The following is a 144179-nucleotide window of genomic DNA, read 5'->3' as shown; positions in this document are numbered from 1 at the left end:
CCTTCACCTCCACCAAATCTGATGCTGTGAGTTCTGAAACGACAATAGGGATTAGGGATCTGCTCAGAATTCTGCTGAATGGCAAATCCTGAAGGAGTATAGGAGACAGCAGCAGAGTTCAGGGCCACTACCCCCAAATTCAGGCCCCCTGGGCTCTTAAGAAAAGATAGAAGCAAGATCTCCCTGCCCTTCTGCCATTCTCCCCTGAAGCCAGTCACAAAAGAATTCTCTGATCTGCTTTTCAATCAGGTCTTGGGATCCTTATTCCAGACAGTTCCTGAACGCGAAGGAAAGGAATGAAGTCAGAGATGCCTGAACCCACAGGCTCCCTACGCTGCCCAGCTGCCCCCAGGTTATCATATCTGCTTAGATCACACCCCTTTGTCCAATCTTGCTTCTGCATGACCATCCACTCTTCATCTAGCCTCAGTACAAATACCCACTTTCCCCTGTTCTATGAGTCTTCATTTCACTTATGAAGCCTCCCATGTCATGGAAAACACAGTAAATACATTTATGTGCTTTTTTCTCACGAACCTGTCTTTTGTTATAAGGATCTCAAACCATGAACCTTGTAATGAACGAGGAAAGAATTATTTTTTCTCCCCTCCAATGCTATCCTTTCCATTCATCTAGCCAGCCAGCCATTGACTCACTCATTCACTCAGTGCCTTTTTTGTGCCAGGGCCTATACCGGGGGTGTGGGCAGAGGGAATACAAAACGAACATGACCTGCCCTCGAGGAGCTCACAGTGTGGTGGGGACACAGATCTGTAAATAAATTACTATGACACAGAGAAGCCAACAGAATCACGTGGGTGAGCAGAGAGGAGTCAGAAGGCACAGAAGGGACTCTGGGCTGGTTCAGAAGGCAGATAAGGAGATGTGAGTTCAGAGAGAAGCAGGGAAGAAAAGGACTCAGGTGCTCTAACCACGAGGGGTCTGGTGAGGCTGCAGCAGAGAATCCAAAGGCTAGGGTGGCTTAGGAAGGCCACCTGATGTGTAAAATAACAGAGTATTTGTGAGAATACTCACAAATACTCAACTCCAAATACAACAAGGATAAGAAGGGATTTAGGCCAGGCACATGGCACATGCCTGGAATCCCAGCAGCTTGGGAGGCTAAGGCAAGAGGATCACAATTTCAAAGCCAGCTTCAGCAATTTATCGAGGCACTAAGCAATTTAATGAGACCCTGAGTACCTGGGTCACCCCCTGCCCCCAGAAAAAAAAATAGATTTATAGCCAAGACCAGGGTGGAGTCAGTAGATGAAAAATTACTACACATCAAGGTGAGAAGATTCTTGCTGAAGACAGATCAAATTGATAAGGTATAACTATAGAGGATGAGGAATTTAATCAGATATCAAATGGGGGAAACGGGTTTGCTAAACTGTCCTAGCAGGATTCTTGCTGCAACCAGGCTAAATGCTCCCAGGACAAAGGCCAAAGTCAGGGATTCATCAAAAAGAGGACTCAGAGGGGCCTAACTCAAATTTGGTCAAGGAAAGTCTTTGTCGCTTTGGGGCATGAGAACTTTGTGCCAAGGGCACTGGAGAGTTTAACCAGGGAAGAGTTTAACCCTGAGGCAAGATGTGCACTTTATCCAGGTGCCCTGAAGGGATGCAAAGAGAAAGGCTAGTGGCAAGGAGACCAATCAGAAGGTGGGGGAAGCTACAGCAGGGGATGGGAGAAGGACAGGTTCACATGACAGTTAGAATCCAGCCTATTACCTCTGGTGGCTGACTCATAGCCACCAGTATGAGAGGGGAGACCTAATTTCCTAAAGAAACCAAACTAAAACCTCATGCTACAATCTCTGAAGATTGAGCTGCTTCATCTAGGTCAGCCAGGGATCCAGGGAAAGTAAGCCCCAGGGAACCCCATCCTGGGCTGCATCTGCCCAACTCAGGTTCCCAGGACACTGAGGGAAGGTTCTGAAAGGCCAGTGAAGTGCTTCTCTCAGTCACATAACTTAAGAGAAGAAAACTTAAGAAAACTCAGAAACCAAGATAGATAGTATCTTAGTGCAATTGTTTTTAAGAATTCAAAATTAATGCAAAAGACCATGATGGTAAAATATCAATCTCAAAATCAAGATCTCACCCTGCCCTCAATACCCTGCCTCATCCATCTCACCTTAATCCCAGCACGTGGTCCAATAAAACTATTTTTTAAAATAGGCAGCTGGCCCATGAGTACTTTACCATTTTTTTTTTAAATATCATGTTAAGTTTTACTGAGTTTTTCAGTGTCCCTTACAGTTTGGACCTTTGGAGAGTGACTCACTTCCCTTACCCTAAATCAGGGTCTGTCACAGAGGCCTCTTCTTGGAATACAAACTCCAGTGAGGAGATCAATGGCCTACCCAGAACAACACGCTCCTAGGAGGCTGCTCAACTGGTGATATAAAATTTCCATGTATGCTGAGGGTTCTATGCTGGTCAGCAACCCCTAACCAAGAGACTCGGCAGAAACTTCGCCCTGTCCCTTGGAATATCTGATGTTACCATGCACGAAGGAAGAGGTATCTAAACTTTCCAAGTTCAGTTGCTTCATCTGTTTTTTTTTTTTTTTTTTTTAAGAGAGAGAGAGAGAGAGAGAATTTTTTAATATTTATTTTTTAGTTTTTGGTGGACACAACGTCTTTATTTTATTTTTATGTGGTGCTGAGGATCAAACCCAGCGCCCTGCACATGCCAGCTGAGCGCGCTATCGCTTGAGCCACATCCCCAGCCCTTCGTCTATTAAATAAAGACAGGAATGTTTATTTGATGCTTTTTATTCCAAAGAAATCTACATCCAGGGAACTTTGCATAACCAATTCACCAACACTGAGTTCCTACTATGTGCCAGGCACTATCCTGGGAAAACATTGGTAAACAGGATGTGAGAAGTACATATCCACCTCTGCAGCTTATACTCACAGATTAGAAGGAGGTAAATCCAAGGACCAAAAAAATTCATTCATTTGCATATTCATTTATTCCTCCAATAATAGGTGTCCATTAGCTGCCTGTACATGCCAGGCATAGCCAGGCATTAGTCAAGTCAGACATGTTCCTGCGCAAGATATTTACAGATGTAGAAAAATAATTGCAGCTGGGTGCAGTGGCCTACGCCAGTAATCCCAGAGGCTTGGGAGGCTGAGGCAGGAGAATTGTGAGTTCAAAGCCAGTCTCAGAGGCTAGGGATGTGGCTCAAGTGGTAGTGTGCTCGCCTGGCATTCTCCTGAGTTCGATCCTCAGCACCACATACAAACAAAGATGTTGTGTCCACCAAGAACTGAAAAGTAAATGTTAAAAAATTCTCTCTCTCTAAAAAAAAAAAAAAAAAAAAAAAAGCCAGTCTCAGCAATTTAGTGAGGCACTTAGCTACTCAGAGAGACCCTGTCTCTAAATAAAATATAAAAAAGGGCTGGGGATACAGCTCAGTGTTTAAGCACTTCTGGGTTCAATCTTCAGTATCAAAAAAAAAAAAAAAAAAAGAAGAAGAAGAAGAAGAAGAAGAAAAGAAAGAGAATTGCAGGGATTATGGCTCAGCGGTAGAACTGCTTGCCTGGGTTCAATCCTCAGCACCACATAAAAATAAGTGAATGAAATAAAGGTTATTGGGGCTGGGGATGTGGCTCAAGCGGTAGTGCGCTCGCCTGGCATGCGTGCGACCCGGGTTCGATCCTCAGCACCACATACCAACAAAGATGTTGTGTCCGCCGAGAACTAAAAAATAAATATTAAAAATTCTCTCTCTCTCTCTCTCTCTCTCTCTCTCTCTCTCTCTCTCTCTCTTACAAAAAAAAAGGAAAGAAAAAGAAAAAGAAATAAAGGTATTGGGTCCAACTACAACTAAAAAAAAATTCAAAAAATTAATAAAATAAAAAGAAAATTGCAATATAGAGTGATGGCATGTATTCTTTAGAGATAGAATTTGGAGAAGACAACTTCCTTTTTTTATTATTTTGCTACCAGGGATTGAACTCAGGGGCACTTAAACACTGAGCCACATCCCCAGCCCTATATTGTATTTTATTTAGAGACAGAGTCTCACTGAGTTGCTTAGGACCTCACTAAATTGCTGAAGCTGGCTTTGAACTCAGGATCCTCCTGCCCCAGCCTCCCAAACTGCTGGGATTACAGGCCTGTGCCACCACACCCAGCAAGGACCACTATTTCACTGAAAGTGGACGGAGGTATCGCAGAGTAGGGCCTTGAATGCCATGCAAATAGAATTGTGCCCCGACAGAGGGACTAACAATTTTCAGATAAGGACCTGGGTGACTAAGGTAGAGTGTGAAAAAGGTGGGTACAGGAGGCAGCAGGCTGAACAAACAGTACAGCCCAAGGTGGGGGCGGGGAAGATAAGCTCAGCAGTCTATGAAAGCCCTCCCTGTGTGAGATTAAAAAAAAAAATTGGATTTTATTCCCTTGGCAGTGGAGAGACTCTGGAAGCTGTCAGGCAAAAAAACACCATGTTTTGATCTGTTTTTAGAAAGAGAACACTAGCAGCCATGGAGAGGAGGGGCTGGAGCCCAAAGGGTCTGGGGGTAAAAAGCCCGTTAGTATATTTTGCAATCATCCCAGAAGAAAAGACAAAGACCCGAACCAAGGTATTGGTGGGTAGGGACAGGAGGCAGGGATGGAGTTCAGAGAGATTTTTGACAAGAAACTATACTGATGAAGTACAGACAGGGGTAAGAAAAATGGAGGAGTCAGGTTGATGCCGGTGTTCAGGTTTGGGCCTTTGTGCATCGTGGTAACAGCAAATCTGTAGGGAAATAGAGGAGGAGGGAAAAGTTGGGAGCAGGGGACGTGCTCAGCTGTGAACTTGTTGACCCTGGGGTGCCTGGAAGACTGTTCAGATATTGGAGATATTGAAGCATGAGCAGAGGGTACCTGGGCCCCACGAGCTGCCTGGGTAGAGAGCGTCACATGAGAAGAGAGCCGAGGGAGACAGGCTCACAGAGGAAGGGGACAGAGATGAGGGACACCCATGAGAAGCCAGGGGACCAGGAGAAGGAAGAACAGAACAAGTGCCATCTAGGAAGCCCAGAGGGGCAGATATACTATAGGAGAAGGGTCCAGAACAGTGGGAAGGGCTTGAAAACAAAAACCAATTGTAAACCAGGCATGGTGGGGAGGGCCGATAATCCCAGAGGATAATCCTGAGTTGCTGGGTCTACAGGGGTTCCCCACTGTTAATCTCCTGTCCATTTACTTCATAGACTAAAATTATCAAAGCTTGAGAGGAAAAAGTGAAAAATTTTAAAACTTCCCTAGAAGGTCAGGTGCCCATCATTGGGAACAGTGAGAAGGGACCCAGGAATTCAGGAGAAGACCACTCCTTAGCCCAGCACTTCCTACAGAGGTTGGAATGTGAGGGCTCAGGCAGGTACCCCAAAACTTGTCTAGCATGATAAACCCATGCTCCTTTCTAAACCAACTGCCTGATGGGTACAGTGTGATTTGGGGAAACAACTGGGATCATGGAATGATGAGGTTTCAAATCACCAAGGGTTCTTGAGGCAATGACTACCCACTATGGACCTTTGAGATCATCAGAACGACCAGGAAGTGAATTTGTACCAGAGAATTATGAAAGAAATGGTAGTAAATGTCCTTTGCTCCAAAAGCACATTGTGGCTCTTGGCACCTGGAGACAACACCCCAAGACATTGCCCCCTTACTGCAATGACTCCTGTGACCCTTACTGTGCCCTCTGCCCCCTGCTGAGCTGACCTCTGCAGGCCTTTCCCCTGGGGAGACCTGGGCTTGGAAGCCCAGGGAATGTCCTGGACCTCTGGCCTCAGAACTACTCAGCAGGGCCTCCTGTTCCCAGCAGGGTGGGGAAAACACGTGGGGTCCTCTATCTTCAGCTGCCTCTCCCTCTCTTCCCAGGCCATCAGCCCAGCCCCTCACCCAAATACAGAGCCAGTGAAAGACTCTCGCCCAGAAGTCCCTGGCTATCCTTCCAAAAGTAATTCCAAATTCCAAATTACCTTCCACATCCCCCACTGTCCCCTCTTGACCCTCCTCCCCACCTCACTGTCTGCTGACCTCTCAGAGCAAAGAGAGTTGGAAAGCAACAGGGATAGAGGATGACAACAGCAGTCATTGTTCCAAGAAAGGAGCCAAGTCTGCGTCTGCAGAGGTCAAAGAGCAAGGAGCCTAAGGGAGCCCTCCCCCACCTGCAGTCAGGCTTCTTTCTCCTCCAGCCCTTTTAGACAGCTTCACCGGAGGAGCCTGCCTTCCTTAAAGCAGGGGGGGTGGGTGGGATGTTTGCCTGTATTACTAAACAGAACATCAGGTAACATCTGAATTGAAAATTCAACTCCAATTATTTCGGTTTACCAGGAATGCAAGCAAAAGACCAACTGCAATGCTGCAAATAGATACACGTGGCAAGATGGATAAACAAGTAGAGAGAGACAAAAGCTGGGACCCAGGAACTGGGGAACCCAGGACATTTATCCTACTCACAGCTCAAACACCATGTCTCTGCTTTCCAGGGGATCCCAGGCCACAACCTGGACCCCCACCCAGATCTTCCCCAAACATACATCCTTTCCCACCCTCCCCCTGTTTTCCCCAGCCCTCCACTGACCCAGGGATCCCTGTTTCTTGCTTTCATCAGACCTGCACTTGGCAGATTATAATGCTGGGAATACAGAAGATGACCTGAGACTTTCAAAACTTCAGTCCCCAAAAGGACTGTATGGAGCAGTATGCAAGAGAGCCTGAGAAGCCACAGGAAATAAACATGTAACTATATGAACAGAAAGACAATATTTTTTTTAGCGGGGGAAGGGTACCAGGGGTTGAACTCAGGGGCACTCAACCACTGAGCCACATCCCCAGCCCTATTTTGTATTTTATTTAGAGACAGGGGCTCACTGAGTTGCTTAGCTCCTCGCTTTGGCTGAGGCTGGCTTTGAACTTGCGATTCTCCTGAGCCTCTGGGATTACAGGTGTGAGCCACCTTGCCCAGCCCCAACCCAGGATCTTTCACATGCAGGTGCGCTATCACTGAGCTGCACCTGCAGCTCCATGCATGAATTTTTAAATTAAACACCATCTTGTGCTGGGTGCAACTGGGGAGACTGAGGCAGGAGGATCTTGATTTCAAAACCAGCCTCAGCAATTTAACAAGGCCCAAAGCAACTTAGCTGAGATCCTGTCTCTAAAAAATAAAAAGGGACTGGGGACTAGAGTTTAATTGCTAGTAATGTAGAGTTCTCAGTGATAAAAGTACCATGGTTGTGGAAGATGGTAACATGGGGAAACTGGGTAAAGGGTATAATTTGTTATCATTGCAACATTTCTATGGATGTAAAATTATTTGAAAATTAAAAGTCATGTGACTGCCTCTGGCTTCTTGAGCCTCACCACCCCCCTCCACTCTCCAGTGGCACAAGACTCTGACAATCTCTATCAGAATCACTGGGAGTCCCCCCAAACAAGCTGGGACCAGAGGCCAGGGTGTGTGGTCCCGGGCAGGTCCGAGCTTGCTTAAACACGAGGCCCAGAACCATAGACAGCACAGAATAAAGCCCTGGAATTCTGAACCATTCCAGATGTATAGGCCATTTGTTCATTTAATAAGTATTTATCATAGCACATGCCAAGCAGCATGCTAGGCTGCCTTGAGAATAGCTATGTGGGAAAGAGCACTGCAGGTTCAAAGACACATAAGAGGGGCTGAGGTATGGCTCAGTGGTCTAGCACTTGCCTTTCAGGCACAAGGCCCTGGGTTAAGTTCCCAGCACCACAAAACAGAACAGCGTAAGACCCAGCTGGGCGTGGTAATACACACCTGTAACCCCAACTCTGGAGGTTGAGACAGGAGGATCAAGGCCAGCCTCAGCAATTTAGGGAGACCCTGAACAACTGGGTGAGACCCTGAGCAACTTAACGAGACCCTGACTCAGAATAAAAAAGAAAAAGAGCTGGGGATGTGGCTCAGAGGTTAAGCACCTCTGGGTTCAATCCCCAGGACCTCCCCACCCACCAAAAGAAGCATAAGACTCAGAGAAACACAGTTCCCTTCCTTAAGGAAGCAGTAAGGTGGACACAGAAAGTGGTCTCCTTCACCTTTTGAATACAGCCCTTGCTGCTGTTGTTATTTTTAAAAGGACATGTTTTTCTTTCCCTCTTCTCCCTCTCTCCCTCCCTAACCTGGGGTGGGGGGGACAAGATTACCTGGTGTTATCTGACCTCCACAGGAAGTGGATATCACCAAAAGAACTAGGAAGTGACTACCAAATTAACAAGTGAATTTCAACACACCATCAGGGTGCACCTGGGACACCCTGCCAGGACACACCTGGAATGTAGCCTTTGAATGGCTTCTTTAAAGCCCTCTGTTTCCCCAATAGGCAGAACCACAGCCCCTGGGACTGGAGTCCCCTGTGCTTTTCCTTTGCTAGCAAAGCAATAAACCTTCTTTTTCCTTTTTCTCAACCCGTGTCCTCGTTATTGGATTGGCATCAGGGTCGAGGACCAAGCTTTCAGTAACAGACAGATGAACTCTTCTCTCATGACAATACCTGGCAGGGACTGGAGGAAGACCACAAGCCTAAGCCTGCCAGGGGTGATCAGGGAAGGCTTCACAGAGGAGGGGGCATCAGCACCAGGAACTATAGCCCAGTTGCTCCTGGTGACCCAAAGATAGCTGCACCTGTCCCATCCTCTGGCTCCGTTCCTGATGGAAGGAACTGAGAAAAGAGGAGGGGCATGTGCTCAGCAAATATCAAACACCATAAAATCATCATCATCCTCATCATCATCACCACGAGGCTCTGGAGCCTAGTGGGAGGCAGGGGCCTGGAGGAGCCCAGGGGGAGGGAGAACAGCCTGGGAAGGCCAGCCTGGGGCTGCTTCCTCCAACCTGCAGCCCACAGGCCACGGGGGCAGGGGCGTGTTGACACAGCTGGGGAAGAAAGGCTTTGTCCCCGCCTCATTAATCACTGCTGCACAGGCCCTCTCCAAGGGAGGGGAGCCCCAGGGGCACTGGGCCAGCTCTCAGGGGAGCACCTGGGTGGAATCCTGGCCTCAGGACCAGGAGCCTGCAGAAGGTCTGAAGGGGGCAGGGTGCCGTGCAGGGAGGCGGCCCAGGCCCTGGGGATCCACAGGCCGGGAACTTCCCAGCCAGGGTGTTTGTCCACAGAGCCCAGCCTTCCTGCCCCGAGGTTAGAACACTTCCAGTTGCGGATGGTAACCACTAACAGGCAGGGCCAGGAGAGACTTTTTTTGTTCTTCTCATTTGACCAAACCAGGGTCAGCTGCTTGCCATGTGGCTCTTGACCCTCCCTAAACCCTGCCCACTGCGCGCACGGAGCGTGCATGCGTGTGTGTGTGTGTGTGTGTGTGTGTGTGTGTGTTTATCCCAGGAGGATGATCTGACGGCATCAGGGGTCAACAGTCTTCCCTGAGAAGAACCATTCAAACCAGATGATTTCGTTCTGAATGCAGGAAGGGAGAAGATGGGGAAGCAGTGGTACTGTTTCTTCATCACAGTTCATTATTCCCGCCACAGACACCTACTGAGCACCTACTGTGTGCCTGATCCTACTCTAGTTGCCTGGCGCAGAGTGAAGAGCAAAGAGAAAGTAGGCTTCCTTGGAACTCACTTGGGATGGGGTGGGAGTGGGGTGCAGAGGAGGGAAAAATAATACATTCCAGAGTGGCCAGGAAGGTCAATGCCCTGAGCCCAGCCCCAGTTTCCAGAACTGCCCTCCCTGAGCATCGTCTTCCTCTCTGCTGGCCCTCCCAGAGGCCCCTTCTCAAATCTGGAGACCTAAGAGTGGTGAGCTGCTGGAGACATGAAGAACTGCCCCCAGACCCCCTGTCTGTGCAGAGGCTGAGAACAGGCAGGCAGTTAGGTCTCTTCTGCCCTCTGGCTATCACCTGGGGAGGGGGATACCCTCTGCCTCTCCCTAATTTTCTCATTTCTCTTTCACTTTCTTTTTTTTCTCCTCCTTTCTTCCTTCTCCTCCCTCTTCAGGCGCTCCCCCATCCCCTGTTCTCTCTCCTACTCCCCCCTCCCCTTCTTCCTGTCTCGCATTTTCCTGCCCAGGAATCAGACCCCAGACAGTACCTAGGAAGTCTGCGGCCTTGCCTAATAGAACCATAATAGTCCTTAGGGAGGCGCGATAATGACATCCTCCTTAAATAAAAGGACTTAATGGAGATTTCCCAAATTTGAAAACCACATTTCCACTAGCAACCTATTCAGTGAGTGACTGCTCTGGAAAGGAACTCATGGGAAGCTGCAGAGGGGAGGGGGCAAAGCGGGAGGAGGCACAGAGCCTGTGCAAAGAATGTTCTGTTCAGCAGGGACTCTCCCTGGAAGGACAAAGAACCTGGTGAGAGGGCACAAACCATAAAGGTGGGCCATTTCGGCCTTCTCCCACCCAATTGGGCCAGCTCCCCAAAATCAGAAGCTCAGTGGGGTGCAGTGGCACCCGCCTATAATCCCAGTGACTCCAGGAGGCTGAGACAGGAGGATCACAAGTTCGAGGCCAGCCTGGGCAATTTAGTAAGACCCTGTATTGACAAATTACAAAAAGAACTGGAGATGTAGCCCAATGATAGAGCACCTCTGGGTTTTATCCCAGTTGGGGGTGGGAGTAGAAGCTCAGAGTCAGGAAATGTTGGGTGACCTTGGGTAATTCACTTTGTGTCTTGGAGTCTCTGCCTTCTCAGCTGTGAACCGAGTGTAATCATCTCTTAATCCGTGAGGGGCAGAGCGTTAGCATTTACCTACTTCCTAACACGTAGCAAAAGCCAAATCAATCTCAGGCCTGGCCTCCTTAACCAATACAGCAAAACAGGAGAATTTCTAATCCTGTGAAAGAACAACACTAGCCCAGACCAGGCTAGTCCACCCATTCACTCTGGATTTAAGAAAATACCAGAGTATTGGGGCATAGGTTGTAGCTCAGTGGCACAGTGCTTCCCTAGCATGTGTGAGGTACACACATTAAAATAAATAAAAGAATTCTGTCCATCTAAGAAAAAACAAAACTGATTATTGCTGGGGGAAGAGGGAGTTCGTCATGCCTTTCTTATTGCCTCTGCCACTAGAATACTAATAAACTCTAAGTGAGATGCAGGATATATAGTTCAGATCATGGGGACTCTGGGATCACACTATTTATCTCGGGAGATCATGTAAAACTTTGGGGGTCCCATCCTCTGAAAATAAGAATGCTAAGACTGAATCAAGGGCTTTCAAGTCCCCTTGTCATTCCCAGCCTCAACCCCAAACCAAAGCATGAGATGTTGGAAAGCACAGGATGAAATACCTTGTTGCAAGAAGAAATCCTCAGCAGATCCTAGACACAGCTTGGCTGCCAACTAGCACTGTGATCTGAGGCAAAGCTCTTCCCATCTCTGGAAGGTGCCGGCCCAGGATTAGATTGATTGGGTGGTATCGTTCAAAATAAGAATAAGCGTTTACATTCAAAATAAAAATTTAAACTGCAGTTTAATTCTTCGGACGTGGGCGTCTCAGCGGGCGAGGCGCAGTGTGTTTGCCAACACCGCCACCTTGTGGCGGAAACTCACAACGCTGGATTGAGGCCTCTGGATTTGGGGTCCAACGCCCACTGGGGTCCTCAAGGTCCACTCACTCCAACCACCCACACCTGTTCTGGAGCAGAGAAGCATTTCTATTGGCAGTGCGACTCTTTTTAAAAATTTACTAGCCGGGCTGAGCGTGGTGGCGCATGTCTGTAATCCCACCGACCTGGGAGGCTGAAACAGAAGAATGGGGAGTTCAGAGCCAGCCTCAGCAACTGTGAGGGCTAAGCAACTCAGTGAGCCCCTGCCTCCAAATAAAATACAAAATAAGGCTGGGGATGTGGCTCAGTGGTTGAGTGCCCCTGAGTTCAATCCCTGGTATCCCCCCACCCCCCGCCAAAAAAAAAAAAAAAAAAAAAAACAATCACTAACCAGTCAAGATGGTGCACACCTATAATCTCAGCAGTTTAGGAAGCTGAGGCAGGAGGATCACAAGTTTAAAGCCAGCCTCAGCAACTTAGCGAAGCCCTAAGAAACTTAGTAAGACTCTCTCTCGAAATGAAAAAATAAAAAGAGCTAGGGATGTTGCCCAGTGGTTAAGCACTCCTGGGTTAAACCCCCAGTATAATAAAAGAAAAAAGAGGTAAAGAACTACCACTTCCAGGGGCTGGGGATGTGGCTCAAGCGGTAGTGCGCTCCCCTGGCATGCATGCGGCCCCGGGTTCGATCCTCAGCACCACATACAAACAAAGAAGTTGTGTCCGCCAAAAACTAAAAAAAATAAATAAATATTAAAAAAAAAGAACTACCACTTCCAAACTCCTACTTTGTGCCAATTATTGTGGTAAATACATTATTTTGTACATTCATTGCTTTGTTTGATCCTGAAAATGACGCTGTAAGGGAGATATTTTTGGCACTTATTTTATGGATTAGGAGACTATGCTCAGAGAGGTGAAGTAACTTGCCCAAAGTCACGCAGATAGAGGGAGAAGATTACTCTGAAACACTGATAATGCTCCCCTGGCTTCAAAGCTCAGGCCACCTCCCTTGGAATGAGTAGTTCGCTTTACTCAGACATGTCAGATTCCATCTTCACAGGAGTGTTAAGTTGAGAAGTGCCACCTAATTGAAGGGGATGAGAGAGAGAGAGAGAGAGGTCTCTAAGAAACACTCCTGCCTTGCTCCTGGGATAGAAGTGGATGGAGCCCCTTCTGAGGTTTTGGGCAGATCACTGCACATCAGAAACTTCCTAAATATTCCCCTAAAATGCCAAAGAGAAACCAGCAGACCCTAAAACAAACAAACAAAAAAAATCATGAACCCATGATTCAGAGAAACCAGAAACTCAACTCACATATCTGTGGCATTTTGTCAAGTGATTCCATCATCACTAGCTTGGGGTTCCTCCCCACAACTTCCCAGAAGCCATGACCAACCCAAGGTGGCAAATGAAGATAGAGGCCCGTCTGGTTCTGATGCTCTCAGTAGAAGTGATTCTCATCCTGATGAATTTCTGTGCCATGGAAACAGGACATGCCCAGATCCAAAAAGTAAATTTTTTATAAGATTGCCGATGGATTACCTCCACAAATGCTGTAGAACATCTCTGACAATCCCCGCCAAATTGTACCACTCTCCTGACAGCCCATAAGCAGTGGGGTGTCAGGAAGGAAGAGTGCATTGAGGAGGCCCTCCCCCCAAGTCTGGGGATATTTGTCCTGATCATCTCATCCAACAATCTCATCTCATTCTTTTGGGCTTTTTGGCCTCTTGAGACATAAACACCCACCCAGGGAGACCCTGGAAATGTTCCACAAGAACCAGGAAATTGCCAGTATCTCCCCTATGCCCCTCACCCTCACGTGGGGATGGCAAAAATAATACTATGACCCTGAGACTCTATTCATTCCAAAAGGCGACTCTAGCTGGGCATGGTGGTGCACTCCTGTAATACTAGCAGCTTGGGAGGCTGGGGCAGAAGGATTGCAAGTTCCAAACCAGCCTCAGCAATTTAGCAAGGCCCTAAGCAACTTAGCAAGACCCTGTCACAAAATAAAATAAAAATAGAGATTGAGGACATGGCTCAATGGTTAAGTACTCCTGGGTTCAATCCTTTGTACCAAAAAAATAAAAAGGTGTAAAACAAAGATCAAGCCGGCCCAGTGGCACAAGCCTGTAATCCCAGTGGCTAAGGAGAATCGTGAGTTCAAAGCCAGCCTCAGCCAAGACGAGGAACTAAGCGACTCAGTGAGCCCCTGTCTCTAAATAAAATACAAAAATAGGGCTGGGGATGTGGCTCAGTGGTTGAGTGCCCCTGAGTTCAATCCCCAGTACCCCAAAACAAACAAACAAAAAACTCAAAGATCAAACAATAGCAATAATAATAACATTTAAAAGGATGCATGAAGAGTTAACAAGAAAAAGATTCTGTTCAAAGGTAAACAGAAAGGGCTGGGTGCAGCTCAGTGGTAGAGCACTTACCTAGCACACAAAAGGCCCTGGGTTCCATCCTATGAACTGCAGGGGAAAAATGCATTAAAAAAAAAAAAAAGCAAATGAAAGGAGCAGAGGCCCAGCCCAGGTCTTGCTCCCCGCAGGCCTTTGCCCCAGGCCAGTCCCTGGCTGGCTCCTGATTCCATGGAAACTTTGCAACTTACCCGGATGCTTCCATGCCTACTCATGACAGCGTGACCAAATGTCCTTTACTGAAGACAGTGTCTGACATGATACGATGGTGACATTTTTTAACGGCAGCCTCAGCTCTGTGAGACATGCTCAGCAGCTACAGGCACTCAGATGCCATCCGTGCAACCTGGTAGTGGTGGTGACAGTGGATGTGGCGTGAGGGGCTGGGTGGGCCATGCAGCATTCCCAGGACCAGCTCTCAGAGCCGCCCTCCTCCCGTCAGGCTGCCACATTTTTCTAGGTTCAAAGCAGCTTTACAAGGAAACCTGCCACCCAACCACAACGTCCCTCATCCCCCAGTTTTACCCAATGACAGTGAGCTTAAAGTGCCAACGAAGCAGTGCGCAGGCCAAGTTAAACCCATGCTGTTACTCTTTACCTTATCCTCAGTTTCCTGGGGACAGATTTCCTTTCTTATCAACTCCAGAGGAAGGAAGCCCCGCTAGCTGGCAGGATGGAGTCAGCAGGCCTGGTCTAGAGCCAGGTTTGACCTCTGGCTCCCAATGCCCAGGTCAGAGCAGCTGGAAGAAGCAGAGACCTCAGATTCTTTCCCCTGGGCCAGAGAGGTGTCATCTCTAGGCAGCACCCCAGGCAGAGCCTCAGAACCCCCACCTGCTGACCACCTAGCAAAGAGCACATGCACTCCAAAATGCTAGGTTGAACAGGTAAACAGCACAAAGAAATCAACACAGCGCGTGCTCCTCACTCCCATCTGGGGAGACTCAGGGGCCGAGCCAAGCTGCAGAAGTTGTAGGCTCCATTGGTGTCTGAGTTGGGACAGATGCGACTCTGGTCCTCCAGAGGGTTAAAAACCAGCTCTTGGTTCCATGGCTCTGTTCCAAAGGGTCTCCGTTAACACCAGAGGTCTCCTGATATCTCACTCTCTTTAATAGATTTTTCCCATTGACGGCTCAGTTTATTGACTATCATTTCCTTTTTCTGCAGGGGAACTATTTTCTGGGTCACTGATCTAACCAACTTAAAAGGGGCTGCATTGATTAAGTTTTATTGGTGGTGACTTGCGCAGAGATGGGCTGATTTGCTCCTACCTGCTAACAGCTCTTTTATTTCCCCCTCCTCACCCCAAACCCACTCTGTTGATTTATGGGAGGGACAAAGTTGGTGCACTTAGGTGGTGGCCTTTTATGGAGTGATGGGGAACTTCTGGCTGCATTGCTTCAAGCTCTCTGCAGCATTCAGGTAAAGTCCATTTAGAAAAGAAAAAGAAAGGAAACCAGGAAAATTGATGTCAGCAGAGTTTGAGTAAAGATATAAGCAAACCCAGAAAGTTATGCATTTAGTGATCATTTACTGAGAACCTACTATGTGAAATCATCATAAATAACACTTTGGTAATATTTATAAGTAGCAAAGCTTTTGAATTTTATTGTCACCTTGGTGCTTACACTTCTAGGTGATTAATAGGATGCTTATTATCCCTACATCATGCATGAGGGATCTGAGGCTAAGAGAAGCCTGCCCTGAGTCACACAATTAGCTAGTGGCCAGCCCAAAAAAATTAAATCCAGAGCCTACATTCTTTTATGCTGAGAGCTCAAGGGGATACTGAGAGGTATGAGGCAAAATTCACTTTTAATGTGAACATTGATTATTTATGTGTGTGCCTCCATGTGCCACAATAAACAAAGAAAGGAAATCAGAAGAAGAGACCCCCAAGGCACCTAGATCAGATTCCCTTCCCCCGCCAATTTGTAGATGGGAAAAAAGTGAGCCTCAAAGATGTAAAATATTGTGCCAAGGTCAAGCAGCATTCAAACCCATGCAGTCACTCCTTCAACCTGCCAGATATTTGTACTCATTCTCACTAGAGCTTAAATGGGGAGTGTTCAAAATAGTCCACCGCCTGCAGGAACACTCATCAGTACAGAGATAGCATCTGTCCCAGCAGCTTTGATCTTTCTCTAATCTGGGTCACTGATCTGACCCTTTTCCTCCCGCCTCCCTCCCTCTCCAGCCTGTTACTACATGCCAAGCAGCCCATCTCCAGCCAGGACCCTGAAATATCAAGCCCCACCTGCTTCGACTTTGTCGTGGGCCACATCAGAATGACCTCTCCATGCCCAACAAATATACAGAAAAAAAAAAATGTTCAACATCTTTAGCAATTAAGGAAACGTGATCAAAACTATACTGAGGTTTCATCTCACTCCAGTTAGAATGGCAGTTATCAAGAATACAAGTGCTAGAGAGGATGTGGAGAAAAAGGAAGACTTTTATACTGTTAGTGGTTTATAAATTAGTACAACCACTGTGGCAGTCAGTTTGGAGGTTCCTCAAAGACTAGGAATTGGCCAGAGGTGGTGGCGCATGCCTGTTATCCCAACTTTGGAGGCTAAGACAGGAGGATTGAAAGTTCAAGGCCAGCCTCAGCAACTTAGGGGGACCCTGTCTCAAAATAAAAAATAAAAAGAGCTAAGCATGGTGGCTCACACCTGTAATCCCAGTAACTCAGGAGGCTGAGTAAGGAGGATGGCAAGTTCAAAGCCAATCTCAGCAACTAAGTGAGGCCCCACGCAACTTAGGGAGACCTTGTCTCAAAAAAAAAAAAAATTAAAAAAGGTCTGGGGATTTAACTCAGTGGTAAAGCATCCCTGGGTTTAATCACTGGGTACCCTCCCCCACCAAAAAAAAAAAAAAAAAAAAAAAGAATGAAACTACATTATTTGCAGGAAAATAGAAATTGAAAACATTATGTAAAGCAAAATAAGCCAAACCTAGAAAGATAACGTTCAGATGTTTTTTCTCATATGTGGAAGATAGAGAGGAAAAATGAAAAGAAAGGTGTCAGGGATATCTAATGGAAATCTAAGGGAGGGGGGCTGGGGCTGGGGCTCAGCAGTAGAGCGCTCCCCTAGCACGTGTGAGATCCTGGGTTCGATTCTCAGCACCCCTTAAAAAATAAATGAATAGAATAATGATATTGTATCCAACTACAACTAAAAAATAAATATAAAAAAAATCTAAGGAAGGAGCTGGGGCTGTAGCTCAGCGGTACAGTGCTCGCCTAGCATGTGTGAGGCACTGGGTTCAATCCTCAGCACCACATAAACAAATAAAGTTTTTAGAAAAAAAAAATAATCTAAGGGAGACTAGTAGAGAGAAAGAGAGGGGAGATGATATTGGCTAAATTTATTGTTATGTGTAATGCATATGTAACAATGAATCCCACCAATAAGTATAATTATAATATACCAATAAAAAATATGGGAAAACCAGGTGTGGTGGCACACACCTAAAATCACAGCAGCTCAGGAGGCTGAGGCAGGAGGATCGAAAGTTCAAAACCAGTCTCAGCAATTTAGCAAGGCGCTAAACAACTCAGTGGGACCCTGTCTCTCAATAAAATACAAAATAGGGCTGGAGATGTGGCTCAGTGGTCAAGTGCCCCTGAGTTCCAACCCCAGAACCAAAATAAATAAATAAGGGTTTAACGGGGGGGGGGGGGGGGAATTCCCATCTTTCTCCTTCATCAGTGCTGAGACTCAGACCTTGTCTGAAAGGAAAGCCTCAGCTACCCAGGGCCCTCCTGAGCAAAGTGCCAGGTTGCGCAGAACAAGCATCACTTGTTAACATCCAGTTCAGCAGCCATGAGTTAGTGGAAGGGAGCGTGCGGGTGAATATTTGTGCAATGACTTTACACAAATATAAAGGGGCTGTGGGTGTCTGTGCATCTGCGTTTCAGGCCTATGGAGTTCATCCATCCATTTTCCTGTCTGTGTGCTCACTCATTCATTCATTCAGCAAGCTTCCGTTGGCCCAGCATCTCCTCTGTGGCAAGCAATACCCTGGGATCCGGTGATTCAGAGATGAACAAGACAGTCTCTACCCCGGAAAACTTGAGGCTGCATGTGGGAGAGGAAACACATGTGCAAAGAATTCCAGCTCAGTGCAGAGAGCACCACAGTCAAGTGCAAGAGACAGAGATTGGGAAAGCGCTTCATAAAACCCATTGCCTGAGCAGAGGACATAACAAGGACCAATACAGTTTCACCGAGTGGGCCGAGGCCGAAGAAGACATCCATGCCCTAGAGAAACATGGCCTGTTCTGGGAATTCCAATAGTCAAGTTCAAGTGAGGGAGGGAGGAGCCCCCAGAGATGGGCAGGAGGGGAATCACAGTGGGCAGGGACTTAGGAAGCACGGACACCAGGTGTCCAAGCAGGGCTATCTAGCGTGGAAGCAGAGGAATGTTCTTTCTCAAATCTGGCCAAAAAGACCAGCTTTTTTGTTTGTGTGTTTGTTCTAGTATCTGGGATTGAACCCAGGGGTTCTTGGCCACTGAGCTACATTCCCAGCCCTTTTTATTTTTTATTTTGAGACAGGATCTTGCTAAGTTGCCTAGAGCCTCACTAAATTGCTGAGACAGGCTTTGAACTTATGATCTTCCTGCCTCAGCCTCCTGAATTGCTAGGGTTACAGGCATGCACCACCTGCCTCAAGACCAGCCATTTTTCACAGACCCCACAGACAGGCCCTTATCCTTTGAGCCTCCAAAATCCTAGACCCAAGTGTAAGATACACATGAGAAGTTCTCCCCCAGCAATAGAGAAATTACCACATTTCAATCTTCTCCATCCCTCTCTCTCCTCCTTCAGTCTTTCTGTCAGGCCCCTGTAATGCAAAATCTGTGTTTTGCTGTCTCTAAATGAGAGAATTAAATCACCCAGATTAAATAAATTAAATGAACGTCTTCTCTTGGGCAGGAAGCTTGGCACATTTCAGAGAGAATTCCAGCAAACCCTCCAGAAACAAATAGAGGGCCTGAGATCCACCCAAATGAACAATGGCTAAAAGGGTCGGCCAGTTACCAGAACCCATTTTCTCTGCATAAATCTGCAACAATCAAGAGAGTTGCACGGCAAAAACACATAAAGGCAAAAAGCAGTAGTGAACGTTAGCCAGGTCCTCATGCCAGAGAGATGAGTCCCAGCACCACCATGCCACACCTTCACCTGGGTGCCCACATGGACCCCTGCAAAGTCCAAATGCAAATTCCAAAGGAAAAGGAAGGTCTCTGGGCCCCATAGGAAGGTGGTTCTCACTCTCATACAATCACAGGCACGTGTACATACACATCTCACACCTCATATACAAACACCACCACCCATGCACAGGTATACACCCTCACGCAGATTCACATATACACACTCGTCCTCCTCACACTCTCAAACACAATCACAACTGCACATACATTCATGCATCTCACACTATACACACACTCACACAAAAATACAGCCACACACATGAATACACCCACTCATGCATACACAGACATCTCACACACACACATATCTCATGCACACTACACATACACACTCTCGCACACTCACACATATATACTTACACATATAAACTCATACATTTTCTGTGCTCCAGACAAGCATTTAGCACCTTCTATGTTAATGTGAAAGGTGAGAGAACTTTCTGTCTCATCTGGAGGGCTTTTCAATAGTGTCCATTGATGCCCAGTAAAGGAATAGTGCTGCCTTCCTGTCCCAGAAACTGGACTCACAAAAAGTTTATTTTTTCCTAAGATGTTTTAGAGATTTTCTTTTTTTTTTGGGGGGGGGGAGTATAGGGATTAAACTCAGGGCCCTCAACCACTGAGCCTCATCCCCAGCCCTATTTTGTATTTTATTTAGAGACAGGGTCTCACTGAGTTGCTTAGCGCCTCACTTTTGCTGAGGCTGGCTTTGAACGAGCTGTTTTCCTGCCTCAGCCTCCCAAGCTTCTGGGATTACAGGCATGCACCACTGTGCCCAGCCCTGCAGCTATTTTTAATGTGCAGTTTATTGGAATAGAACCTATGTCCAGACTTGTGCACCTTTAGTTCTGATGCCTTTTCACAGAGACCATTTTCAAATAAAAGAAGAATGTTTCCCCAACTCTGGAATCCACCATGTGCCTCCTTCCTGGAATAACCACTTTCCTGGCTTCTAACAGTGTAGAGTAGGTTTGCCTGGTTTTGAAATTTTTTAATTTTTTTTAGTTGTAATTGGACACAATATATTTTATTTACTTTTTTTAATGTGGTGCTGAGAAAACAAAACCAGTGCCTCACATATACTAAGCAAGTTCTCTACCACTGAGCCACAACCCCAGCCCCGGTTTTGAATTTCGTATAAATAGGACCAGAAGTACACTCTGATGCCCCATAATAAAATCCATATACAGAAATTCATCACACTGAGCCTGGCATGGTGGTGCACACCTGCAATTGCAGTGACTTAGGAGGCTGAGGCAGGAGGATTGCAAGTTTGAAGCTAGCCTTAGCAACTCAGCAAGACTCTGTCTCAAAATAAAATAAAAAAAAAAAAAAAAAAAAAAGAAGAGCTGGGGATGTCATTCAGTGGTAAAGTGCCCCTGGGTTAAAATCCCCCAGTTCAAAGAAAGAGAGGGGGGGGGAGGAAGGGAAGGAAAGGGAAGGGAAGGGAAGGGAAGGGAAGGGAAGGGAGAGGGAGGGAGGGAGGGAGGGAGGGAAATGCATCAATGGATGTTGTGGGACAAAGGGAGATTGGAAAACAGCAGTGTAGAGACACCTTTGTCACTCTGTATAGATCAAGGATGAGAAAGGGCTTTGAAGAGGGCTGGGGCTGGGGCTCAGCGGTAGAGTGCTCACCTCACACGTGTGAGACCCTGGGTTTGATCCTCAGAACCACATAAAAATAAAAGAAAGGGCTTTGAAGAGTAACAATTTACTCCACGAGTGAGAGCAGTTCTTTGTTCCACTCAGGAAAATCAGCCACTCAGAGCGAAGCCAGACTTCTTACTGCAAGGTATGGACCCTGGAAAAGGGGACACCATGAACAACCGGACTCTTCCCTTCCCTCCCTGTGCATTTATTCAAAGACCTAAATCCAGCATTGGGAGACCTGGGTTAGAGTCCCAGCTCCACTGATGCTGGGTAAACCACCTCACCCCTCTGGTGATAACAGCACATCTGACACATTTGCATTTAATTCTCCAGATCAGAGGGTAGCAAATCCGGCCTCCACTGGTTTGTGCACAGCCTAGGAACTAAGTAAGTATCATTCTTTCTGGTGGTGCGGGGCATTGAACCCAGGGCCTTGTACATGCTAGGCAACCACTCTACCAACTGAGCTATATCACCAACCCCCAAAGTATCATTCTTAACATTTTTTAACAGCCTGAAAATATTAACAGAGTAATACTTTGTAACACATGAAAATTAAATGAAATTCAAATGTCAGTACCCACAAATAAAGTTTCGTTGGAATACAGCCATGCTTCTGATTCACTTATGTCCATGGCAGCTTCCGGAATAGCTGTGACAGAGGCCTGATGGCCCAAAGCCTAAAATATTTACTTCCTAACCCTTTCATTTGCCAATCCCTGATCTAAATTGTGCTCTAATACACAACACACATACACACACACACACACACACACACAGCCCTCAGGCACTCTTTATCATCTTCATGGCTGAGATGCAGAGAAAATAACAAAACTTCCAGGAAAGCCAGGCGTGGTTCCATAAACCTATAATCCCAGCAGCTGGGGAGGCTGAGGCAGGAGGATCAAGAGTTTAAAGCCAGCCTCAGCAATGGTGAGGCACTAAGCAACTCAGTGAGACCCTGTCTCTAAGTAAAATACAAAATAGGGCTGGGAATGTGGCTCAGTGGTCCAGTGGCCCTGAGTTTAATCCCACCCTCCCAGTGGGGGCCAGATTTGCTACCCTCTGGTCTGGAGAATTAAATGCAAATGTGTCAGAGTGTGCTGTTATCACCCTCCATCCCACTGTACAGATGAGGAGGCACAGGTACAACTGTATACATCTGTGTAATCACCACCCAGGTAAAGGAAGAGAGCATTTCTAGCACAATAATAGGTCCCTTGAGTCCCCTCCCAGTCAGGACCTGTACCAAAACAACAACAACAAAACAAACAAACAAAAAACTTCCAGGAAAAACAGATAGAGGCAGGATAACTCAGGTCCACACACTCTGGGGCGGGGGTGGGGGGTGGGGTGGGGGGGGTGATTCCCCTACTGGAAGCTCTAGGCCACTGGGCGTGCATTCGTTTTGCAATTGCAAATGGTGAGCCAGGTTCATCCTTTACCTCCTGCAGACATCAGTGACTGAATCTACATTTATCTCTCAGATCAAATTTCCCAACTGCCAGCACTGGCGCAGGCCTGTAGTCCAAGCAGCTAGAGAGGCTGAGACAGGAGATTCTGTGAGATTCTGCCTCTAAATAAAATACCAAATAGGGCTGTGGATGTGGCTCAGTGGTTGAGTGCCCCTGAGTTCAATCCCCAGTACCAAAAATCAAAAACAAAAAAAGTCCCAACTATCCACATGCTCCACAGCCAGCCCAAAGACTCCTGATGGGATTAGCTAGTGATTTTTCTGTAAACTTCTACCTGGGACACAGAGGATTGAGTTGACCATCCTCTCCATTCATGGCCTGTTAGCACGATTGATAGGTCAGTGCAGAGCCCTGCTCTTGATTTTATTCAGACCCTTTTATCCCACAGCCTATTTCTGTTGGATAGTGTCTATTTTTCTGTTTGCTGAATTCTCTCTCTCTCTTTTTTTTTTTTTTTTTTTGGTACTGGGGAGTGAATCCAGGGGCATCCAACCACTGAGCCACATCCCCTTTTTATGTTTTCTTTAGGGACAGAATCTCACTGAATTGCTTAGCACCTCGCTTTAGTTGAGGCTGGCTCTGAACTCGTGATCCTCTGCCTCTGGAGCTGCTAGGATTACAGGTGTGCACCATCCCACCTGCCCGGCTTTGTTTGCTGAATTCTTACAGAATGGGCAAGTATGTCACACACACTGAGGGTTTTATTTAAACAATGGCATTGGGTCATACATCTCCTTGTTTCCTATTTGTTTTTCCCTTCACATTTTTTTGGCTCTTTAATTACTCATTGGGGTATGACATGCATACAGCAAAGTAACATGCCCTAACCTTCCATATAAAACTCAATTTTTACCTACATGCCTTTGGCCCTTTGTATCTGTGGGTTCTATATCTGCAGATTTAACCAAGGGCAGGGTGAAAACGATTGAGTTTTTTAAAAAATTGTGTCTGTATTAAGCATGTTCCGACCTTTTTGGTCATTATTCCCTAAACAATAACTATTTATATTGGGCCAGATATCCAAATTAATCTAGAGAGGCTTTAAAGTATACAAGATGTGTCTAAGTTCTATGCCAATGTTTTTCCATTTTACATAAGAAACTTGAGCATCCGTGGATTTCTATATCTTCAGGGAGTCCCGGAGCCAATCCTAAGGGACAACTGTATACATCTGTGTAATCACCACCCAGGTAAAGGAAGAGAGCATTTCTAGCACAACATAGGTCCCTTGAGCCCCCTCCCAGTCAGTAAACTCCCCTCCCGCTGCTGGGGGTAACCACTACTCCAGCTTCTGTCACCACCCATTGGCTGAGTTTGATCTTGAACTTCATCTACACAGCAAGGTTCTTGTTCATGTCTTGCTTCTTTAGCTCAACTTGTCTGGGAGATTCCTCCACGTGGTTGGGAGTAGCAGCAGTTGATTCTTTTGTAGTGCTTCTTCGACAGGACATTTTTTTAAGTTTTTAAGATCTCTCCGCACAACTCCGCATACATCCAGGCTGTCGCTTCTTAGGGCTCCCGGGTGCTCCTTGGGGCTTCACCCATTTTACCTTTCCACTTTCCTAGGGGGTGGGGGGATACCCAGAGGCCTCCTGTCATGCTGCAGAGGTCACCCTCATCCATGTCACCCTCGAGAGCTGTGTGTATGTCTCACTGGGATGAATGGTGTGGGGCACAGAAGGGTGCAAGCTGAAACCAGAAACTCTCCCAGGTTTACCAAAGCACAGGGAGTGAGAAGAAGGGAATAGCTGCTCCCTGAGCCTCCCCTGACCCTGCTCGCTCTTTGCTTTCCCCTCCTGGAAAGCCTTTCAGCTCCTCCTCCTGTCCCCTTGCAAGACCCAGCAGAGCGCTTCGCTTCCTGAATGTCGCTGCCTCTGTGGCAGCCCCTGCTGCATTATAACAAGAGGATAATCAATGAACTGCTAACTCTATTGCAATAAAGGAGCGAGCCCAACCTTATATAATTCTTTTTAATTGTTTTCTCACATTACAAGGGTTTTTTTTTTTTTTGCTAAACTTATTCCGCCATAAGTTATGTCGTTTAATTTTTCAAAGTGCTAATAATTTAATTGCTTCCTTCCTGCAGACAAAGTGCCTGTACCACCCTCCCTCCCGACATGGAGATTATAAAACGGAGTTGGCAGGAATACCTAGGAGGGGTGGCTTTGGGGCGGCATGATTTGATGGGAAGCAGCTTTCTCAGAAGTCAGTATGTGGGACTGGGAACCTGGCTTGGGACTTCAAAGGGGCATGAGGCCCCCCTGAGCCTACCCACTAGCTTGAGGGGGTTTATGGTAATCACAGGAGAAGGTGGGGGAGGGAAAGGAGATCAGAGTCTGGGTGAGGTAAGGGAGCCAGGAACCAGGAGCTTCCCATTCTGAAAGACTGTCAGGGAAGCTGGGATTCATCTGCAGCACGAGGGATTTAGATCAGACTCCAGGGACATTCCCAACAGTCAGAACTTTGAGGTGACATCTGAAAATAATAACTAGCATTTGTTGAACCCTTGCTAACAACCCGTGCTCCCCTAAGTCATCTCATTTTACACCAATTTCACACCCAACTCTCTGAGGTAGGTACCATTATTGCTATTTTACAGATGAGAAAACTGGAGCTAAGAAAGCTTAACTTGCTCAAGTCCCAAACATGTCAATGACAGAACAAGAATTTAAGTCTGGGGAGTTAGCCTTCAGAGCCCATGTTCTCCTCTGCCACACAGTAATGTCTCTGCTATCTGTCTGAGCTGAATAATGGCATCAAATCTTATGTGGAGAATATAGGGATAGGGGGCAGAATCAGGGATGGGCTACTCTTTTGTTTATTTGTTCATTCATTTGTAATTTTTTCAGTACTAGGGATTGAACACAGGGGTGCTCTACCACTGAACTATACTCCAGCCTTTTTATTTATTTATTTATTTATTTATTGAGACAGTGTCTTGCTAAATTGCTAAGGCTGGCCTCGAATTTATAATCCTCCTGCTTCAGCCTCCAGAGTCACTGAGATTATAGACCTACATCTCTATGCCTGGCAGATGAGTTACTCTTGAACTTTCCCATGTAGTAGCTTGTTCTTTCCTGCCCAGGGTCTGATCCCATTGGAAATGCTTTAACCTCCCCCCAACACAGTGACTCCTCAATGTCTAAAGGAGACAGTTCAAGCTCTTAAGTATACTCTTCAAAAATTTTAACCTCCCCAGCCCCATCCTCCATTCCCCCAGCCTGCCTCTCATGTGGAGCCCCCCCTGGCAAATCTCCCAGGTCATTCAGAGCATGCCTCTCTCAGAGAGACTTGGGCTTCGGTATTGCTGGAGTGAATTTACTCCATGGTCTCCTTTTGGTACTTACTAGCTCTGGGACTTTGGGGAAATTACTTAGCTTCCCTGAATGACACATGTAGAACATTTAGCCTGGGGTATGGTGAGTGGGGAAAGAAAATTTTGCTGTAGTTTTTGGCTCTTCTTCCCATCTCCTAACAGCACCTGGCAGGTAGAAGTTGCTAGATAAATGAAACAAATGGATAAAATAGCTTATTAATTACTTCCCACCTCCTTCCCTAATCCCAGTCCCAGAATGCCTCTGTTTGTCCAAGTTAGGGCTTCAGATATAGGCCCTATTGGCTGTTTGCATTGATTTGATATTTTCTCTGGAAGGCAAGGCCCCAAGGCTCTGTAGACATCAACTCCCTATCCTCTTCCCTACCTCACCCAGGGAGCAGAGCACTCTGAACCTACAGCCACCAGGCATGCAGTGCATCTTTGTCCAGGATGTCCTGCCTCCTGACAGAGGAGCAGCACTGGGCCACCAACAGAACCTTTCTTTTCTACTGCCTTCTCTCAGGCTCTAGTCACCATTTTAATTGGTAACCCAGAGTCCTGAGCTAGAACTATGCTTCCTTGCCCTGTTCCTCTGGAAGGGGGTGTCTGAGACAGATGTTAGATCTGTTCTCAGGCCACCGAGTCGATACAATGAATACACCACAAGACAGAGAATCAGGGTGTTCATGCTGCAAATGCCATTCCTAGCTGTGTGATCGTGGGCAAGTCACTTAACCTTTCTGAGCCTCCAGGCTTTGGTATAATAATAGAGGAGGCTAAGTGAGCCCCAATATATAAAGTGGCACAGAGGCTGTTCCAATGAGCTCTCTTCCCTTAGACAGCTGCCTGCCCTAGGATCTCTTCTCAGGAGAGGGGCAGGGCAGAGTAGGAACCAAATGTCCTAGGCCTTTAGCATTTAAGATTCTGAGGGGACCAGGGAAGAGGAGTGAACTAAAGAGCCACCACTAGCAACTTTGCCATGCAAACATGGGACAAGGCATCTCAAGAGTGGCTTGGTGATGCTGTTTCCCCGCACATGTAGCTGCTGAAATTGGGTTTGGGCAAAGATTACAACATGCTCCCCCAGTCCTGTCTAAGCAGAAAGAGCAAGCTTCATAACTCTGGAGGGGGACCTGGAGGACCCACAGTCACCAGGACCCTCTCTCTCCACCTCAGGGAGACCCTTAGAGCCAGCAGAGCACACACACCAGTGGCCCCTTTGCATGAAACCTTTGTCTGAAGTGTCGTCCTCAGCTGAGATTAAGAGAGGGGCCCAGTGGGAAATCCGCAGCTAACACAGATCAAGCTCAGAGCCTCTGCCACCTAGACTAGAAATGCCGCCCCTGGGAGTGGCCTCTCCAGCCCGCAGGTTGACATACACCTCCCCCAGGTTGCCTCTGGTGCCTCCAACTTGAGTTATTAATAAACATTATATTGCCACTTCCCAGCCACCTCCCCGACTGAACAGGAAGCATCTGGCAGGTAGAGGCCTGTTTTACACCCTGTGCACAACCCCCTCCCTCCTCCACTCCTCCTCCCTTCATTCACAAATATTTATTAAGCACTGATGTAGGTGCTGGGACCCAGATTGAAGGCCTGAGGCTCATCCCTTTGGGGCATCAGCTACTAAAATCTCCTAATTGGGCTTCTAACTGATCTACCAGGTTCCCAAAGGTGAAATTTCCCTACTGTATCCCAGGAGGGGGTGGTGGGTCCCTATCCAGGAAAGAAGAATCTATAAGATGCATGTTTAATTTCCCCTTCTTTATCCCTTAGTACTTGGGGAGTGTGGAACCCTATGGAACCCATGGAAAATTCACAGGCAGTACCGAGAATCTCCACAGAGCAGCCAGCCCAGGCTCCTTTCAAGAAAATCCCAGCCACCCAGACTGGACCTGCAGCCTAGGAGACACATCCAAGGCCACCAATGTGGACAGGACTGGGCAAGCAGAGCCACCCACCAACCAGAGCCTCTCTCTCTCTCAGATTGGTCTGGAATTTCTCTCAGCTTTTTGGACAACTGACAAAGACATCAGGCTGGGGCCACAGAGCCAAGATTCCAGAGAAAATTCCAAGGCATGCCTCTTAAGGGCTTCCAAGGATTTGTCTCCTCCCTTCCCCAGACTCCATCCACTCCACCATGGAGTTTCCCCCTTTCTTGAATCTAACCTCATGCTTCCCTGACTCCTGCCTTTTGTCCTGATATCCCTGAGGCCTGGAATACCCTGTTCCTAGAACCTATTCAAATCCTGCCTGCCCAGCTCCAATGCCACCTCCTCCAAGAAGTCTTCTCTGATCTTTCCCCTCTCTCTCTCTCTCTCTCTCTCTCTCTCTCTCTCTCTCTCTCTCTCCATATATATCCTTTGAACACTATCATAGGGGCTTTGGTTTCAGAAAGCAGATAGCCTGGTTGGGTTTGTAGCTAGCTCTGCCTGTTTCTAGCTGGGGGACCTCAGACAGGTTCCCCTCCAGCTTCTTGCTGGACTGCCTTTGCTCCTGCACAGACCAGAGACTTGCCCTCCTCCTTTGGGCAGCTCAACCTCCATGTCTTATATCTCAATTAGGTCTCTGCCTATACTTCACAGCAAGTCTCAGAGAATTTTTTTCTGTTAAGGACCAGAGAGCAAACATCTTAGACTTATCAGAGAAATGCAAATCAAACCTACACTGAAGTGTACACTTATAACTTCAGCTCAGGAGGCTGTGACAGAAGGATCCCAAGTTCAATGTCAGCCTGACAACACAGTGAGATTCACATCTCAAGAAAACAAAACAGTAACAGTAACAACAACACATGAGATTCCACCCCACCCCAGTTAAAATGCCTTTTTTCTCTTCTCCTTCTCTTCTTTTTCTTCCTCCTCCTCCTTCTCCTCCTCCTCTCCCACTCCCATGCCAGGTGACCCGTGTGCCTAAAGTCAGACTAAGGTCATGTCACGGTTCTATTAACACTTTCTTTGAAATGACAAAGTATTGGTAGTCAGGATGAAAATCAAATATTGCCTAAACTCCCTCTCATTTATGTAGTGTGTGTTGACTTTTAATTGTATGAGGGTAAACACAATAATTTAGCAATACACAGAACAACCTCTAGAAATTCAAATGCAGGGCTGGAAATATAACTCAGTGGTACAGCACTTCCCTACCATACACAAGGGCCCAAGTGCCCTGGGGTCAATTTCCAGATCCCCAGAGAGAGAGAGAGAGAGAGAGAGAGAGAGGGAGAGGGTTAGTTCTAAGCCAACTTCATACATTGTTTCTTTTTTTCCTTCTAACTCTTTATCTTTGTATATATACTAACCACACATACACAAACATATGTACCTCTCATATATTTTGCAACAAAAATTTGAACCAAACATTTATAATTCTGTAAAGTGAAAAGAAAAAAAATCCCCCAATCCCCAGCATTGCAGATTAAAAAATAAAAAATTAATAAAATTTCACTACAGAGCATTATGACTGCGTTTGTTTGTTTGGGGTTTTGGGTACTGGGGATTGAACCGGGGGGCGGTGCTTTATCACTGAGCTGTGTCCCCAGTCCTTTTTATTTTTATTTTTTAATTTTTTAGGTCTTTCTAAGTTACTCAGGCTGGCCTTGAAGTTACTTGGCTGGTGATCCTTCTACCTCAGCTCCTGAGTAGCTGGAATTACAGGTGTGCACCACCGAGCCCAGCTGATGTTTGAATTTAGTACCATGTGGATACCTATTCAATAAACAAATGTTTTATAGTCACAACCTTGTTTTAAGCAGAGTGTTATAAAACATGAATTTAATGGCTTTTGTTTTCAACTCTCCTACCGAGCTCAGACAAGAAAAACAAAGGCCTGATTACTAGAAGGATGGTAAAAAAGAGAGAGAGAGAGAGAGAGAGAGAGAGAGAGAGAGAGAAGAGAAATACATACAATTTGGTCACCAAATGACCACAAAATAAGGATCCAGCCTGCAAAGCCACAGGGGATCAGAAAGGCCAGGGGATGGCACTGGTAGAGAATAATAGATATACTGGGGCCCCCAGAGACCTGGTCCCCTTTACAGGAGTTTACTTGACAGGATCATGACATTTCAAAAGAAAGAAGATGAGTCTGGGGATCCCTGCCCTGTGATGCACCAAGAAGTCAAAATAGAAGAGAGACAGTAGCACAGTGGAGAACAGTCTCCCACCCCCGTCTGTCTGGGCCTCAGTATTCACAATTGTTGATTATAGCAACTGGTGATTTCCCCAACCTGATCCTGTTTCTTGAAGGGTTTGGGGGGCTGTAGTTGTGGCTCAGTGGTAAAGCACTCGCCTAGCATGTGTGAGACCCTAGGTTCGATCCTCAGCACCACATATAAATAAAGGTATTGTGTGCAACTACAACTAAAAAATAAATAAATGTTTAAAAAAAAAATGAAGGGTTTGGCCCAGACAGATCTGTAAGTGCCTCACAGTTCTAATATTCTCTGATTTGATGGCTGCAGCCTTCTAGAAACATGCATAAAATAGATTAGTTTTAGTAGTAGTAAAAACCAAACTGAAAATCAGATTTATCATTTTAATTAAATATACTTTACATTCTCAATTTCTAGGGAGCAAAATGCTCCCCACCCACCCCCATCAGTTTTCCCTTTGTAGGAGACATTCATGTCTGATGAGCAATTTAAAAAAATGTCGAACCACCCCCTAAGAAGACACACAATAAGGTATTTCTTAACAGAAAAGTGAGACTGACTTGTGGAGGCAAAAAGAAACATAAGAAGGAAATATCAAGGAGGAGAGGGTCAGATGGGGTCAGATATTTGAGGACTGGAAATCATGTTGATAAGAACAACTGGTAACCAGGTGAATTGTGCCTGCCCTGCCCATAGTCCCAGCTACTTGGGAGGATGAGGTTGATCCCAGGAGCTCAAGGCCAGCCTAGGCAACATAACAAGGATCTGTCTCTAAAGATATTAAAAATACACTAATTTATTTTAATACATTTAATAATTTTAATTGATTTTAAAATTTTATTTTAAAAACAATTTAATCATTTTAATAATAAATATTTTAAAAATAAAAACAAAAGATAGAAGAAAATAAAAGAACTTGCTATTTGGGAGGCTGAGACAGGAGGATCAGGAAGTCAAAGCCAGGCTCAGCAAAAGCAAGGCGGTAAGCAATTCAGTGAGACCCTGTCTCTAAATAAAATACAAAATAGGGCTGGGTATATGGCTTAGTGGTCCATGCCCCTGAGTTCAATCCCTGGTACCCCACCCCACCCCCCAAAAAAAGAAAAAAAGAAAAGAACAACTAGCTATTGTCTCTACTTACCTCAGAAACTGCTACCCCTGGAGCTGGTAGAAACTTGGACTCAGGCCGGATGGGTGGCTCATGCCTGCAATCCCAGTGGCTCAGGAGGCTGAGGCAGGAGGATCGCAAGTTCAAAGCCAACTTCAGCATGGTGAGGCACTAAGGAACTCAGTGAGACCCTGCCTCTAAATAAAATACAAAATAGGGCTGAGATGTGGCTCAGTGATTGAGTGCCCCTGGGTTCCATCCCCAGCATACACCACACACACAAAAAGAAAAGAAGAAGAAGAAGAAGAAGAAGAAGAAGAAGAAGAAGAAGAAGAAGAAGAAGAAGAAGAAGAAGAAGAAGAAGAAGAAGAAGAAGAATAAGAAGAAAAGAAAGAAAGAAAGAAAGAAAGAAAGAAAGAAAGAAAGAAAGAAAGAAAGAAAGAAAGAAAGAAAGAAAGAAAGAAAGAAAGAAAGAAAGAAAAAGAAACTTGGACTCAGAATCTAGAAGTGGGAGCTTGATGTCCTGGACCACTTGGGCTGCCATAAAGCTCTTTGTTCTCTGAACTCTACAGTGCTCAACTATAAAGTGGGACTGCAGATACCCACTTTGGGGGATGCTGGGGACAGGTAGTGAGATAATATGTCTGAAAAGATTTAGGAAAACAATGAAGTGTCAAGCTCCTGTGCACACATTGTGTTTTGGAATCTCAAATTGGGATTCAGAATGCCTCCTCCCCATCTGGTTAGGTATTGTGTCCTCTCAGCACGTGTCCCCCTTAAACTTTTTGCACCTTCTCCTCCACCCAGGTCCCCATAGACCAGAAGCACATCATTTTCTGGGCTCTGTGGCCCCAGACTGTGAATTAACAACTGTAATTGTACATTTGGAGTTGCCAGCAGGATACATGAGAATGAACAGAAGAAATAAATCTATAAGAGCAGCTCCCTAAGTTGCAGGGATGCCCCAAGCCTCCAGAGCAGCCAGGGGCTAGAATGATAGAAAATAGAGTTTTGTTTTGTTGTTGTTGTTTTTGGAGGTTGAGGGAAGCTCAGAAATAAAACAAGGAATCCCCTATCAACAACGCCATTTCCCCCAAAAAATGTCAGGAAGAGTCAAGTCCCCAGGCTTCTGCCAGCCCTAGGGTTCCTTGTCCCTGCCTGAGCAAGCTGGGTGTCCACTAGGTTGCCCATTATTTCTGATGACAAGAGCAAATATAGACACTCTCGCAGAGCTGAGGAGAGACTAAGTGGAATAAATGACATTTAATCTTTAAAGAGAGAAATTGCCTTCCTCACAGAGCCCCGCCCAGCAGGAGCTGCAGCCCTTCATAATTCAAGTCCGCACTTAATTAAAAAGGGGAGCATCCTGGACTCTGCCCAGCTGGCTCAGATTCCATTCTAATTCTTCAAACTGTTGACATTTGTCCGTTTGTCTCTCTTGGACAGAAAGGGAAAAAAATCAAAAGGAAGAAATTCTTATATCCTGCAGCTTTCAGACAAGGCCTGTCTTTGAGCTGTGGTGCTTTTTCTAGAAGCAGTGAGGGCTGAAATCTAACAGGGAGAGACCCAACAGGACAAAAAAAAGGCTTTGCATTTTCAGGAGAGTCCTGAGCTACTGCAGGCAGAAAATGTGAAAAGCTTAAGTCACCAGCACCTTCTAAAAATAAAAACTGCTTTCTGTAGGGAACTCTTGGTCTCTGGCCTCCAGGAGTTAGGCTCAACCTTTCTTCCTGAGATAATATTACAAATGAAACAAGGACATATTTATTCAGCCTTGTTTAAAAATATATTTAAAAATGTGTACCACATTAGGTTTTTAACAAGTTTCAATTATAGCTCCCCAAAAGGTTTCAGCTCTCCCCCTCCCCCAGAGAAAAGAATCCTAAAATCAGCCCTTTCCAGGGATTGGCTTGGTCCCACAGAAGTCATTGAAGGGACTAGGGATATAGCTCAGTTGGTAGAGTGCTTACCTCGCATGCACAAATCCCTGGGTTCAATCCCCAGCACCACTGGGGGGGGGTGGAATAGAAGTCATTGTGTTCATAACTATACTCCTGGGAATGTCACTACTGTCACGCACAGATGGAGGGCTCTCTCAAGGGAACCAGAACCTCCAATCTCAGATTGCTGACTGTCAGGAAGATCCCTCAGGAGTCCAGCTCCCAAAGCTCTTGGGTACACCCAACCTCTACCCTGCCCAAGGGAAAGAGAATCCTCATCCATTTTGTTTTCTTTTGTTTTTGGTACTGGGTATTGAAGCCAGGGGCGTTTTACCACCAAACTATATCCTTAGCTTTTTTATTTATTTATTTATTTATTTTTATTATTTATTTTTTTTGGGGGGGATATTGGGGATTGCACACAGGGGCACTCAACCAGCCACATCCCCAGCTCTGTTTTGTATTTTATTTAGAGACAGGGTCTCACTGAGTTGCTTAGCACCTCACTTTTGCTGAGGTTGGCTTTGATCCTCCAGTCTCAGCCTCCTGAACTGCTGGGATTACAGGTATGCACCAACATGCCTGGCCATCCTTCGCCTTTAAAAAAAAAAAAAAATTTTTTTTTTTTTTGATACCAGGCATAAACCTAGGGGCACTTAACTACTGAACCACATCTCCAGCCCTTGTTTGTATTTTATTTAGAGAGGGTCTCCCTGAGTTGCTTATGACCTCAGTAAATTGCTGAGGCTGGCTTTGAACTTTCAATCTCCCTGCCTCAGGCTCCTGAGCTGCTAGAATTACACTACAACCAGCAATTTTTATTTATTTATTTATTTTTTGTGACAGGGTCTCCCTAAATTGCTTAGGATATCACTAAGTTGCTGAGGCTAGACTTGAATTTTTTTAATATTTTATTTACATTTTAGTTTTCAGCGGACACAACATCTTTGTTTGTATGTGGTGCTGAGGATCGAACCTGGGCCGCACCCATGCCAGGGGAGCACGCTACCGCGCTACTGCTTGAGCCACATCCCCAGCCCTGTAGCCTTGAATTTTTGATCCTCCTGCCTCAACCTTTTGAGTAGCTGGGATTATAGTACAGCACCCAGCTGAAAGTCCTCATCTTTAGGAATTTCATCCAGAGATTGCTCTCCTCTACCAGAGTGCCCCCAGCTTTACCTATATTCTGTGGCTCAATATGGTCCCTGATGGTGGACTGGAGGGAGGGCCCTCTGTTCTGTGAGGTCTCAAGAGATCTCTGGCTAAGTGGAAGGTGAAACAGAACAAGGAAAGCAATTTCTTTACCTCCCTCCCAAGAGCATTCTCCCATAGCAGTACTTTTCCCATAATGTTTAAGGCAATATATGTTGGCAAGATATGTATAAAGATATTTGTGCTAGAAGATACTAGGACAGTGATTTCTAGCCTGAAAGATGGGGTGGTGGATTATACTCTGAGATGACCTGAGAAGAACCTATGAAACTTTTGTTCAGAAAAAATGAAACACACACACACACACACACACACACACACAGAGTAATATAAAATTAGTTTCAGGGCATGCACATCCCAAGTTCAGAACCTCTGTATTTTAGAGGACTTTAGAGGGTACAATATAAAAGTGAAAGTGGGATACTAAGAAAAGGACAAAAGGAAGTTGGAGAGTTACTTTTTTTTTATGGTTCTGACCCACTGACCCATGGGAAGGACCTAAGCGTCCTCAAGCCCCACCATCAGACCCTACTGTCTAGTTCACCCCCTCATGACAGCTTCAGTATGGGAGATACAAAAGGGACATTGGACCCAACTGAACCCTGTTTACTCATCCAACTCCCCTAGTTGTCTCCCTGAGTTACCCTCTGAATTCTACCCTTTAAGACTCTGAGACTGGAGGGGAGTGAAAGGAGGGGAGGAGGCATGGGGAGAGAAAGGATAATAGAATGAATATGACATTATTAGCCTGTTTACATATATGATTGCATGACCAGTGTGATTTTACACCATATACAACCAGAAGCATGAGAAGTATACTCCATGTTATGTATGATGTGACAAAATGCATTCTACTGTAATGGATAACTAATTAGAACAACAACAAAAAAGACTGAGACTCTGCTTTTCCACACCCTGAGGAAGCAGCTCCTGAATATATATTTCCATCCCATCCCCACTTACAGGATGGACAGATCACCACAGATGTCCCCAGGTAACGCAACACAGAGAACCAAATCCAGCCCTCTGTCATTCATTCTCTATACCTGACTGAGGACAGACTGCTTCTCTGATGGCTCCTAAGGCACTTTATTGTCTGATCCAAATTCCTGAATGGGCTGGCTGGCTGGCTGCTGTTCCTCCTCCTCCTCCTCCTCTTCCTCCTCCTCCTCCTCCTCCTCCTCCTCCTTCTTTTCTCCTCCTCCTCCTCCTCTTCTTCCTCCTCCTCTTCCTCCTCCTCCTCCTCCTCCTTCTTCTTCTTGAGGGATTGAACCCAGGAGTGCCCTCTCCCTGAGATACATCCCCAGCATTTTATATTTAATTTTGAGACAGGGTTCTTGCCAAGTTTCCGAGGCTGGACTTTGCAATCCTCCTACCTCCAAAGTACCTGGGATTACAAACAGGCTTCACAGACCTGGCTACCTCTCCCTTCTCATTCCGTACTCTGATACTTCAGCTCTGGAGCAAGCCACAGGCTGTTTTTGTGTGGACATTTGTCTATGTAAAGCCCACATTTACATTTTATAACAAATTGTAGGAGAAACAAGTCAAAGCCCAACCCCCAATCTATTAGAGGGACTCCTGTGTGACTCCTGCCAGAGGTAGGCTGGAGAGAGTCAGGGGGCATTTTGGGGTCTAAGAGGGAACTGTGAACACCCTGCATCTAGGTGTATCCACGTGTGGGCTTGGGTTCAGCATGTCCTTTATCTGGTCTGCTGCATGCCTAAGCTTCTGTTTGGGGTAGGGGTGGGGTGGTCCTCAGTCTATTGTGTGGGCCTAGGGGTGTGTGTTTGTGGGGTCTCTGTCTACTCATTTGTAAAATGAGGATAGCAATCAGCCTCACAGGATCACTGGAGGGCTGTGAGTTAGTGCAGGTCTTGTACTTACGGCACCACATGGCGTTTAAGGCTTCCTGGGTAAATGTCAGTCACTGTGATGTGATTCCCAGCAGAAGCCTCAAGCCTCTGTATTCCTTCCTTTACCCAACTATCTTGGGCCAAGGAAGAGACCTGAATGCTCCCCTTGGAGAGGTCACAGCTCCAAGCCTGGGTGTTGAATCAGCAGGTATATTCTCTCACTCTGTGTGCATGCTAAGCCAAAGCCTAGCAAGGAAGGCCTTCAGTCTCTGCCAGGCCTGGGGAGAACTGGGAATGTTGGGGGGGGGGGGGGGAGGAAGACACTTACTCTCCAGGGAACCTGGGGCCTCAAGAGAGGGGCCCTCCAGAGAAATGAAAGAACTCAAAAATCAGAGGGGCACCCCTAAAGAGGTCCCAACTGGGATACCCAGTTCCCACTCAGGACTCACTGAAATCTCCATTGTCATGGAGACCACATTAGAACTGATTTTCTGGAAGAATCCTCCCCCACTTCTCTTGGCCTCAGAACTAACTACTCCCTAAACTCGTTCCAGCCCAAAACTGGGATTTGCTTGGGCTTGTCTCTCTAGCCTTGGGAAGGGTTCCTGCTAAGCTCCATTAGTTTGGTCTTAATTGTACATATTCACCAAACAAGCATTTCATGCAAACCGCATGAATACAAAGAAAGGTCAGGGAAGACTTAAGAAACAAATGAGCTCTCCTCTCCTCCAGGCCCTGGAGAACTCTCCAATACAGGGATGTCTGCACCATGAAGCAGAAAAGAAGACAGCCACACCACAGTGATAGGTGAGAATGCTCACAGAACTGACCCAGGCTGTCTTGAAAGGCTTATTGGAGAGGGCTTATTGGAGGGGAGGAACATTCATGGGCCTTAAAGAACATTTCAGCAGAGAAGGGGAATTTATTTTTATATGCCCAAGGTGATCTTATGGAATGAGCTGTAAAAGGGTGCCAGAGGTTTTATATTCTAGTTTCAGTTTTGACCCAGATGGGCTGGAAGAGCTTGCATGTATTATTTCTCGCCCGGCTGTAGGGGTGCAGGCCTGTAATCCCAGGGATTCGGGAGGATGAGGCAGGAAGATCACAGGTTTGAGGCTAGCTTCAGCAATTTAGTAAGAGACCCTCAGCAATTTAGAATGATCCTGTCTCAAAATAATAATTGTTTAAAAAAGCAAGAAAGTAATAAAAGGATTGGAGATGTAATTCAGTGGTAAAGCATCCCTGTGTTCAATCCCCAGTACAAAAAAAAAAAAAAAATAGAAATCCTTCCTGGACCTCACTGCCTCAGCTGAAAAGCCGAAGAGCAGTCCTTAGTGGTCTGGGGTTTGGATAGTCTCTTGTGTTAAATCACAAGCCAGGAGCTGGGGTTGTGGCTAAGTGGTACAGCACTCGCCTAGCATGTGCAAGGCCCTGGGTTCAATCCTCAGCACCATACAAAAATAAATAAATAAATAAAAATAAAGGTATTGTGTCCAACTACAACTAAAAAATAAATATTAAAAATTAAATAAATTGGGCTGGGGATGTGGCTCAAGCGGTAGCGCGCTCGCCTGGCATGCATGCGGCCGGGGGTTCGATCCTCAGCACCACATACCAACAAAGATGTTGTGTCCGCCGAGAACTAAACAATAAATATTAAAAAAAAAATTAAATAAATCACAAACCAGTGAGGAAGCAATATCAGACATTTCTATGCACTATCTCAAAGTAGTGCATTGACTAAAGACCTAGAGAATGTCTCAGAGAAAGCCTTGGGAGGCTTCATGTTCTGTGTGTACCAATGGCTGTACCTGGAGCAACCTAGCACAGTCTCTGACACAATAAATATTTATTGGATGGAGTGATGAACAAAGGACGTGACAGAGACTATTACCAGATCTTATTGGTCAAAATTGAGACCTATCATGCCCCTAAGTCATCAGATCATTTGGGGCCTTTGCTCCCCAGTAGCCCATGCTTGCTTTCAGGTAAGAGAGAAGAAAGATGTCTAAGAGGAAATTATGTTTTCAGACATCAACTATCCTGAGCCTTTGGTTTTTACAGTAATGAAAGTAGGTCACAAAGCAGCTCTGCAAAGTACAGACCCTTGAGGAAAACCCTGGATTCGATGCCAATTTACATTCATTGAGCACCTACTGCAATCCACTGTTGAAACATGGCTTAATTCATTAAATCATGGTCTCACAGGGCTTCAATGGAGAGCGTGAGGGTGGGAGCGTTGAGGCTGTAAACACTTGCGGTACTGACTGACCTCAGTACCTCTCTGAGCTTTCAATATATGTGAAATGGAACCAATAAATCCGCTACAACAGCTTATGTTAACGAAATGATCACGTGGAAGCAAAGTGCTTCATAAATGCTAGTTATTATTGTTCCTTCGGGCACACAAGGCGCTCGCCTCCCCCACAGGGTACATACACCGACGGGTTCACAATCTCACGTATACGCAGATGCATAGAGACGTGTGCCGACGCCAGCAGGAGAAGCTCGCGGGCGCCTCAAACCCCAGCTCAACGCAGAGCCCCATAGAGAAGCTACTGGATCCTGGGCTTCCCTCCTTTCTCTCAGTTCTTTATGAATGAACTCCGGCCGCGAGGAGTTTTTTTTTTTTTTTTTTTTTTTTTTTTTTTATGAATGGGAGCCCAGGACGTGAATGAAACCGGGAGCCAGCCCCTGTATTCTGATTGGTTACCACGGCTGGGAAACTCCGCCCCCCTGCTCCGCTGGGCGAGTCTCGGGATTGGCGGGCGTGCCCGACCCTAGGGTTTCATTCACAAAAGTCAATGAAACAAAGGGAACGGGTTGGGGGGGAGAGAACCAGGGCCGAGGCAAAGGAAATGCACCAATCAGCTGCTCCCCCGGGCTCACAACTGTCTGCGGCGCCCGGAAAACAAGCCGGTGCGCAGGGGACCTGGGGCAGGGGCCGCCTCGCTCCGGCCTAGCCCCGCGGCCCTCGGTGTGGTCCCTGGCTCCAGCACCGACGCCCCGGCCTCAGGTGAGGCTGCAGGAGAGGGAGGATGGAAGGGAGTGTGTCTGTGATTCCCCTCTTGGCCTCCAACACAACGAGCTCATCTCACCGCCCGCCTCCGCAGATTCCAGGGACTCTGGGTGGGAGGCGCTGGGATTCGGAGTTGGAGGGGGCGCCGGAGTTGTGGGTGTGCGAATGGTGAGAGCTTTGCTTGCTCCGTAGCGCGCGCCCGCGCGCGCCCGCGTACACACACACACACACACACACACACACACACACACACACAGTCTTATGTAACCGAGTTCGGGCAGAGCAGGGCTGCAGAAAGCAGAAACAGATCCCGGCTCCCGGGAGCAGGTGGGACCTCCTTTGGCGGGAGGGGAGTGGTGACTGCTCACGGCCCAGCAGCCAGAAACCTCCACTTCGTCCCAGTGAGTCGGAGAAGTTTCACCATTGGACCCTGAGCCTCGGGAATGTCCCTTCCCCGTCACCCTGACCCCTCTCACTGTAGCTCTCCCAGGACCTTGTGCGAATACAGCCTCCTCCCTCCCTCCCCAGGTCTCTTCCCCCGCGCGGGGCCCCGGCCGTGTAGCCGGAGGGAGCGGCCGGATGGAGCGGAGGATGAAAGGCGGATACTTGGACCAGCAAGTGCCCTACACCTTCTGCAGCGTGAGCGCCGCGCCGGCCTCCACGCCCGCCCCCTCCCTGCACCCCGCCCCTGCTAGCCCCACAGCCTCCTCCGGGCGGTCCCAGCGGGGTCCTGGGTGGCCCGGTCCCTGAGTCACCCTGGGACCCCAACCCCGCCACCGGGGTAGGCGCCTCAGGGTGACTTGGGAGTACTCTCCCCCTTCTCGCAGAAATCGCCCGGAAATGGGAGCTTGCGCGAAGCGCTGATGATCCCGCAGGGGAAGCTCATGGACCCGGGCTCCCTGCCGCCTCCCGACTCTGAAGGTAAAGAGCCTGAAAGATAAACCGCGACCCTTTCCCCACTCCCCACACCCACATACCAAGGACTGATCCTGGAAATACCCCACACCCCATTTTCCAAAAAGACTCTCCCTCTAAGGGACTCTGTTCATTTTTCTCGGCCCCTACCCCCAAGGTGGAGGGGGGACACTGCGGTTACTAAGGGTTCCTTTTCTCTCACCATTCCTTCCACCTCACCACCAATTTCATTATTCATCCTTCAGATCTCTTCCAGGATCTAAGTCACTTCCAGGAGACATGGCTTGCTGAAGGTGAGTAGTTTCTTGGCCTTTTCTATTATTTGGGGGGCAGACGGCGGGGTGGAGGTGCTAGCAGTCCCATCTAACCTACTTCCTCTGTCTCCTGTCCTTATTCAAGGAGTTCTCCAAGACCCCTTCCCCAAGTCCTTGGCCACTCCGCTCTCCCCAGAGCCCAGTGTGGACACTTATATTGATATTTATTTTCTCTGCCCTAAGCCAGGCTTGTGTAACTAGGACCAGGGATGAATCAGACCATTGTGTGGGGTATTTGCTTATTTGAATGGAACTTGGCTCCAGGCCCATTTTCCTGGTTGAAATTTTCATTTGCAAAGTTTGTTTGGCAGGAACCACCAGGCCTAGGTGCATGTTGGGGTGTTGGAGGGGGTCAGCGAGGGACAGTAGGATGAGAAGAAGCAATTAATTTGTTACCTATCTTTGGGAGTTGCCAAAACATTGATCCTTATCCCTTTGGTTTCTCTTCCAAACTCCTAAGGCCAATTTACTGTCTAAACAAAAAAAAAAAAAAAAGTTTCAATAATTCTTTTCTCTGCACTTTGGCAAAGAGGATCTGAGGCTGACTCCCCAAATAGCCTTGATTGTATTTTTAATGACAAGGGTCTTTGCCTCCTGGATGTCTCCACCCCCAGGCAAATTCCCCCCTTCCTGTATGCTGGGGGGTTAGTTACAAGCTGGCCAGGATGGGGTCAGTGGCCGGGCCTCCTCTGGGTGGGGTAGTGTGTTCTGGTTGGATTCTTTGATGTGTTTTGGTGGGGCCTGAGGGTGTCGCTGGTGGGGTTGCAGGTGGGAGATGTCATGGTGGTTTAGAAAGTCTGAGAAGGATTAACACTCCCATCTTGGTTAACACTCCTTTTATTTTAACACTCAGAAAACCAAGATATCAAAAACACTGGAATCCCTTTTTGAGGGTTTTTTTCCCCCTCTTCCTTAGGATCTCTACATTTCTCTTCCCTGGGTATCCTTCTTTGGAAATTGTTTGAACTTAAACCCAATTCCCCCAGAATCCTCCAAAGAAGGTTGGGGTAGAAAGAAAAGACCTCCGGCTCTATCTGTAGAGCGGAGACTAGGTCTGTCTTGGCGATTATGTTATCTCAAAAATATATGTTGCCGGAATGACTATTTAGCATAGACCATGTCCTCAAGACATTCTGTGGGATTAAGGCTCACTGGATGTGTGGGTGCTGGAGGAATCTGTGTTCTGGGGTCTTGTGTGCATCTTCTCCGACTTTGTATCTCCTGTGTGGCCAGCTCCCAGTTATAGGCAGAGCTTTGCCAGGGTTGGCTCCCCCCTCCAGGTTCCGGAGCTGGGCTGGAGCTAAAGAACGCGGAGGTGTCAGTTTCCACGGACTCTCAAACACTTCCTTTCCCAGAGCCTGATTTCAGTCTGACTTCCCATGCTCCTTCCCTTGTCTGTCAGCTGAGGGTCCTGACAGTGGGCAGCTCCAGGACTGTGAGCTAGGGGTGGACTCGGAGGTTGGCATTTTGGCAGCAGTTGGTCCATTTGTGCCTGGATTTGGGATGGAAGGGGGAGGAAAAATGTTCTCATCTCTCAACCTTGGAAGCCCCACCCCTTTGTGGTAGGTCCAGAGATGGTGCGTGTATCTATCTGCATGTGTCAATATGACAGTGTGCATGTGTGTTTGTGTGTGCGCTCGAGTGCTTGTGTGTGTGTGTGTGTGTGTGTGTTACATGCTGCTGCCTTAGCAGTCCCTGTACATTTAAATCCAGTGGGTGTGGAGGTGGGGGTGGGGAATGCAAGGCGGAGGGGGAGCTGGGATCTCCTTGGTTCCCTCTCCTTCCTTCTGAGGGAGCAGCTCAGGTTCCCAGCTGGCGATGGATGGCCAGGCCTGAGGGGGGGATGCTGAGGCCACTTGCTTCTTCTCATTCTCTCTGCGGAGACAGATGCAGCTGCCGGGGCCCTGTCCCCCTGCACCATCCCAGCACCACCCCAGCCTCCTCTCCTGCCTCTTCCCACCAGGTCAGTGTCCCCTGCAGCCCAGGGGGAACTTTGGGGTGGCAGGGAGGGACTATTTCCTTTGGAAACTTGCCAGTGGTGGGGTACATCAGGAGAAATGGGTGCCAGAGCCCAACAACCCCCCATCCCTCAGCTTGGTTTCTTCCTAGAGACTCAATTTGGAGAGAAGCAGCGGATCCTTGTAGTGTGGGTGGGGCTGTGGTGAACTGGGTGATGACCAGGTTGACCTGAGCAGGTATAGAAAGATATTGATGGGGTTGCCAGTTCTACATCTGATATCCGGACATTGGGGATGAGCATTGGTGAGACTCTTTAGAGGCAGCTTAGATATCTTTGGGGTTGGGATTTTCTTAGACAGAAGGGGATGAAGTGAGGCTAGGAAGATGTGTCTTGATTTCTGGAGAAATCTATTGAGATGCTGGAGAAAGGATCAGGCTGTCACAGGGAAATCCAGGCTCAGGCAGGCTGAGCCCAAGATGCATTCGGTTATGGTGAAAGATGTGCTGGTTCTAGTCCTGGGTTCCTTTCTGGCTTGTCAGGAATCTTTAGGAACCCTTGGGAACAATAACTTTGTGGTGTATTTGGTAGCTTGAAACATTGACTCTGAGCCTTTGTATGAGGCTGGGGTCTGTGAATTCCCAGAAGCCTTGGGATAGGTTCCAGGGGTCCTTCATTCCTCTGATAATACGTGTAAAATTTTCAGGCATGCACCATATACAACAGTATATGGATTTTTCTAGGAAGAAAACAATCTCTAGCTTTTAATCAGATTCTAAAGGAATGGATCTGCGATGGCTTTTCACAAAAATCATTACTCCTGACCCCTCTTCCAAGGGCTCCCATCCCCTTGCCCTTTGGCTTCTTCCCACCTCATCTGTAAGTCCCAAAAGAGACCCCATGTGTGAAGGGTGTACGTGGAGGACGTGTTTCACCCCTGGGTTGCCATGTTGCTGCAAGAGCAAAGTACAGCAATTGGGGTGTGCGCGTCCCCTAATGTGCAAGTCTGTGGGCCTGCATGCAGGCGCCTCAGCATGTCTGTGGGGAGAGATGAGGTTAACCCCCTCCTCAGTCTTCCCTAGCTCAATGCCTCCTTCACCATCTTTTTTCCTCCTCCCCTTCCAGAACTCTTCTGGAGACAAATGTCCCCTCCACAGATAGAGAACTGGTTCCTTCCAGTATCAAGGCTGCCAGGGTGGGGGCAGGGTGAGGGTGAGAGCTGAAGCCAGTGGCGACACAATGGAGCAGAAGCTCCAGAGAATGCATGTCTAGCCCTTTCACCCTAAGACTGACTCCTGGGAAGGTGACGGGCATCCATGTGTAGATAGATGGGTAATGTCTATGGTGGGCTTCACTGCTTAGCTATTTTAACTTCCTAATTTTTTGGAGCCCCTTTTGGGAGGCCCTCAAGTCCTTCTTTTTACTGACTCCCTGTTGGAAGGACAGCCCCTAAAAATCTCTTTCTCTGTCTTTCTCTATCTGGGCATTTTGCTGGTTTGACCCCTTTCCTTCCCCCTTCTTAATCATCTGCCATGACCCCAGGCAGATCATCCCCACCTTACTGCCAAGATGGAACTGGGGCAGACCCTGGCACACTGGCTCAATAGCCAGAATTCAGCCAAGTCAACAAGTAAATAGGGTGGTGTTTAAAAAAGAAAGAAAGAAAAATAAATAGAGTGGTATTCACTCAGGACCAAACCTGGTAATTAAAAATTCTCCTGCTCTCCAGGAACGCAAGGCTCTGCTGCTGTTCCTATTTCTATCCTTGTTGATGGTGTCTGGGTGACTGAGGGTTCTGATCTACCCTTTTGGGAGAAGGCCAGTGCCTGGGAGGAGGGGCTAATCAGGGACTGGGTTCACTCCTGGCTCTGGGGAGAGAATGGCCGCACCTCTTTTGGGGTGGGAGCTGTATGCTGGGGGAAGCCTCCTCTGGGGGGTTCTGGTTCAGCTTTCGGGCTTGAGGCAAGATGACCTCCAGGGCTCTGTGCTCTCTAGCTCAGTGACATCATCAGGAGATGCCCCTAGCCCATTACCTCAGTGGAAACTGACCGCTAATGAGGCCCCATGAGGGGCCTAGACTACGTCAGCCACCCCAAAGTTCTGTACTTCCCTTGCCCTTGGGACTAAGTAGCAAAGAGGGAATGTTGCTCCCCCTTCCTGACACCTTTGGGGTATGGCCTATGAAGGGACAAGGGGTGAACTTATACCTTGAGCAGCTGAGCAGTTCTGCAAACTTTCCTTTATTCCTGTGCTTTCCAAATGAGTTTATCCTTAAGTGTCACTAGGGTCTGTTGTTAAAAATGCAGGTTCCTGGCTGGGGATGTGGCTCAGTGGTAGAGTGCTTAGCATGCCCAAGGCCCTGGATTTAATCCCTAGCATCACCACACACATACACATACACACAATGCCTGGGCTACCTTGTCCCATAGAAAGAGACTTTCCAGGGGAAAGGACTGGGAATCAGTGTATAGTAATAAAGCCCAGGAGATTCTTGAATCAGGCCAGTTGGGGAATGGCTGGCCACCTTTGTGCTATAGTTGGGCTCCTGAAAAGATGTGTGTGAGCTGCGTGTTTACGCCAAGGTATTTCATGTCCTTCTGATTTATCTGATCACTTTAGGATTGTATTATATTGACTACCACAAATTCTTCTTTAATTGATGTGACTCCTGATTCTTAAACTTCCTCACTACCATCTCTGTCAAGAAATCATCTATAAACCTATATTTAAAAGCATTTGACCCCTCTGATACTTAAAGCAAAGTTGTGAAAGATCCTTCTGCCAAACAGCTTACCACAGTCCTTTACAAATGTAAAAGACCTTGTAAAATGTGCTTTTGGGGACTGGCTCTGCCTCTTGTGTCACTTGATGTGGGGAGAGGGGGAACCTCAGGGTGAGGGAAGGGCTGGCTTAGTTAGATCTCCTCCCTTTTTTTCCCCCCAACATTTATTTTTTAGTTTTAGATGGACACAATATCTTTATTTTATCTTTATGTGGTGCTGAGGATTGAACTCAGTACCTCATGCATGGTGGATGAACACTCCACCACCACTGAGCCACAACCCTGCCCTTTCCTTCTTGTTCCTAGGCCCCAAATGCTGGCTTGTGTGAGCCTGAGGAAAGGGGTCAGAGAATAAGGCTTTAGGTATCTGCTCTGAGCCAGACCCTTCTCTGGGTGCTGGAGAATCAGATGAACAAGACAGATGAAGCCCTTGCCCTTGTGGAGTTTAACTTTCTGATGGACAATAAATATGAACATTCATTAAGAAGATAAGTTTAGGGCCACAGATGTTGGAGAGAAATTCAAACAGATGTGAGCCAGGTGCAGTGGCACACACCTGTAATCAGGAAGCTGAGGCAGGAGGGATCACAAGTTCAAAGCCAGCCTCAGCAACTTAGCAAGGTCCTAAGCAACTTAGTGAGACCCTGTCTCTAAATAAATTTTTATAAAGGGGCTGGGTATGTGGCTCAGTGGTTAAGCATCCTTAGGTTCAGTTCCCAATTAAAAAAAAAAGTGATAGAAAGCCAGGAGGGATCACTTTGATTTGAGTGGTCAGACAGGCCTCTGAAGAGGTGTCAAAGTGAGTTGAGACCTTGATAGCCAGAAAATAAAAGCAGGCAAGGATCTGGGGAGGAGGGGCTGAGTTTAATAGGGTTGAAAGCTAAAGAGGAGACCAGAATGCTAAAGAGTGACAGGCAGGACCATGCTGGGCCTGGGAAGCCAAGAATAAGAGTTTAGATTTCATACTTTAAGCAAGACAGAAAAATAATTAGATTTATTTATTTATTTGTAAAAAGATCACTCTGGAGGCTGGTTTTGTGGCTCAGTGGTAGAGCACTTGCCTAGCATGAGTGAGACACTATGTTCAATTCTCAGCACTGCATAAAAATAAATAAATAAAGATCCATCAACAACTAATAAAAATATTAAAAAAAAAAAAGATCACTCTGACAGCTGTGTAGAGAACATCAGGCTGTAGGAGGTGAGAGTGGGAGCAGAGAATTCCCAGAAGAGGGTGTGACTTGAAATCCAAGTCAGAAACTGTGGAGCCTTGACCTGGGGGACACTTGAAAGATGGGGGTGTGTTTGTACAGGTTGGGAATGTGGAGGTAGCCATCTCTAGCCATCTCCTTGTGCTTCTCACCAGCCATTCTGTACTCTGAGTTGTTTTATCCATCAGTTTCCACATTGTCCAATTTGAGAGCAGTCTCCAGGGCATGAGAGTCCAGTCTTTTTGGGCTACAGGTTCCGTTGCTTCACCTTAGATCCAGTCACTTCCTGGACTATCAGAAAGTTCTTCTTGGTGTCTACCCTTCTTCCCCTTCCTGCTGTAATCTTTTTTTTTTTTTTTTCCCTTAAGAGAGAGCAAAAGTGGGCCAAAACACTGGGGTTCAGGGAGGTACTCCACTGTACATCCATCTGAGAAGCCCACTCCTGGAAAGGCCAGGATAAGAACTACAATTTAGAGTCCGGATGTGCCAGGATGAGCTGCTGTTCTATTTTTGTTTTCCTGACTATTTTCAAACCCAGCTCCACCCACCTGGCACTGTAGGAGTGCTTCTTAGACCTCCAGGCTTGGGAACCCTGCTCTCTCCAGTCTCCTCCTCTCCCATCCTCTGTCCTCTTTTCGCCTTTCTTGAACCTTCCTCTTTCCTCTTAGATCTCCTTTCCTGGGATTTAAAACTCTTGGGCATCTCAAAATCATCTGGAACATTGTTTAAAATGCAGATTCCTGGGGGCTGGGACTATAGCTCAGTGGCAGAGCACTTGCCTAGCATTCGTGAGGTACTGGGTTCAATCCTCAACACCACATTAAAAAAAATAAACATATAAAATAAAGGCCTTGTGTCCATCTACAAGTATTAAAAAAAATTTAAAAATGCAGATTCCTGGACCTTCCCATATTCTGAATCTCCCCATTTGATTCCAGATCCATAGGATCCCACTCCTTGTAACCCCTGCCCATCCCAGGTGGGACTCTGCTGTGGGCTCAGAGGGACCTCTGAGGGGTAATCTCTGAAGGGCGGGCCTGTCTGCCCTTAAGAAAAGTGAAGGGAATAAAGACAAAGCATCAAGGAAAAGATTGGAATCTGCTCAGACAGGTTCTGGGAACATGCAGTCTTTCCTCCAGGGTCTTAGTGGAGCCTAGGGATGGAGGTGGAGTTGCCTGCAGTCTAAGGAAGGCTGTTGTTCCCTCCAGGGCTGGTACTGATCTGCAGGGTTGCAATAATGGTTCTGCCAGGGGCTGCCACTTAGGGTTCCAATGTTGGACTCACCTCTGACTTCTGACCTCTCTCTGCAGCTCAGGTTCCAGACAGTGATGAGCAGTTTGTTCCTGATTTCCATTCAGAAAACTGTGAGTAGAGGGCTTTGGGTGGAGGGAGTTGGGAAAGGGGGGGGGGCTGGAGGGGTTGGGGGAATAGGAAATGAGTCATAGGAATATCACCTGAGACCAGTTTACTTTCTCCTAAAGAAAGGGTGAAGGTCAGGGCTCCCCATTCTTGGGTATGGACTCAAAGACCAAGGAAATAACTGGGAGATAAAGCCCTAGGTCCAAATGTGGGGTTTGTCTCCCCCTAGCCATGTGACCTTGGAGCAGGATACTTTCTCTGTCTGATCCTGCATTTCTTTGTGTCTAAAGTGAGGGGCTCAGGCCTATTCAGTAGAACCCAGTTCTGTTGTTTTCTAAGGTTTTATACAATTCAGGTGATTTTGCCCCTATATATTTTGCAATATAGACATTTTTTTTGTTTGGATGTTACTGGCATCTAGTGAATGGGTAGAGGTCAACAGTGCTTCTAGAAAAAAAAATTCTATGATGCTCAAGTCAGCCACCCACATAAATAAATAAACAAACAAACAAATAAATAAATAAAATGTCCAGCCTCAATATCAATAATGCCACCATTGAAAAATGCTGCTTTGCCTGGTACAGTGGCACATGCCTGTAATCCCAGTAACTCAGGAGGCAGGAGGATCACAAGTTCAAAGCCAGCCTCAGCAAATTATCAAGGCTCTAAGAAAGTTAGTGAGATCCTATCTCAAAATAAAAAATGAAAAGGGCTGGGGATGTGGCTCAGTGGTTAAGCACCGCTGGGTAGTTCAATCACCAGTACAAAGAAAAATAACAACAAACACACACAAAAAAACCAAAAAAACAGAAAAATGCTCCTTTAATGTCAGATACTTTGCTTCCAACTATCTTCACCAATGAAATGATACAGGGCGCAAAGAATGAAAAACAAGTAACAGAACCATTGATGACAGGGCCTTTGACTGGAGTGCAGTAAGCCAGGATGTCATGTAAACTGGCAGCCAGGCCTGGTAGCTGGACTTAGGGAACCCAGTAAGGGCCATAGGAAAGGACAATGCTCTTCACAGATAATTAGGAGCATGTGTATGCTTTTCAGCTGACATTCAAGCGGGCTAATATCCAACCTTAACTAGAAAGATTCTTTATAGCACCAAATAAGAAAACATGTCCCTCCCTTGGAACTTTCCAGGGCACTCAGGAAAACCAAAGGCCCTAGGTCCAAGGTGCTCCTTCTTACAAAGGGTTTTCTGGGATGCGAGCTTGCATTTATTATGTTGACATTTTAGATAGTTTCTTTGGTTAATACTGGTCATTAGGCTGATGTCTAAAACTAGATATAATGAAAACAGCCAAAATGTTCAAGTGTCTAACTACAGATCTTAGAAAATTGAGACCCAGAGAGGAGAGGAAGATGTACCAGTGACCCAGCTAGTCCTCAGAGAATAGAAGGTGTTAGAAGCCCTGTCTGCCTCTTGTGTGACATACTCTGCCCTTGTTTTGCCCTCATCCCTACCTGTGCAGTAGCTTTCCATAGCCCCACCACCAGGATCAAGAAGGAGCCCCAGAGTCCCTGCACAGATCCGGGCCTGTCCTGCAGCAGAAAGCCGCCACTTCCCTACCACCATGGCGAGCAGTGCCTTTATTCCAGGTGAGTCCCATCATGGGCACGGTGAAGGGTAGTCAAGGTGTCAGAAGGAGGGAGGAGCTCCGACTTGGGGTGGAGGGCTTCAGGGAAACCACCCCCCATGAACAGAGGCAGCAGTGGATGCAAGTGACAACAGAGGGGATTTCTTAGCTCCTGTAAGGAGCAGCCCAGATAAGGACTTCCTCTAAGTAGGCAGGAGGGACAATGCAAAGGATGGCTTCAGGGACATGTGTTAAGGCCAGGCAGACTGCTTTCACTCAGAGGCCTACTGTGACAAAAACACATTTGCTCTGGACAGGGGAGAGGTGTTCTTAAGTTTAGGCCTGTTTCAGAATTGAGAAGAGAAAGAATTCACTTAGGGCTGAGTCCCAGTCCCTTCTGCCCTTCCTTTCCTTGTAATCCCTGTTATTTCACTTCCCTGTGAAGGACTCAAAGATGCTCACCCAGCTTCTCTTCCTTCTCATCCCGGTCTCCCCTTAGCTCCAGTGCCTATGACCCCCCCAGACAAGTCACCATCAAGTCCCCCACTCCTGGTGCCCCTGGACAATCGCCCCTGCAGCCCTTTCCCAGGGCAGAACAACGGAGTTTCCTGAGATCCTCTGGCACCTCCCAGCCCCACCCTGGCCATGGGTACCTCGGGGAGCATAGGTAAAGAGACAGATCCACTACGCCTGGGGGCCCAGGCCTCACCAGTCTGTCCTCAATCCCTGAGCTCTCCATAGAGACCTGGCATGGGGGGAGAGAGGGAGGAAGGGATACTGAAGCAGGCCCTACTCTAGAGCTCACTGGTCAAGTCTGGGAGTGACAAGCTGGAGGAGGGATTAACATAAGATTCTCTTCTCTTTCTTCTCTATCCAACTACATCCAGCTCCATCTTCCAGCAGCCCCTGGATGTGTGCCACTCCTTCACATCTTCTCAGGGAGGGGGCCGGGAACCCCTCCCAGCCCCCTACCAACACCAGCTATCGGAGCCCTGCCCACCCTACCCCCAACAGAGCTTCAAGCAGGAATACCATGACCCTCTATATGAACAGGCGGGCCAGGCCATAGGCCAGGGTGGGGTCAGTGGGCACAGGTACCCAGGGGCGGGGGTGGTGATCAAACAGGAGCGGACAGACTTCACCTACGACTCAGGTAAGAGACTCTCCTGGGGAGGGCTCAGAGGAGTTTTTCTGGGATTGCCAGGTGGGGTGGCATGTGCTCAATGAGTAGTTCAGTTAAGCCCAGGTGTCTCCACAAGGTTTTTCTATTAACCAGCTCATAAGTTCAACCCACTGATTCACTTTCTCCCCCCCCCCACCCCGTGGATTCCAAAGAATTCTCTCTTTTTTTTTTTTTTCTTTTTTGTGGTGCTGGGGATTGAACCCAGGGCCTTGTGCATGAGAGGCAAACACTCTACCAACTGAGCTATATCCCCAGCCCAAGAATTGTCATTTTCCAGTCAGCAAACATTCAAATAAAAAGATAAGGGGTATACAGATCTTTGTCCTCAGGTAGCTTATAACAATAGGAGAGTTAAGGTATTTATTTCTATTTGTGTTTTAGTAATCTACTTAAAAAGTAAAGTACTGTATCTGGAACATGAGTGTACAGAGTTGAGGATACAAAGTTGAACAGAATGTGTCACCACTGGTCCCTGTCTCCAGCAGAAGTTTAAAAATACAAAGTGAGAGAAACATGAACTAGAAACTAGTTAGGCTCTTAGTTTCCCATAGGAATGCAGGGCTAATATATGGTTTCCACATCCCACCCCACCCCCCAAAAGCTGGGTACCTGAAATAGGGACTGCTTTAAATTCTAGTTCCACCTGGCTGTTGACAGGAGTGAGATGTACTCAGCTATGTTCATAAATAGCTATAGTTCAAAGCCTCAACCACAGAGGGAAGACCATTCTCAAGAAGGGCACAGAAAACTGGCGTCTCTTCTTTCCTCCTGATTTCTGTACTAAATTGAAGTCTATCAGCAATTTTGCATTAGAAAACGAAGTCCAGAGATTAGAGTAGGCGCAGAGCTGGCTAAGAGCTTTAGAACTTCCCTTTTCCTGGTACCCAGTCTTTCAGGGGCAGGGAGGTGAACCACAAACCCCACAGCTGCCCGACTGAGAACCGGATGGGTGCTCTCGTCCTCAAACCCAGGGCACAGCCAGGCCTGGCTGTGAGGTAGTGGGAGGAGGAGGAGGGAGATGCTCTTGCGGCTGACCTTCAAAGGCTGTAGACCGGAGGGATCTTGTTACATGCCCTTGAACTCCCGCCCCTCCCCCGTCAGCTTCCCTGAATGGAGTCAGGAATTCCATTCACAAAATGGAGGCTTGAATGAAGCCGCCCTCCCGCCTCCTCCCGGAGGTGTCGGGTTTCAGCCTCTCATTCATAGGTGGGAGTGGAGGGGGAGGGCGGGAAGGGGTTGGAACTGGAAAGGGTGGCTTTACACAGCGGGTTCCCGAGGTGGAGTGGGGAGGTTTCAACGCTAAGGAATGGAATTGAGTGCAAAGAGCTGTTAGACCTGAAATAGCAACCCAGTGCCCACCGCTGCTTCCCCAGATGCACGCACGCTCTGGCTCTCACGCACACGCACAGGCACACGCACACGCACAGGCACAGGGCTGAGAACCTGACCTGTTGACCGGACGTTTGCCAGTTCCGAGGGAATCTTAGGCGTGGACACCGAACCCTTTCTCCCCCGGAGGTTCATCTCTCACTCCCCTCCTCCCCCTGAACTCACAGGAAACAGCTGCTCCCTGGAATCTTGGGCCTTGTGGAACAGCTTGCCCAGCCCCAGCTGCTGCCATCTATGCCCTCTGCCCCAGCCCTCAAGCTGAGGGGCTCAAGCCTCGTGCTCCCTCTGGGTGAACTTCCCCTGGGATTTGGTGGTGGGCAGGCAACTGGGAAAGGAACAGTCACCGGAAAGCAGGCTGGCAGGAAGAACTTGAAAGTGTGTAGGACTTCCTCCTCCCCTCTCCCCCCAGCCGCATCCCAGACACCTGTAACATCACCCTTTCTCCACCCCTCACAGATGTCCCTGGGTGTGCATCAATGTACCTCCACACTGAGGGCTTCTCCGCGGCCTCCCCAGGTGATGGGGCCATGGGTAAGGCAGCCCCTCCTTCCCGTGTCAAGCTCTCAAGTTGGGGGAGGGGGCTTTGTTGGGGGGAAGGTCTCCTTAGCCAGGAGTCCCTGTGGATTATCAGTAAACTCTTAGATCTCAGCAACTCCAAACTTCCTCCACAAGGCTATGGCTATGAGAAACCTCTGCGACCATTCCCAGATGATGTCTGCGTTGTCCCTGAGAAATATGAAGGTCAGAGTGATTTCTTTGGAGGGTCAGGGTCTTATCTACATCCCCTACTGGCTGTGTCCCTGAAGAAATCACATTACATTTCATCGATGCAAGTTGGGGGACAAATGGGAAAGGGTCTGGAGAGGCCCCTTGAGGAGACACCCTGGGAGAAGGGAGGAAGTTGGCTGGGGCACCAGAAGACACAAAGCCCCCATATCTCCTATTTCTGCATTTTCCAGGAGACATCAAGCAGGAAGGAGTTGGGGCATTCCGAGAGGGGCCACCCTACCAGCGCCGGGGTGCCCTGCAGCTATGGCAGTTTCTGGTGGCCCTACTGGATGACCCAACGAATGCCCATTTCATTGCCTGGACAGGCCGGGGGATGGAGTTCAAACTAATTGAACCTGAGGAGGTGGGTACATGAGAGTGTCTCCACCCCTCCTTGCCAATGTCTTTGGAGCCTGGAGATAAGAGAATAGTGGCATGTGCCTTCACTATTACCCTCGTTCTTTATGACCTGAGTTCTTGCCAAGCCTGAGTTTGTGAGCTGGTACTAGTTGTATGGCTGGCTTAACATTTGGCACCAAGAATATCAAGTTTTGCCTGGCACAATAGCACACACCTGTAATCCCATCAACTCAGGAGGTTGAGGCAGGAGAAATCACAAGTCTGGGGCCAGCCTGGGAAAATTAGCAAGACCCTGTTTCAAAAAATAAAAGAAGTCAGGAGTAGGGTCGGGGCTGTGGCTCAGTGGTAGCACACTTGCCTGGCATGTGTGAGGCACTGGGTTTGATTCTCAGCACCACATATATAAATAAATAAAATAAAGGTCTATCAACAACCAAAATTATATTAAAAAAAAAAAGTCAGGAGTATATCTGGGAGGTAGATTGACTCTGATTCAACTCCTAGTACACACACAAAAAGAAAATTATCTCAAGTGCTCTGACACCCCCACTTTTTCTCTGAGATAGCATCTCCACCCTAAAACTTGTCTCTTTTGTCCTCAGGTCGCCAGGCTCTGGGGCATCCAGAAGAACCGGCCAGCCATGAATTACGACAAGCTGAGCCGCTCACTGCGATACTATTATGAGAAAGGCATCATGCAGAAGGTGGGGAAGAGGGCAGAGAGTCCAAAGACAAGGGGTAAGGGCAGTGACTGTGGGAGGTGACAGCAAAGGGGCAAGGAGAGCATTTTTCAGCAAGTCTGTAAGAGGAGAAAGTGAACTTCTGAAGGGAATCTGCATGGGAGGGAAAGGTTCCCACACTTCTACCTGAACATGAAGAAGGGCTCTGTCCCCCAGTCCTATCTTGAGGTGGGGTATACCTCGACTGACTGACCTAGCTCCTCTCTCCCCTTAGGTGGCTGGTGAGCGATATGTATACAAATTTGTGTGTGAGCCTGAGGCCCTATTCTCTCTGGCCTTCCCGGACAATCAGCGTCCAGCTCTGAAAGCTGAATTTGACCGGCCAATCAGTGAAGAGGACACAGTCCCTTTGTCCCACTTGGATGAGAGCCCTGCCTACCTCCCAGAGCTGGCTGGCCCTGCCCAGCCCTTTGGCCCCAAGGGTGGCTACTCTTACTAGCCACCAACAACTTCTCCCTCCATCAGGGGTGGGTGCTGCCCTGTGTACATATCAATGAATTTGGTGAAGGCCTCATTCTAAAACCCACAGATGTCTCTGGGGCAGACCCCTGCTATCCCATCAGTTGCCCTGTGGCCCATAGAGTTGCTCACCAAAGTCTTTGGGAAGCAAAAGTGGAAAAAGGGCAAATCTAAAGGTGGAATCTCAGAAGCTCCCCACTGGGAGGGGGTCACGTCCATCCTCAGGAGTTCAGGTCAGCCTCTTCCTAAGTCCTACTTGGAGGCCTAAACCCTGTTTCCCTTCCCTACCAGAGAACAAGTGATTGTTCTGTTTCAGGGGACAGAGAAGGAACTTCCCAACTTTATCCTTGCAGGCTAGCCAGGAAGTTCACTTGAGCTCCCCAGTTCTTACATTGTGGGGAGACAGAAGCCTAGACTCTACACTGCCCTAAGCTGTGGCCCTGGAGAACTTGGGATGCCCGTTCTTGGTGCTCTCCTCCCATAGGCAGGAACCTGGGATGGGGATACTGGACAGAGGCAGGGAGGGATGGGTTCCAAGGGGCTCTTTGCCTCTCCTCTGCCTTTTCCTAGGCCCACCCAGGCTTGGGATTCCACCTCCACCTCATCTGCCAGACCTTAATAAAGGCCCCTACTGTTAGTTCTGCTTGCTCTTTGCTGCCTTGGGCATGGACCTGGAAGAGAAAGATCTGGACTTGGGACAGATAACTGAAGTTTGGGGTCTGTCTCTGACACTTAATTTCCTATGCTGATTTGGAAAAAAAGTAGTTCACTTCTGACTTTAGCTTTCCTCTGAAAAATGGGCTTCACAATACCTGCTTTTTCCTCTCCCAGAATTATTATTCAAGGACCCAGAAACAACTGATAAGACATACTTTGTAATCTAGGTGGGACCCCCTTGGCCACTGAAGCATGGTTCCTGCAACAGTATTTATGCCACTGGGGAAGGGGCAGGTGGATCCTGAGCTGCAAGGCCTTCCCTCCGGGGACTTGGGCAAAGACAGATCTGCAGTTTCTGTGATCACAGTTGCTCCCATGACTGGACATACCCCAAATTGTATGTCCTGCCTCAGCTCCAAATTGCTATTTTTGCTAGAATTGGAGATAAGTGTTGTCTGGAAAATGAACCAAAGGAGAAAGGCACCTAGGCAAGTGAGTCCTGGGGGAGGCTAGAGCAGGCCAGTGAAGGAGACCTATCTTCCAGGGACTGGGCAGTGGGAAACAGCAGATTCTCCTTGTCCAAATTTGGGAGAGACAAGAGTCCTGAGGGTGGATAGAAAAGTAACACAGAAGCATGTGACTAAGGAGCTATGACAGGAGGAGTAGCTGAGATGGAGCAGGGAAGAATGGATGTTTCTAGAGCCAGCCCCTCTATCAAGAGCTTCCCAGGAAAGGGGCTGAGGTAAAACCAGGAGCCTCCTGTTCAATGAGAACTGCAGCTATGCTGAGGTGGGGCCAGCCCAGCACTACTAATGCCTGTGCTGCTTATGCTGGCAGCTTCCAGCCTGTACAACTCAACAATGGAGTGCTAGCAGGAAGGGATGCCTCTCAACCACTATCCACAAATAAAAAGCAGCATTTTTTCCTAGAAACACAAAACATCAATGTATTGAACAAGAAAATTAATTTTAAACCAGTTTAAAAATATACATTTAATTCCACATTAAAGCCAGGCTATCATGGTAGAAAGAAGGTATTAAAAATCAGGTAGAAACCCGGAGGGCTGGTGCACTTCAGAGGATTTAGATGAGAAGCAGTTTTTAGAGACAGGTCTCCACTGGCTGAGACATTTTGTCTTCTGGACTGTTCATTAACAAGCTGCTCTTCAGAGCTTTGTTTAAATTCTTAAATGTGGAGGGGAACTGCTCCAGTGAGATAGTGACAGCATCCACTGGGAGGAAATTCTTTGGGTTGCAGGAGGGACAGCCAAAATGTGCTCCAGACTGGATGAAGCAAACCCGGACCAGCAGCAGAGCTTACCTGCATCCCATCAGGACAGCCCCACATACACAAACACAAGCTGAGACTCAGCACATGTGCAGGGCCAGGAAACTCTGAGCTAGGCTCCTGCTAAGTTGGGGTGAACTGTATACTTTAATGGCCAAGAAGATTCCAACTCTCTGCCTGAGACCCACATCCTCTCCTGGGCTGTCACTCAATCTTGGGAAATAATGGTTCAAGAAAGAGAAACAAGGATCCCATTGTGAGAGCAGTAGGCCAGCTCTACTTCTGAATCTAGACAGGAGTCCCCTTCACCCTTTGAGCAGCCTCAGCTCTGCTGTCAACATGGTTATTCTGATGGACAGTCAAATGGTCAGACCCCTGCCTCACTGTCAAAGGAGAGAATTCTAGTTTAGAATTGATCAAAGTATACCCACACAGTTGGGCTCCTTCTTACAGAAGGTAGGATGACCAGCCCTGCCATTACTTACCCTTGGCCTGTTAACCATCCCTTTTCAATCTCAGCTTAAAACCCAGACCTCTCCTTAGGCACCAATAATGTCAGTGCCAGTAGGCACCTGGGATGGGCAGAGCCACAAGGCCCAGGAGTTGCTCCAGAATGGGAGATCTAGGCTAGAATTAAGACTGGGGAACTAACAATGGGCCCTGCTTCCCTTTAGGTTACATCTCTTGTTTCCTGCACTGTCTCTCCCATGAGGCCTTACAGGGTGACACATCATGCCCTGTTCCTTGATTACTGGCCTGGCCTCACTAAGAAGCACACTCCAACAGAACTGGGAGGTGCTCACTCAGCTTAATGAAGGGGCAGGGATCTGCAGTCAGCACCCTCCCTGGCCTATATTCTTCTCCCTTGAAATCTCTGTGAACTGTGTCTTTAGAGTGGTTTCTTTGCTGCCCAGTGACAACACACATTCCTTTATATTCCAGAACGTCATATAGTCTCGTTCAGTGTTTGACATACAATTCTGCAGTTCTCGCATTGACCTATTTCGGAATTTACTAATACAGGGCTGTGGGAGACAGTGGGAGCAATGCCATGATATAGGATGTACCCAAACTTCTCCACAAGCCCCACATCCTACCCCAGCAGGACCTGCCTGCTCCTCCTCCAGGTAAAAAGCATCCTGAGTTGCTGTGAAGAGCTCTAGGAAGTGGCCATTTCCCAAAACCACTAAGAACAAGCCCTGAGCACAGATGCTGGGCTCAGAGAGGTGGTATCTGTTTTCTGCTTGGGATGGGGGAGGAGAGGCTATAATCATAAAATCCCTTTGTTAAAGACCATCAAGGACCTCAGGGCAAAAAATAAAAACAAAATAAAATACAAGTTGTGTCAGTATTTGGCATGTTTCAAAAGGAAATGGGACACACTGTGCATTGTTTGAGCATGGCAGGGGAGGGGGGGAGGGAGGGAGGGAGGAAAGGAGAGCCTTCTATGTTCAATATGTGGCATCTGTAACCACTCAGGCGCCAGATTCAAGTGCTTTGTGGAATGGATGTGGTTAATCACCAGGCCATCCACTGGCAAAGCTGGGCCAGGACCCATTCCGAAAAACAAGGCTGGAGGTCTGGGTTGTGCATTAGGTTTGAAAGAGACCCTGGGCTTTAATTCCAGGGTATTCTTCACCACGTACATCACAGATGCTAAATCTCCCTCACCCTGAACCCAGGCCAGTTTATTAACCTTTCAGCTAAAAGAAACAATCACAGAAAACCTTATTTCCTTAAGAAAATAAATATTTCCAGAAGGTTAAGCCAGAGTACAGGAGCTGGGGAGGAGGCAGGCAGTGAGGTCGACACTGTAGATGAGCATTATGGCTCTCTCTTCTAGGGAGCATCAGCTGGGGCATCAGGGTCCTCTGTAGCTGTGGCATGTATCAGACATTCATTCACTCCCTTTTCCCATTTCAAGGCTGAACAAGTTGTCCCTTTCTTGAAGATGATGCATTGTGTGCTATGCTGGGTATAAGCCCCTGACTCTCTGGCCCCAAGACTTGGGAGTGATGGGGGCTAGAGGATCCAGCCAACACCAGACTTAAATCCTGGTTTCTATCTTACCACCAAGAAAGAAATGAAAGTCAAAAGTTTAGCAAATGCAGTCACAGGACAGCTGTACATTCAGGACCAGTTTTTCATCGGTAAGAGGAAGTCCAAGTCCTGGGCCACTGCTATAGAAGAGGCAAATAGACAAGCTTGCCTGTCAACGCCGCCGGAAGGCCCGGGATATTCTCCAAGCATTGGGCTCCTCATAACGGTTGTACAATGGTTCAAGACGCTGCTGCTTCTTCTGCTTGCTTAGTTTGGTTGGGTCAGAGACCTTGAAGAAGGCTGGGGCAAACTCCACAAGCCACCGGGGATCAATAGTGGTGACCTCACGCATATACTCTTTCGTGGTCAGCACCAACTCATGGTACACCACCCTGCAGGTGACAGAGACAAGACTCAAGCCTAAGATCAGGCCTCCTTCAACAGCCAACCTGGTCAGCAGAGCTGGCATTTTGTCATGTTACCTCTCCTGCCTAACCCCTTAGAAGACTGCAGTCTGTTTATGACAGCCACAACCCAATACTAGGAGCCTGTACTCCTCAAACACAAGTAAGATTACAGGATAATGCGTTATAGTTCTGGCTCTGGCCTGAACTAGTTAAGTACCTAGAACCTCTCATGTCTCTTCTCTAGATCTGCTCTTGCTCTGGAAAATGGAAGGGTGGTTTCTCAGACTGTTTCCACAGAATTCTAGGGTCCTGAAGAGGCACCTCATAAACTACCATAAGGATGTGAAAGGCCAAGCAGGCAAGGCTCCAACTCTTCTTTCTTCTACTGTGGTGGCACAGAATCACACCAATACCACATAGTACGTTTCTGCTTTTGTTTTTTATAATGGGAATTGAACCCAGGGGTGCTTTATTACTCAGCTACATACCTAGCACTTTTTATTTTTTGAGACAGGGTCTTGTAAGTTGCTGAGGACCTCACTAAATTGCTGAGGCTGGTCTTGAACTTGCAATCCTCAGCTCCTGAGTTGCTGGGATTACAGACATGCAATACTGTACTGGGCAGCATGGTGGTTTAAAATTAGTTTTGTAATAAGAGTCAAATTTTAATGGCCATACTACCAAAAGCTTTATATAGATTTAATGCAATTCCTATTAAAATCCCAATGACATTCTTGATAGAAATAGAAAAAGCAATCATGAAATTTATTTGGAAAAAACAGGAGACCCAGAATAGCTAAAGCAATCCTTAGCAAGAAAAGTGAAGCAGGAGGCATCACAATACCAGACCTTAAACTATACTACAGAGCTATACCAACAAAACCAGCATGGTATAGGCACCAAAACAGACTTGTAGACCAATGATACAGAATAGAGGACACAGAGATAAACCCACATAAATACGGTTATCTCATACTAGACAAGGATGCCAAAAACATTCACTGGAGAAAAGATAGCCTATTCAGGGCTGGGGATGTGGCTCAAGCAGTAGCGGGCATGCGTGCGGCCCAGGTTCGATCCTCAGCACCACATACAAACAAAAGATGTTGTGTCCACCGAAAACTAAAAACTAAATATTAAAAATTCTCTCTCTTTCTCTCTCTCTTTAAAAAAAAAAAGAAAAGATAGCCTATTCAAAAATGATACTGGCAAAACTGGAAACCCACATGTAGCAAAATGAAATTAAACCTCTCTCTCTCACCCACCCTGCACAAAAATCAACTCGAAGTGGATCAAAGATTTAGGCACTAGAACAGAGACCCTGCGCCTAATAGAAGGAAAAATAGGCCCAAATCTGTACCACATCAGCCTAGGATCTGATTTCCTTTAACAAGACTCCTAAAGTCCAAGAAGTAAAATCAAGAATCAATAAATGGGATGCTTCTTCTCAGCAAAGGAAAAAATTAATAACGTGAGGAGAGAGCCTACTGATTGGGAGAAAATCTTTCCCACATGCACTTCTGATGAAGCATTAATCTCTAGGATATATAAAGAACTCAAAAAACTTAACACCAAAAAAACAATAACCCAATCAATAAATGGGCTAAGGAACCGAACAGACACTTCATAGAAGAAGAAATACAACTGATCAACAAATATATGAAAAAGTATTCAATATCTCTAGTAATTACAGAAATGCAAATCAAAAGTACTCTTAAGATTTCATCTCACTCCTGTCAGAATGGCAATCATCAAGGATACAGGCAACAATAAATTTTGGCGGGGCTGGGGATGTGGCTCAAGCGGTAGCGTGCTCGCCTGGCATGCGTGCGGCCCAGGTTCGATCCTCAGTACCACATACCAAAAAAGATGTTGTGTCCGCCGAGAACTAAAAAATAAATATTAAAAATTCTCTCTCTCTCTCTCCTCTCTCACTCTCTCTAAAAAAAAAAAAAAAAAAAAAATTTGGCAAGGTTGTGGTAAAAAAGGTACACTCATATATTGCTCGTAGGATTGCAAATTGGTGCAACCACTATGGAAAGCAGCATGGAGATTCCTCAGAACACTGGGAATGGAACCACCATTTGACCCAGCTATCCCGCTCCTTGGTTTATTCCCAAAGGATTTAAAATCAGCATACCAGTGACGCAGCCACATCAATGTTTATACCTAGACTATGGAACCAACCTAGGTGTCCCTCAATAGATGAATGGATAAAGAAAATGTGGTATATATACTCAATGGAATATTACTCAGCTTTAAAGAAGAATGAAATTATGGCATTTGCCAGTGAATATTTGGAGTTGCAGAATACCATACTAAGCGAAATAAGCCAATCCCACAAAACCAAAGGCTAAATGTTTTCTGTAATATGCAGATGCTAAAGCACAATAAGACATAGGACACTAGGGAAGAATAGCATTATCTTAGATTAGGTAGAGGGAAGTGAAGAGAGAGGAGGGGAGGGGATGTGGGGATAGGAAAGATAATAGAATGAAACAGACATCATTACTGTATGTATATATATATATGACTACATGACCAATACAATTCTGCAACATGTACACTCAGAAAAATGAGAAATTATGATATATCAAAGTGCATAAATGCATTCTACTGTCATGTATAACTAATTAAAACAAATAAAAAACATTTAAAAAAAAGAGTCCAATTTTTTTTCTATTTTTTAGGTTTCGATGAACACAACATCTTTATTTTTTTATTTTTATGTGGTGCTGAGGATCAAACCCAGTGCCCCGCGCATGCCAGGCAAGTGTGCTACCGCTTGAGCCACAGCCTCAGCCCCAAGAGTCCAATTTTTAAAGCTGGGCACAGTGGCACATGTGGGTAATCCCAGCAACTCTGGAGGCTGAGGCATGAAGATCTGCAAGTTCAAGTACAGCCTCAGAAAAATACTGAGAATCTCAGCAACTCAGCAAAACCTTGTATTAAAATAAAAAAATAAAAAAGGACTAGAGATGTAGCTTGGTGGGAGAGCACCCTTGGGTTCAATAAAGAAAGGAAAGAAATAAGTACCTAAAGAAAAAGAAAGAAAAAGTCCAATTTTTAAAAAATACTACTTTTTAAAACCATCTCACTAAATGATTTCTAAGATGCTTCCTAGCTTTTACCCTATTTTATTTCTCTCAAAAGGGCTTGATATTGTACCTACTTGAGGCTTCTACAGCTCTAGAATATAAGGAAAATTAGAACAAGAAAGAGCTGGGTGGTGCACATCTGTAAACCCAGAGGCTCAGGAGGCTAAGGCAGGAGGATAATAAGTTCAAAGCCAGTCTCAGCAGTGAGTCCCTAAGCAACTTATCAACACCCTAACTCTAAAATAAAATATAAATAAGGGCTGGGGATGTTCAGTGGTTAAGTGCTCTTGAGTTCAATACCCAGTACAAAAAAAAGGGAAAGAGTTGGATGGTAAAGATACAAGCTCAAAGTGCCAGGAGATTTATAAGTTCTCTATGCCCGAAAGAGCCCCTAAAACCTGCCCACTTACCATTCTGGCTGTCTGTTGAAGAGAGCACTGGAAGGGTGGATGTAGACCACCTGCTGGTCAATCAGCGTCCGGTAACCCTCCTGTGGGTCTTTTTTGGCAGCATTACGGAAGAAACCACTGCAGATGGCCTTCTGCACTCGAACTGTGGATTTGCCACAGGAGACCACATCCAGTTTATGTCTATCAAGAGAATGAGTAAGGAGTGGATAAAGAAAGTACCCAATACCCCATGCTGGGATCCCAAATAGTCACCAGGACCTTCCTTCCTGCCCTAAGTATACTACAAGGGTAGCTCTAAGCAGCAGGCAAGATAGAGGCAACTAAAAGCTAAGATATTTCATTTAAGCAAGAATTCAAATTTGGACTAATAATGTTCCAGAAGATTGTAAACAAAGCATTTTTTAACAACTAATATATCGTCTTCCTCTTAGAGTTTCTGATGGGTGTCTCAGCTGCATCTTGCCTAGGTAGAAGTAGTATAAAAGGTGGAAATGCTAGAAGAAAAGGGTTCTGTGAGGACCAAGAGTACATGTTCTTATAACTTTATAGATACATTCAGAGATAAACAGACATGATACTCATGGAGATTCAACCCAAACAGAGAAGTCACCAGATTCCTGGCTTACCTATCCATTATGCCTAACATCTGTTTGCGAATGTCCTGGGCCCGGCGCAGGGAACGAGCCTGGATAAAGTTCTCGTAGCACCAAGGGTTGGAGAATTTGTTGTTCTTCCAGGAGTTGTACACAGCCAACAGGGTAAGGTGGTCCCCTTCTGTCTGATGGAATTTGGCTTTCTTTTGATCTGCGAGGGCTTGCTTATCCTGCCAATTAGTGGGACAGAAGATCATTTCCATCTAATAGTTATTAACTAAGCATCCAGCAGTCCTAGGAACCCTACAAGGTCCTGTCAGAAGTGTCCCCATCAGCCATGATAGAGGCAACAGGCTGATTTCGCTGACTTCACCATACCCCTACATGAAACATGGGCTTTAACTCCTTACCTTGGGCCTGTAGAAGACGTTCTGCACAGACAGCATGGACACGATGGTCAGCATTTCCTCACTGCACCCCAGATGCACAGACATGATGAGCATTTTGCACAGCATTGGCTCCAAGGGGAATTCTGCCATCTAGAGGAAAAATAAGGAACTACAACTGCTTCCCTGTGGAGGACATGGACTGACCAGGATCATTGGTCAACTGGTCAGAGGGGGTAAGAGATCACAGGAGACCTCCCTAAAGCAGGATGACATGGGTGTTTGTCTCCATCAGAAAACCACTTTTTCCCCCTCAAATAAACCCCAATGGAATGCAGGTGACCAAGAACATAATTACTATTGGGGTAAAAAGGAATATTACAGACATCTTTTAAATTAAGACTAGTTTAAGTAATCATCCTGAGGTAAAATTAACTGTGAATAGAAATCTCTTTTTCTATAAAGAAGAAAGTTTAAAGTAATAGTAGAAGCAGAAGTGTGGCACATGCCTGTAATCCCAGTGACCTGGGAGGCTGAGGAAGGAAGATCACAAGTTCAAGGCCAGCACAAAGAAATTCAGCAAGACCCTCGACAACTTAGTGAGACCCTGTCTTAAAATAAAAAATAAAAAGGGGATGTAGCTCTGTGATAAAGCAACCCTGGGTTTATCGCTAGGTGGGGAAGGGGGGAGTGACAGTGAAAAATTAAGGTTAAAATAAATAAATATCTAGAGGGCTGGGGATATAGCTCAGTTGGTAGAGTGCTTGCCTGGCATGCACAAGGCTATGGGTTCAATCCCCAGCACCACCACCAAAAAAATAAATAAATAAATAAAAAACCTAGAATCCTACTCAAAGCTTTTCTAGGACCTCAATGCTTACTTTTGCAAAAACCAAAGATGGAAGACTGGCCAGGGAGCCTTCTCAAGAACACAGGAAACTATCTGTCCCCTACTTACCCTGCGGCCCAGGCGAGTGAGCAGGCCCTCATCATCCAAGGCCCCCAGGGTGTATAGCTGCTCCATGGCTGTAATCAAGGTTTCCATTGGTGGGGCATCCATGAAGTCAAATGACAGCAGGTCATTGATGCCCATGGCCTAGAAAACAAGTGATGGGAGGATCAGCTTTGACAGTCTTAACAGGAGGGAGGCTACTTGTCACTTTCTTTCCTATTTCTTCAAATGCCACCAGTTGAGAGTAACAATGAATTCAAGATAAGCATACATAAAATTCAAAAACAAAAAGACAAAACAACCTAATTAAAAAGCAGACAAGGACTTAAACAGGCATTTCTCTAAAGAACATATACAAATGAAAAACAAGCACTAGTAATTAGGGAAATGCAAATCAAACCATAACAAGGGGCTGGGAAATGCAGCTCAATGACAAGAGCACTTGCCTAGCATGTGTGAGGCTCTGGGTTTGATCCCCAGCAGTGCAAAAACAAAAAAAAACAAAAAACAACAACAACAACAAAAAAAACTACAATAAGATACTACTCCATACCCACTAGTATGGCTTTAATTAAAAGAAAAACAAAACACAAATAGAAAATAAGCGTTGGCAGAGATAGGAGAAATATGAAAACTTATCTCACTGCCATAGGAACATAATATGGTGAATAAATAATAAATAAATAAAATTAAAAAAAAAAAAAAAACATAAAGCGAATGCAGAGGAGTACACCTGTAATCCCAGCAACTCAGGAGGCTGAGGTAGAAGGATCACGAGTTCAAAGCCAGCCTCAGCAGATTAGTGAGGCATTTAAAGAGACCCTGTCTCTAAATAAAATATTAAAAAAAGCGGGGGGCGGGGGGAGGGAGGGCAGGGATGTGGCACAGTAGTTAAGCACCCCTGGGTTCAATCCCCAGTACCAAAAACAAACAAAAAGTTAAACTACTATATGACCTATCAATTATATCTCTAGATATAAACCTAAAAAACTGAAAGCAGTGACTCAAATATTTGTATACTAATGTTCATAGTGACAACACTGTGAATGTATTTAATGCCAATTATACACTTCAAAAGGTTACAATGGGGCTTGGGGTTTAGCTCAGTGGTAGAGTGCTTGCCTAGTAGGCATGAGGCCCTGGGTTCAACCCCCAGATTAAAAAAAAGGGTTAAAAAAAAGGTTACAATGGCTCGCATTGTAGCTCAGGGGCAGAGTAAGTGCTTAGCATGTACAAAGCCCTGGGTTCATTACTCAACACTAAAACAAAACAAAAAAAATATTATATTAGTATATTTTATGTTATATGTATTTTATAATAACAATAAGATGTTATATCACTTTGCCTTGTCTCTGCATATATCATTTCTACTTTACATCTGTAAAGAACTTTGTACCATGTTGGGTAGTAGGAACTAAGATATGCTCCCTGCTCTCGTAGAGTTCACAATGGGTGAGAATCACATTCACAAAACTACCTCAGGGTGCATTCTACATATGTGCCTGGCACAGAAGTTGTTCAATACATTTGTTGGCTAATCTGATAAATAAAAGCAAGTGGTGGGCTGGGGATGTGGCTCAAGCGGTAGCGCGCTCGCCTCGCATGCGTGCGGCCCGGGTTCGATCCTCAGCACCACATACCAACAAAGATGTTGTGTCCGCCGAGAACTAGAAAATAAATATTAAAAATTCTCTCTCTCTCTCTCTCTCTCTCTCTCTCTCTCTCTCTCTCTCTCCTCTCTCACTCTCTCTTTAAAAAAAAAAAAAAAAAAGCAAGTGAGTGATGCACTATTCAATGTGCATAAAGGGTGATGTGGTAGGACTGAAGCTTTCTATTTCTTTCTCATAAAGTGATCATGACCATAAACACAGCAGGTGTTCAATAAATGCTTAATTGTGTGAATAATAACTATGAGAAATTATGTTAGCAATTATTAAGCACTGTGTGCCAAGTGTCTTTACCTGCAATATTCCACTAATTTTTACAACAGATAATATTAACAGCTCCCTGTTTGAGACAAGACCACAGAGCAGAGGGCACAGCAGATAAACTTGCCCAAGGTCACACAGCTTGGAGCAGAAGTCTGAGACACAGATGGCTCTCTGCTGGCACTCCAGAGACTGGAGCAGGTTTTTTCTGAAGCTGTTTTAGCCTCTCTTACAGGGAATGAATAATAAATGACAAGAGAGCACTCTGCACTAGTAAAGTGCCAGGGCTCCAGGGTAGCATTGGTGTCGGGGGAAATGCCATCAGCTGGGAAATTACTTTTGCAGCTACTCCTGCCAAAAGAGAATGAAAGTCCTCCTGGGAACCAACAGAGGAAGAGCGATGATTCAGAATGAAAACCAAGCCCCCAGAGGGCCAGTCTGAAATCTCTAATGATAGTTCCTTGCAAAGTTTTCAGATAAGGGTCCCCCCACCCCTTGTAAAAGAAAAGAATCAGATTGGAATGCTAAAGTGGTTGAGGTTAAGTGTGTTTGTCCACAGTTTGCACAGATCATATTTTTCTAATTTCATTTTAGAAAATGCACCTAACTAAAACCTATTACAATCAAATATCCTGCTGGTTATTATGATGAGAAAAAAAATGTGTGTTCACAGTAGACATACCAACTTTGCCCCTGACCTGCCACAGGGAAACTGTTATCACAGCCATTTGTATTTCACTCAAAGGAACAGGTTTCATGAGATCAGTCAAGTATTTAACAAGGTTCATAAAGCTGAGCTTCATTTATGACTGTCCCACCAACCCTTTCCAATAAGACAGTGATTTTTACCTTGAGGGACAGTACTGTGCTTGCTAAGTTGGTTCTCTGGATTTCTGGCACATTAGTGGTCAGCATTTCATCTCGGTAGGCACGTTCCGTATATAGCCTATAACACTTCCCTGGGCCAGTTCTCCCAGCTCTGCCAGCTCGTTGTTTTGCCTGAGCCTAGGGGGCACATATAAAAATAACATATTTGTTAAACACTACTTACCAACTTTACCCCGGAAATCTGATGGTGGGAGGCACTTGGCAACTGGCAAAATCAGAAATGGATTTATTTTTCACTTCCTTTGGTATCATTCCAAGACTATCAATGCTCTCTTACCCTCCCCTCTCTCTCCTTTTTAAAATATTTATTTTTTAGGTGTAGATGGACACTACACAATGCCTTTATTTTTATGTGGTGCTGAGGATCGAACCCGGGTCCTGCCCATGCTAGGCGAGCGCGCTACCCAGTGAGCCACAATCCCAGCCCCCCAGCCCCTCTCTATACTCAGCACCTTAGGGGTTTGTTCAAGAGAGGCAAAGATGAGCAGAGTAAATGGAAGAAATAGAAGAAGCTAAAACAATGATAAAATACCATCTCCTCAGTTATGACCAAACATATAAGAAAATAAATAAAGTATGTTAATCATACCAATAATGACTCTTGCAGCTATTCAAAATCAGGTCTGCAATGTTCAATGACAGAAGGAAACAATAACTCACATTAAGTGAAAGAAGCAAGTTAGAAAACTCTGCAATACAAATTAATTTTGTAGAAAGTCTTTATGTGTACATATAAATTACTGTATTGAAATGGCTGGGGAAAAAATACCCTAAGATATTAATAGTGGCTAACTATGAGGGTGGTGTGAAGATGAGTTCTATTTTCTTTAGACTTTACCAAATATAGAATATGTATTCTATTAATAATCAGTAAAATTAAATTCTAAAAAAATACACAAAGAGGCTGGAATTGTGGCTCAGAGGAAGAGCACTTGCCTCACATGCATGAGGCACTGAGTTCGATCCTCAGCACCACATAAAAATAAAATAAAGAGATTGTGTTCACCTGTAACTAAAAAATAAATGTTAAAAAAATACACAAAACCTCATACTTACTTAACTATTAGAACTGCAATCATGAGAAAAAGAAACACAAAGAAGGCCGTTTTCTTTTCTTTTTGGTATTGGGGATTTAATCCAGGGACCCTAAGTTGCTGAGGCTAGTCTCAACCTTGCAATCCTCCTGTCTCAGCCTCCCAAGTAGGATTATAGGCATGCACCATAGCACCTGGCTAAGAGGGCCATTTTCTGACAAAACCATCTGTTGTTACAAACAGTACCAGGATCTCCAGGCATGGCAGTGCATCCCCATAATCCCAGTGGCTCAGAAGACTAAGGCAGGAGGATTGCAAGTTCAAGGCCAGCCTCAGCAACTCAGCAAAGTCCCTGGCAACTTAGTGAGACCCTGTCTCAAAATAAAAAATAAAAAGGGTTGGAGATGTGGCTCAGTGGTTTAAGCACCCCTGGGTTCAATCCCCAGTACAAAAACAAAGAAAAGAAAAGAAACAAACAGTACCAGGATTTACAATCAGAAATGGATTTATTTTTCACTTCCTTTGGTATCATTCCAAGACTATTGGAAAAAAAAAATTGTTACACCAGCTCCAAATATACGAATGGCCTAAGAAAGGTCAAAAAACACACAAATCCAAGCAGCAATCACACATAGTGGTGGGACTCCACAGCATTATAAAGATGTCACTCTCCAAATCAGGAAAGCATGTGTAACAATTTTTTTGGTCATTATGATGGTCACACAATGCCCTGAGAAGCTGTAGAGAGCACATAAGCTCAAGCCAGACTGCTCAGCTTCAAATTCTGCCTCCACCAACTATGTGATGTTAGGCAAGTCCCTTAACCCCCTCTGTGCCCAATCTCCTTATCTATGAAATGAGGATTATGATATCTAAAACTGGGATAAGAATGCACCAAGTCAATGAATGTAAAAGTACCCATGGGGGTTGGGGATATAGCTCAGTGGCAGAATACATGTTTAGCTTGTACAAGGCCCTGGGTTTGATCCCCAGTACTAGCAAAGAAAAAAAGTACCTAGAATAGGGTCAGACTTGATAAATGCCCTTTAAGCATTAACTATCACTGTTATTTAAGTCTCAAAATGAAGATAAACTTATGGGTTACAAAAGTAACACATGCCTATTATAAAATATTAAGACAATATATAAAGAAAAAATGCATACCACCTTATCAGCACAGAAACCAATAGCACTACCCCCCCCAAAAAAAAAAAAAAATTAGCTGACATGTACTCAGTCTCAGCCAGGCCTCACTCATATCCACTCTGTAGAAAAGCACACCATGTATTTTTAAATAAAAATTGGATTATACCATTCATGCTATTTTATAGCTTGCTTTTTTCAAATAATTTATCTCAGATGTTTATGTTATTAAATATAGATACACAGTAATGGTTAATGTCACATAACATTCTGTGGCACGGATATACCATATATTATTAAATCCTTCCCTTTTGGAGCTCATTTAGAAAATTTTCCAGGTTTCCCCTAATAAAAAAAAAAGTTTTAATTAAACACCCTTTTCCATTACCTTTGAATACGTATTTGGTCATTTTTAACTTTCCTGTATATTTCTAGAAGTGGAACAGTTAGGTTAAAGAGATGAACTTTAAAAATTTTGGATATTCTATTACCAAACTGCCTTCAAAAAGGTGATCAGGTAATTCATTGTAGAATGTAATTTAGGCAGGAAATGATTCCATAGTTACTAAAGAACTGTGTCTCACAAGTTATTACTATTTTACATAAGTAAAGCTAAGTACAGGCCATTAAAAAATATGTTCTTTTCAACTAAATTGGCTAACAGGATACTAGAATTCAAACTTTCTTTGAAGTTCATGTTTCATAGGTTATTTTAATGTTGAAACACTAAAGATGATAAACATGAATCTTTTTTTTTTTAATTTTTAATATTTTTTTTTTTTTTTTTTTTTAGTTTTTGGCAGACACAACATCTCTGTTTGTATGTGGTGCTGAGGATCGAACCCTGGCCGCGCGCATGCCAGGCGAGCGCGCTACCGCTTGAGCCACAGCCCCAGCCCTTGTTCCACTGAGTTCATCTTGAAAACAATTTTAAAATATGGAACCATAAAACATTTCAGAAAGGCCTTAGCCAGGATTTTTAAGAAAGCCACTAGTTAAGCCACCAGACCTGAGAAATAGGTGTCACCACAAGTTGATCAATCCCTGTCTTGGAATTATAAACTTTCTGTTTCACAAATCCAGGGTCCACGACATAATAGATGCCATCAATAGTTAGTGATGTCTCTGCAATGTTGGTGGCAATCACGACCTGCAGGAGGGAGAGGCACAGCTGGAGTGAGCTAAGGTATGACAAGACTTCCAACCTCTGACATCTTCCCTAGGGAGTGTGCAGCTATCTCCTTTCAAGCAAGTTAAGATGACATTTTTTTTAAAGGCATTCACAATTAAAAAAAAAATTTTTTTTTAATATTTATTTTTTAGTTTTCGGCAGACACAACATCTTTGTTTGTATGTGGTGCTGAGGATCGAACCCGGGCCGCATGCATGTCAGGCGAGGCGCTACCGCTTGAGCCACATCCCCAGCCCTAAGATGACATTTAATCCAAGCTCAGCCTCCAATGGGCAGAGAGAAGGTTCCTTCACCTGGTAGGTTACGTTGGAGATGGGACGGTACCTGAGAGAAGTGGAATAGTGAAGAGCTAAGGCTGATGGAAGCCAATTTCATTTAGTGCAAATGGCTGCATATCTCACTGTCTAGATCCAATGTTGATTACTACAATTTTAATTTTCTAGCACCCTGGGAAAGCAGAAATTTCCTGGCATCACATGTGCCAGTGCAAAATGAGATTTTTCTTCCCCCCACCGAGACATCTGGACTACAAAATGGGCTGTATGTATATATGGAACAAGAGGGAGATTGTTTATTTTTTCCCGATCATAAAATGAACCACGAGGCAACAAAGGAATTTCACGGTTTGTCTGTGTGCAGCAGTCTATGTGATCCAGAAGATTATTATTCTCAGCTTGGCTCTGCCACTGTTCTTCCACCCAGAGGTTCAGCTCATAAAATACAATTGCTTAGAAAAATCATTGCTAGGAGGCACCCAAATATCTCTCATCATTCCAGCATCTTACTGGCCGTAAAAGCCTTCTACCTGCCACAGAGCTACAGAAGCCCTGTTTTAAAACAAGTTCAGGGGCTAAGACTATGGCTCAGTGGTAGTACACTTACCTGGCATGTGTGAGGCACTGAGTTTGATTCTCAGCACCGCATATAAATAAATAAAAGATCTATCAACAACTAAAATAATATTAAAAAAAAAACACAAGTCCAACCACCAGGAATAAAATAGAGGAAAAACTCACCATTCCCCCCCCCTCCTCAAACCTGCTTCCCCTCCTGTGTTCATCTCCTCAGCACCATCTTCCATCCAGATGTCCAAGTAGGAAACCTGGGAGTCATGCCTAACTTTTCCTTCACCTTCTCCCCTCCACCTCCCAGTACCCACCAGGTCTCATTTATTTGAGCTCTTTAGTGTTATTCAAAGTCATCTGTTTACCTCCTAGGTATATATTTAAGAGAAATGAAAACATATGTCCAGGGCTGGGGATGTGGCTCAAGCAGTAGCGCGCTGGCCTGGCATGCGTGCGGCCAGGGTTCGATCCTCAGCACCACATACCAACAAAGATGTTGTGTCTGCTGATAACTAAAAACTAAATATTAAAAAATTCTCTCTCTCTCTGTCTCTCTCTCTCTCTCTCTCATCTCATCTCTCTCTCTCTCTTTTTTTTTTTAAAAGAAAGAGTGAGAGAGGAGAGAGAGAGAGAGAGAGAGAGAGAGAGAGAGAGAGAGAGACAGAATTTTTTTTTAATATTTATTTTTTAGTTCTCGGTGGACACAACATCTTTATTGGTATGTGGTGCTGAGGATCGAACCCGGGCCGCATGCATGCCAGGCGAGCGCGCTACCGCTTGAGCCACATCCCCAGCCCCTCTCTCTCTCTTTAAAAAAGAAAAAACAACATATGTCCAAAAAAAAAAAACTTGTAAACAGATGATACATGCTTATAAGCTCAGCTACTCAGGAGGCTAAGGCTTGAGAATGGCCAGTTCAAGGCCAGCTTATGCAACTTAGCAAGACACTGTTCAAAAAATAAAAGGGCTGGAGACATAGTTCAAACATAGAGTGATTGCTTGGCAAACGCAAGGTCCTGGGTTCAATTCCCCATACATACATACATACATAAAACTTGTAAACAAGTGTGTATAGCAGCATTTTTCATGATAAGCCCCAAAGAACAAAGAGTCCAAATGTCTAACAACTGATGAATACTAAACAAAATGTAGTACATCAATACAATAGAACAGTATTCGGCAATAAAATGAAATTTAGTGTTGACATGCTACAATGTGGATGCATCTTGGAAACATGCTAAGTGAAAGAAGCCAATTACTAAGGACCACATATTATATGATTTCATTTATATGAAATGTAAAATGTAATAGAATAGGCAAATGTAAATGTATATGTATAGGCAAACATAAATATACATGAAATGTAAATGCATAGAATAGGCAAATCCACAGAGATGGAAAGCATATATTAGTGGTTCCCAGAAGCTAAGCAGAGGGGTGAATGGTGGGGAAGATGACTGCAAAACTGTACAATTTCTTTTTTGAGATGATAAAACTGTTCCTAAAATTTTGTGTTGATGGCTACACAATCCTATAAATATACCAAAAGAAACTGAACTGTTCTCTTGAGAAAAGTGAATTGTTTTATGATTTGAATGAATGTATCCTCCAAAGTTCATGTGCTAGAAATTTAATCCCCAATGTAATAGTATTGAGAGGTGGGACCTTTAGAAGGTAACTGGATCTGTCTGGAAGGCTCTGCCCTCAAGAACAGATTAATACCATTACCATGGGAGCAAGTTAGCCATCTCAGGATCGGGATTCTGATGAAAGGAGGAATTCAGCCCCTTCCCTACTCATCTGTGTTTCCTGCTTTCTTGTCCCTGTGCTCTCCACCATGGGATAACATAGCAAGAAGGCAATTGCCAGATGTGGCCCTTGATCTTGGACTTCTTAACCTCCAGTACTATAAGAAATAATCTGTTCTTTATAAATTATCTAGTCTCAGATATCTTGTTATAACAGCACAACACTGACATAGGTATACAATTATATCATATTTCACTAAAACTTCTATTTTTTAAAATATTTTCCTATTGTCTTACAAGCATAGTCATACACTTAGTTTCTGCTACTGGAACTACACAGCTTTGAACTGGCCCCTTCTGCTAGCCTCCACGCCATCACATGAGGTCTATCTCTCCAGAATGCAGGTCCCCCTGCCCTTTACCAGTTCTGCATGATTAGCTTAGATCCTTACTTCCTCTAAAAAGACAGGGTTGGGTGCTACCATTCTGGGTATCTGAGCACTAGAACACTTTCACAATAATATGCTGAAGGCCTATTTACTGGTGGATGCCCCTCAGCAGATGGAGAGGCCTTTCCTTATACTGCTACCCAAATGTCTAGTTCACAGCCTGGCAGATGTCAAAAAATATTTATCAAATTCATTTGGGATGATAAATATGTTAATTACCCTGATTTGACCATTATATCTTGCATATTTATATCAAAATATCACACTGTATACAATTAATATGAATAATTACATGTTAATTAAAAAGAAAAAAATTAGCAAATGAAGGCAGAAGAGTAGAAGTCATATATAAGACCCCTGTTCCTAGATAAACTGGCTGGACCAGTCTCTAAAACATATCATACAAGCCAGGTATGGTGGTGCACGCATATAATCCAGTGGCTTAGGAGGCTGAGGCAGGAGAATCAAAGCCAGCCTCAGCAATTTAGTGAGGCCCTAAGCAACTCAGCAAGACTCTTGTCTCTAAATAAAATACAAAAAAAGGCTGGGGATGTGGCTTAGTGATTAAGCACCCCAAAGTTCAATGTAAACAATCAAACAAATGGAACACACAAGACTCATGTACACCTTAAGCACTTAAACAATCTCCTCCACAGCTGGCTACATAGACCACATGATTTCAGGGCACAGAGGAGCATCTTATTTTAGCTCAATGTTACCTTTCTGCTGCCAGGAGGAGCTGGGTCAAATATTCTGGTCTGCATCTCACTGGGAAGAGCAGAGTACACTGGGAGGATAATTAATTCTGGAACATCAGGTCCTAGTGATTTCATTCTTTCATACAGGATTTCACAAGCAGTATCAATCTCTTCCTGACCAGTCAAGAAAACCAAGATATCACCTATGAAGAGAACAGAGCATTAATTTACTTTGTGTGCATTGTTGTTATTGTTATTTTAAAAGTAAAGATAGTCTCCCTAAATTGTCCAGGCAGGCCCTAAACTTCCAGTATCAAACAACCCTCCTGCTTCATCCTCCCGAGTATCTGGAGTCCCAGATATTACAGTGCCTGGCTTGTATGTATTTTACACAAAGGTTATAACAAGGCTAACAGACCTTCAAATGACAGAAAATACACATTCACATTCTGACCTCTAGCTAAACCAAGAAATCATCTTCTACCCATATTTAAATAGGTGCATCTAAACCCAGCACAACACTTTTTTACACTTTGACCACCATCATTTCTTTCTTTCTTATTTTTTTCCCCAATACTAGGAATTGAACCAAGGCCTATACATGCTAGACAAGCACTGAGCCATGCCCCCAGACCTTTATATTTTGAGACAGGGCCTCACCAAGTTGACCAGGCTTGTGATCAAACTTGTGATCCTTCTGCCTCAGCCTCCTGTACAGCTGAGGTGTGTTGCCACTGTGCCTACCTACCACCACCATTTTAAATATGCAATCTTGAGACTTACAGAATCTCCAGAGACCAGTATTTAAAAGGTATTTTTTATCTTAGAGGAAAAAAAAACATTCTTTCTTCTCACCTGGTGGCTCAGTTAAGTGGATCTGCATGACAGTAATCAGGCTCGCATCCAGATAATCTGTCTCAGGTTCCTTTGTGTACAATATTTCCACTGGGTATGTTCGACCTGGGATGGTGAAGATAGGAGCTTCATAGAAGTACTGAGAAAATTTCACTGCATCCAAGGTAGCTGACGTGACAATCAGTTTCATGTCCTGCCGTTTTTGAACCGTCTAAAGGGAAATGCAATGTGGCTTACCAAAAAGACTACCCAAAGGACATAGGTACTCACAGCCTGTTCTCAGAAATCAGTTTTCATTAAGTAAAAGGGTCAGTAAAGACTACCTTTTTCAACAATCCAAAGAGCACATCGGTGTGAATTGTCCTCTCATGTGCCTCGTCCAGCATGATGATTGCATACTGAGTTAGGTCAGGGTCAATCAGGCACTCTCTGAGCAACATACCGTCTGTCATGTATTTGATGACTGTTTCAGGACTGGTGCAGTCCTCAAACCGAATGGTGTAGCCCACCTAAGGCAGAACAGAAGTCGAAAATTTAAGGCATAAACCTCTCCCTTTTGCAATTATCAGACAAGATTTCAAACCAGCCATACTAGCGCTCTTAACTACTAGAAATAGAAAAGAATCTATTTCCTCTAGTAAAATCTGCTTTGGACTTGATCCTGAATAGATCGATGATAACAATGAAAATTTTCCCTCAGGAGAAATCTGAAAAAAGGTAGTATTATTCTCATTTTATAGATAAAAGGTATGGGCCTTTATATTCTTCTTCTAGCATTTCCAGAGTAGCTTCACTAACCACCTACCTCTTGACCTAAGCAACAACCAAACTCCTCCGACACTCTTTTGGCCACAGACATGGCTGCCACTCTTCTGGGCTGAGTACACCCAATCTTGCCCCTGGAAGTGTAGCCTGCCTCTGCCAGGTACTGGGTGATCTGTGTTGTCTTTCCAGACCCTGTCTCTCCAATAACAATCAGGATCTGGTTGTCATGTACAGCCTGAAAGCAGCAGAATTTGAATCAAGTCATTAGAATTTGCCACACATTACACTGGAGTAAAATAATGACAGCTTATGTTCTAACATTAAACAAGGAAAAGAGACACACATATATAAAGAAGTCAATATATAAAGAATTCAACAGCAAATTTAAAATAATAAAAAGTGTTCTTCCCACCACCATTCCCAAATCTCCAATACCTCACCCTCCAAAATTATCTATTTCATATTTTCACACTATTTGTAAAACCAAAAGACTGTGATCAACCTATATGTCTATAAATACAGTAGTAATTAAATAAGCATATCCACACAAAAAAGCACTAAAAATGTATTTTATAAAAGGAACAATCTGGGCTGGGGTTGTGGCTCAGTGGTTGAGTGCTCACCTAGCATGTGCGAGACCCTGGGTTCAATCCTCAGCAACACATAAAAATAATAGAGGTATTGTGTCCAACTACAACTAAATCCCAGTTATGTGGGATGCTGAGACAGGAGCACTGCAAATTCAAGGTCAGGCTGCGCAACTTAGTAAGATCCTGTCTCAAAGAAATAAAAAGGGTTGAGCTATAACTCAGATGAAGCATGCTTGCCTAGCATGTGTGTAGGCCCTGGGTTCAATCAATCCCCAGTACCACCTTCCAAATATACACATATATTTATATTTGCTTATACACATGAGATACCATTGAAAGGATTCACTGAAAGCTAGTACACTTGGTTACCTCCAGGAAGGTTTGATGATCTTAAAATTAGAACTCCAGAGATGGAAAGAAGTATCTAAAGAAAGATTTTGCCATGGTTTACTGAGTATACCTATTTTTAATTACTGCCCAGGGCTATTGTTCCATGCGCCATAATACTCCACCTACCAGAACTGATCCAGGGTGCCCAATTAAAAAACAAAGGAAAACAAAGAAATATAGAATAATACACATTTCTTTAAAAAGTATTTGCAAATGTTTAGATTTTTTTTCCTTATCCCTTTTGAAAGAGCCACTTCAAATATGCACATACTTGTCTAATTACTTCAAATTTTAAAACACCATCCATCCCTCTTAGCAAACACCTCTATTCCCCTATCACCAATACATCATAAAAGCACTTCCCACCTGAACCAGTTGCTCCTTCAGTTTGTAGATGGGCAGGCTCTCCCTCTGCTCAAGGATTGACATCTGGGTCTTTTTTCCATAAGAAGCTTTGTTGCCCCCAAAGGCATGCTTCTTCCACTCTGGAATGTCATTGGGCATCATCCCAATCCCCCTCATATTGGCAGCAATCTGCCTGCCTTCCGCTGTAAAGGAAAACAGGCAAGTGAGTAGCGTCCTCATGTTACCTCAAAGATAAATCAAGGGAATCAACAAAATGGTAGGTCAGCACATGTGTTCTGCCTGATTCTTGACCAACAGTACTCAGAGAAACAAATTAATGTGAAGAAAAGGACAGAGAAGGGGAAACAGGGATAGGCAAGGGGAAGAGACCCTAATAAGTGGTGCTACAATCTGTGATACCTCCTAAAAGAAAAAAGGAAGGTTAGTTGAGAGAGGTCAGACTTGATTGTTTGATCCTAGGGAAAAAAAAAAAAAAAAAAAAAAATATATATATATATATATATATATATATTTTAGTAAGTGCTTTATTGAGATATAGTTTATATATGATATCATTCTTTTTTTTTTTTTTTTTTTTGGTACTGGGGATGGAACCCAGGAGGACTTAATCACTAAGCCACATCCCCAGTCCCTTTTTTATATTTTATTTAGAGACAAGGTCTCACTTAGTTGCTTAGGGCCTCACTAAATTGCTGAGGCTGGCTTTGAACTTGAGATCCTCCTGCCTCAGCCTCCTCAGCTGCTGGGATTACAGGCATGCGCGCTGTACTGGCTGATATCATTCTTTTCAAGTGACAACTCTGTGGCTTACTGTTTATTCACAAAATTGTGCAACCATCACCACCATCTAATTTTAGAACATTTTTATCACCCCCAAAAGAAATCTCTTTCCCCCATTTTCCCTTCCCTTGGCAACCAATTAGTCTACCTTCTATCTCTTTGGGTTGACTTATTTTGGATATTTCATTGGATATGTGGTGTTTTGTCTAGTTTCTTTCACCTGGCTTAATGTTAACCCCGGAATTTGTGACTTGAATAAGAAGCAAAAGAATCAACAGAATTTTAGTGGCTCTTCAGAGTAAGCAAATATATTATAACTTTGAACGGTAAAAGTATGCTATAACAATGTACTTCAGGGCTGGGGTTGTAGCTCAATGGTAGAGCACTTGCCTTGCACACGTGAGGCCCTGTGTTCGATCTTCAACACCAAATAAAAAAAAGATATTGTGTCCATCTACAGGCACGAGCCTGTAAGCCTAGCAATTTTGGAGGCTGAGGAAGGAGCAAGATCCTATCTCAAACTATCTTAAAATAAAATAAAAATTAAAAAGGACTGAGGATGCAGCTCAGTGGTAAAGGACTTGAGTTCAATCCCCATTTATGGGGACACCACCCTCAATGCCACACAAACTTCAGTCTACTGAAGCAAATAAAAGAACAATGAAAAAGGACAAATGAGAGTCATGGCACTGAGGCTTATTCTGAGAAGAGAGAGGATTTTTTTTAAAAAAACAAAAGCAATAAATGAATACTCCCAACATTCTAATGTTAACATAATATTTTGGATATCTATTACTTACAGCCAGACTGTTATCCAAACCCAATTCCCAAAACTCTGCCTCCACCCAGATCTCTCTATTATACTTATTATACTTAACAACCTACTTGATACCTCACCTAAAATATCCTCTACTTACCTTAGTTACAAATCTAGAACTGAATTCATAATCTTTCTTCATAAACCTATTTTTCCTCTGTAGCCCCCATTCCCAGAAGTACCATCACTCAACCCAAAAGTCATCATTGCCCACTTCTATTTTCCTTTCCCTCAGTCAACAAATCACATTTTTCAAGCACATTCTACCTGTCTGCTACTTCTGTGTTCAAGCCACTATTCTCTTTCCTCTTAAAGCTTTCTTATTCACCTCACATTTTACTTTGCTCAGTAACTCAGTCTTTAGGGTACCCTGAATGACCCTCTGATCATGCCATTCCCCCATTTAGTATATTTTCATGCTGAACACTTTTCAACACTTCCCAGTGCACTTAGAATTAAACTCAGATTCCTAATGCCGTCCATAAAGCCCTGGCCTGCCAATTCTGCCTCAATTCCTGGCCCTCACTCACTATTCTCCAGCTACACAAACTTCCTATAAGGTCCTCTACTAACCCCACAGCGCCAGCTATTCCTCTACTTCAAACACATTCCCAACGCCCTCTGATAAACTAGGTTCTATTTATCCTTCATATCTCAACTTCCCCAGTGACATGACACCCCCACTAGCCAATTATGCTACCCGTACTTCTTCAGAGAGCACTGACCAGAATATAATTAATTAGTTAGTTATTTGGTAGTTATTTGGTTAATGTCCATCTCTCCTGCCTCTAAGAGCAAGGATCATGTCTATGTAATTCACAGTTGTATCCTCAATTGCCTAATGCAAATTAATAAGAATCTGTTATGACATGTCCAGTAATTAGCTAATATTTACTGCACAAAGAAGTATATGGTACTGGGGATTAAACTCAGGGGCACTCTACCATTAAGTTGCACCCCCAGTTCTTTTTTACTTTTCATTTGAGATAGGGTCTCACTAAGTTACCCAGGCTGGCCTAAACTTGTTATCCTCCTACCTCAGCCTTCCAAGTAGCTAGGATCATAGGCATGCCACTGCAAAAAGGAAAGTTGAAAGTTGGTTTTCGCTAGGCATGGTATAATCCCAGCAACTTGGGAGGCTTAGGAAGGAGGATCTCAAATTTGAGGCCAGCCTCAGCAACTTAGCAAGGCCCTAAGCAACTTAGTCATGCCCTGTCTCAAAAGAAAAAGAAAAACAAAAAGAGCTGGGGATATGGCTCATTGGTTAAAAACCCCTGGGTTCAATCCTAATACCAAAATAAATAAGTAAAAAGTTGCAATATTTTTAGAACAAAACTTTTAAAATATTTAGGATAAACAACCAGCCAATCTAATTATCTGATCAGAGTTATTAAAACATTTTAAATATTTGTTTCAAAAAAAAAAAAAAACATATACCTAGAGTCAGCAACTTGGGAGGCTGAGACAGGAGAATTGCAAGTTTAAGGCCAGCCTCAGCAACTCAGCAAGCCCCCGTCTTAATATAAAAAGGGATGGGGATGTAGATGAAGTGGTAAAGTGCTCCTCGGTTCAATCCTCAATACCAAAAAAAAAAAAAAAAAAAAAGCCAAGAAAACAAACATTCTCTAATGGAAGGGGAAAAATGAGGCTAAATTTTCAATGTGTCCTGGCAGTGCCTTCTATGTGTATATGTAAAGGCTCAGATTTTTAAAAAAGATACAGCCCCTCCAAGGGTCCTACCATCAGGCAGAGGATCAACCCAGTGTTTATTGAGTCCCATGGGAATAGAATCCATCTCGGCTTCACGCTGGGCCTGCTTGAGTTCCCGCCTTTCCTTGGCCAAGGCACTCTGCATCATGGCTGCTTGGGAGAGGGAGCCATCTGGGTTCTAAAGCAACACAAGAAAAAGCAACATGCATTAAATGCCTGGGAAATAAAATGCAGACGTTAAGACACTGTAATCTAAAACATGAGACCACAGCTAGAATAAAATTCTAGACTACATAAAATAAATGGATAAACTGCAGCACAGGGGGATAAAATTTTAAAAATCACTCAAAGAATTGGGATTTTTAGCTTGATGATGAGAACCCCAAAAGAGTTAAGAACAGTGCAACCTCTAAATGTATGAAGGATATAAAAAAGAGACAGAAAATAATTCTTGTATGACCATAAGAACAATCGGAACCATCCAAAGATGAAATATGCTTCCTTAAGGGATGGTCAATTCCCTGTCACTAATGTCAAGCAATTATGAGAAAATCACATGGGAGGAACAATACAGAAGAGTTACATAAGTGGATTGTAAGTATTACATGGGTATTTTTTCCCCACACCTAAAAGTTTTTAACAGTTCTATGGATTCTGGTTTGCATTCTCCTCATGGCTCTGCCCTCCAACACCCAGGCTATAGCTTATTAAGGGGACAAGACAAAACTGACTAAATGACCCCTTGAAAACTGCATTTGAGCCAGACTCGATAGGGTATGCCTGTAATCCCAGCAGCTGGCGAGGCTGAGGCAGGAGAATCATGAGTTCAAAGCCAGCCTCAGCAAAAGCGAGATGCTAAGCAACTTAGTGAGACCCTGTCTCTAAATATAATACAAAATAGGGCTGGGGATGAGGTTCTGTGGTCGAGTGCCCCTGAGTTCAGTCCCTGGTACCAAAAAAAAAAAAAAGAAAATTGCTTTTGAATCTGCAATATAATGACTTGATTAAGCCCTAAGGAATCTAGGCAAAGGCAATGAGAGTAGATCCATACTCTCATTTATCTCTGTTTCTTCCCAAAATGAGTTCAAACAAAAACTAAAAGAGCAAAAGCAACAGAGCCTAGCCAATCTCCATTTAAGACAAAAATATTCTAGACTTTGCCTAACAGTAAGTAATATCTTAAGTGGCCTGAGTTCTGCTTACACAGCTCTGATAATCTGACCTATTCCTTTAAGAAGTCTATGGGACATTTCCAGGTTGAAGTCCCAGCACTTCTTACCTTAACGATTTTAATGGGGCTCATATCCATGCTTTGCTTGGTGTGCCCTCTCAGGAATGGAGGCTCTTCCTCAACCAGTTCGATCTCAAGGTCCTCATCTAAAAGTACCCAGAAAAGAATTAGTCATAAACAAATAAGAGAAATGAACAATTATTTTCACCCAAACAATTAATTTCTATTAGCACCATAATAAAAAATAGTTTCCAAGGTCAAAAAGAAGGCAATGCAAGTGAAACTAGCCCAGGTGTCTATTCCTCCCCCTTGAAAACTCCCCAGCCATTTCTGGGGCATTTGTGCTCCAGCCCAAGAACTGATCAAAGTTGCTTTCAAAAGAAGCTAGGCCACATTAGGTATGGTGGCCACACCTGTAATTCTAGCAACTAGGGCAGAGGGATCATAAGTTTGAGGCTGGCCTCAGGAATTTAGCAAGACCCTGTCTCAAAAGAAAAAAATAAAAAGGGATAGGGATGTAACTCAGCAGTAAAGTACTCTGGGTTCAATCCCAATTACCACAAAAACATAACAAAAAAAAAATGAAATAAGCAAAATCAACAAAAAAACTAAGCCTGTGCAAATATATGTTTTGCTATTTTAACTGGTATTAAGAGGAACTGGGGGTGTAGCTCAGTGGTAAAGTGCCTTTGGACTCAATCCCCAGTTAAAAAAAGAATGTAAAATGGGTAAATTTATATAATGCTTTACAGCAATGAAAATATGAAATGCAACTATAAATAGGAACAAGAATAAATAGTAAAAATACGAGAGTCACAAAAAGAAAAAGGAAACCAATGGGTGTAGCTCCAGTGGTAGAGTGCATGCCTAGCACACACAAGTACACAAGGCCTTGGTTTTAATCCTCAGCATTGCAAAAAAAAAAATCAAAATCCACAAATGAACTAAGTTAAAAAACAGACTAACTATACAACATTTAGGGATAGATATTTAGATGAAAAAACAGTAAGGAAAATTAAGTGAATGACTGATGCAAAATTTAGGATGGCAGTTACCCCTAGGAGGAAAGAGTAAGATTTAATCAGAGGAGGGCATATAAGGACTTCAAAGGTGCAGGTAGTTTTCTACTTCTTCAACTGGGCAGTGAGTACACAAGAGTTCAATTATTATTATTATACTAGTTACATATGCTCCATTACAGGATTTATTTCACAATTTAAAAAATTACTAATAGGTTGAATTAATAGTTGTTACTAGGGCAACTCAGAATAATCTAAGTAGATCCAGGGATTTCAGAATAATTACTAAGATTATGAGATCAAATTTATTCCCCAAAATATAACTTTATAACTTTATTTTTAAATATTTTTAGTTGTAGATGAACACAATAGTTTTTATTTTTTATTTAAAAAAAAATTTTTTTTGGTACCGGGGATTGAACTCAGGGGCACTCAACCACTGAGCCACAACCCCAGGCATATTTTGCATACTTATTTATTTATTTAGTTGGTTAGTTGTAGATGGACACACGGTATCTTTATTTATTTTTATAAATAAAAATGGTAGGGCTGAGGATCACATCCAGTGCCTCACACATGCAAAGCAAGCACTTTACCACTGAGCTACAGCCCCAGCCCCCTATTTAGAGACAGGATATCACTAAGTTGTTTAGTGCCTCATCATTGCTGACACTGGCTTTGAACTCTCGATCCTCCTGTCTCAGTCTCCCCAGCCATGGGATTGCAGGTGTGCACCACCATGCCCAGCAATACCTTTATTTTATGTATTTATTTTTATGCGGTGCTGAGGATTGAACCCAATGCCTCACATGTGCTAGGCAAGTGCTCTGCCACTGAGCTACAACCCCAGTCCCTCTAAAATGAGAACCTATTACAAGCAACCAGCATAATATATAAACACTTTTTTTCTTTTTTGCAGTGCTGGGGATTGAATTCAGAGCCTCATGCATGCAAGACAAGTGCTCCACCACTAAGCTACATCCCCAGCCCAAAAAAATGAATACTTGACAGGCAAATGACCTTCTTGCTTATATCAAGAGATGAGTGGTGAGATCCAAGGAACAAATGATTTACAACCACTAGGTTAAACTATAGACAGCCCAGTCTAATGACTCAGTTTGCCATTATCCTCCCAATCCAATATCCTGGTCAACCCAAGTGGCTAGTTACCTTCTTCATCATCCACCTTAGGGAGAATGCCAGTCTCTTCATCAAAGTCTGGAAACTCTTCTTTGGAAAGAACATTGGCAGCAATCATCTAGCCAAAGGACAGAGGCAGCATTTGTAATATGTCAGAATCAAAACTCTTTTCCAGCAGTTAATTACAGAGGTTTCATGCAGGAAACCACGGGTATTTTTTCCTCCTCTGACCGCTATGTCAGAGCCTATAATGTCACATATCCCATCCCTGGGGAGCACTACGACAAGGTGCTGAAAAGCATCAGCTCCAAGGTATTACCCCTAGGAAGAATTACCTGTCCCTTCCCTTATTTCCATAGTACTCTTTATATTTCTTATTCTTATATATTCTTTTTTTTTTTTTAATATTTATTTATTTTTTAGTTATTGGCAGACACAACATCTTTGTTTGTATGTGGTGCTGGAGGATCGAACCCGGGCCGCACGCATGCCAGGCGAGCACTACCGCTTGAGCCACATCCCCAGCCCCTTATATATTCTTATTCTTACGTGACATGTAACCCTTCACAAGTGTTTGTTTAGCTCTGTCTCCTCCACTGGACTTTGAGCTCAAGGGTAGGAATCATGAAATTTTTGTCTTTGTAGCCCCAGCACTAAACAGAGCCTGACACATCATAGTTCTAATGTTTACTGAAGAATGATGAAAACAATAACAAAGACTTATATAGCAATTGCCATATGCCAGGCACGAACCTAAGAGTTTCAACTCTATTCATCTGTTTAATTCCCACAACACCATCATTAGACCTGTTTTACAAATGAGGGCATTGAGTCACAAAAAGGAACAAGAACTTGACTCAGGATCACAAACTAGTAAGTGGCCAAAAGTCACCCCAGGCCATCATACTCCAGGGTCCCCACTCCTAACCACCACTCTACATAATAGATGACTGTAGCCATGAAAGTTAATAGCCCCAACCTGTTTGATCTCCCACTTCTCTGGATCAGAGATGCGGGTGAGGCGCTTGCGCTCCAGTGAGTCATCCTCTACTTCAGGGGCACTGACAAGGGAAAGGTGAGTGGGTCTATCTGGATTCCGCATTGAGGTCTCTTCATTGGTCTCTCCAACCAAATTTCGACGTCGATTTGGGTTTAGATCTTCTCCAGTCTCTTGATCTACATCCTAGGGCAGAGAAACAAGGGTGTTATCTCACTTGCTGTCTCACACACCCTTAGTCATCAAATGTAGAAATAGGCTGGACATCTCACCTACCTTCATGCTCAGGCTGGTCTTGGTCCCTGTGAAGGACAGTACTTTGACCTTGACCCTCTGGCCTTTGCTCACCACATCAGCCACATTGGCCACACGGCCTTCCCGCCGGAGCTCAGAGATGTGCACCAGGCCTTCCCATCGCTTCCTAAGAGAGAATCAGACACATCTGGAGCATGCCAAAAAACACCTTTTCCCCAAGCAATTCCAACCCTTATTGGAGATAAACAAATAAATATCTCTTAAGCTCATGAGATAAGTACCAAGAAGGTGGTATTACCATCTTTCTAAAGAAGATACTGAATAATGGGGAAGAAAGAGGGACAAATTCTCATTTGTCCTAAGAAGCAAAGGGCAGATCTACTGAAGGCAGAGGAAGAAATAAATGTCTCTGAAGCATTTCATTTAAAAAGTCAAAGTTAGCTGGGCATAGAGGCTCATACTTGTAATCCCAGAATCTTAGGAGTCTGAGACAGGAGAATCACAAGGTCGAGGCCAACCACAGCAACTTAGCAAGGCCCTAAGCAATTATTTATTTATTTATTTTTAGTTTTAGTTATAGGTGGATGCAATATCTTTATTTTATTTTTATGTGGTGCTGAGGATTGAACCCAGTACCTCATGGATGGTAGGCAAACATTCTACCTCTGAGCCACAACTCTAGCCAGAGGCCTTAAGCAATTTAGTGAGACCCTGTTTCAAAATAAAAAAGTAAAAAGGGCTGGGGATATAGCTCAGTGGTAAAATACCCCTGGATTAAATCCCTAGTACAAGAAAAAAGAAAAAAAGTCAAGGGCTAGGGATATAGCTCAGTGGTAGAGTACTTGTCTAACATACACGAGGTTCTGGTTTCAAACCCCAGCACACAAAACAAACAGAAAAGTTAATTTCTAAGAACCAGGAATAGCTGATTTGATTAATATGTCATTGATCATAACTTTTTAGAATGTGAAAACTGCCAGTAATAAAAGACATTCTGCCCTCATTTTGAAAGAACACCAACATCACCTTAGTCCCTCCAGCTGCACAAAGCATCCAAATTGCATGATGCTGGTAACTTTGCCATTGTATATGTCCCCGATGGCAGGTTCTTCAGGGGGAGGGCGGTCCACATGTTTATCCCGCCATCTGTCCAGATTTCTCTCCCCATACTTGTCACGGTCCTTCCTGTCTTTGGGGGGACTCTGACTTCTACTCCTGGACGGATATCTAGACTTTCCTTTATTCCTCTCCCGGGTCCTAGAATGTGATCGAGAACGGGATCGATGTCTCCGCTTGTGGTCTCTGTCTCGCTCTCTATCTCGTTCTCTGTCACGGTCACGGTCACGGTCTCGGCTTCGACTTCGCTTCTTCTTTTTTGTCCTGTCCCTAATAAATCAACAAGTACCTGTTTGAAAAAGAAATCAGCCCAATTTCATCTTTGCATCCCTAAGCACCCAGTACAGTGCCATGCACATGGTAAACACAGCTAAGTGCTAAAATGAATTAAGCATTTCAATGATTATGACATCACTGTAGGCCAATAATGGATCATGGCACAAACCTTTAGTCTTTCAACCCCAATTTCTATCTTCTGAACATCTTAGCATTTAATGCATAAATACACTTGGCAGTGAGCAATGAAAAGAGATCCAAGACTAGGATACATGACCAGTTCAGATTCTGTAAATTTGCCTTAAATTTTGCTTGACTGGTCCACAAGATACAATTATCACAGTATTCAAAACTTCCAAAGAAAAGGACACTAAAGACAAACCGGTGCTCAGTATCTCTTTGCTTCTCCTGGCCTGCTGCACTGGGCATTAAAGCTTCCAGTTCTTTTAAGACATCCACAGCAACCTTCACGTCATCCTCATCCAGCATGGTCTGCAGGGACAAAGGCCAGCAAAGTTAGGAGGAGAGGGAAAACAAACTACTCAAGAATCAGTATGTATTTCAGCTATATCTACAAATCTGACCACCCTCCATATCACTAAAAACCTATGTGAAGGAAGCAGAGGGGACACAGATTTCTAATGTGATTAGAGACAACCAGAAGGAATGGGCAAAGGTTCTTGAGCATCATGTCTACATGTACTAAATCCCATTTGACCTTAATACAATCCTAACGAAGGCAATTATATATTAATCACCTCTCTCATGAATGCATGCAAGTAATAATTACAACTAGAATTCAGATATTAAAATTTATAAAAAGCAACTATCCCAAAGCACTCCCCAACTTCCTCCCAATTTATTATTTTCCATAGCTCTGTCTCAAAAGAAAAAAGGGCAAGGAGGGGAAGTTGGGGATATGGTAGAGAACTCCTGGGTTCAATCCCCAGCACACACACACAGAATAGTAGTAACAATTTATATAGCATTTACGTTGTATTAGGTAATACAGAAATGATTTAAAGTATATGGAAGGCCAGGCTTAGTGGCACACACCTGTAATCCCAGACTCAGGAGGCTGAGGTAGGTTTGAGAACAGCCTCGAAACTTAGAGAGGCCTGTCTCAAAATTAAAAGCATAAAAAGGGCCAGGGATGTAGCTCAGTGGTAAAAAGCACCCCTGGATTCAAATCCTTGTATCAAAACAAAACCAAAACCAAAACCAAAAAATAAACCATAAAGTATACAAAAGGATGTAATTTATGCAAATACTACACACTTATTTATCTTTTTTGTGGGACAATTATGCTTATTTGTTTATTATCTGTCTCTTCCCCCACTAGATTACTTATATGTTAATTTCTAGCTCTTCACCCAACACTAGGGTATAATCTGCAAAAAGGCAGACATGCTTATCTGTTCTCTTCACTGTTTTTTACCTTGTACTTAGAACAGTGCTTGGCATACAGTAAGTACTCAATAGATAATTAGCTAAAATGAATTTTATTTTATTTTATTTTTTTTTTTTAAAGAGAGAGTAAGAGAGGGGAGAGAGACAGAGAGAATTTTTTTAATATTTATTTTTTAGTTCTTGGCGGACACAACATCTTTGTTGGTATGTGGTGCTGAGGATCGAACCCGGGCCGCACGCATGCCAGGTGAGCGCGATACCGCTTGAGCCACATCCCCAGCCCCTAAAATGAATTTTAAAAACCAAATTACCTTTAAAAAATTGCTCCTCTAGCAAGTAATGGAACAAAAGTCTAATTTCACCCATCAGTCACCTATTTCAGAACCTTATCATTTCATGTGTACTTTATATCTGAATCACTGCTTCCCAAAATTCCCAAGCTCACTTCTTTTAAATATCATTCTCTGAACCCTTCAACACTATTCGATACATAGAACATGATCAGGGAGTGATGGCATATTTTCATTTTGAGAAACATGGAACAACAAAGGTAAACAATTATTAAAATTACTAAAAAAATTATAAAATTACTAATGATACAAAGAAGAGGAATGGAAGACATTTATAGCAGACATTTTCAAAATGGGTCCGTACCCGAACGGAAGGGTTGTCTGGCTGGCAAAGGACTGGGAAAAGTTCCTTCAGCTTTTCTTTTTCGGTTTTTGGCTTAACAACTGGATCTTAATTCATTGAAGAACAAGAAAGAATTAAAGAGAAAAAAAAGATATATTTAACGTTATTAAATATTACAGATTACAAAGTTAATTCAATATTAGATTTGAATTAACCTGAAAAAGAACGTGGAACTTTGCTACACATAACCATAGAGTTATTATATATACAATTTAATTTTCTAAACACATTAACTTCAAAACCTCAACAAACTCTGGACATATAGAGGGGGAGTACATCAGTACTCATTTGATTATGTCGTATAATTTTAATTTTGTTTTAAATCATTTGAAAAATTCTTATGAACATTTACTTGCTCAGCAGCTACACACACAAAAATAAAAACAATTTAGAAGGTGCTCACAATCTAAACCTTTCTGGAGGCTAAGTTCAGTTGGAAATTTTGCTCACCTTTGCTAGCAGAAGGCTTTGCTGGAGGTCGCATGGTTTGTATGAGACGCAGAAGGTTACTAATAAGAGAATCCTTTGAAAAAAATACGGGAGAAAAATTGTCAAACCCTCAATCAGTGATTAAACATACTTAGAAAAGTAAGGGATCAGGGGCTGAAGTTGTGGCTCAGTCGTAGAGCACTTGCCTAACACGTGTGAGGCACTGGGTTTGATCTTCAGCACCACATAAAAATAATAAATAAAATAAATAAAGGTATTGTGTCCACCTACAACTGAAAAGAAATATTAAAAAAAAAAAGAAAGAAAGAAAAGAAAAGTAAGGGGGCTGGGATTATGGCTCAGCGGTAGAGTGCTTGCCTAGCATGTGTGAGGCACTGGGTTCAATCCTCAGCACCACATAAAAATACATAAATAAAATAAAAGTATTATGTCCAACTACAACTAAAAAAAAATTAAAAAAAAAAAAAAAAAGAGCTGGGATTGTGGCTCAGCGGTAAAGTGCTCACCTAGCACGCGCAGGACCCAGGTTCAATTCTCAGCACCACATAAAAATAAAGGTATTGCATTGTGTCCATATACACCTAAAAAATAAATATAGGAGGCTGGGGCTGTAGCTCAGTGGTAGAGCGCTTGCCTTGCACACATGAAGCTCTGGGTTCAATCCCCACACCACATAAAAATGAATAAGTAAAGAAAAATGAAGATACTATGTTCCATCTATAACTAAAAAAAAAAAAAAAGTAAGGGTTCAGGTATGGCACAGACATGTAATCCCAGCTACTCAGGGGGTTGAGTAAGAAAGAGCACAAGTTCAAGACCAGCCTCCACAACTTAGTGAGATCCTGTCTCAAAATAAACAGGACTGTGGATATAGCTCAGTGGTGTAATCCTCAGGAAAGAATGAGAGGGAGGGAGGAAAGAAGGAAGAGCTGGGCGCAGTGGTGCACACCTATAATCCCAGCAGCTCAGGAGGCTGAGACAGAAGGATTGTGAGTTCAAAGCCAGTCTCAGCAAAAGCAAGGTGCTAAGCAACTCAGTGAGACCAGGTCTGGGGATGTGGCTCAGTGGTCGAGCGCCCCTGAGTTCAATCCCCAGTACCAAAAAAAAAAAAAAAAAAAGAATGTGAGGGATAATTACGCACTTGAATTTAGCTAATGGAACAAATGAACACAAAATTCAACCTGGTACAACATGAAGCTAGAAATAGCAGCTTTAGAGAATGCTAATTTTACAAATCCTTAGTGGAAAAGTTATTTAGTTCCCTTCAACCATTTTATTTCCTATTCTTTAGCATCACCTCTAAAACCTAGATTCTTGTTTCAGACTTTCTGATTCACAGAACAAGAATGTAAACATCCAAAAATATTTAATGATGGAAATCATAATGCAATTTCCTAGAAAAGAGGCACAGGAAATCCAGCTTCATCACCACTGCTTCATGGCATGAAAACATTGCACATTAAATGGCTTATTTAATAGGCATATACAAACTGCCTCCTTCCTACATCCAAATCCTACCATTAAATCCTCCCAAAATTTAAACTCAATAATGATATCAAAACAAAAAAATAGTCTTCAAATATACATACTGTGAATTCTGCACCATTTTTGACCAACGAAGTCTTAAAAGTATCAAAGGTAGTATTTTTCTCAGCAAGGCTGATCACAAATTCAGCTGCAAATGAGAAAAAGAATTAAGAATAGAAACTTGAGCAAGAAATTAGTTTTAAGTACAGTGAAAAAAAAAAAACTAATCAGGTTATCCAATAGTCATAAAAGCCAAAGACTATCATCTAGTGAAGGTAAAGAAAGAAAATTTAGATGGCTGAGATTATCCATATATGTTCTAGTCAATTTTTTATAAATGAAAACATTATTTAAAAACAGCTCAATCAAGTCCTTGAGTGCATTTAAATTAGGAAGACCTATTTGCCCAGACTGTCATACCCTCTACTCACAAAACTATCAGCTATGGCATAGTGCAGTGGTGCATGTCTATAATCCCATCAATTTAGGAGGCTAAGATGGGAGGTTCACAAGTTCAAGGGCAGCCTCTACAACTTAGTGAGATCCTGTCTCAAATTAAAAAATAAAAAGGGCTAGTGATATAGCTCAATGGTAGAGTGCTCCTGAGTTCAATCCCCAGTACCACAAAAACAAAACAAAACTATCAGCTATGCACATTGCCACATAGACTCTAAAGGTGAAAATGTACAAAAGCATGAGCCCATGCATATACACACAGACACACACAGAATGCTTTCTATGGTTTCTAGAAGGTCCGACCCAATCTATATGTAAAAGTCAGGCAGATACTGGATGATATAATTTCCAAGTTGATGAAAGACTTAATGGTTCCCAAAATTGTCTCCTCAAACATGCTTAGTTCTTAAAACTTCTAATAGTAGCCATGCATAATGACATAGTGACACATGCCTATAATCCCAGTGACTCCGGAGGCTGAGGCAGGAGGACAACAAGTCCAAGGCTAGCCTCACTCTTCAACTTAGCAAGCCTTCAGCAACTTAGTGAATCCTTGTCTAAAAAGAAAAAGTAAAAAGGGCTAGGGATGTAAAGCACCCTTGGGTTCAATCTCCAGTACCAAAAAAAAAAAAAAAAAAAAAAGAACAAAAATACTTCTAATATTACAGCAATTTATTCATAAAGAGACTTTCAGAAAAGAAGCACATTATAACATAGGCTGAGATAATAAACCTCACACTGTGAGTTCCACAAGAAATTACTAATGATTATTTTCTTGAATGCTAATCCTAAAATAAATAAATAAATAGATAAACAGATAAATAAATAAATAAATAAATGGAAGATTGGTTGACTGGTATTACCACACCATTTCCATGGTAGAATTTGCCTTTTTTTTTTTTTGTAATGATACTAAGCATAATGCTTATGCATAATAACAAACTAAGAGCATAGGATGGCACATGCCTATAATCCCAACTACTTGGGAGGCTGAGGGAGAAATCTGAGGCCAGCCTGAACAACTCAGTGTGAGGACCCTGTCTCAAAAAAAAAAGGACTGGGGATGCAGCTTAGTGATAGAGCACTTGCCTAGCATATGTGAGCCCCTGGATTCGATCCCCAATAGCCCCTCCACGTACACACAAAGTTAATAACAACAATGCTAATGGTTAACACTTTTTGAACATTGTTTTATATGGGTTATCCCCAAGACCCTCACAACAATTCTCATTAGTAGGTACTGTTATTGTCCTATTTTATAGTGTTTGAGACACCATCTTTCCCAATAATAATTGGTGGAGACAAGATTGGAACCCACGCAATCTGATTTCAGCAACATTCTTTAGAGAAAGGCGAAGGGACAATTAAGTCATTTGGTGCCCAGTATTCCATACTCAAAGGATCCCAAAGCAAGCAGCAATATATTCAGACTGCCAGCATTATGCTGATACTCAAAAAAAAGTGTCAGATTTTGTGTTTTTGGGTTAGGGATTCTTGATTTGTATAAGATAGGCACATCTTGACTGAAAGGCCAAGAAAAAAAATGAACTAAAATGAACTGGCTTCAGGGCATCTTCCAAGGTGCTATATAGTAACCCTGTGAAGAAATATTATCATCCCATTTAACAGTTGAGAAAAACAGCTTCTGAGAAACTAAGTATCTTATCCAAGGTCAGGAATCTAACCTCCTTGACACCCCGCCACCCCCTTTCTTGGTAATGCTGGGGATCAAACCCAGAGCCTCACACACCCTCTAGCACTGAAATATTGTATCTCCAGCCATCTTATCACATGCCCCTTCCCACCATTCCTCCATCTGGTAATTTCGCTACATTTTCATTTTAAAAACAAATGGCACTCTCTCACTCATCTTCCTACCATCAATCTCTAAAGTTAGTTACATCTATGGTCATATTCTCCTGTTACAATAGCTGAAACATCCTTGTACCATCAAAAGCAATTCTGTCACTTATACCCTTGATTTCTACCCATCCTTATTCACCTCCATCTGCCTATGACCTTTTAGCTGTAGGTCGGTGGCCTTTTCTAATTTTTTAGTTTGGATGTAGTCTGCCCCCAAAAGCCTAAATGACGGCTATCTGAGATATGGTAAAGCACAGAGCTCAAAGGATACTATCTAAAAGAGTGACGAGAACAGCGGCTTAGGAGGCTTAAGCAGGAGTATACCCAGTTCAAAGCCAGCCTCAGCAATTTAGAAAGGCCCTGAGAAATTTGGCGAGACCCTGTCTCAAAATGAAAAATTAAAAAAAAAAAAAAGGGTGGGGGGGCTCAGGAGTGGCTCAGTGGTTAAGATCCCTTGGATTCAACTGCCGGTACCAAAAAAAAAAAAAAAAAAGTGAGTGAAGACCAAATAGAATAATATAAATAAAGAATTGACCATACTATCTGACACAGTGAACACTCGGTAAATGTCAATGAGGCGGCGGCTGCTGCTGTTGTTTAATAACTTGGGACGGGGGTATCAAGCAGAGATGGCAGCCCCAGGCTTCACTGACAGCTTTGGAAAATGGTTTCTAATAAAATGACGGGACCGAGGGAGAGGGGACCTCTCGAGCAGAAGCCACAGCCACAGATTCTCTGGGTCCAAATCTGTGACAGATAGACACGAACACACACAGTCGGCCCATCAATCACCCGGCTTCTTCCTTCCTTAACCTCATCCCTGAGGCCGCTGAGACCTCCTCAAGCTTACCTAGGTCCTTGTCGTTGATCCCCAAGTGGTTATCCAGCTCGGTGCAAACCTTCGACACCAAAGACAGATACTCAAGTTTGGCGAGTTCTTCCGCGGGGCCTGGCTCCGAGCCGATAAAGACTCCCGCCGCGGCCACAGCCACAGCCATGGCTGCAGCTTCCTTTCTGCCTTCTTCCGGTCGGCCGGAGCTGGAAGCCACTCAGGTCAGGCTCCAGTTTTCACTTCCGGGTTGGAGCAGGTCTCTTTTGTTTACTGTAAATTGAAAACTTTAGGAACTTCGCCCGTCGCAACAGGATGGATCATAGAGATCAGACAGGAAGTCCTTAAGGAAGGAACTCCAAGAGTGGGCCTACTCAGCGCGACGAAGGGCGCCCTCTATAGGCGAGATAAATCCACCCTCAGGCCCGGAAATGTTAGCTCTCCGCAAGTTGCCACACACGTCAGCAGAGGGCGACCACGGACTACTCAAGGGGCGCCGGAAGACGGTGGCTAACCTCCCGCGCCTGCGCTTTAGAAACCTTGAAAAAGGAACCCAAACAAAAGTCTGGAAAAGCCCAGCTCACTTGTCGGTAGATGGGAATAGTCCAGGGCCTCTTCTCTTCGTGTATTCTCACGCTCGATTTCAAGCAATTCAAACCAGCAGACGATGGATTCTGGTTCTGTTAATAACTCCTCAGTTTACAGATGAGATGAGGAGAGTGGCATTTCTCCAACTGGGTGGCCTTGACCAAATTAACTGTCTGGAGCCTTAGTTTTCTCATCTGCAAACTGGGATAGTGTTCCTCTTACTGGGTTTAGGTGAAGACTAAATGAAATGACTATCTAAGGAGCCTGACGCACAGTAGGCATGCACGACAAATAGCAATGATTCTTGTATCCCAAGGCAGAGACAGTGGTCCCATTGAAGCCTGTCAAACACATGCCCCCTCCCCCAGTCTGAGACCCCACAAAGCCACCTCCCTCCTTTCTTGTGAAATTTAACCCTCAGTTTTCCTGTTGCCAATATCCTTAGTGCCCTCAGAACTTGTTCTCCCCCAATATAAGTTGTGCTGCGCACCTGTTGTCATACACTTAGTTCTCTCAACTTCAGTTTTCTTTTCCCCTCTGGCAGCCCTAAAATCAGGTGAGTATTTCTTGTGTGACAAGGAGGGAGATGGAGGCACTCCAAAGTGAATAGCCCTCCCATTAATCAAAAGGAAGAAAATCAGCCCCTTCTGCTTTTTTGCTTTGGCTACTTGACACGGATGATCTATGCACTCTTTCTTCAGCGTCTCAGCATCTCCTAAAGAATTGCAGGCAGGTGGAGAAAACCAAAATAGTGCACTGCCTCAAAAGGATTCTTGTTTCCAGATTCCTAAGGAATCAATACTGACACTCGGAGCTTTTGAGTCTTCTCCATTTTCTCTTCCTCCTTTTCCCCATGAATGGAATAGAAAATCCTGCACTTGGGGCTGAGGTTGTGGCTCAGTGGTAGAGTGCTCGCCTAGCATGCACGAGCACTGGTTTTGATCCTTAGCACTATATAAATGTAAAATAAAGATATTGTGTCTACCTAAAACTAAAAAATAAATATTAAAAAAAAAAAGAAAGAAAATCCTGCACTTGATTCAAAGTGGTCAACTTGCCCGCTTGGAGTTGGGATTTCAGGGGCTTCTTCCACTTGATTTCCTTTCCAGTGCCTGTTTGCCTTTAAAAGTTGATATTTCTATTCTGTTTTACTCTGACATGTAATAGGAAAAGGGAACAGATTATGGAGTTTGTTCTAAAATCTATGTCAGAAAAGGGATTAAAGATGTAGAAATAGCAGTAAATATTTGTAAGAGCTTTTGGGGGGAGGGAGGGAAGGATTGAATGCAGGGCCCCTTGCATGGTAGGCAAGTGCTCTAGTACTGAGTTCCATCTCCAGCCCTTTTTATTTTGTGATGTGGTCTTCAGTAAGTTGCTCAGACTGGCCTCAAATTTGTGATCCTCCTGCCTCAGCCTCTTGAGTAGCTGGAATTATACACTTGTGCTACTGTACCTGGTTCTGTAAGAATTTTTTTAAATTTGGAATTATTGAACATGTTTCAAGAGTAAATATTAACAATATTTATTAAATTTTATTTATATAATGCCATTAACTGCATATTTTCAGAAGTGACAGTTTTATTCAGTATCACATATTTCCTGTACTACCATGGAATTTTTTAATCAAGGGAAAGCAAGTAAATAAACAGATAAAAATAATAACTTGACAGCCTAAACAGAGGCACATGGAATCTTCCTATGCACTCTCCTTATAAGAGACATAGAACCATACGTAGTTAAATAGTGAATATAGTGGGGCTGGGGTTGTGGCTCAGTGGTAGAGCGCTTGCTTGGCATGTGTGAGCCACTGGGTTTGATTCTCAGCACCACATATAAATACATAAATAAGTAAATAAATAAAGGTCCCCCGACAACTAAAAAAAAATTTTTTTAAAGAGTGAATACAGGGTTGGGGGTATAGCTCAGTGATAGACTTTATGCTTAGCCTGGGAAAGGCCCTGGGTTCAATTCCCGGCATGAAAGAAAAGGTAAGGGGAACATTTTAACTGTCTTTGAATACAATATATATTTTTAGTATAATCAGACAATTGTTCACTACATTATTATTTGGGGGGGGGTAACCACATCTCCAGCCCTATTTTGTATTTTTATTTACCAACAGGGTCTCACTGAGTTGCTCAGTGCCTTGCTTTGCTGTGGCTGGCTTTGAACTCAAGATCCTCCTGCCTCAGCCTCCTCAGCTGCTGGGATATAGGCCGTGCACCACCACACCTGGCAGTTTACTATATTATTATTGTAAAGCCTTCCTTAGACAGTCTCCATGTGGCTCTTTAACACAGACATTGATAGTTCTTAATAAATAATTTACCTCTGCAAAAAATACTAAAACAGGGCTGGGATTGTGGCTCAGCAGTAGAGCGCTCGCCTAGCATGGGAAGGACCCGGGTTCGATCCTCAGCACCACATAAAAATAAGGGCATTGTGTTGTGTCCATCTACACCTAAAAAATAAATATTAAAAAAATACTAAAACAAATAGACTATACTCAGTCACTACTCACTATTACCCATGATGGATAAGTATTACTTCCAATTACCATCCTTGAAGTAAAAAGGGGTGTTGCTTGTTTTGTTCTTGTTGTTCTAGAAATTGAATGCAGAGCCTTGGGCTTTTATGCTCTCCCACTGAGTTCACCTCCAGCCCCAAGACATGTAAATTCAATCCTACCCCCCAATTATCATTCGATTTCTGCTCTATAAAAGAAACTAATCCCAGTTACTGGCATATGGGTAAGAACTTGGGAGTTAGGAGGTGGTAGGAAGCAGAGAAAAATGTACCAGCCAGGCACAATGGTGCATGCCTATAATTCCAGCAGCTTGGGAGGGTGAAGCAAGAGGATCACAAGTTCAGAGCCAGCCTCAGCAACTTAGCATGGCCCTACGCAGCTTAGCAAGACCCTGTCTCAAAATTAAAAATAAAAAGGACTGGGGAATGTGGTTCAGTGATAGAGCACTCCTGGGTTCAATCTCAGGTACCAAAAAAAAAAAAAAAAAAAAAGTACCAGACCTCTTAGCAACCTTAGATTGAGTGGGAGAGGGTAATCTAGGTATATGTAGCTGAAAATGGTATCCTTAAGAAGTTGGTAAAAAAGGGCATCCTGTCACCAAAACAAAATAGTGTTATAGCCTTGGCCTTTTTTACTGGAGTAAAAGAGATCAGATCTCAAGGGGAAAATCTACTCTAGAAGGCAAGATCAAAATGATTTGTTTCTAAGCATGTGACTGCCATCCAAAAGTTATTGTCATTAATGCAGAGAAACTTCAGAAAAGTTAGCCCAAACCCAATGGAGAGCCTAGGAACAATCTTCAAGACACTTCTGAGAATAACCTGAGCCTTGCATCTGAGGCCCCTGCTTGTTGGAAACAAGACTTCAAAGAAACTGAACAGCGCCTCATTTTTTACTCTTTGACCCACCCCCTGCAAAATTCCTCTCCACTTTTGAACCATGTATCAAATTTATTGATGGAGCATGCCTGTAATCCCAGGTGACTTGGAGGAAACAGGAGGATCAGGTTTGAGGCCAACCTTGGCAATTTAGCAAGACCCTGTCTCAAAATAAAATTTAGCTCAGTGGTAGAGCACCCCTGGGTTCAATCTCCAGTACAAAAAAAAAAAAAAATTCTCACATCTACTTTGTGCCTAGGCACTGTATTATGTCCTGGAAAGAATCATAAGAGATCTGAAAGATAGTGGGAAACATCAAAAAAGGATGAGAATGCTCTAAATGCCACACTCAGTCAAGGAAGCTCATGGCAGGACTGTGTTTATAATTCAAGTCCCTCTGCTAATGAAACACAAGGGAAGGTGACTAGAACACAAAAAACAAAGTAAGTCTGTTTCCTGTCATCTGAGGGCAGCCAGGCCAGGGGGAGACAGGGGCAGACAGGGCCAGGGCCATCTTACTGGGCAATTTATCCTGTTGCAATCCATTATTTGTCTGTCTTATCCTGAAATGGCCAAGCACAACCTCAATTTTGCGCAGAACATTCCTGACCTAAAATTTACTCTCAGGGCATCAGTAATAAGGACGCTTTGGGCTCAAAATCCACCAAGTCTTCATAGTATTAGATAAAAAACATCCCTCCTCAGCAGGCTTTTTTTTGTTTTTGTTACAGTCTGGTTTCCTCTTTCTCTCTCACTTTAAAGCTGTCTTTAAAATGCCTGGCAAAGCTGGATACATACCAATAATTCCAGTGGTTTGGAAGGCTGAGGCAGGAGGATCACAAGTTCAAAGCCAATTTCAGCAACTTAGTGAGAATCTAAGCAACTTAGTGAGATCCTGTCTCAAGAGTTAAAAAGATAAACAAAATTGGGCTGGGGATGTGGCTCACTGATCGAGTGCCCAAGTTCAATTCCCAGTACCAAAGAGAGAGAGAGAGAGAGAGAGAGAGAGAGAGAGAGAGAGAGAGAGAGAGAGAGTTAAATAAATAAAAAGGGGATGTAGCTCAGTGGTAAAGCTCCTCTAGGTTCAATCCCCAATACTCCAAACATTTAAAAATGTCCAGCAAAACCAAAACAAAATAAACAGGTACTCAAACAACATTATGATATAAACTTAGCAAGAAAGTGTGGTATGGACCTCCTCACCTTCTGTGGGAATGGTAAGGAATTTTCACATATTTACAAGATTTCTTTCTTTTTTTTCCCTTTAGTGCTTGGGATCAAACTCAGGACCTCCACCTGCTAGGCAAGTACTCTACCACTTATCTACATTTTCCACCAAGTGACTGGTTCAGGATCTAGTTTGTATATCTAAAACTTAGTTTAGGTTTTTTTAATTTTATTTTTTAAAATCTATATTACAAGTATAAATGTTCAAGAGGTAAGTTACATTGGAATTTCTTGTTTCCTCTCTGATATGAGATAATTCTTTGGGACTTTCAAAGCTTTCCTCAGGAGAGATGCAAAAATAAAGCCACACCAAGAAATGAGTTCATGAGAAAAAGGGAAAGAAATGAGGACTGAAGTTTTGTTGAGTTCTGTTTGCACACCACCATGTAAACAGCTGTCCAAGGCCAAGGGCCTTTTTTTTCCCCCTCTCTCTCTTTTGGGTTCTGGAATTTGAACCCAAGTTCTCACACATGCTAAGCACATACTCTACCACTGAGGAACACTCCAGACCCAAAAGTCTGTCTTAAACTGCAGACCCTTGCTGCTAGTTCAGAAGAAGCTGCTCCTCTCAGGACTGAGTTTTCCCCCAGGTAAAGGAAAATAGCTGCCCAGCAAGCCCTCCATCCCAAATCCCAGAGTGTCTTTTCAGGGCAGGCCAGACACTCTCCAACCTCTGAGCACTGGGTAGAACAGCTTTGGTGTAGCAATAGCAATAGCTGCTACCCTAGTGCCAGAATATTTTCCTCTCTGTTTGGGGATTACAGTAATTATGGTGATTTATGCTGCCAGATTGAAAATTAGCAATCTGATGAGGTAACTAAAAATGAATGCATCTCTTCCGAGAGTTCACTCCACCCAGCTGAGCCATCAAATAAAACCACCATATGGGGCAATTAGGAAGCCAAACTCTGGCTCTCAGAACACAGCAAAAAGAGAGTTCAGGGGCTCAGGTTCCACTATGTGGATCACAAGTAATGATCACAAGACCCCGAAAAGCATCCTGTTAGCCTCACAATGGAGTGTGAATCTGAGTCCTCCCATAAACACCAATGTGTGGTTTAAGTAATCTGTTCTAGGATACCGCCATTTTACTTTTTTTTTTTTAAATTGCAATTTGCCCAAAGGCAGAGAAAGGGAAAAGTGAGGTTAGCCTTTATTGCATGAGCATGTGCGAGGCAGATTTTTTCATTCTCAAATATTTACTTTTATATGACCCAGAAAGATTCTTATGTTTCCCAACTTCCACAGCCTACTCTTAAATTTTAGTGTCAGTTGAATTTATATAAAAAAATTTGAAAGACATTGAGGCCCAATACTGATCTTCACCACTGAGCACACGCAGAAGGCCTCTCAGATAGTCCCTCCCTATGGAGACAAACCACTTGGAACTTCACGTGTAAAAAAGATCAATTAGGGTCACATTCTTAGCTTCTCAGAAATTAGGATGTAAATTCAGAATCCAACAATTCACGTTTCTCATAGACTTTTTTTATACTTAAAAGGTCTTTAAAAGATAATACAATCAAACCTACACATTAAATTTGATCATTATTTGAACTTATTCTACTCCCAGATTTTAATCTATGAAATTTTCTCTGACCCAACTTCATCTTTTTCTCTACCATTGAACCTCCTTTTAATTTTCCTGACATCTCTAAGTCTTCACCTACCATCATTTCTCCAATCCTTCAGCACTATTTTATTTTATTTACTTTTTTTTAAAGAGAGAGAGAGAGAGAGAATTTTTTTTAATATTTATTTTTTAGTTTTTGGTGGACACAGCATCTTTATTTGTACGTGGTGCTGAGGATCGAACCCAGGGCCGCGCATGCCAGGCGAGCGTGCTACCGCTTGAGCCATATCCCCAGCCCCATCCTTCAGCACTATTTTAATTTCACTCATATTTCCTCCTGACCTAGATCTCATGTTCAGCCATCTTGGAATGTGATCACAAATGTCAAAGAACTCTGCCCCACCCCACCCCACCCCCACCCACCCTTTCCTTTTGGTGTTGAAGCTTGAATTCAGGGGCTTTGCACATGCTAAGCACAGTTTTCTAACTCAGCCCCAGCCCCAGCCCTCTCCATTGGTTTTCTACTGTCCCTGCTTTACCAGCCCCAACTGGCTCCTTTTGACTTGTTTCTCTCCTTCCACATTACTGGAGAAAGGCCCAAGGTCATGCTAGTTTGACCTAGTATAAATTCACAATCTCAAAAAATTCTCTCTGCCCACTCAGCACTAGGGATTGAAGACAGGGGTGCTCTATCCCTCAGCTACATCCCCAGCCCTTCTTATTTTATTTGGAAACCCTGTAAATTGCCAAGACTGGCCTCAAATTTGCATTTCTCCTGCCTCATCCTTCCCAGTAGCTGAGATTACAGGCATGTGCACTATACCCAGCACCGGGCTCTTTTTTTTTTTTTTTTTAAGTGGTGCTGGGGATTGAATCTAGGACCTCACACATGCTAGGCAAGTGTGCCACCCCTAAATTATATCCTCAGCCCACCTGTGCTCTTCTTCTTCTTCTTCTTCTTCTTCTTTTTTAAGCATTTATTTTTTAGTTGTAGTTGGACACAATGCCTTTATTTTATATTTATGTGGTGCTGAGGATTGAACTCAGTGCCCCAGGCATGCCAGGCAATCACTCTTTCTCTGAGCCACAACCCTAGCCCATACCTGGGCTCTTCTTAACAATGTTTTTTTTATACAGTGTGACCCAAGACTTCTCCACATTCCTCAAGTTCAAAATCCACTCCCATCATATTTATTTTCAGAAGATTCCTCACCTCCCATCCACTTATAGGGAAGATGGAGGTCATTTCAGACTCTACTAGCCAGGGGTGGTGGCACATGCCTCTTATCCCAGTGGCTCAGGAGGCTGAGGCAGGAGTACCATAAATTTAAGGCCAACCTTGGTAGTTTAGCCAGACCCTGTCTCAAAACTCAAAAGGGATGTGGATTTAACTCATGGTAAAGTGCTTCATGGGTTCAATTCCTAATCCCAAGAAAAGAAAAGGGGGCTGGGGGAGACTCTGGCCCCACCTTTATCCCCGTTTCAAAATTAGTCCATATCTTCACCTGAGTTATCCTTCTGTGTCTAAGAATGTGTCTCTTCTCAATTTCATGCCTCGAATAGTTCTGTTTGTCTCATACCCTCTACTAATGTCTCCTGTTCTCTCTCATATCCTTACCCCTTTTCCCTCTCCTTATTCCTTACCCTCTTCCTACAAACAATTCTCCGTCAACCTAAAAACAGAAAATCTTTTCTCTATCAGCTTCTTCCTCAACCTACTGCCCTTCATGTTTCCAAATATAGCAATAGTTCTAAGAATAATCTGTAAGCAAAACTCTCCCTCTACCTCCACCTCCAATCTACTCCCTTAACTCCTGATCCTTTACTTCTACCCTCCAAGATGTTATTACTTACATATTTGTTCATTCCTCAGATGTTTACTGAGAACCCACCATGTGCCAGGAATCATTGAAACTCCCCTTAGAGTTTACCAGATCCTTTAATCCAGTGGTTCTTGAACCTTGCTACATTTTGGAATTACCTGGGATTATTTGAAAATACTGATGCCTGAGTCTCACCAAGAGATTTATTGGCCTTGGTCTGAGTTGGGTATTTAGAGCTTTAAAAGCTCCCCAGGTGATTTGAATGTGCAGCAAAGTTTGGGAACCACTGTCCTCATCTCCTAATATGGGATTTCTCAAGCTCAGCACTATTAACATTTGGGGTCCAGATCATTCTTTGTTGCTGGGGGTTTTCCTTTGCATTTGTAAACTGTTTAGCAGCATCCCTGACCTCTACTTGCTAGAGGCCTGTAGCACACACAAACCCCAGTTGTGACAACCAAAAATATCTCCAGAGAGCCTTGGGACCAGGTTGGGGAGTGCAAAATCACCCCTGGTTGAGGACCACTGCCCCCATGCCTTCAATTCTCCTCCTCCTTTACCTGAGGCACCCTGAAGTCCCTCCCTCAGAAGACTCCTTTCATAATGCTATACTCTGTGACAGTATTTGAGAATATATTGATATTCAAAATATGTTTGTAGGAGGCTCACATGTCTTTTGCTTACCTCTCATTGGCCACATTATCTGCAAGGGAGAAAAGTAGTCTTTGTTGTGGGCAGCCACTGGCTGGAAGAACAGATTTGGTAATGTTGACTCATCTTTGTCCATGTGAATGACCCTGGGCTTGACAGGGCAAAAAGAAGATGTCTGCATCTTTGACTTTCCAGAGTACCATACTATCCTTTGACTGCTTACTCCTGAATTATGTGAGAAAGAAAACCACTTATATATGGTTTAAACCACAAGTATTTTGGTATCACTATTTTAGCAGTGGAAACTATATCCTAATCAGTGATTCAAATACCACTTTGGGTGGGGGTACTGGGGATTGAACTCAGGGGCACTCGACTACTGAGCCACATCCCCAGCCCTATTTTGTATTTTATTTAGAGACAGGGTCTCACTGAGTTGCTTAGTGCCTTGCCATTGCTGAGGCTGGCTTTGAACTTGAATCCTCCTGTTATAGCTTCCTGAGCAGCTGTGATTACAGGCGTGTGCCACCACACCTGGCTCAAATACCACTTTAAACAACTCTCAGGTCTATTAGCTTCAACCCCTGCAACTCTTCCAAGCTGGATATCCACCTAGCCAACTAGGATTTTTTTTGTGGTGCTAGGGGTTGAACCCAGGGCATTGCACATTCTAGACAAGTATGCTATCACTAACTATATCCCTAGCCCAGTACAAATATTTAAAATTAAAGTCATTATTCTTCCCATACTCACTCCTTCTCTTATTTTTCCCTAATATTGCTTAAAAGGTATCCCATTCTTCAAGTCACTTAAATTCAGATCTATGCCACCTCCCTCCCTCCTGACCCCTATATGGATATAACTCCCCAACACCTTAGCTCCCTACACACCTTAGCTCCATGTCTTATACACTTCAGTCAACCCAGACCACTTGCTAATCCTGACTCTAAATATGCTCTATGCTTCTAGAACCATTGCAGATTCTGTACTTACTTCTATTGAAAGTCTTTCCAACAGGCCCCTCTCTTTAAAGGCATGTCTGAATCATCTCCCAGATTCCATCTTGAAGCTTCACACGTGTTAAGCACACAAGTGTTTTTCAAATTGAAAATACCAAGTGGTTTGCCCAAAGCCACATGGCTAGTTACAGATGTTCTGCCATATGATAGAGACTGCACATTCACATAATATAAACCTTATTTCTTTCTTTTGATTGTGCTGACAATGTCATAAGGACATGGACTTGTTAGGAAAAAGTAGTGATTTGAGAAATTCTAAACTATAATTTACATAACTGTTCCGCTATTTTGAGCCTGTGGCATACTGTACACTATAATTATATCCACGTGTCTATATATACACGGTAAATAAAATATATACATATATATTTACACACATATGTTATTTATGCATACACACACACACACCCCACACACACATATATTTGTGGACTAGATGTGTTTCTTCACATGCTTTCATCTGCTGAATTCCTAATGGGTCAGGTAAGCATTTAGAAAATACTGAGATAGCTGGGCATGGTGGAAGGTACTGTAATCTAGTGACTCAGGAGACTGAAGCAGGAGGATCACAAGTTCAAGGGCAGCATCAGCAATTTAGTGAGACTGTGTTTCAAAATAAAAAGGGCTAGGGAAGTGGCTCAATGGTTAACTGCCTCTGGGTTAAATCCCCAGTGCCAAAAAGAAAAAAACTGAAATAGATTTCAAATTGAGTTTTCTCAGACTAAATTGAGAATCATGGTGGGATCCTCAAAGCCAATTTAAAAACAAATCAGAGGACACTACAGTCAGTATTTGAGCCATGTGACCAATTCCTATAATGGAATGCCTATACCCAATCTCGTTTCTCTCTCTCTCTCTCTCTCTCTCTCTCTCTCTCTCTCTCTCTCTCTGTGTGTATTTTTTCTTTTCTTTTTTTTTTTTTTAATTTTATTTATTTATTTATTTATTTTGGTGCAGGGGTGAGGATGGGAGTCTTGCTATGTTGCCCAGGCTGGTCCTGACCTCCTATGCTCAAGCAATCCTCTTACCTCAGTCCTCCCAGGTAGCTGGAGCCACAGGTACACACCACTGCACCCTGTTCCTCACGAAATTTTTTGCAAGAGTTCTTAAGACATGGGGAAAAGAAAGTGAATCAGTATTTACTGAGTATCTTTGTAGGCTGCAACTAGATACTTTTAGCCATTGTTACTACAACCCTGGAAAGTAGATAGGAACTACAGGAAGATACAGGAGGTGTGCAGACAAACAACAGGACCATTTGACCAGACCTCAAATGATGGGCCTCAATTTGGGCTGTTTTCTAAGACCTGTATTGCCCCCAATTGTCATGGCCTCAATTAGTCATTCATAGCTACTTATAAATGTCAGATGGGTTTATGATCAAGAAACCATCCTCTTTACCACATAGGAGACGGTGCTCAATATATTTTTACTCCTGCTCACAACAAGACCGTTCTTTCTCCAAAACACAAAGAAACAACTGGGCACACTGGCTCACACCTGTAATTCCAGCTACTCGGGAGGCTGAGGCAGAAGGATCATGGATTTAAAGCCAGCCTCAGCAACTTGGCAAGGTCCTAAGCAGTTTAGCAAAAACTTGTCTCAAAATAAAAAGGGCTAAGGCTCAGTAATAAAGGCACTCCTGGGTTCAATTCCCAGTACCAAAAACAAAAACAAAAAAACAGGGAAGCTCTTTGGGTGTCACCCAAGTATTTTTGTAACTATAAAAGAAAGACTGAATAATCGCATAATCTCTTGTGTATTATAAATACATGTATATAATATCTACTTTATTTTATTTTTATTTAATTAATCAATTAATTTTCTGGTCTTATGGATCAAATCTATGGTTGCTTTACCTCTGAGCTACATCCCCAGCCCTTTTTATTTTTTTCACTTTGAGACAGGGTCTCTCTAAGTTGCCAAGGCTGGCCTCGAATTTACTATCCTCCTGTCTCAGCCTCCCAAGCAGAACGATATCAACTTTTAAAAATATTTATTTATTTTTAGTTGTAGATGGACACAATACCTTTACTTAATTTATTTATTCATTTTTATGTAGTGCTGAGGATCGAACCCAGGGCCTCGCACATGCTAAGCCACCACCCCTCTACTTTTAATCTATTCATTTATTGTTGCTTAAAATTCTTTATTTATAAAAAAAAATTCTTGTAAATTTTTTACATTGTACCTTCCCCTTTAGTAGTTTTAAATTTGGATTACAAAAACAGAAACATTTCATAGTCAAACATGGGATTTTTGTTATTGGTGGTAGTTTTGGATAATGGGGATTGAACCCAGGGGTGCTTTACCACTGAGCCACATCCCTTCTCTTTTTTATTTTTTATTTTGAAACGGTGTCTCAATAAATTGCTTAGGGCCTCAATAAGTTGCTGAAGCTGACCTCAAACCTGTGATCCTCCTGTCTCAGCCTCTCAAATAGCTGGGATTACAAGGGTATAGCACACATCCAGCTTCAATTATGTATTTGTATACCTACACTAGTATTTTCATCTTTTTTGTCAGTTCTGTAAAATAATCTTTTTTAAAATACTTTTTTAGTTGATGTTGGACACAATACCTCTATTTTATTTACTTATTTTTATGTGGTGCTGAGGATCAAACCCAAGAGCATGCTAGGCTCTACCACTAAGCCACAACCCCAGTCCTGTAATAATAATCTTTAGATAAGTTTGCATTTTTAAATATTCAAACATTTTCATTTACTATTTTTAAAAGTACTATTTAATTAGACACTAAATTACAGAATATAGGTCTTGTCCCAAAATAATTTAGATATAAAAATAACTGCTTTATGCATGTCACCAAATCTCTTTTTCGGGGAGGGGGTTACCGGGGATTGAACTCAGAGGCACTTGACCACTGAGCCACATCCCCAGCACTATTTTGTATTTTTATTTAGAGACAGGGTCTCAATGAGCTGCTTAGTGCCTTGCTTTTAATGAGGCTGGCTTTGAACTCGTGATCCTCCTGCCTCAGCCTCCCAAGCTGCTGGATTACAGGCGTGAGTACTGCATCCCCCAAGCCCAGGAGTTTGGGACCATCCCAAGCAACATGGTGAGAACCCATCTTAAAAAAACAAAACAAGGGCTGGGGATGTGGCTCAAGCGGTAGCGCGCTCGCCTGGCATGCGTGCGACCGGGGTTCGATCCTCAGCACCACATACCAACAAAGATGTTGTGTCTGCCGAGAACTAAAAAAAATAAATATTAAAAATTCTCTCTCTCTCTCTCTCTCTCTCTCCTCTCTCACTCTCTCTTTAAAAAAAAAAAAAACAATGAGCTGGGGTTGTGGCTCAATGGTAGGGCACTTGTCTACCATGTGTGAGGCACTGGGTTCAATCCTCAACACCACATAAAAATAAACAAAATAAAGGTATTTTGTCTGTCTACAACTAAAAGAATACATTTTTAAAAATCTGGTTTGTCTTATCATTTTTCAGCCCCAAGTAAAACTAAGGGCAAGATAAAAATGAAAGCTATATATGGTGTTGGGCCATATTAATAGTCCTATTTTACATAATAAGAAAACAGGCTCAGAGAGGTGAAATAACAGTCTAAGTGCAAGCACATGAGGCTCCGGTGGGTTTCAGAATCTCTGGGAGGGGCTGGGGATGTGGCTCAAGCGGTAGCGCGCTCGCCTAGCATGCGTGCGGCCCGGGTTCGATCCTCAGCAGCACCACATACCAACAACAACAACAAAAAAAAAGATGTTGTGTCCGCCGAGAACTAAGAAAATAAATAAATGTTAAAATTCTCTCTCTCTCTCTCTCTCTCTCTCTCTCTCTCTCTCTGTCCCCCTCTCTCTCTCACTCTCTCTTTAAAAAAAAAAAAAAAAAAAAAAAAAAAAAAACTTTCTCGATCAGACCTCAAATATTCAGAAAATAATACCAAGAATTAATAAATGGGATAGCATTAAAAAAAAAAAAATTGGGCTGGGGATGTGGCTCAAGCGGTAGCGCGCTCGCCTGGCATGCATGCGACCCGGGTTCGATCCTCAGCACCACATACCAACAAAGATGTTGTGTCCGCCGAGAACTAAAAAATAAATATTAAAAATTCTCTCTCACTCTCTCTTTAAAAAAAAAAAAAAGAATCTCTGGGAGTGGTACCCGTGGTCTTGCCTCTACTCCATGACCCTGCCTCCACCCTGCCACAGTTGATTGGTCTGGGACCTAACTACTGACCTAACTTAGGTCAATCAGAGTTCCACTCCAGGATTTTTGAAGTTGGGACTGAGAGAAGAGACCAGGGCTTTTCTGATAATAGAGCTATAACCCATGAGACATGAGAGCTATCAAAGTCATGGTCCCCTCTCTAGGGAAAAATCATGACTGAAAGAATAACATAGAAAAAGAGGAAGAAACAGGAAAATTTATCCTTGAGGCATTTAAATCCCTCATTTCAGTTATCCCTGATTGTAGAGGCCCTGGAATCCTTCCACTATTTCCCTTTTCTCCCAAGCTGGGTTAAGTCATTGACCAGTTTATGTAATTAGTAACTGGCAGGGCAAGGAGTCCTGGATGGAATGGTTTGACTTCTGAGCCCGTGCTCTTTTTGCTGCAGGTGACCAAATTCACCTGGTCACTCAGATCTTGTCTCTGATAATGTGGGAATGAGTAGCCCAAAAGCTCCAAAACCAGCCCTTCAACTTCACGTGACTCACACACATTTTAGCTGAAATCTCCTACAATGTGTGGGAAGCTGATGTTCCCATGGATGTTGTACATTTCAAGATGACATGTACACCTAGGGGCATGAGATCAGGAGGAAATGCTACTCTCCCTGCTATGTGCCTGCACTGGACTTGGATGGGGCAAGATGAATAATCAGTCCCATGAAGCCACACCCAGGCAGACTCATACAGATTTAGGAAAAGGAAAAAAGAGAAGAAAGGGAAAAAGAGAAGAATGTAGAAAATCTGAATTAAAGGCAAAGGCGCTGGGCTTGGTAGTGCATACCTGTAATCCCAGCAGCTCCAGAGGCTGAGGCAGAAGGATCACAAGTTCAAAGCCAGTTTTAGCAATTTAGCAAGGCCCTAAGCAACTTAGCTAGACCCTATCTCAAAATGAAAAATAAAAAGAGCTCAGTGGTTAAGTGCCCTTGGATTTAATCCTCAGTACCAAAAAAAAAAAAAAAAAAAAAAAAAGAGAGAGAGAGAGAGAAAGGTAACTAGACTTCTACATTGTTATACCTTTATTCCTTCCCACATTATCTTGTTTTGTCTTTTGAAAACGCTGCAGGGATAGAGAGCAGGTATAGAATTATTAACCATATTTTACAGAAACAAAGACTGTGAAAAGAAACCACAGAGCCAGAGGCATAACAGGTACTCAGTACTATGGGTTCATTCATTCCATGTGCTACCAATGCTCAGTGACCATTTCAAGTGTGGCTAAGGAGCATGAAGTGACTCATTCAATATGACAAGTAATTAGATTTGGAGGAGGTACTTAAATTTGGGTTGTCTTAGGCCGTGCCACACTATAGGAAGCTATATCTCAAACTGTGAGCATTTCTAACCTGGTCATAACTTCATGTACTGCAAGTTCAGGGACCTTAATTCCCCACTGCATGAGAAGACACTTGTGCCTGCTGGCCCTGCAAATAAATGCTTGCTGACCCTAGAAATTATTATATCTTCCAGCATAGAAAGGTCTTGCTTCTCAAGCAAGCTATAAAAGAAACCTATGACTCACAAAAAAAAAAAAAATGTTCAAGAAAAAAAATGATCATAGCAGGAGCTAGTAAAAGATTACAGATTGGACATGCAACCTGGATACCCTTTTGCTAGTCTCACTGGCATGAGACACTGATTCAAGGAGACAGTAGGACATTCCATTGCTTAAGTCCATGGAGATAAAAACCCTGCCCTTCTACTAGCAGGCAATCCCAGCAGTAGAAAACGTGATTTTTTTTTTTCCTGTCATGCACATGACGGTGATTCAGGCCTGTCATTGCTTTAGTTCCTCATCACCCGAAAAATATCAGTTCTAAAATCACATGCAGAAATTAGATCAAAATGTAAATGTGGGTAGAGGTGTTGCTGTCACTTGGGGAATCTCTCTCAACTGAAGTTGCAGAATCGCTTCCTGCACCCAGAGAGGCATCTGTCACTGACTCCCTGGCACTAGACAGATGGTTCTGTTCTCTGGTGTTTTGAGAGCCCCCCAGCTAAATTGGGGTTCTAGTACCAGAGCAACTAGCAACCAGGCCCTAATAGGAAATGAAGAGGAGCTAGAAGTGGGTGTTTGCAGTGTGTCTTTCATGGGTTACTTCTTTTACGTGGAAGGCAACTTAATGCCTAGTTGTTCAACCCACAACCAGGGGGTTTCTCACAAGGGAAACTTGTTTATATTGGCAGACATCACTGTGACTCTTGTCCCATACATGTCCTATTTATGCCTGCCTGACTATGGTTGTAGCCCTCTCTGGGAAAACCCAATCTGGGTATCTCCTGGATTTTCAAAAGAAAGATTCAAATTCAACACACCACCACAAAGGCAAATGAGTTCAAAGATTTTGACTCGACTCACAGATCCTGGACAGGGAAGCACAAAATGAGTCAAGAGGGCATCCTCCATCTTGGGTCATTTGAGGTAGGAAAGAAGAGTCAGAGAGAAAGCCAGCAATATATATCATATATATGGGTCACTTGAAGCTCAAAGAAAATTCTGAATGCCTGTGAGTTCTTGCTGCTGATCACAGGTTTGACCCTTTGGGTGTGGTGTTCCACTTTCAAAGCCTAGACAGCAATCTTTGGTGTGTCCTTCCGGTATACCTGGGCAGGTTGATCGGTTGGGTATGAATCTCTAACTCAAATTCATATTGGACAATCTGAGGTCTTGGTTAAATTCCAACCCAACCTAATCCTAAGAAAATAAATGGAATAATACCCAGGAAGAGATTATTTGCTCCTTTGAACAGACTCCCCCAGGACAGCCAAGACTAACCAGAAACCCCTTGGACTTTGGACAAAATGAGAATCCTTATTTATTCCAGGTGTCATAGTGGCTCCAGGCATTTAATTGTTCAAGCCAACAATTGATTAAGCAAAGCAACTGAGCACTTAGTATGGACTAAGTGCTGTAGGAGATTCAAGAATGGGTAAAAAAAAAAAATTCCTGTCCATAGAGTTTATAATCCACAGACAAGATAAATCACATTGTACTTATTTATTTATTTATCTGTCCTTTGGTACCAGGGATTGGACCCAAAGGTGCTTAACCACTGAGCCACATCCCCATCCCTTTTTATTTTTCATTTTGAGACAGAGTCTTGCTAAGTTAGCCAGGGCCTCACTAAGTAGCTGAGACTAGCCTCAAACTTACTATCCTCCTACCTTAGCCTCCCAAATTGCTGGGATTGCAGGCATATGACACTGCACCCAGCTTGACTAGAAATTCTTAAAATGTCCACCAAGGGTAAGTAGTAGGAAGGATAGGAAAGAGCTAGAAAGGTTTTCAAGCAGAGCCTCTAAGGACAATAAAGAGACTAGATTGTAGATCATATTGATCACCCTAAATTGACAGTCTCTAGAGAATGAATTGATACCAAAATCATCAAGAGACTGTCTTAGAAATCAGAAGACCAAGATGTTCATTTATAATGAGAGCAAAGCTTCTCGGTGCTACAAAGACTCCAGCCTGAAATGATGTAGGTGCAAAGACAACATAGACTCCCTTCAGTTGCATGGTCCTTATTGACTGGCTGAAGATCTCTTTAGTTTATAGCCATTCATAAAGCCATTAGCAGCCTTCTCAGATTAGCAGTTGACTTAAAATCTTATCCTTCAATATCTGGAAATATCTATCCAAAAAATTTTTTTTTCTCTTGATGCCAGAAATGGAAACCAGAGCCTTATGCAAACTAAGCATGTCTACCACTGAACCATACCCAAGCCCTCCATCTAACTTTTAAATCTTATTTCTAAAAATTTATCCTATAGGTATGTATACACAATTATGCAAACTATGTAAAAATGCATAAGGAAGTTTATTGCCATATTGCTTATAATAGTGAAAAACTACAAGCAATCCAAATGTCTACCACCAGGAAAATGGTTAGATAAATCATGGTACATGGATGAAATGAACATAATGTAGCCTTGAAGTGGCAGAGTGGTACAAACAGTAAGATTCCATTGTTGTAGTTTCTTTTTTAAAAGAATAGATGAGCCAGGCACTGTGGCGCATGCCTATAAACCCAGTGACAGAGGAGTGACCCAGGAGGCTGAGGCAGGAATATTGCAAATTCAAGACCAGCTTCAGCAATTTAGTGAGGCCCTGTCTCAAAATTAAAAAATAAATAAAAAAAAAGAAATAGCTGGGGGTGGGGTTGTGACTCAGTGGTAGAGCACTCACCCAGCATGTTTGAAGCACTGGGTTCGATCCTTAGCGCCACATAAAAATAAATAAAGAAGCCGGGCGCAGTGGCGCACGCCTGTAATCCCAGTGGCTAGGAAGGCTGAGACCCATGAATCATGAGTTCAAAGCCAACCTCAGCAAAAAGGAGGCACTAAACAAGTCAGCAAGACCCTGTCTCTAAATAAAATACAAAATAGGGCTGGGGAATGTGGCTCAGTGGTTGAGTGCCCCTGAGTTCAATCCCTGGTACAATAAATAAGTAAATACATAAATACATAAATAAATAAATAAAATTAAGGTATTATATTCATCTACAACAAAAAACAAATATTTCAATAAAAATTCAAAGAAAAGAAAGGGCTGAGGATGTAGCTCGGTGGTAAAGTGTTCCTGGATTTAATCCACAGTACCAAAATAATAAATAAATAAATAAATAGGGCTGGGGATGTATCTCAGTGGTTAAACGCCTCTGGATTCAATCTACAGTATAAAAAAAGTAAATAAAAATCAGAAAGGAGGGAGGACAATGAGGAGTCATTGTTTAATGGTTACCGAGTTTTAGTTTGGCAAGATGAGAAGAGTTCTGTGGCAGGATGGTGGTGATGGTAGCATAATAATGTGAACATACTTAAAGCCATTAAACTATTCTCTGAAATTGGTTGCGGAGGTACAATTCAGATTTACATGTAGTTTACCACAATTTTCTAGAAGAATTCAGGTAGTACACTTTGATTCAAAATTATTTACTAAGGGGCTGGAGATGTGGCTCAAGCGGTAGCGCGCTCACCTGGCATGCGTGCGGCCCGGGTTCGATCCTCAGCACCACATACCAACAAAGATGTTGTGTCCGCCGAGAACTAAAAAATAAATATTAAAAATTCTCTCTCTCTCTCCTCTCTCACTCTCTCTTAAAAAAAAAAAAAAGAAAAAAATTACTTACTAAATCACACTTCACATATCCATTAAGTCAGAGTTTATTTTTTTAAAGTAGGTAGGCTAGGGATATAGCTCAGTGGTAGTTACCTGCTTAGCATGTAACTGGGTTCAGTCCCCAGCACTGAACAAAGAAAGAAAGAAAATCTTTATAAAAAAGAAAGGGGCGGGCTGGGGATGTGGCTCAAGCAATAGCGCGCTCGCCTGGCATGCGTGCGGCCCGGGTTCGATCCTCAGCACCACATACAAACAAAGATGTTGTGTCCGCCGAGAACTAAAAAATAAATATTAAAAATTCTCTCTCTCTCTCTCTCTCCTCTCTCACTCTCTCTTTAAAAAAAAAAAAAAAAGAAAAGAAAAGAAAGGGGGTGGGGGTAAATAGTAATAACAAAATAAATAGCAAATAGTAATAACAAAATAAAGCAAATATAAAAGCCCTACCCTCATCCCTTTTTAAAAAAACACATTCTAGCCAAACACAATGTCTCACACTATAATCCCAGCTACTCAGGAGGCTGAGGCAGGAAGACCACAAATTCAAGGCCAGCCTCAGTAATTTAAGAAGACCCTGTCTCAAAATTAAAAGGGTTGGGAATATAGCTCAGGGGTAAAGTGCCCCTGGGTAGATTCCCAGTACTGAAAAGAAAAAAAAATCCACATTCTCCCTGAAAATAGAACCAAGGATAGCCACTGATTATTACAAATCAGGTCCATCCGATCCTCAGAACAAAACAAAGTCCTTCATGTATTTACTCGGCTCTAAAGAGATCTTTTCTACCTATTACAGGGGACTATTTTAAAAGGAGATTTTGTATACCAGTGGGAAGCCAGCCATTTATAACCCACTTGTAAAAAAGCCAGGACAAATGAAAATTAATTGCAAGCCCTTGAGGGTGACAGATGAATAATTCGCTAAGGTGCATAAAATGAAACTGGCTGTTCCAGAGGGGCCTGGGCGTCTCCCAAAGCAATGGGACATCTAACAGGGGCAATCACTGCCGTGTTTTTTCATCAGTCATTCATTAACATCCAGTTGTCCAGCCAAGACACACAGGAGACGCCTGACTTGCCAGCTGTCAAACACCAGGTCACGTGGCAAGCTCTGCTCATAAAAGCAGTTTACTGATTACAAAACTGTAGTCTTTATGGTGAGTGAAAGGTCCAGGCTGCTCTTAATCCTTATTCTGATTTCCAGTTCAAATGTGGGCAAACCACTGGGGCTGGAAAAAATGCCTCTGTCCTCAGGGATTCTGGAAACAATATGAGTAGGAAACATTTTGAAACAATCTTTCAAGTCAAGAATAGGCCTAAGCCTACATCTTTTTCACAGGGGTTTTCTTTTTCAAGTAATGCCCTCCTGGGACAGGTCTCTTTCTCTGATGCAACAAGGATTCTCCCAGTTTAACATCTTTGAGTCTCAGTTTTAAATAATGTGTATAATAGTGCTACCTCACATGGCTGCCCGAGCATTAAATGAGTTAATCCTGATAAGATGATTAGAAAGAACCCAATGCTGAGCATGGTGGCACATGCCTGGAATCCCAGTGGCTAGGGAGGCTGAGGCAGAAGGATCGTGAGTTCAAAGCCAGCCTCAGCAAAAGCAAGGCCCTAAGCAAATCAGAGAGACCCTGTCTTTAAATAAAATATTTAAAAAAAGGGCTGGGGATGTGGCTCAATGGTTAAGCGCCCCTGAGTTCAATCACCGATACCCCCCAAAAAAGAAAGAACTGGCACATGACATTCAACTATCACCATTATCACCTTCATTGTTTGGGGTATTTCCAACTCTCTTTGCCTCCATTGCAGCCAGCCCTTTGCCAATCCCATTCTCTCTTAGTCATTATAGTTCATTTGGAACTGTTTTCCTTGGCTCATGTTTTTGTCCTCTCCACAGATCTCTCTCCATATTACCTAGTTTACTTTAATAGCAACAGCCTAACAAGGTCATTTTCACAACTCCCCTATCTTCTTAGCGATCAGCACACTGGATGCTGCACAATCTGGATGTAATTATGGCTTTATTTACAAAATTGCTGACCAAAATCGGGGAAGTCCTGGGCAAACCAGGACAAGTTGGTTGGCTACCAGAACAGCATAATGTAAGCATAAGAGCCTGGATTCAAATGCTTTCTCTACCATTTCCTGGCTGTGTAACTTCTCTGAGCCTCCGATACTTTTTTTGGTTGTTTGTAAAATTGAGATAATAAAAGTACCTAGATGGGTCTGGGGTTGTGGCTCAGTGGTAGAGCACTTGCCTAGCACATGTGAGGCCTGGGTTCAATCCTCAACATCACATAAAAATAAATAAATACAATAAAGGTGTTATGTACATCTACAACTAAATTTAAAAAAAAAAACAGCTAAAAAGGATTTGTTCGAAGGATTAAATGAGTTAATAAATATAAATTACTCATGAGAGTACATGCATGATACATGTCACCTACTATTATTTGTTCAAAGTTTTGTAATGTAAAAGCATAGTTCAAATGTACAATAAAATCCCTGTTGACCAGACACAATCCTACCTAGATCTTTAACTGACTTTTGTTTGTTACAGTACTTCCCTTGTAACTAAAAATACAAAATACAAAAACGGGAGAATGCAACATTTTATTGCCTAAATTCAGATTTAGTCTTATGTGTTGCTGTAGTTTTAGTCCAAATCACCATATTTGCCATCAAGTATGTCATTGATGTAACCACTTCAAAGTAAGCCCTTTGATCTTGAATCAAGAAACATCCAGCTGCATATGGTAGCATGTACTTGTAATCCTAGTTATACCAGAGGCTGAGGCAGGAGGACTGCAAGTTCAAGGACAGCCTTGGCAATGCTGTGAGACTCTGTCACAAAATAAACTTAAAAATAAAGGCTGAGGATGCAGCTCAGTGGTAACATGCACAAGACCCTGAGTTTGATCCCCAGCACCACAAAAGAAAAAAAAGAAAAAGAGGGAAGAAAGGAAAGAAAGATAGATAAATGCAGGGCTGGAGTTGTAGCTCAGTGGTGGAGCGCTTGCCTAGCATGTTTGAGGCACTGGGTTCGATCCTCAGCACCACATTAAATAAAGAAATAAAATAAAGGTATTGTGTCCATCTACATATATACGAAAAATGCAAAGGTTCAAATCATATTACCTGTTGAATAGAATTTCTCTGTTGAGGTACAACATATGTAAAAGTTCCCAGTACAGTGCCTAGCACAAACAGTAGGCAATCAATAGACACATAAACCAATTTCATAAAATATTAGAAAAAGAAACTTTATTCAGACTTCAGTGCAGGAAAGTGATTCTGGATTAATGGTACTAGTTCTACAACAACACCAGTCTATCTATGTGTCAGACTTTTCCTCTGAAAGCTGGTTATATAATCCACACACATGTAATTCCAAAGACTTGGGAGGCTGAGGCAGAAGGGATCATAAGTTTGAGGTCAGCCTCAGCAACTTAGCGAGGCCCTAAGCAATTTAGCGAAGCTCTGCCTCAAAATAAAAAATAAAAGATGCTGTGGATGTGGCTCAGTGTTAAAGCACCCTTGGGTTCAATTCCCAGTACCGAAAATAAAAAAGAATTTTCTTCTAAAGAGGGCATTCGTTTTAACCTGGACAGATCTGTGACAAACATGGTCCCTATTCATTCATCCAACAAATTCTGAGAATCACTTATGGGTCAGGTACTCTTCTCTCAGGTGCTAATTATAGAAGAGAGAGAGAGAGAGAGAGACAGACAGACAGAGAGAAATGTCTCTGCTCCTGTGAAGACAGATGACAAACAAGTAAACAAGTTAACAGATGTGTTTTTTTTCAAACCCAGGAATGCTCAAACACTGAGCCACATCCCAGCCCTATTTGTTTTTTATTTTGAGACAGGGTCTCACTAAATTGCCCAGGCTGGCTTCTAATCTGTGATATCTAAGACTCTGGATGGAATGCAACAGATTCAAAGGCCCTGCTGAGACAAAATGGCAGTTTCCCAAATAAAAAGGCCAATGTAGAAGAGCTATAAGGAGGACCACTTTATGGAAAAAGCTATAGGTTCCAAACTTCCAAACTTTTAATTGGCCAAGAGGTTCCTCCTGGGAGTAGTGCTGGGGAATAGTGTGGTTTCCACCTCCTTCTTCCACTTACCTACTTCCTGTGCCAAAACAGTACCATGAAAGGGACATGTCCCCCTTTCTATCCCAAACTCTTTGAGAAGGAGAGTACAGAGGAGGAAACACGGCATGCTGCCACCAGACCAGAAACCAGACACCCCTCTTCACATTTCAGAGGCTCTTTCAGCTGGGTACATTACCCACTTTTGTGCTACAAAGATTATAGTCCTAATCTTTTCTTTTCTGCTGTACTGGAGAGAGAACCAGGGCCTTCTGTATGCTAGGCAAGAGCTTGACCACCAGCTACATCCCCAGCCTATAGCACCAAGTTTTTCCAGCATCCAGCATGCCCCACCTCTCACTTCCCTGCTCTGTTAAAGCTCAGAATTCATTTCTGCCCTCAGATGTGGAATGTGAAATAAACCGAGGTTTGATGTGCTCTGGCTAGGTCCGTTTGATTTCTCCATCTAGGGAATTCCTTCCACCCCTGTGCAGTGTAGACAAACCTATTTTCACTCCTGTGTGTTTCCCACTTCAGAGTGTGAAGCTGTCAGGCCCAACAACTGGCTACACAGCTGGCAGCCTCTCCAAAAAGGTGCAACATGAGACTTTTGGAGGTAATTTACACTGGAAGAAGCTGTTGGGAAGTTATTCTCTTGCAGCTCCCAGCAAAACTTCCTGTGAAGACACAGGAAGGGGGCCTCTGTAGACCAGGTCAGCAATGTCCTGGCCCCCCATCTCAGTACACACATGGGCAGGCCCACACACGCCACACAAAATGTGATTTGCCACCTTTCCATCTACTTCAAAGGAAACAAAAGAGTTCAGAGCCACACACCCAGAGCTGGCGGGCAGGGACAGGGTGGGTCAGGACCTTCACTTCAACACTCACATCCTGGTCTACCAGGTGTGAGAAAGAACCTCCCTCCCTCGCCCCAGGCCTGGCTTAGCACTTCCTCTGCTTCCCAGCCTCTTCAGGGAAGGCTCTCCCTCCTCAAGAGTGCTGAGAAATTGGCTGCAAGAACTCCCATCCTCCAAGGATTGCCAGGTGCCAAGGTGAGGACTTGGGAGAAACTCCATCTTCAATTAGTTTGGGCAACCACCTCCTTGGCAGATTTCTAGACGCTAATGGACTCAATTTTGTCTGTCTCCACAGTCTTTCAGGAGGGTTCTCTATATAGAGAAACAAGAAGCCCAGGGGAACAGGGATCTTATTTCCCAGTTCTGGGAAGAAACAATGGGGTAACCAAGGGGTGGTTTAGAGAGGCTTCACCCGCCCTTGTAACCAGCTAGTCCTGCCCCCTGCACTGATGGACACTAAGATTAATATCGACTATGTCTAAGTGTTTTGAAAAGACTAAGTTATGCCATCCATTTTCCATATTGCTGCCCTTTAAGCATTCTTGCATAGAAATTTTGAAGCCATCATAGTAAAAATAAGATTAAAACAAGCTAGTCAGGCACAGTGGCACATGCCTGTATTCCCAGCAATTTGGGAGTCTGAGACAGGGGAATGGCAAGTTTGAGTGAGGCCAGCCTCATCAGCTTAGTGAGAACCTGTCTCAAAATGAAACGTAAATAAAAAAAGATAAATAAAAAGGGCTGGGGGTGGGGGGCTGGGGTTGTGGCTCAGCAGTAGAGCGCTCACCTAGTGCGTGTGAGGTCCTGGGTTCGATCCTCAGCACCACATAAAAGTAAATAAATAAAGGTATTTTGTCCAACTACAGATTTTATATATATATATATATATATATATATATATATATTTTTTTTTTTTTTTTTTTAAAGGAGGGAGCTGGGGATGTAGCTCAGTGGTAGAGCATTTGCCTGGCATGTTCTAGGCCCTGGTTTCAATCCCCAGTACCTCAAAAAATAATAATCCAGAAACCACTTTAGACCCTCTGCCATCCATATTCTACACATACCTCAAAATATTTTGTGTTTATAGAACACTTCGCAGTTTACAAACTCTTTTCCCCATAATTATTTAATTTTATGGCACACCCATGAAGTAATAGTTATGAGTTATTAGTCCTCTTTTACTGCAGAAGAAGCTGATGTTCGGAGAGGTTAAGTAACTTGTCCAAAGTCATCCAGCTGGTACAGAACTGATGAAACAGAGGCCCAAATCCAACCACCCTAATTCCTAGTTCAAAAGGCTTAATACTGTGTCCCCCTCTGTGGTTGGCAAACAGAGACCATGTGTGCCTAGCTCAGTTGGGACAAGGAACTACCTCTCCCATCGGAGGTAGCAGAGTGTGCGCTCAGTGACAGCCTCATTATAATGATTAAATCATCCTGTGCCAGTGACAGATTGGAAGACTGGGAGGCAGGTGGACAATGGACTCAAGGGTGCCTCTGGGACAGCCCAGCCAATGTGAACCATCCATCACCAGGAACTGGCAGGGCGCTCTGGGCTTCTTGGGCACCTCTGGGGACAAGATAGTGGGGGAGGGAGGGGGTCCTGATGGGCCAGATGTTATCTCCAACCATTTGCATCTAAAATTCCTTATTTTCTGGCACGAATTGATGGAGGAGACATGAAGGGCTGGTATAATGGGTTTGGCACTTTCAGTTCCTTTCTGATCCCCATTTAGAGCAGCCTCAAGGGGAAAATCCCCCAAAGGTTAACTGACTTAGTGACATAGGAATATAATTACACAACCTGGCCAAGAAGTTTTGGAGTCCTGTGGAAGGCGATTTAACAGAATCAACCAGACTTTTAAACAAATGAATTTATTCCACAAGTAATTATCTCATGGGCCCAATGAAACATTCATGAAGACCATCATTGTAACATTTGTCCATGTGTTGAACAAACACATCTTTTAAATACCAAGGATCCTACAGGGAACACCTCAAAGTAACTTCCCTGGGCTGGGGTTGTGGCTCAGTGGTAGAGCACTTGCCTTGCGTATGTGAGGCACTGGGTTCAATTCTCAGTACCACATATAAATAAATGAACAAAATAAAGGTCCATCAACAACTAAAACAACATTTAAAAAAATAACTTCCCTTATGAGCTTTCATTCTAGAGAAGGAACATTTATCAATTTATTCAAAAAATCTTTACTGAGCCCCTATAGAATGCCATAGTAAATTTGAATTTCAGATTAAACAACATTTTTTTGTAATATAATTATGTCCCAAATAGCCCACTTTATTTTTGGGACAAAATTATGGGACACACTTATACTAAGAAATTATTCATGGTTTATCTGAAATTCAAATTTAATTGGACAGCCTGTATTTTAATTCACTAAATCTGGCCATCCTTTTCTAAGAGCACTATTTATAGGAACAAATGTTTGGAAATAACCTAAGTGTCCATCAATAGGGAAACTTGTGAAGTTAATTATGGTAAACTCAAACAATGGGAAATTGTTAGTGAAGAAATAATGAGGTAGATCTCTATGATGGTTTGGAACTATTTCTAAGATGCATAGTTAGATTTTTTTTTAAAGGGAACTTTCAAAAGAATGGATGGGCATGGTGGCAAATGCTTATAATCTCAGCTACTTGGGAAGCTGAGGCAAGAGGATCTCAAGTGCAAGGCCAGTCTAAGCTAAATTGCTTAAACAAAACACTGTTAAAAAAAAAAAAAAAAAGGATAGGGATGTAGCTCTGTGATAAAGTGGCCTCTGGGTTTAATCCTCAGGCTCTCCAAAAAAAAAAAAAAAGAAAGAAAGAAAGAAAGAAATGTACACAAACCAACCCACCATGTGGTAAAGAAAAAAAATATAGAAATATATACATGTATCTTATCAAAGCATAGACTCTGTCTGCAGGGTGCCCAGAGATGGATAGCAGCACTTGCTTTGCAGAAGGGGAACAAGGAAAATAAGATGTTAGCCCAGCCTGGTAGCACCCGCCTGAAATCCTGGAGGCTTGGGAGACTAAGTTGGGAAGATCACAAGTTCAAGGTCAGCCTCAGCAACTTAGTGAGGCTCTAAGCAACTTAGAGTGACCCTATCTCAAAGTGAAATATAAAAAAGGCTGGGAATGTGACTCAGTGGTTAAAGACCCCTGGTTTCAATCCCTAGTATCAGAAATAAATAAATAAGTAGGGAGTTAAGCTCCAGGTGAGTGTGTGCTGAGGTCTCAGCTGAGTGGAGACTGAGTCAGGAAGATTGTTTGAACTCAGGAGTTTAGGGTCAGCCTGGGCAACATAGCAGGACCCTAGTCTTTAAAAAAACAAACATACAAAAAAAAAAAAAAAAACAGGCGTGGTGTAGCATACCTGTAATCCCAGCATTTTAGGAGGCTGAGGCAGGAAAATCACAAGTTTTGAAGCCAAACTGAGCAATTTATCAAGACTCTGCCCTAAAATAAACAATTAAAAGTGCTGGGGGAGGAGGAGAGAAGAGGGGGCACATCATGAACTGAAATCAAATTCCATACGTGTATGAGTTTGTCAGGATAAACTCAATTACTATGTATAACCATAAAGCTCTAAAAAAACAGAAAGTACTGGGGATGGAGCTCAGTGGTTGAGCATATTTGTGTTCAATCACCAGTGAAGAAAAAAACAAAACAAAAGGATCACAGTGGAGCCCTAATGTATACCCTTCTGTACCTTTTGAATTTTGAAATATAACCATGCATTATTTATTTTATTTTTTATTACATTATTTATTTATTTTTCATTTAGTTGTAGTTAGACACAATACCTTTATTTATTTATTTTATGTAGTGCTGAGGATTGAACCCAGAACCTTGCATGTGCTAGACGAGCGCTCTACCACTGAGCCATAACCCCAGCCCCACATTATTTATTTTTAAATAAATTATTTATCTCTATGTATGTTTTATGATACTTTAGTTGGTGGGACTATAAAACTTCTGTACAAAGTTCCTATGGCCTTCTAGAGGTCATCACTCAGGATTCCAAGATGGCCTTAGAGCAGGAGAAAGAACAGAATTACCTTGGAGGTCACCTAACCTCAACTTAAAGAACTGGGGATATGAAATACACACATACTCGGGACTGGTTGCAGAATTTTTAGGGCCCTATTGTGGTTTGGATCTGAACTGCCCCCCAGAAGCTCATGTGTTAAAGACTTGGACCCCCATGCAGCAATGCAAAAGAGTGGGGTCTTCGGGAAGTGAATAGATAATGAGGACTCAGATCTTAGTGTGGATTAATCTGCTGATGGATACATAGCTGACTGGACTACTGGGCGGTGGTAGAAATGGTAGGAGGTGGCCTAGTTGAAGAGAGTAAGTCCCTTGAGCCTTGCTCTTCAGGACTGTCTCCTGTCCCTGGCCAAGCCAGTCCGAGCCCCTTCCTTCCTTCTGGCCACCATGAGATAAGATCTTTGCTCTACCACACCTTCTCCACCATGATATTCTGCTTCACCACAAGTCCCAGCAATGGAGCCATCATACTATGGACTGAAACTTCATAAACTATGAATCAAACTAAACCTTTCCTCCTTTAAATTGTTTTTTCAAGGTATTTTGTCCCTGCAAAAAGATGTACTAAGGGGCTGGGGCTGGGGCTCAGTGATAGTGTGCTCACTTGGCATGCACGAGGCACTGGGTTCAATCCTCAGCACCACATAAAAATAAAATAAAGGTATTGTATTCACCTACAACTAAAATATAGATATGTGTGTGTGTATTCATACATATATATAATCTTAAAAAAAAAGCTGTACTAACATAGGTCTAGTACAAAATGTGTGACTCCTTATTCATAAAGTATTGAGGTTCTTCCAGTATCTTCCAGGCTCTTGGCAGCAGAAGCAAGATGACGAAGGGAATGTCATCATTTGGACAGAATCATAATAAGATGCATACACTGTGCCACCGCTGTGGCTCTAAGTCCTGCCATCTTCAGACGTCAATCTGTGACATATGTGGCTATCCTACCAAGTGCAAGAAAAAGTATAACTGGAGTGGCAAGGCTAAAAGACAAAATACAGCTGGAGGGGTGGCACACGCCTGTAATCCCAGTGATTCAGGAGGCTGAGGTGGGAGGATGGAAAGTTCCAGGAGCCTCAGCAACTTAGTGAGACTCTGTCTCAAAAAGAAAAAAAAAAAATTAAAAAGGGGGGCTAGGGTCTTAGCTCAGTGGTAGAGCACTTGCCTAGCATGTGTGAAGCATTGGGTTTGATCCTCAGCAATATATAAATTAATTAAATAAAGGTATTGTGTCCATCTACAACTAAAAAAATTCTTTAAAAAAATTTTAAAGGGCTTGGGTTTTGGCTCAGTGGTAGAGCACTTACCTTGCACGTATGAGGCACTGGGTTCAATCCTCAGCACCACATAAAAATAAATAAACAAAGATATTGTGTCCATGTATAACTAAAAAGTATTTTTAAAATTTTTAAAGGGCTAGCTCAGTGATAAAGTGCCCCTGGAGGGGCTGGGGATGTGGCTCAAGCGGTAGCGCGCTCGCCTGGCATGCGTGCTGCCCGGGTTCGATCCTCAGCACCACATACAAAAAAGATGTTGTGTCCGCCAATAACTGAAAAATAAAATGTTGAAATTCTCTCTCCATCTCTCTCTTCTCTCTCTCTAAACAAAAAATTTAAAAAAAAAAAGTGCCCTTGGATTCAATCCCCAGTGCCCCCCTAATATTTAATTAAATTAAACTGGAATACCACCTGGACTGATCAAATAAGGCACCTAAAAATTGAATACCATTGGGTATGGTGGCATATGCCTGTAATTCCAGCAGCTTGGGAGGCTGAGGCAGGAGGATTGCAAATTCAAAACCAGCCTCAGCAACTTAATGAGGCTTTGAGCAACTCAAGGACAGCCTATCTCTAAATAAAATATTAAAAAGGGGCTGGGGATATGACACAGTGGTTAAGTGCCCCTGAATTCAATCCCTGGTACCAAAAAAAAAAAAAAAAAATCACACACCACAATTTCAGGCATGAATTCTGTGAAGAAACAGCTCCTATACCCAAGAGGGCAGCTGTTCCAGAGTTCAGTTTGTCTTGAGAGTTTCAATGATTAACCACCCAGTAAATGTTTTAATTTAAACATTTATTTAGTGGTAAAAAAAATTTTTTTAGTTGTAGATGGACACAATACCTTTATTTATTTATTTTTATGTGGCACTGAGCATTGAACCCAGTGCCTCATATATGTACAAGGCAAGTGCTCTGCCACTGAGCCACAATTCTAGCCCATATTTAATGGAAAATTTAATAAAATTTAAATGGTTTTAAAAAATGGAAAAAAATTAAGTACTGATAATATCAAAATGGTAGCGGCAGCAGAACATTAAATCCAAATAGGGTCAGTCCTTCTAGACAAGGGGCCCTGCACACATGAAGTGATCAACCTAGCAGAAAGAGGCAGTTTTATCACAAGACATCCCAGCTGTAAAAGCAGAACAAACCCACAGCTGTTGGTGACTTCCCTGGAGAGGATACCCAGGAACCTAATTCCTCACAGAGCCATTTCCGTGTTCACTATTGCTGTGGTCACGAGTTCAGCAGAGAAATCAGAGCAATAAACATAAATCAAAGCCAACCATGTTAATAAAATGGACCCAAAAGGTCAGTGTGGCAGGTGGGACATTAGAATTCAGACAGCTTTAGGATCTGCCTGGTCAAATTACACAAATCGCTGTCAGAGGTACCCCACAGTTCACACAAAATATGCCCCCTGGCTCATTTTGCTCCCATTTCCCCAGCAGTAAATTATTAACTGAACAGGCCTGAGCTGGGCGAGCTGTTATCCTAACATGAGCCTGATGTCGACACAGAAAACCATTCAATAATTTGTAATAGAAGTAACCCAGCTCTAAGTCCATCCCTGCCCCCCAGCGCTGGCACCAGGCTGCAGGGGAAGAACCCTTGACAGAATCCTGCTTCCACTCGGATCTAGATATGGAGTCCCCAGGGAAGGGCCAAAGGTGGACCTGCAGCCTCAGAGCATCAGTCCATTACCCAGAGGTCAGTGACTTCATAAAGTCAAGGACACCAGAAGGAAAAAAGAAAGAGATAGGGAAAGGAAAGACAGTGCAAGAGAGGAGAACAGGATGAAGAGGAAGGGAAGAATAGAACAAAAAAAAAAAAGAGAGAAAAGAAATAGTTTTCTTTAGGGGAGAGAATATATGGTTTGGTTTGGTTTTAGTACTGGGGATTGAATCCAGAGGCACTTGGACACCGAGCCATATCCATCTCCAGCCCTTTATATTTTTATTTTGAGTTAGATTCTCACTAAGTTGCTCAGAGCCTTGCTTAGCTGCTGAAGCTGGCTTCAAACATGGGATCCTCCTGTCTCACCTCCCTGAGACATTGGGATAACAGGCGTGTGCCACCATGAAAATATATGGTTCTAAAGAGCAGCTTCCACTCCATCAATGCCTCCATCTCAATTTCTGGAAGTCCTTCTAGACCTTGAGGCTCAGCTCAAAAAACACCTCTTGGGCTGGGGGTATAGCTCAGTGGTGGAACACTTGTCTGGCATGCACAAGGCCCTGGGTTCCATTCCCAGGGATTATATTAAAAACAAAACCACCTCTTCCTGATTCCCACAGAACAAATGTTCGTTACAAAAACAAATAATAAGAGTTAACACCCATGGAGTTTGCTGTGTACCCCCTAAATCATCTCATTTAATCCTCAGCAATACTTTAGTGGGTGTTATTACTACCCTAATTTTGAATATATAAAAAAAAAAAAAAACTAGAGATACAGAGAGATTTATGACCTGCCCAAGGTCACATGGATGGTAAGTTGTACAGCTGGAACCAGATGACCTGAATCCAAAGTCCTGACTTTTAACCACTCAGCCCTACATTTTTTTTTAAAGAGAGAGGAGAGAGAGAGAGAGAGAGAGAGAGAGACAATTTTTAATATTTATTTTTTAGTTTTCGGCTGACACAACATCTTCGTTTGTATGTGGTACTGAGGATCGAACCCGGGCCGCACGCATGCCAGGCAAGCGCGATACCGCTTGAGCCACATCCCCAGCCCTGCATTTCTTGATATATAGACAAGAGAATAAAATGTATGTTCAAACAAAAATGTGTATGCAAATGTTTTAGCAGCATTATTTACAATAGTAAAAAAAGTTGAAAACATCCAAATATTCATCAACTGATAAATTAGTAAACAAAATCTGGTATTTCCATACAGTGGACTATTATTGGGCAATAAAAGCATGAAAACTAATATATGCTTCAACATTAATAAGTTTCCTCCTCCTCCTTCTTCTTTTTCCTCCTCCTCCTCCTCCTCCTCCTCCTCTTCTTCTTCTCCTTCTCCTTCTCCTTCTCCTCCTCTTCTTCTTCTCCTTCTCCTTCTCCTTCTCCTTCTTCTTCTTCTTCGTGCTTTACCACTGAGCTACATCTTCAATCCTTTTTTATTTTTTGTTTTGAGACAGGATGTCTCACTAAGTTGCTGAAGGTCTCACTAAATTGCTGAGGCTGGCCTTGAACTTGCAATCTTCCTGCCTGAACTCCCTATATTACTAAGACTATAGGCATGTGCCACCAGGCCTGGCAACTTGAATGAATCTTGAAAATATTGTGCTAAGTGAAATAAACCTGATACAAAGGGCCACATGATATGTGGTTCCATTTACAAGAAAGATCAATAATAGGCAATTCCATAGAAACAGAGTAAATTCATATTTGCTAAGGGTCAGGGAGAGGGGGGAAATGGGAATAGCTCCTAATAAGTATAGAGTATTTAGAGAAAATAATGAAAATGTCCCAGAAAGCTGCATGTGGTGGCACATACTGTAATCCCAGTAACATGGGGAGACTGAGACAAGAGGATCTGAAATTCATGGCTAGCCTGAACAATTTAGTGAGATTCTGTCTCAAAAAGAATATAAAGGATGCTGGAGATACAGCTCAGTGGTAAAGTGCCCTGGGTTCAATTCCCAGTACAGAAAAAAGAAAAAGAAAATATCCTAAAATTAGATAGTGGTGATGGCTGTACAAGTTTGTGAATACAATAGAATATAATAAAAGCCACTGAATTATACACTTTAAAAGGGTGAAGTTTGGGCTGGGGATGTGGCTCAAGCGGTAGCGCGCTCGCCTGGCATGCGTGCGGCCCAGGTTCGATCCTCAGCACCACATACAAACAAAGATGTTGTGTCCGCCAAAAACTAAAAAATAAATATTAAAACTCTCAAAAAAAAATAAAAAATAAAATGTTGAAGTTTATGGTATGTGAATTTTATCATCACAAAACAATTTATAAAACTGAGCTGAGCATGGTGGTGCAGGCCTATAATCCCAGAGACTTGGGAGGCTGAAGCAGGAGGATTTAGCAAGGTCCTAAGCAATTTAACAAGACCTTGTCTCAAAATTTAAAATAAAAATTAAAAGGGCTGATGATGTGTCTCAGTAGTTAAGCACCCTTGGGTTCACTCTTCAGTACCAATAATAATAGTAATAATAATAATAATAATGTCATAAAACTGTACACCACCAGAAAGAAAGAAATGTTACTGTTTTGTTGTTGTTGTTTTGTGGTGCTGGGAATGAAATCCAGAGCCTTGGGCCTTGGATCTTGGACATCCTAGGCAAGCATTCTTGGTCCAGTGCCAAGAGATTTTAAAACTTTCTAGATGATTTTAATCTGCAACAAAATTTGGGAATCACTGATTTAATAAATGAACAATCATTTCTAGGAGCCAAAAGCTCACCCCCTTTTACCTTTACCTTCATTTCAGAGCAGTCAAGATCAGATTTATCTTTGCCAAACTGAACAACTACAGTCATTCCTGATGTTCACAAGCCAGACAAATAAATCTGAACATTCTGTCCAGTTCCTTAAGGGCCACTGCTCGCTCTCTGTAAACATGTGGTGTACATGTCAGCTATTCTGCAGGAGGATGCTTCCTGCAAAACCCAGCCTCCTCCATTCTCCAGGTGCTCTGGAGCCCATATTTGTTGCTGGGAGAATGGAGGGAGAGGGAGGAAGCCACTTAATAACCACGCCCCCCCACATTCATTTTTTTTCAAATTCAGCCTACTAAGAAAAGGCATGAGTCTCCAGCGATAGAGCTTCAGGTGTTGTGAGGAAAGATCTTAGGCGTGAGGGCCTCTTTCCCTTGACCTTTTAGGAACAAACCTGGACAGGTCCTGGTGGCTTAGCCTGTCTCTTAGAATAGCAAATGAAATCCTAGCTAGCAGCATTCCATTCACTTAATGACTTGACATTTGCATTGAGATTTCACTTAATATTGATTAGGTATTGTCTGTGCCATTTCTGGTCTTTCTATGCCAAGCAATCCCTTACTTAATGGGAAACATTTTTGTATTACCTATTGTTGCTTTTGGTGAGTCTTTTCTACTTTGGTTGATAAGATTTTTGGACTGGGGATATAACTCATTGCCTGCCTCGCACATGCAAGGCCCTGGGTTCAATCCCCAGCAACTTAAAAAAAATAAATAAATAAGATTTTTTGGTTGCAGAGTACAATAACCAACCTTCAGCGATAAGGGGAGTTCACAGTAGGACTACAAGTGGTGGGCTAGGGTCCTAACTCAGTGGTAGAGCGCTTGCTTAGCATATGAGAAGCACCGGGTTCAATTCTCAGCACTGCATAAAAATAAATAAAACAAAGGTCTATTGACAACTAAAAATATATTTAAAAAAAAAAAAGACTACAGATGGCACCAGGGAAAATTAAGCCTCAGGAATCCAGATATGTAATCTGGATCAGGGAGTAGTAACTGCAGTCCTACCCCTATGGATGGGGAGGTCAGACCTCAGAGAATAATAATCACCTGGCATTAACTGAACTGTTAAAACACTGTTCTAAGCTCTACATATATTAAGTCATCCTAAAAAAAGTGACCCTATGAGGTTATTTTATATTATTGTGAATTCTATTACTATTCCCATTTTACAACTGAAGACACTGAAGCACACAGAAGATAAGCAACATGTCCAATGGCTTCCAGCTCACATTCTCCCCCCCACACTCACACCCCCCGGGATTGACCCAGGGCTTGTACATGGTAGGCAAGTGCTTTACCAGTGAACTACATCCCTGACCTCCAGCTAGCATTTGAATTCAGGCAGTCTGGGTTCAGAATCCATGCACTTAACCACCACATGAATTATATTGTTGAGAATTATGCAGTGGACAACCTGCACACCCATAATGATGGCCCCAACTATGGACTAGATCAATGTTTCTCTGTCTCTATTTTCACTTTTATTTATTTATTTTTTTGTGGTACTGGGGATTGAACCCTGGGGCCCTCTCCACTGAGCTATATCTCCTAGCCCTTTTTATTTAGTTTTTAAATTTTTGAGATAGGCCCTACTAAGTTGCCAAGGTTGGTCTTGAACTTGTGATCCTCCTACCTCAGTATCCTGAGTGGCTGAGATTGCAGATTTGTGCCACCACACCCAGTTTAGATCAGTGTTTCTCAACAGGGGCATTCGTTGTGCAGGACCATCCCATCTTCCATTTATTAAATCTTAGTAGTAGCAAGATAGTAGGGACAAGGAGCAAATGTATTCATGGACCTTGGCTCCTAGCCTGACAGTGATTAAAAGGTCCCACTTTACAATTTATCAGATGCTAAATGTACCATATTTACTGGCCCTCAAAGAATACAAAGGTGCACCATTAGAGCCAGGACACTTTCACTTACCTCATCAGAACAACATTCTTCAACCCCACCCCTGTGAGCAGCTAATAAAACCAGGTCCTTTGTAATTGTTGTTCCAGAAAGCCAGCCTGACACTTTCTGGTTGAAGCCATCTCCCTTTGCAACTGGAGGCCCCATATTGTCTGTATATTTGAACTTGTGTGACTCAATGTCATTTATATTGTCAATTGTGCCCAAATTCCCAGTGCCTGATCAGGTACAGTAGCACATACCTATAATTCCAGCAACTCAGAAGGCTGAGGCAGGAGGCTCACAAATTTAAGGCCAGCCTCAGCAATTTAGTGAGACCCTCAGTAACATAGGGAGACCCTATTTCAAAATAAAAAATAATAAGAACTGGGATGTAGCTCAGTGGTGAAGTTCCCCTGGGTTCAATCCCAAGAACCAAAACAAAACAGTTCACTGTGCCCAACATTAGTAACCCTCCCAATCATGGGCCAATCAAACCGATCCCTTGAGGAAGGGAAAGCTCAGTTTAAAACCATAAATATTTCTATTTTATGAGCCTCTTCAGAAATAACAGCTTGTGTCTTCTTTTCTTCCCACAGCAGTTACACCTCAGAACTATAGACACACTCCACAAATACTGAATATATATTGTCCCTGAAGCCTGAAAGCACCCAGAATCCTCACCCTGGTGTCCTTACCCAGGATTCAGCTTGATATGGAATAAAAATGGGTGGTGTGTGTGTGTGTGTGTGTGTGTGTGTGTGTGTGTGTGTGTGTGTTTATACTAAGGACCCAACCCAGGGCCTCTCACATGTTAGGCAAACACTCTATTGCTGAGCTAGATCCTCAGCCTCTCCATTATTAATTAACTAGGACGACAGGGATAAAAACATGAGTCATAAATAGTAGATTCACCTCCAAAAATTTTCATAAACATAAAATAATTTTCTATTATTCATTTGGTCTAATAAACCAGTATGGTAGGAAGGGCAGGAATTAGTAGTTTCTCTTAGGAAAATAAAGAATGTAGCAGTTAAAAAAAGAAAATTGAATTGAGCCCAGGGCCTTGTGCATGCCAGGTAAGTACTCTAACACTGAATTCACTCATCTGCACATGATTTTTATTGTTTATTTTGAGACAGGGTCTTACTAAGTTGCTAAGGCTGGTCTGGAATTTGTGCTCCTCCTGCCTTACCCTCCCCAAGTAGCTGAGATTACAGGTGTGTGCCACCATGCTTGGCAATAAAAATTGTTTAAGATTTAGTTCTGAAGGTGTATCTCAGGGGTTGAGTGCTTGATATATATATATATATATATATATATATATATATATATATATATATATGTTATTTTTTTCTAGGTTTGCAAAAAGATGAAAAACATTAAATTTAAAAATATTTAGGCTTCAACAAAGAAATATATTCCCCTCTGAACTCCTCTGTTTTACATGTTACCTCCACTCCCTTTCTAAACTATCTGTCACAGTGTGCATGATTGTAGTCAGTGTACTATTTGGGTTTCTTTTTGTGTGTGTGTGTGTGCCAGGGATTGTACCCAGGGGCACTTAACCACTGAGCCACATCCCCAGCTTGCTTTACTTTTTTTTTTATAACTTTATTTATTTTTATATATTTTTTATTTGTCAATGGATGTCTATTTTATTTATTTATTTTATGTGGTGCTGAGAATTGAACCCAGTGTCTCATACATGCCAAGCAAGAGCTCCACCACTGAGTTGCAACCCCAGCCCTTATTTTTTATTTTGAGGCAGGGTCTTGCTAAGTTTCTTAGGTCCTTGCAAAATTGCTGAGGTTGGTTTTGAACTTGCAATCCTTCAGCTTCAATCTCCCAAATCGCTAGGATTACAGTTGTGCACCACCAAGCCTGGCACCATTTGAGTTTCCGCTCTCCTCACTCAACACTTGTGAATGTTTCCCATGTTGTTAATGGTCTTCATGAGCTTTTTTTTTTTTTGGGGGGGGTGCCTGGGATTGAACTCAGGGGTACTTGGCTACTGAGCCACACCCCCAGTCCTATTTTGTATTTTATTTAGAGACAGGAGCTCACCGAGTTGCTTAGCACCTCGCCATTGCTGAGGCTGGCTTTGAACTCTCGATTCTCCTATCCCAGCCTCCCAAACTGCTGGGATTACAGTGGGCACCACTGCGCCCAGCTATGAATGAACTTTTTGTTTGTTTGCTTTTTGTTTTGTGGTGCTGGGTATTGAACCCAGAGCCTTGCACATGTTTGGCAAGCATTCTACCAAATAGCCTCAGCCCTTATTTTATTTCATTTCATTTTGAGACCGGGTCTCCCTAAATTGCCCAGGCTGGACTTGAATTTGGAATGCTACTATCTGCCTCAGCCTCCTGAGTAGCTGGAATTACAGCTGGCATAAGTAATTACATGCCTGGCATAAGTAATCTTTTTTTTTTTTAATTTTATTTTTTTTAATTATTATTATTTTTTTTTAGTAATCATTTTTTAAAGATCGGCATAATTTCCATGCAGGGATGTGCTTTTATTTTAAATAGTCATCTCCCAAGTCTTTTAAAGTTTAGCTAATTTCCAGGCTTGTTAGTTTTTGGTGTTTGGTTTTATAAGTAATGCTTCAATGTATGCTTTTATACATATAACTCTGCTTTTGTTTTAATTATTTTGAACTTGAAAAATAATTAATTTAATTATTCAGATAATTCTCAGAAATGGGATTATTGAGCCAGTGGGTGTGGACATCTTTATGGCTTTGGCATAAAGTTCCATGTTACTTTCCAAGAAGTATATACCAATTTATAATATTTCCTGGCAGTTTAGAGATGTATCAATTCCACCACTATTTCATCCACAGCAAGGGCTCTAATTTTAAAAAATAAGCTGTCTGTACATGTGAAAAAGTATTTCAAAGTGGTCTGATTTTGTATTTCTGTGATTTCACATATTTTCCTGTTACTGTTGATTATTCACATTCCTGTCTGTGTATGTGTCTGCACGCACGTGTGTATGTGTGTTTTACTGGGAATTGGACGCAGAGGTGCTGTATCACTGAGCTACATTCCTCGATCCTTTTATTTTTTAAAAAATATTTATTTTTTAGTTTTAGGTGGACACAGTATCTTTATTTTATGTGGTGTTGAGGATCGAACCCAGTGCCTCACGCATGCCAGCCGTGCGCACAATCACTTGAGCCATATCCTCAGCCCCAATACTTTTATTTTTTATTTTGAGACAGGGTCTCCCTAAGCTGCTAAAGCTGGCCTCAAATCTGCACACCTCCTGACACAGCCTCCCAAATAGCTGGGGATTACATGGGTATTATAGGCTTATACCATCATGGGAGCCTTGCATTTCTTCTTCTCCTTTTTTCTTTTCTTTTCCTTTTTAAAATTTTTAATGTTTGAAATTGAACATCGGGTCTTACCTGCTGTGTGACATGAGCTTAAGCACATGCTTTACCACTGAGCTGCTTCCCAACCTACATTTTTTAAAAATATATATATATTTATTTTTTAGTTATAGTTGGACACAATACCTTTATTTCACTTATTTATTTTTATGTGGTGCTGAGGATCGAACCCAGGGTCCCGCACGTGCGAGGCAAGCTCTCTACCTCGAGCCACAACCCCAGCCCCAAGCCTACATTATATATATATATGGTTGTAGGTGGATACAATACCTTTATTTTTATTTTTATGTGGTGCCGAGGATCAAATCCAGTGCTTCAGACATGCTAGGCAAGTGCACTACCACTGAGCCACAACCCCAGCCTCTACATTTCTCCTTATGTTAGTAAGTTGTTCATAATGTCTAGAATGTAAGTTTTCTTAATTTTACAAATAAGACCCTTGGATCTCAGAGAAGTTAAGTTGCCCAATTTGACAACTTTGACAAAACTAAGAATGGAAATTTTCAGCTTGCTTAGCCCAGTGCCCTTTCTACCCACTCTGCCCTTCCCCAGCTCAGATGTGGTCAGTGAAGACTCAGGCTCCAAAATGCAAGTCCCACTAAATAGCAAAGGAGGAGTTGGTTTAAAGGCTTCAGGCCTTGAGGTTCATACCCATCTGAATAAGGTGGGCCAAAGTCCAAAATGGAACACAAGGAGTCTGGGGCTGTAGCTCAGCGGTGGAACACTGGCCTAGTGTATGTGAGGCCCTCATAAATATAAATAAATCCTCAGCCCCACATAAATATAAATAAATAAAATAAAGGTATTTTGTTCAATTACAACTAAAAAATAAATACTAAAAAAAAAATTTAAAAAAAAAAAAAAGGAACACAAGGCAAGGCAGTCCCCAGAAGAGATCACGGTAATGTGTTCTCCTCCCCTTCTGCTTCAGGTTCTGTGGAATGAATAGTGGTCTCTGAGTAGTTCACTTTTGGTAATTTTTGGTAGTGGGGATTGAATTCAGAGGTACTTTTACCAGCTGAGCTTAGTCCCCAGTCCTTTTTTTTTTTTCTAATTTTTTTAAGTTATACATGGACATAATATCTTTCTTTTTTTGCTTATTTATTTTTATGCGGTGCTGAGGATTGAACCCAGTGCCTCATATGTGCAAGACAAGCACTCTGCCACTGAGCCACAACCTCAAACCCAGACCTTTTTTATTTTTTATTCTGAAACAAGGTCTCACTAAGTTGCTGAGGGCCTCTCTAACTTTCTGAGACTGGTCTGGAGCTTGTTATCCTACTGCCTCAGTTTCCCAAATTGCTGGGATTACAGGCATGAGCCACAGGGCCCGCTACCTTTGATAATTTCTTAAGGTAATGATTCCTAGACCTGGCTGCTTCCCAAACTCTCTTGGGAGAAGTTTATGGAATCAGACTCTCCAGGGACTGGAGCCTGAGGATATCTAGTTTTTAACCCCCTTCAGGAAATTTTGAGGCTCAGCTAGGTTTAGAACCTGAGTTCATGAGACCACCTAGGGGAGCTTATTAAAAATGCAGATTCCTAGCCACCCAGGGCTTGGGATGAGGTCAAGGAATCTACATTCCAATAAACATGCTGTCCACAAACTACACAAAGGAAACCTTTGGGAAAGGGCCTCTGCAGCCACCACTTTTCCATTTTAACTAATATGTAGAGGACCCTCAATTGGAAACAGCTCTTCCTTCTTCCCAGAGGAACCAACTGGACTCCTGTGAATCCAGTGTTCCCTGTCCAGCATCAGTATAAAAGCATCAGAAAGCAAAGGAAAGGAGAACTGCTTTTCTCTGCAGGAGAAAACACTCCCTCCCAAGAGGGAGGCTGTAAGGACAGTGTGGCAGGTGGTGTTTATGTATAATCATGGGCTATTCACCAAACCCCCAAACTGCCTCTTAGACACAAATTGTTCATCAGCATCATCATTTAACCATTCATCCCGGAAGGATGGCAGCTACTTAAGTCGACTCCCCCCCAGACACACCCTTTTCCACAGCCAACCCTTAAAGAGCATGTGGAGCCTGGAAACCACACAAAGGCACCACCTCCCTTGTGACCACCAGCTCCTGAATTTTCAAGGGTCCAGTTTGTTTGCTGGAGCATAATCACAAAGATGTTTTTACATAAGTTCCAAAATATTGCTCCCTTTATTGGAAGTGGGAGAAAGAAGGTATTTAACTTCAGATTGACAGCAACCTTCCTACCTTACTCTACTGTATACATATTTGTGAGCAGGGCTGTCAGAGTTTGCCCTGAAAGAAGTAATTTGATGATGTTAATTAATAAAATTGATAATTTGTCACATACTGAAAAAAAAGTAATTTGCTTATTTAACTGTCCTTTGTGCAGTTTCACAGCATGTCAAAAAGTCAACTCCCTGGAGACAAAGGACCTGTAAAACCACTATGTATCTCCACATCTTGATGTGTCATGACCTGCAAATACTAATTCTGAAGTGGCAAAATCATTAATTGAAAACAATATGGGATTAAAATTACAATTAAAATAGTTTTTTAAAAATCCATCAAATTACTTGGGCAAGGTAGCACATGCTTTTGTGGCTTAGGGGGTGATGAGACAGGAAGATTGGGAGTTCAAAGCCAGCCTCACCAAAAGCGAGGCACTAAGCAACTCAATGAGAACCTCTAAATAAAATACAAAATAGGGCTGGGGAGGTGGCTCAGTGGACTAGTGTCTGTGAGTTCAATCTCCAGTACCAAAAAAAAAAAAAAAAAAAAATCCATCAAATTAACAACTGAATATCATACCTGTTGCCAAAAGTTGTCTTTGTCCCTGATGCCAATTCAATAACAAGAACACAGCTGAGAAAAAGGAAAAACAAGGTTTATTGCCTTGCTAGCCAAGGAAATACACAAAGCCCTTCAGCAGGAACAGGGGGATTTTGAAGAGGTGAAACAAAGGTTACATTCCAGGTGTTCTCTGTTGGAGTTGATTCACTTGTTAATTTGGGAGATAGTCATTTCTGAGATCTTCTGATACCATTCCAAAAGTCTGGATTAATTCATTCCTATGGTGGGCGTGCACTCAAGGGCAGATAAATCTGCCTAAAATGGGAAAGAATGGTAATCTTGTTTCCCCTGAGATTAGGATGGAGCAGGGAGAGAGGAAGAGAAAGAAACATATCCATTTTATTTTTTTTTTTGAGAATTTTTTTTTAATATTTATTTCTTAGTTTTTTCGGCGGACACAACATCTTTGTTTGTATGTGGTGCTGAGGATTGAATCCGGGCCGCACACATGCCAGGCGAGCGCGCTACCGCTTGAGCCACATCCCCAGCCAACATATCCATTTTAAAACTAAATTTCAGTAATTGGTGTGGTCTTGCACACCTGTAATCTTAGTGGCTCAGGAGGCTGAGAATATCCTCCCTCAGGAAAAATGAGCCACCCTCTGGATAAAGGAGGCACTAAGCAACTCAGTGAGACCCTGTCTCTTAATAAAATACAAAATAGGGCTGGGGATGTAACTCAGTGGTTGAGTGTCCCTGAGTTCAATCCCTGGTTTTAAAAAAAAAAGGGGGGGGGGGCTGGGGTTGTGGCTCAAGAGGTAGTGCACTCACCTGGCATGTGTGCAGCCTGGGTTTGATCCCCAGCACCACATATGAAACAAAGATGTTGTGTCCGCCGAAAACTAAAAAATAAATATTAAAATTCTCTCTCTCTCTCAAAAAAAAGAGACATTAGTTTAAATTTTAAAAATTCAGTGGCAGAACAGCAAGGGCATATTCAAAGCATGAAGTGGATCACTGTGGTGCTCACCTAGCATGTGAGAGGCCCTGGGTTTGATCCTCAGCACCACATAAAAACAAATAAACCAAATAAAGGTATTGTGTCCAACTATAACTAAAAAATAAATTTTTGAAAAAAGTGGACCACTATTACATATCCAGTATCACCAAGAAAGAAATGTGCAGCCCTCTTTTCCATGGTACTTTCTCAAAAGGCAATCAGGAAATTTGTGTCATAAACCCTAAAAATTAAGCAAATCCCATGACCCAGCAATTTTAATTCTAGGAATCTATCCTAAGGAAAAAAAATGCATAGATACACCAACATTACTTGTAGTGATTATTTGAAATACTTAAAAATGGAAAATATCTTGTAAGGGGGGGTCCGGCAGAACGTCGGAGGGAGAGACCACACAAGAGACTTACTCCATGCAATTGGCAAAGGGGATCTATTGGGGATCCATTCCAGCGTGCTGGGGCTCCGTGCTTACTCAAGAAGGGAGAGCAGCCCAGAGCCCAGAACAGAGGTCAGGTGGAGCTTAAGTACACTTTTTGGAGAGGGCGGTGGGCTTTGCATACATCAGAACAAATCATCATGAGGCTCGGGGAAATTGAACAACAACTCTGAGACGTGGTTAGCGGGAACAGGTCGGGCGGGGGTGATTGGTCATTCGTAAGCGGGTTACACATTCAAACTGATTGGTTCGGGTCCTGTGAGGAACTGCACAGGGCCCTAGGCTAAACGGCCAGTAGGGCATTGTTTTAACTATCTCAGGAATCTGGGTGTAACAGAGGAATTTAGTAATACCTAATCTTTTACATTCAAGCTTTCCAGCTTAGAAACTTTACCCTTTCAATCTAAATGTTCACAAGTAAAAGAAAAGTCCACATGCCTGTAAATCCCAGAGACTCCAGAAGTTGAGGCAGGAGAATCGCAAGTTCTAGGGTGAGGATGCAGCTCAATGGTACATTGTACGTGGGTTCAATCCCCAGTACCAAGGTATCAGGGAAGAGGCAGGATCCTGTAAAACAGAAGTCAGCAAACCAAACCCACAGACCAAATAGACCAGTTTCCCATTTTGTGTCCCTTTGTTTTGTTTTGTTGAGACAGGGCTGGGGGTGGTTTTACAGGTTCTTTGTTTCCAGGGAGTTGACTTTTTGACATGCTGTAAAACTGCACAAAGGACAGTTAAATAAGCAGTGTCAAACTCCTGGACTCAAGGGATCCTCCTGTCTCAGCCTCCCAAGTGTAACAGGGGTTCACTTTTTGCTTTGATTATATCCCTTGTAGCTTTTTTTTTTTTTTTTAATATTTTTTAGTTGTCAATGGACCTTTATTTATTTTTTTTAATATTTATTTTTTTTTAGTTCTCTGCGGACACAACATCTTTGTTTGTATGTGGTGCTGAGGATCGAACCAGGGTCGCTAGGCGAGCACGCTACCGCTTGAGCCACATTCCCAGCCCCGCCTTGTAGCTTTGAAACATACACACTTTTTTTCTTTTTCCCAGTCTTCTTTTCCCTAAACTTCTTCCTGATCTTCTTTTCCCTGATCTTCTCCTTCCGGATTTCTCCTCTCTAATCTCATTTTCTCTGAATCATCTCTATGAAAGCCCCCTGTTCCTGTGGATTGGCAGAATAACAGCCTTTGGGACAGGAGTTCCCTGTGTTTCTCCTTTGCTAGCAAAGTAATAAATCTTCTTTTTCCTTTTTCTCAAAACCGTGTCTTCATTATTGGGTTGGCAACAGGGACAAGGACCTAACATCCTGCAGCACATGCACAGGGATGCTTCCTGGTTTTGTAAATACAGTTCTATGGAACACAGACACATGAGCATGTTTGTGTGTTGTCTTGGCTGCTTTCATGCTGTAACAGCAGAATTGCAACAGATGGTGTAACCCACGGAGCCTAAAATTTTATTATCTGAATCTTCATAGGAAAAGTTTGCCTACCCTTGCTATAGAAGAATATTTACTGACAAAGGAAAATGTTTATAATATGTTACTAAGTGAAAATAAAAAATCAGGCCACAACATAATACCATTTTTATTATGCATAGAAATAAGATGGAAAGAAATCCCAATGGTTCTCTCTAGGTGGTAGGATTATGGAAGGTCAGATGTGATGTTTCTGACAGGCTTTTTTTTTTTTTTTTTTTTTGGTCTACAATGAACTGCATTATATAAATGACTGCAGCAAGAGGAAAATATGATAACTAGGTCTCTTTATACATAGAAGTACCTTCTCTGTGCATGGCATCATGGAAAGTACTAAAAAATATATACAAGCACATTGGCTTTCAGTCAAGATGAACATCAAAATCACCTGGGAAACATTTTTTAAAAATACAGATGTCAGAAACTAACTTTGGGGGTGAAATCCAGGAATCTGGTTTCGAAAGCTCTCCCAGAGAGCTCTGCCATATACAAGGCAAAAGTCCAAATGAATTAAATAGTTGGTTCTGGGACTTGGCCACACATTGAAATCACCTGGAGTCTTTAAAAATCCCAAAACCTATCAGAGATGATGGCATACACATGTAATTCCAGTGACTCTGGAGACTGAAGCAGGAGGATTGCAAGTTCAAGACCAGCTTCAGCAATTTAGCAAAGCCCCAAGCAACTTAGGGAGACTGACTCAAAATAAAAAACTAAAAGAGCTGAGGATATAGCTCAGTGGTAAAGTGTTCCTAGGTTCAATCCCCAGAATTAAAAAAAAATCCAAAGCCCAGTCTGGCACCTGGACCTATTAAATCAGAACATCTGTGAGTGTCACTAGGCAATGGTATTTTTTTAAAGCTCCCCTGGTGACCACAACAAGCAGCCAAGTTTGAGAACCACTGAACTGTAGGAATTCAGAGGTGATAAGAGGGTAAGCCAAAGAGGCCAAGGAATGTTTCTGCAGAAGATGGGATCTGAGCCATGTCTTCAAGAACAAGCAGAAAAGAAGAAAGGAATTTGAGAGTGGAGAACAGCATAAGCAAATGCTTGGCTTAAGTGAAAGATTCATAATGAGAAATAGGCTTAAAGGCATAGGGTGGAACCAGAGCTTGAGAGGCAGATAATGCCAAGTAAGGGATTCATTTATACCTAAAAGATAGTCACAAGAGATTTTGAGCAGGTCGTTGCTTTCAGATTTGAGGGAAGGCGTATCTGGGAGTAGATAGCAAGCACAGAGAGAAAGACTGGAGCCAGGGGGACCTGATAAGAAAGCATTAAAATTTTTCTAAAGTGATAATACAGAAAGATTCTAGTGCACTGCTGGTGAGTATATAAATTGATACAGCCTTGCTGGGGTCAGTGGTGCATGCCTGTAATCCCAGTGGCTTCAGAAATGAGGCCCTAAGCAACTCAGTGAGACCCTGTCTCTAAATAAAATATTAAAAAGGGCTGGAGTGTGGCTCAGTGGTTAAGTGCCCCCGAGTTCAATCCCCCATCCCTAAATAAATAAATAAATAAAAATTGATATAGCCTTTCCAGAAGGCAGGGCAGCCCAGCATTTAAGGTACCTTTGTGGCTACTGGAACAAGATGCTTCTAAAACCAAATAGACACCCCATGCCACAGCTGAATTTTCAGCTCTGTCTTGCTCCCGTTGACACTGGCTCTTCTGTGCAGTGAACAACCCTTACAACTGCCTCCAGCAACCCTGCTAGAGCTCAGATTCATAAAACTGTAGCTAGGATTGCACACAATTAGCCTCAGCTATGAACCACTAAACCTGGAGCATTTAAGGATTGTTCCTGCATGGGGCAGATTCACTACAGATCTATGAGTATCTCAGAAGTGACCAAGAGAGCCTGGTGAGGTGATACATGTCTGTAATCCCGCTATTTGGGAGGCTAAGGCAGGAGAATGACCAGCTTTTGTAACTTAGCAAGAGTCTGTCTCAAAAATAAAAATAAATAAATAAATAAAATAGACCTGGTAATGTAATTCAGAGGTAGAGTGGCTCTGAGGTGTTCAATCCCCAGTACTCAAAAAAAAAAAAAAGAAAGAAAGAAAATAAAGAAGTGCTCAAGAAAGACAGTAGTAGAATGAAACAGACATTTTACTTTATGTATATATGTGACTGACCAATATGACTCTACAATACGTATACTCAGAAAAATGAGAAATTATATTTATGTATGATATATCAAATTACATAAGTGCATTCTACTATCATGTATAACTAAGTAAAACAAACAAACAAAAATAATTTTTTAAAAAAAGTGCTCAACATTGCATGCATAAGGCCCTGGGTTTGTTCAATCCCCAGCATCACAAAAAAAAAAAAAAAAAAAAAAGTGCTCAGCAGGGGGTGGGGATGTTGCTCAATGGTAGAGCAGTTGCCTAGCATGCATGAGGCCCTGAGTTCAATCCCCTGTACCATAAAAAAAATATATAAAAAATAAAAATAGGCCCAAGAAAACAGGGTCCTAGGGGCTGGGGATGTGGCTCAATCGGTAGCGCGCTCGCCTGGCATGTGTGCGGCCCGGGTTCGATCCTCAGCACCACATACCAACAAAGATGTTGTGTCCGCCAAGAACTAAAAAATAAATATTAAAAAATTCTCTCTCTCTCTCTCTCCTCTCTCACTCTCTCTTAAAAAAAAAAAAAAAGAAAAGAAAAGAAAACACGGTCCTAGAAAAACTTGGACCAGGACAGAGTACATCAGCATGGCAATATCATTGATCATCTGTCCAGTGGATACTCTCTCTGCTTTGATTCAGAGCCCAGCTTCAGTCAAGCAGTAGTGTGCCCAGCATCACAGATGACTCAGTTTGGTCTAAGCCAGTCTTAGTAATTTCTGTTCTCTTTGCCAGAAATGCATCCAAAGGGGTATATAACACAGTTCTAGTTAACAATACTGAGAGGTATTTCTGGAAGGATTTGCCTCTCTGCAAAGGGAGAAATATGTGAAGTGGAAGCCCTTTTGCTTCCACCAAAAGCCCCCTTCTCCTGTTGCTTGTTTGGAAAACCCTTGTGTGAAGATATCTTGAGCCAAAAGAACCTCAGAGATGTTGACTCAGTTCCCTGAGCTTGCTGAGCTGCTTAACAAATCCTGGAACCACCTACCTCTATACTTCACATTTTGTGAGGTAATTAAATAAGTGCCTTTTACAAGACTGACCAGCTTCCTCTACTGCATATTCATATTTAAGTTACTATTTTTTTTGTAGTTGTAGATGGACAGAATGCCTTTATTTTATTTATTTGTATGTGGTGCTGAGGATCAAACCCAGTGCCTCAAGCATGCTAGGCAAGCACTCTACCACTGAGCCACAACCCCAGCCCTAAGTTACTATTCTTTAGGTATTATATTACTTGCAGCTGAACACACCTGAACATCAGCCAATTAATTTTTTTTTGCAAGAACTCAATGCACTCCTACTTGATATTAGGGATTCAAAACTGGATAAGATAAGGTTCCAGCTCTCTGGGAGATTAAATTCTGGAGGGGAAGATATACAGTTAAATAAACCCAAGGGACAAATGCTCTAGCAGAGGTATGAACAAAATACTGTAGGATACAGAAAGCAAACGGACATGGTGGGAGAATATGAGGATATACAGATGGGGTTTGTTTTAGACCTTAGGTTGAGGGGCATTCAGGTGAAGATGTCTGCATTGGGAGGGAATGGTACAAAGATGGTAACTGAAGTCATGGGAGACTTCATATCTCTCTGTGGATCCTTGAGGAGTGCTTTCAGCTGTCGGTAGCAGAAGCAGCAACTTATAGCAGCTTAAAAATGAAAAGAGCCAGTTCAGTCCAGAATTAATTCATTCACTGGCTTAACTATATCAAGACTTCAGGGCAGCATCCCTGTGATTGATTCTGTTGGACTTCTCTCCAGGCTCGCACATAGGTGGTTTCAGGCAGCATATCATCAAATCTTGTTTAAAGGGATGAAGGGAAGCCCAGTGCAATGGCACATACCTGTAATCCCAGCTATTGGGGAAGCTGTGGCAATTTAGCAAAACCTTGTCTCAAAAAATAATCTGTAGGGGCTGGGGATGTGGCTCAAGTGGTAGCTCGCTCGCCTGGCATGCGTGCAGCCCGGGTTCAATCCTCAGCACCACATACAAACAAAGATGTTGTGTCTGCCGAGAACTAAAAAATAAATATTAAAAAAAATTTTAAAAAAATTTAAAAAATTAAAAATAATCTGTAGGCTGAGACAGGAGGATTGCAAATTCAAAGCCAGCCTCATCAACTTAGTAAGGGCCCCCCAAGTAACTTAGCAAGACCCTTCCTCACAATAAAAACATCAAAAGAGTTGGGGATGTGGCTCAGAGGTTAAATGCCCCTGGGTTCAGTCCCCAGTACCAAAAATAAATTTTAAAAATGCTGGGGGTGGGGGGCTTGGTGGTAGAACTGCTAACCTGGCATACACGAGGCCCTGGGTTTGATCAAAAAAAGAAAAAGAAAAAGAAAGAAAGAAAGAAAAAAAGAAGGTTAGCTTCTCTTTACACTTTTATTATTCCCTGAAACCACTCCAACCCAAATTTCTATTCATGCCCCCATTGACCAGCACTATGTTACATGTCTATCCTTAAATAAAACATAGGCAAAGAACCAGATGTGTTGGCACACACCTGTAATCTCAGCAGCTTGGGAAGCTGAAGCAGGAGGATCATGAATTCAAAGCCAGCCTCAGCAACTTAGGGAGGCCCTAAGTAACTCAGTTAGACCCTGTATCTAAATAAAATACAAAAAAGCACTGGGGGTGTGGCTCAATGGTTAAGCCCTCCTGGACTCAATCCCTAGTACCAAAAAAAAAAAAAAAAAAATAGACAAAGATAAATGATTATCATGATTGCTTGGACCAGTCAGGATTCATAGCTTGACACAGAGGAGGGGTCACCTTCCCTGAACGAGAAGAGAACAGAACGGGGGTGTTGAATTGACAACCAACAGAGCCTGCCACTCCCTGAGCAAGTGAGAGTAGGAAAAGGATGGAGGACTGGGAACTTATCTTCAGGGTAGGAGGTTGGGGGGTGGGGGAGGAATGAAGATAGAGAGATCAAATCAGAAAAGCAAAAGGATGGACTCCCAGAAGACAAGGAAAGCTTTCAGAAGCAAGAATTGGCTAACAGTTTCAAATGTTATATAGAATTCAAATAGATGAGGACAATCCCAGTGGACATTAATCTTGGTGAGTAGGAAATCACTCTTAATGCTAGTAAGTGTTGCTAAGAAAATAAAAACATTGAATCCCAGCAATCTGGGAGCTGAGGCAGAAAGATCACAAGTTCAAGGTCAGCTTCAGCAAGAAGGAGGAGAAAGAAAAGAAGAAAGAAAGAAAGAAAGAGAGAGAGAGAGAGAGAGAGAGAGAGAGAGAGAGAGAAAGAAAGAAAAAGAAAAATTGAAGAGTGAGTGGGAAGTGAAAAATGAAGTATGTAGGAAAAGCCAGGAAATAAAATATGCAACCAGACAGAGAAGGCTTGAAGAGAAAGTCTGTACCAAGCACAGAGCCTGCCAGAATCAGAAGCTATAGCTAGAACTGAC

At 43.2% G+C, this 144179-nt stretch overlaps 2 protein-coding genes and 1 non-coding gene across 8 annotated transcripts; 1 reads left to right on the top strand and 2 right to left on the bottom strand.

Annotated features, from left to right (window-relative positions):
- The first annotated feature begins 38763 nt into the window (after positions 1 to 38763).
- Etv4 (ETS variant transcription factor 4) lies at positions 38764 to 54675 on the top strand. 5 transcript variants are annotated; one of them, XM_026412408.2, is made up of 13 exons: positions 38764 to 38937; positions 39469 to 39579; positions 39768 to 39861; positions 40101 to 40148; positions 47430 to 47483; positions 48963 to 49089; positions 49567 to 49734; positions 49955 to 50220; positions 52096 to 52155; positions 52312 to 52380; positions 52599 to 52771; positions 53370 to 53471; positions 53722 to 54675. In XM_026412408.2, the coding sequence occupies exons 2-13, from the start codon at positions 39520 to 39522 to the stop codon at positions 53944 to 53946; spliced, it is 1446 nt and encodes a 481-aa protein (XP_026268193.1). In that variant the 5' UTR covers positions 38764 to 38937; positions 39469 to 39519; the 3' UTR covers positions 53947 to 54675. The 5 variants fall into 5 exon arrangements, with proteins under 5 accessions (XP_026268193.1, XP_026268192.1, XP_026268194.1 ...); XM_026412407.2 differs by having other exon boundaries at positions 52096 to 52170; XM_026412409.2 differs by lacking the exon at positions 52312 to 52380 and having other exon boundaries at positions 52096 to 52170.
- On the bottom strand, positions 50431 to 50504 carry Trnae-cuc (transfer RNA glutamic acid (anticodon CUC)). Its single transcript has one exon. It is a non-coding gene; the product is annotated as a tRNA-Glu (tRNA).
- Positions 54676 to 55518: 843 nt separating the features above from the next.
- On the bottom strand, positions 55519 to 93444 carry Dhx8 (DEAH-box helicase 8). 2 transcript variants are annotated; one of them, XM_026412406.2, is made up of 23 exons: positions 93278 to 93444; positions 90171 to 90256; positions 88582 to 88654; positions 88093 to 88178; positions 86411 to 86520; positions 85663 to 86022; positions 84658 to 84802; positions 84364 to 84567; positions 83415 to 83502; positions 81274 to 81371; positions 80025 to 80172; positions 76688 to 76869; positions 75382 to 75576; positions 74900 to 75085; positions 74577 to 74787; positions 73743 to 73924; positions 69799 to 69939; positions 66574 to 66729; positions 63803 to 63940; positions 62869 to 62997; positions 62492 to 62688; positions 61866 to 62045; positions 55519 to 55874 (listed from the first exon to the last, which is right to left on the bottom strand). In XM_026412406.2, the coding sequence occupies exons 1-23, from the start codon at positions 93423 to 93425 to the stop codon at positions 55724 to 55726; spliced, it is 3594 nt and encodes a 1197-aa protein (XP_026268191.2). In that variant the 5' UTR covers positions 93426 to 93444; the 3' UTR covers positions 55519 to 55723. The 2 variants fall into 2 exon arrangements, with proteins under 2 accessions (XP_026268191.2, XP_026268190.2); XM_026412405.2 differs by having other exon boundaries at positions 55745 to 58342.
- Between the last annotated feature and the right edge of the window lie 50735 nt (positions 93445 to 144179).

This window comes from Urocitellus parryii, chromosome 7 (genome assembly GCF_045843805.1).
Source record: "Urocitellus parryii isolate mUroPar1 chromosome 7, mUroPar1.hap1, whole genome shotgun sequence".
NCBI lineage: Eukaryota > Metazoa > Chordata > Mammalia > Rodentia > Sciuridae > Urocitellus > Urocitellus parryii.
The sequence above is the reverse complement of the archived record's forward strand: the minus strand, read 5'-3'. Positions and strand labels throughout refer to the sequence as shown.

Coding starts and splice junctions, on each gene's coding strand:
- Etv4 (XM_026412407.2), top strand. CDS start 39,520: ATGGAGCGGAGGATGAAAGGCGGATACTTGGACCAGCAAGTGCCCTAC. Junction 49,090..49,566: donor GAGCAGTGCCTTTATTCCAG/GTGAGTCCCATC, acceptor GTCTCCCCTTAG/CTCCAGTGCCTATGACCCCC. Junction 52,381..52,598: donor TGTCCCTGAGAAATATGAAG/GTCAGAGTGATT, acceptor TGCATTTTCCAG/GAGACATCAAGCAGGAAGGA.
- Dhx8 (XM_026412405.2), bottom strand. CDS start 93,425: ATGGCTGTGGCTGTGGCCGCGGCGGGAGTCTTTATCGGCTCGGAGCCA. Junction 73,925..74,576: donor CCACTTAACTGAGCCACCAG/GTGAGAAGAAAG, acceptor TTCTCTTCATAG/GTGATATCTTGGTTTTCTTG. Junction 63,941..66,573: donor GCACAGTACTGTCCCTCAAG/GTAAAAATCACT, acceptor CTTGTTTTCTAG/GCCATGGGCATCAATGACCT.